This window comes from Anolis carolinensis, chromosome 6 (assembly GCF_035594765.1).
Source record: "Anolis carolinensis isolate JA03-04 chromosome 6, rAnoCar3.1.pri, whole genome shotgun sequence".
In the NCBI taxonomy this organism is placed as follows: Eukaryota; Metazoa; Chordata; class Lepidosauria; order Squamata; family Dactyloidae; genus Anolis; species Anolis carolinensis.
The window spans coordinates 82656341-82800519 of record NC_085846.1 but is presented as its reverse complement, the minus strand read 5'-3'; the positions used below and the strand labels follow the sequence as shown (position 1 = coordinate 82800519).

General features: G+C 39.9%; 4 protein-coding genes, 2 long non-coding RNA genes and 1 other non-coding gene across 13 annotated transcripts; 3 read left to right on the top strand and 4 right to left on the bottom strand.

The window, feature by feature from the left end:
• Positions 1-10672: 10672 nt before the first annotated feature.
• Positions 10673-27735, top strand: LOC103279130 (uncharacterized). Its single transcript, XR_506586.2, has 2 exons — positions 10673-11279; positions 27498-27735. It is a non-coding gene; the product is annotated as an uncharacterized LOC103279130 (long non-coding RNA).
• Positions 27736-29363: 1628 nt separating this feature from the next.
• Positions 29364-33995, bottom strand: LOC134299988 (uncharacterized). 2 transcript variants are annotated; one of them, XR_010007254.1, is made up of 2 exons: positions 32527-33995; positions 29364-29693 (listed from the first exon to the last, which is right to left on the bottom strand). XR_010007254.1 is itself a non-coding variant. In XM_062984456.1 (2 exons), the coding sequence occupies exons 1-2, from the start codon at positions 33440-33442 to the stop codon at positions 29665-29667; spliced, it is 399 nt and encodes a 132-aa protein (XP_062840526.1). In that variant the 5' UTR covers positions 33443-33986; the 3' UTR covers positions 29364-29664. The 2 variants fall into 2 exon arrangements, 1 of the variants encoding a protein (XP_062840526.1); XM_062984456.1 differs by having other exon boundaries at positions 33073-33986.
• Positions 29550-29642, bottom strand: mir148a (microRNA mir-148a). Its single transcript, NR_129868.1, has one exon. It is a non-coding gene; the product is annotated as a microRNA mir-148a (primary transcript).
• Positions 33996-41239: 7244 nt separating the features above from the next.
• Positions 41240-44698, bottom strand: LOC134299989 (uncharacterized). The gene is made up of 2 exons (XR_010007255.1): positions 43593-44698; positions 41240-41547 (listed from the first exon to the last, which is right to left on the bottom strand). It is a non-coding gene; the product is annotated as an uncharacterized LOC134299989 (long non-coding RNA).
• Positions 44699-83735: 39037 nt separating this feature from the next.
• nfe2l3 (NFE2 like bZIP transcription factor 3) lies at positions 83736-100645 on the top strand. 2 transcript variants are annotated; one of them, XM_003222153.4, is made up of 3 exons: positions 83736-85127; positions 92508-92583; positions 94836-100645. In XM_003222153.4, exons 2-3 carry the CDS (start codon positions 92518-92520, stop codon positions 95907-95909), a joined length of 1140 nt encoding a protein of 379 aa, XP_003222201.2. In that variant the 5' UTR covers positions 83736-85127; positions 92508-92517; the 3' UTR covers positions 95910-100645. The 2 variants fall into 2 exon arrangements, with proteins under 2 accessions (XP_003222201.2, XP_008110884.2); XM_008112677.3 differs by lacking the exon at positions 83736-85127 and having other exon boundaries at positions 91190-92583.
• On the bottom strand, positions 98697-111841 carry hnrnpa2b1 (heterogeneous nuclear ribonucleoprotein A2/B1). Of its 4 annotated transcripts, XR_001730425.2 has the most exons (12): positions 111699-111831; positions 107268-107378; positions 105350-105496; positions 104203-104413; positions 103817-103918; positions 103659-103739; positions 103120-103182; positions 102512-102631; positions 101817-101939; positions 100968-101050; positions 99514-99618; positions 98697-98983 (listed from the first exon to the last, which is right to left on the bottom strand). XR_001730425.2 is itself a non-coding variant. In XM_016994379.2 (11 exons), the coding sequence occupies exons 1-10, from the start codon at positions 111735-111737 to the stop codon at positions 100989-100991; spliced, it is 1050 nt and encodes a 349-aa protein (XP_016849868.2). In that variant the 5' UTR covers positions 111738-111841; the 3' UTR covers positions 100323-100806; positions 100968-100988. The 4 variants fall into 4 exon arrangements, 3 of the variants coding, with proteins under 3 accessions (XP_016849868.2, XP_016849867.2, XP_016849869.2); XM_016994379.2 differs by lacking the exons at positions 98697-98983; positions 99514-99618 and adding an exon at positions 100323-100806 and having other exon boundaries at positions 111708-111841; XM_016994378.2 differs by lacking the exons at positions 98697-98983; positions 99514-99618 and adding an exon at positions 100323-100806.
• An 11-nt stretch (positions 111842-111852) lies between these two features.
• On the top strand, positions 111853-124063 carry cbx3 (chromobox 3). 2 transcript variants are annotated; one of them, XM_003222036.4, is made up of 6 exons: positions 111902-112032; positions 114107-114157; positions 119021-119163; positions 121122-121287; positions 121708-121802; positions 123459-124063. In XM_003222036.4, the coding sequence occupies exons 2-6, from the start codon at positions 114134-114136 to the stop codon at positions 123583-123585; spliced, it is 555 nt and encodes a 184-aa protein (XP_003222084.1). In that variant the 5' UTR covers positions 111902-112032; positions 114107-114133; the 3' UTR covers positions 123586-124063. The 2 variants fall into 2 exon arrangements, with proteins under 2 accessions (XP_003222085.2, XP_003222084.1); XM_003222037.4 differs by lacking the exon at positions 114107-114157 and having other exon boundaries at positions 111853-112032.
• The last annotated feature ends 20116 nt before the right edge of the window (positions 124064-144179 follow it).

Sequence of the window (144179 nt, the reverse complement as noted above, 5' to 3'; positions counted from 1 at the left end):
AAGTGTCACAACAGAGAATTAATAGGAACTGTCCCTGCCAAATTGAGAGAGTGGGAAGGTATGAGATTGCAGCAAAAGCAAAATGATAAACCAGCTGACTAACTTCCCTTTTTAAAAACAGGAATAATTTCACTAAAAAATGCAAAATGCAGAAAACATATTTTGGGTTTTTCCACCCTGTCCCAGACATTATTGGAAGCTTTCCACTAGATTTCAGAATGCAGCGAACAAATGTTAGGCTGGTGAAAATTCTTTTGCAGAGCTGCTCCGAAGCAAAAGTCCCACAATGTTTATTTAGAGTTGACCAATTGCAAGTAAGTGAATATAGGACTGAAGCCTTAGCCATCAATCACTTCCTTTCCTTTTTTAAAATTATGATCAAGAAAATGAGTTGGAGGAACTTTTTCAACTAAAGCAGCCCCTTTGTGTCCTATCTATATAGCACAGCTGCGAACACCAATAACCAGACCTGAATACTTGTTGGCATTCCCTACAGGGGAGGCCTGTGTGACAGCCAACCAGAACACTTTAAATACAAACCTTTGGAACTTACTCCTCTTATCAAGTCAAGAGTTTTTCAGGTCTAGCTCACAGAGCATTGATGTTTTTGACTCATTCAGTGGTTGTCAAAAGACTGGTCTGCCGACTCAAAACAGAAGTGAAAAGGAACAAACCTTGCTAGATATGCAGAAAGATACCAAGGCATATAGATAGTGATTGTACCTTCTGAGGGATTCTGGGCATTGCAGCCCCCAAATGTAATTATTTTAAAGTTACAGTTATTTTTTCCCCAATTAAAAAAAGGTTTTTTTAAAAAAAGCTTTTTACAACAGGAAAATGATTTGACATTTTGCTCTTGGCTTTTTCTGAAAGAAACATTTAGGAACAAATGAGAAAAAATGTTACTCTCTGCACTTTCAAAAAACATTACAAACATAGCTGCAGTAATCTGTTTTATTCATTGTTCATTGTTCTTTGGCAGTCAGTCATCCATCTGCAGTAGTCTGAATAGTAAAGGTAAAGTTTTCTCCTGACATTAAGCGTAGTCGTGTCTGACTCTGTGGGTTGGTGCTCATCTCCATTTCTAAGCTGAAGAGCCAGCGTTGTCTGCAGAAATCTTCAAGGCCATGTGGCCGGCATGACTGCATGGAGTGCTGTTACCTTCCTGCCAGAGCAGTACCTATTGATCTACTCACATTTGCATGTTTTCGAACTGCAGGTTGGCAGAAGCTGGGGCTAACAATGGGAGCTCACCCCATCCTGTGGATTTGAGCCGCTGACCTTCCGGTCAGCAAGTCCAGTAATTCAGTGGTTTAAACTGCTGTGCCACAGAGGCAATGGTTTATTGGCACAATTTATTTCCAAAGAAGTGACCATTTTAGTTTCTTGCAACAAGAAGAGGGAGAAGGGAAACAAATATGTGGTACAAGCATTTTGCACTGTTTTAATTTTGTTTATTGTATATTATGATACTATTTAAATGTTTTAACTGTTTTAATGTTATTTTATTGTATATTGGTGTATTGGCATTAATTGCCATTTTTGTAAGCCACCCTGAGTCCCCTCGGGTGAGAAGGGCAGGGTAGAAATGATAGAAATAAGAATAAATACTTTGTTGTTATATGGTATCACTTGTCCATGTTAATTTTTTTATATTTCTAGACATTTTCTAGGTCCTCCAGGCAATTTTATGGCATACTTCCACTGGAAGTTGACCATAGAATTGTACTGGAGATCTAGAAATGTTACAGAAGTGCTCTCTCTAAGCACTTTCTAGATATTCCAACACAAACCTAACAACCAAAAGTCATTCATTTCCATAAGATTCGTATTATACATGGCTTCATATTTCTGCCATAGGTCTAGGAACATATCCCCCATGGATATGGGGGGTCGTACTGTAAAACAGTAACTTTCATTATGCAAAGGGCATAAATATTGCATTTAAAAAACAAATCCAAACGTTTCCAATTTTTGGATTTGTTTTACACATTTTCACAAAAAAATGAAGTTTATCCCATAGTTTCAAAGCAATGGCAGTTTTACATCCCCCTAAATTGTTTTGATTGCAACTTCTAGCATGCTTCATCACTGGCAATGCTGACTAGGCATGATAGGACTTGCAATCCAACTCCCACTCAGTACATTAGAGGGTAAATATATACCGCAAATACAAGAGGAACATTTTATATATATTCTATTTTTACAATATTTTATTTATTCAATTCTAAGATATCATTGATAACACATAAATTTTAGTACCACAACTAACAAAAAATGCATAAGATACACCTGCAATTCTAAGATGCATCCCATTTTAGAGATGTTTATATGGGGGGAGAGTATAAATTAAAGAAATACAGTAGAAAAACTTTGCTTCTTGCCTTCATAGCACCAAGAAAACCTGGGTGAGCCCTGCATTTTTTGGCCCTTCCACACAGCCATATAACCCAAAACATTAAGAGAGATAATCCACAATATCTGCTTTGAACTAGATTATCTGAGTCCACACTGCCATATAATCCAGTTCAATTTGGATTTTATACAGCTGTGTGGAAGGGGTCTCTCTCTTTTTAAAAGAAATACTGGCTTCATTAATATTCCATTGTGGAATGACCACTTGAGCCAAACCTCAATATTTAAAATATTTCTCTTACATTGCAAGCTCAAATCATAGACATTAAGAAACACCAGGTACCTTTCTCTAATATTACTGGGGAAAGTTAAGCAATATCTTTGTCTGCATTATTTTGCCATGACAGGCCCAATAATGGAAGATGTCAAGCTCTGATGGATGAAAAATAAGGGTCTTTTGGAATCCTCCATCTTTTGGAGTATTAGTAGTATTTATCAGATTTGCTATGTCTCAGAAAACATCTAAGATATCTAATTAAATCCATAGAAAGCTTGAATCTTCCAAACCAGATACCATTTGCTTGAAAGTTTTGCCTGGTGATGTCAAAACTATGTCTTCAAATTCTACAACACAGATCGATAGTGTGATTTCTATTAGGATAAGCATCCTCAGGGGAGCACTCTCAAAGGATTGTCTTCTTCAAAGGAGGGCATGAGTAAGCTGAATCGTATCCAAACTGTGATCTAAGTTTCAAATTGAGAAATTCCAGAGTTCAAGTCTGCATTGAGTAAAAGGTAAAGGTTTCCCCTTGACATTAAGTCTAGTCATGTCCGACTCTGGAGGGTGGTGTTCGTCTCCATTTCTAAGCCAAAGAGCCGGCATTGTCTGTAGATACCTCCAAGGTCATGTGGTTAGCATGACTGTTACCTTCCCACTGTAGCGGTAACCTATTGATCTACTCACATTTGCATGTTTTCAAACTACTAGGTTGGCAGAAGCTGGGGCTAACAGCGGGAGCTCATCCTGCTCCTCAGATTTGAACCGCTAACCTTCCTGCACCACGAGGGGCTCCTCTGCATTAGAAGTTGACATCTATCCCATAAACCAGTTTGGTCATAGCTACTATTAGTACTAATATCGATAGGGTACTTTCTGTAAAAATTTGGTTTGGATTAATGGAGTTAATTTATGCCTAGAACAAAATTTTCTGGCAGTTTTATAAAAATTGCCTTTAATTTGTTTGAATCAAAGATATTCCTATTTATTTGGCATAAATTATTATTTATCATTCCTTGTGTGAATTCACACACATTATGGGATCTGATCCTGATGTGCTTTGCCCACAACATCATATTCTGAGTTTTGAGTGCATTCGATGCAGCTCTGGTTATCTTCAAAAACTTGAATTGTCTTCTGTTCATCAGTTCCGAAGTTGAGTAATAGTTGGTCAAGCTGTATCAGTTCCTGGGATGCACATGAAGCTGGTATAATCTTAGCCTCTGTAGTAGATTGAGCTACTATCTCTTGCTTATGGCTGGCCCAGGAAATAGGCCCATCTCCATACAAAAACAGGAAACTGCTGATGGGTTCATAATCAGTTGTGTCATTCCCCCAATCAGCATATGTGTAGCATATCAACTTTGTGTCACTATTTGTTGGCAGCCTTAATTGTAAATTCATAGTTCCTTTTAAGTATCTAGCAACTCTCTTTATTCCAGTCCAGTCTTTTTCTGTGGGAGCACTGACCTTTCTACTTAACATTCCTCAAGCAGATGGTATTTCAGGCCTTGTGTTAGTAGCCATTGTCACAGGATGTCTACGCCCCACACCACTGGAGAAATTATACTGTTTAGCCGGCATTGCACCACTTGACATCCGTTCAGAAGTGGCAGCCAATAATGAAAAGACCAAGGCAGTGACATCTCCGGCCCATCCCCTGTTTGGATATCAGCCAGCACGCCAATACCTTAAATCAAGAAATAGTTTTCTAACGTCTACAGAGATACTTGCAGGAACACCCCAGCAAGTGAGAGTCCAAAAGTGGCAGGCTAAAACCCAGAACCTCAAGCCATGGCTGATACCAAATGAGACTCCCTCCTGGGCACACAGAAGACAGTGTGACTTGGAAGGTGCTGAACAGACTGAGCTCTGGCATCACCAGATACAGAGCCAACCTTAAGAAATGGGGCTACAAAGTGAATGGAGTCCACAACATGCGAGTGTGGAGAACACCTACTACAAAGCAGTCTGAGCCCTGCCACATGCACTATAGAGAGCTTTCTTATAGCAACACCAGAAGCACTCCAAGTGGCCAGCTACTGGTCAAAGGACATTTAGTATAATGCCAATGTTTTTTTAAAACTTTGTGTTTTCAAATACATGGATTTAAATTTATATATGCTTTTAAATTTTGTATAATGTGTTTTTACTTGTATTGCTATTTGATTTGTATGAGCTGTTGTTTTTAGTGTATTGTTCTGGGCATTGAATTTTTGCCAATTTGTGTAAGCTGCCTTGAGTCCCCTCAGCTGAGAAAGGCGGGGTAAAAATGCTGTAAATAAATAAAAATAAATACATTACAACTTGTACCCGCTGTTCGCTTCTGACACTATAAATAAATAAACAGTAGCCAAGTACAGAAGTTTTCTTATTCCTGTTCTGTACTTATCTTTATTTGGTAAAAGGTCACTTCCTTTTGGCGCAGTGGGTTAAACTGATTTACTACAAGAAAATGTTTTATTTTAATACTTTTTTATATACTATATATATTGGTCATGAAAAAAAATTCTCAGGTCAAAACAAGTTACAAGTGGAAAAAGTTTAAGAAGCTCTGTGACAACAATTATAAATGCCCCTCCCTAAAATGACCATTAAAATTGAATGTTTGTGTCTTAATTGTTGAGCTTGGGAAGCATCTTACCTAGATTCCCTGCAAAATTCCATGAAGTTGAGTTACTACGCATCAAAACGTTAGATCAGAGCTTTCCAAAACGTGTGTCTCGGCCCATTCGTGTATCAATTTTTTCTTGTTGTACATGCATGCACATATTTAGATCCTTGACATCATATCCAATTATGTTATTCCATGGCATTTAGAAGACTGGAAACAGTAAGACTGGAAAAATATCTTCAGAACTTCAGTAAAAAGGTAAAAGTTTTCCCCTGACGTTAAGTCCAGTCATGTCTGACTCTGGGGATTCGTGCTCATCTCCATTTCTAAGCCGAAAAGCCTGCTTTGGCCGTAGACACCTCCAAGGTCATGTGGCCAGCATGACTGCATGGAGCGCCGTTACCTTTCCACCAGAGCAGTACCTATTGATCTACTCACATTGGCATGTTTTCGAACTGCTAGGTTGGCAGAAGCTGGAGCTAACAGCGGGCGCTCATTCCGCTCCTGGGATTTGAACCTGGGACCTTTCAGTCTGCAAGTTCAACAGCTCAGTGCTTTAACACACTTTGCCACCGGGGCTCCTCAAAACTTCAAATTCAATACAATTAATGCAGAATATGAGACATTGAATTGTGAGAGAAATTGATCAAATAGAATAAGAGACATTATAAAATGAAAAACAGAAAACATTTGGAACCTAATCAATATGCATACTAATTTAGAATGTAACTGGCATTTTCTAGCATCACATCTTTAAGAAGGCACTTTAAGAAGGCACAATGCGATTAGTTCAGAAACAAATCCCTCTTTTCTATATGTATTACGTAGTGATGGTTCCCCCTCAACACTTCCACTGTCAAATGGTGATTCATGAAGTACTGTTCAATTACCAATCTGCAAGTCTTTTTAATAACAGCTTAATTTAAGAACAGATGGCACTAAACACATTCTTGAGGAGGTGCAAAGTGCTATTCCTTTTGCATACATTTAGAGAGTTATGCCAATTTAACAGTGTTGAAAGTTATTTATGAAGTTCTTCTGCTTTTAAAAATGTGTTTAGGTCTCCAACTTATAGCAACCATATGATAAGAGTTTTCCTATTATAGCAGTATTCCATTGCCTCCCTCTTGAGGCTGAGAGGGTGTGACTTGCCATAGGTTCCCCAGTGGGTTTCTGTGGTTGATCAGGATTTGAACTCTAGCCTCCTGCAGCCCTAAGACCTCATCAGACTAGAGCTTGGATCCATTTTAAATCCACTTTAGAGAGGGGGATTTAAACAGCTCCGCCAGACAGGTCCTGGACCTCACCAAACTACAAACCACAGAATTCTGCAGGAGGCAGGAACCAGATTTAAAGATCTTGTTGCCTTCAATTACATATGTGCATAAAATTAATTGTAGACTGTTTAAGGGAAGTCCAATGCACAGGTTGGATCAGTAAGTCCACCACTGTAGAGAGTGACGAATAGCTGCAGTGATTTCCAAACGCCTGTTGGGGCTGTTGTATAAGGGATGAAATGTCCAGATGAACCACATTTGAAGTGGCTGAAGATGTAACTGAGCAAATGAAGTCATTCCCGTAGTAGAAGCCATATGCCCAAGAAGGCACTGAATGTCCCTGGCCCAAACGGTTGTCCTTGGTATTACTCGAAGAGCTAGAATATGAAGATTATGGAATATGTCATCTGGAAGGTATTCTTTTGCCTGACGGGAGTCCAGGACAGCCACAATACATTAGTAGTTTGGCAGGGTTGAAGATGAGACTTGTCCTTGTTGATAATAAGGCCCAGTTTCTGTAACAACAACAAAGTAAACTGAATATTGCTTTGTAACTGGTCACATGTTCTAGCAACCAGTAAGCAATCATCGATGTAGGGATAGACCACTGCACCATGCTCTCCAAGGTGAGCTGCCACCACTGCCATCACCTTGGTAAACACCCTGGGAGCTGTAGAAATGCCAAGGGGGAGAACGCGGAAACAAAAAGCTTGGCCATTTGTCATAAAAGACAAAAATCTATGATCTTGCCACCTAATTGCCACATGAAAATAAGCATCTTTAAGAATGATGCTCGCAAACCAAGCATTGCTCGGCAAAAGAGGGCATGGTTGATAAAGTCACCATCCAAAAACAACGATAAATAACATATGCATTCAGCCCTCTAAGATTCAAAATAGGATGGAGACCTCCATCTTTTTTAGAAACTAAAAAATATTTAGAGAAAAAGGAAACAGAGGGTGATAGGGGTTCTATAGCCCCTTTCTCAAGTAAAATAAACTTCCTGCCAAACAGCAAAAGAGTGAGGGGTAACTCTAACAGTGCCCAACAATTTGATTAAATGCCCAGCATATGCTGAACTTCGACACAGATATTCTCATCGATAACTATCTAATTTTAGGTCCCCCAACAGAAATGATCTTCTGACAGTCCTCTTGCAAGGACAAGAAAGATCCACCATAATCAGAGCAAGCGCCCCTTGCTCCCAAAGGCGGCCCAAAGGCGCCCCAAAGGCGGCCCTGTGCCCAAAGGCGGCCTTGTGCCCAAAGGTGGCCTTGAGCGCCCATTAAAAATTAAAAACCAATTTCCATTATTGAAGTCCAGTTAATTTATCATGCCTTGTCTTGCCCAACCCAAACATGAACACAAACATTGCTTTTTTATTTTGTGCAGTCTGCATATGGTATGTCTTGTTATATTACAATGTTTTCAAAACATAGTATTAAAAAGCTTTACAATTATTCACAGAAATGAAGTATTAAAATCCACATAAGGTCTAACAACATTTAAACAGACATCAAGTATTTCTGATTGTGCCAAATCATTCTGAAAAATCCTACAATTACATATGTGCATAAAATTAATTGGAGACTGTTTAAGGGAAGTCCAATGCACAGGTTGGATCACTGAGTCCACCACTGTAGAGAGTGACGAATAGCCGCAGGGATTTCCAAACTCCTGTCATATAAGGGATGAAATGTCCAGATGAACCATATTTGAAGTGGCCGAAGATATAACTGGCAAATGGAGTCATTCCCGTAGGGGAAGCCATATGCTGGGCAAAAGGGGGAGGATGGTTGATAAAGTCGACATCCAAAACGACGATAAATAATGTATGCATTCAGCCCTCTAAGATCCAAAATAGGATGGAGGATCAGTTTTAGAAACTAAAAAATATTTAGAGAAAAGGGAAACAGGGCGATAGGGGTTCTATAGCCCCTTTCTCAAGTAAAGTAAGAACTTCCTGCCAAACAGCAGAAGAGTGAGGGGTAACTCTAACAGTACCCACTGAGACTTGCTCAAAAAACTCAATGGCATAGCCATGTTCTATAATGTCCAACACCCAAGTGTCTGACGTAATAGCACGCCAGGCTTCTATAAATGGAGCTAACCGGTCTCCAAAAACAGGGGAGGAGGAAGATTCCCATCATCAACAGAAAAGGGCATAGGGTAGTCAAAAACGACCCTGGCCCTTTTTCTTGCCCTTCTTAAAACCTTCCAAAAGCTAAATAAGGAAGAGCCAATAGTAATAACTGAACGCCTAGGTGACCTACTTTACACGCTAAACAGTCCTTCGAATTTACCAACACCCTCGGTTCCTGCACTACAAGTCCCAACACACACCCAGGGAAATTCAAGAGCAACCAAATCTGCCAATGATCCTAGGGAAAACTGCAATACATTTCAAAAGAAGCAGCAGAGGAAGATAGATACTTTCCTCAATGTAGGAAAGCAGCTTGGCTCCAGCAGTCCAAACACAGTAATTCCAAGCGCAGAAACACCGTCTCAAAGAACGGTGGTAAAAACGACCAATAAACCAAATGAGCCTTGCATGCAATTCCACAATGAAGCAAAAAAAAAATCAACAGGAAGAGAATTAGAAACAAAAAACTGGGCCAGACAAGAATACCTGAACTTCTTATATCTTGAATCTGATGAACTAGGCCAAAATGACACTACCACATGGGTATCTGACATTAAGCCTAACCTCTCTCTCTTAAGCATAATAAGCATAGTATAGGTAGGTCTTCTACCACAAACTTTTTAGCCTCCCACAAAATGAATATTCATTTAGAACATTATTTGACTATTCCAGTTCCGTTACCCTTAAGAATATATACCAGGGCCAGGTTTGAACAACTCGGTATTATGATGCAAACTGGTCACTACTGTAATATCCCAAGAAATGGGAGATTTTGTGTCTGGGGAGAACAAATAGTGGAAGGTATCCACTATTTGATTGACTGCCCAGCATATGCTGAACTTTGACACAGATATTTTCATCCATTACTATCTAATTTTAGGTCCCCCAACAGAAATGATCTTCTGACAGTCCTCTTGCAAGGACAAGAAAGACCCACCATAATCAGAGTAAGCCTTTTTATCCTGAAAGCTAGCAAGAAAAGAGCACTTTTCCTGAAAGAAAAATCAGGAAAATAAGATTTTGAGGGCAAACAGAAGGTCAGCTGCTGTCCTCCCATCCTTTTTGCCTTGTTTTTATTTATGTTGCACTTTGAAATGGTCATATGACTGGTCAAACAAATAAATTATTATTATCCCCCCCCCCCAACACCCCATGCACTTAAGGGCTGAGGTAGCAGCCATACTGACCTTAACAGGAAGGAAAGTCCAAGTTTGCTAAGTCCAAGGGATAAAGAGGAGTCCTTAGCCAAATCCAAAGTCAAGAGGAGATATAATCCAATGTTGCTGCTTTCGCAGACGAAAGAAACTAAGGCCTCAAGCCCTGCAGCCTGGCTTTATTACTGGGGAGGGTGGGGCTGGAGTCCTCAATTAGGCAAAAGCTTTGCAAGAGATCATCCGAATCAGCTGCGTGGATGCTGGAGATACCACAGGTGTGGATTCCAGAGTGACCACACAGAAGAAGGTTGATATACAATAATTATCTTGATGAAACAAGAACACTTTGCTTCTCAGATAGTGATCAAGAGTTCTCATGGAAATCCACATTTTGCACTTGGAATTTCCCATCTCAGGCCCATCCATGCTGCCAGATAACACAGTTTGAACTGCATTATATGGCCATGTAAATGCAGGCTCAGCATTGTAATAATTCTGTAAAAAATAAGGTTGAATGATCACTACAACCAGATATGTTTTTAACAAAATACTAAACCTACACTTTTTCATTGTACTTTCATGTTAAACTCTTAGCAAGTCAGTCAGTGGTAAGAAAAATAAATCTATGTGTATAAGTAAAAATGTGTATTTCAATATAATTTCAAATCTAATTCCTTAAAAATGATTTTTAAATATGGAATGGCATACATTTTAAAAAAGGGACTGCAAGATAATAATTTGGTTGTTAAAATGCCATGTGTTTTTAAGAAGGTAACTTCCACAGAAATGAAGATTAAAAGAATATAACTACCAAAGTTACTATTTATTGGAATGAGCCCTTTATTCCCTGAACCCAAGCTCTTTTCACAATGATAAAACAGGGAAGTCTTGTTGTTCAGTGTTTTAATTCTTCAAAATTTTAGGTCATGAAATGATCTACTGCCTACAAGTAGTGACACATTCAGAGGGTTTGTTGGGGATGGAACTTGGAGGGAGGATGATCTGTCTGCTGTTTGGGAAGATGTAAGTAGAAGCAGGAGAAGGGCTGCTTGGCAGACAAGGCAAAGAGAAGCTCGGGCAGCACAACTGGCAGCTGAGGGTGGGGCGTTGTCTGATTGCAGCTCAGAGGAAGTTTTGTAATATAAGGTAGGTTGGTTGCAATGGGGACTTTTCGACTAGCAAAGAGTATGCTGAGTTGCCTGCTACGCTGGGTCGTGACTTTCGTGAGTCCTGGGATTCCTGAACTTCATGGATCCTTTTGGGACGTTGCTACTGTTCCGGCTGGGACCTTGGATCACTTCTGGACATCGCTTTCGCTCACTGGCCCTGACCTTGGACTGGACGTTTGAGGCTGTTGCTGTAATCTGTTTGCTGTGGATGACTCCTGGACCAGCTTGACTATGACCTTGTTACATCCTGGAACGGGTTTGCTGAAACTTGGACTTTCCTTCCTGTTAAGGTCAGTATGGCTGCTACTGCAGCTCTTAAGTGCATGGGGTGTGGGGGGATAATAATTTATTTGTTTGACCAGTCATATGACCATTTCAAAGTACAACATAAATAAAAACAAGGCAAAAAGGATGGGAGGACAGCAGCTGACCTTCTGTTTGCCGTCAAAATCTTATTTTCCTGCGTTTTTAAAGTACATGACTCCTGCTGAAATAAGTGAATTTAACTAAATCATAGCTAGCAGATATTATTTAAAAAGTAGATAACATTTCTAAATCATAGGATTGGAAGAGATCAGAAAGGCCATCTAGTCCAACCCCCTACCATGCAAGAACACACAATCAAAGTACCCCTGACAGATGGCCATCTAGCCTCTGCTTAAAAATCTCCTGGGAATGTTTTTGTCAGTTCCTTCCTCTGAACTATAACACACAGCACCAGTTATTCATTGGCAGTCTCCCATCCAAGTACTAAACAGAGATGCATTTCTTCCAAGATTAGGTGAAATTTGGAACCTTTCGGGTATTTTACAACCGGAAAAGAACACCTCTTCCAGTCCCACTGCCTATCAAATGGACCTCCCTCTTCGGTAAATTTACACGGGGGCACTTTCGAGGCCTTGACAGCGCCCCCCCCCCCCTTGATGTACGCCCAAGGCGGCTGCTTCAACGGCGTCCACGTTGGACCGGGCCTGATGTCATCCAACTCAATTAATCACAATCTTGCACAAACACAGTGGCTCTTGTAAGGTAGACAAGGATGAGATGAATGAGCCCCTTGTTAGGCCTTGTGCTCCATTGCATTCTCAGGTTTTGTTTAAGCTTATTTGAGCAGCACCTTGGAGCTGAGGAATCCTAGCAGATAAGCACATCTGCAATAAGGTGGGGACTCAAATGCAGACATCCGAAAACATTTTTGCATTACATCTCCCAGGATTGTAGTCATCTTGACTGGGCAATTCTAGGAGTTGTCATCTAAAAATCAAGTTTTCTAAGATTTATCCAAAACTCCAATATTGATGGGACCAGTTAAACAATAATAATAATAAATGGGAATGCCTACATACCTCAGGCAGCCATAAGTCATCCAGTCATGGTGGTAGACACTTCAAAATCTGAATGTTTTTGATTGCTGCTCAAGTTGTAGTAACCAGTTTCAAGCAAAAATTCTACTTGTAGGGCTTCTTACAAGCACCAAAGGATAAATTGGTTGGAATAAATTAGCAAATAAAATTTAAAGGGGTTAGGACCATAAGATCCACCCATATTTTCCCAACAACAACTACATATACAGTGTTAGGGATACCTGGTGGATCTGCTGCTATGTGAATGCCAAATGAACTCAGAATCCCACAAATGCTAGGAGGTGAATGGGAACTTTGCTGGAGCAAAAGAAGTCCAGCTCCAACAGATCTTCCATACCACTTGAAGCAGCTGTGGAAGGAGCAATATTCCAGTGTGGATCTAGCAACCACCCCTGGACACACAGGGAAAAACTTATTGCATGAGGCAGGCAAACTAGCATTGTGGTTACTGTACAACACCATGTGCATCCCTCTGTCAGTCTGCCTCTCCCCAATTCCCCCTTTCCTAGCTATTGACAGGTAGAATCCATCACTAGCATTCAATTCCACAAAATGTTTATGTCACTTACCTTGGTGCAACGGGACCACTCTTTTCATTTCTGCGCCAATATGCCAACATGTCAGCAATAAAGTGATGTGAGGGAATGGAAATCTTATTTTCCCTTCTCCCTTGCTATTGCCAAGCTAGATGTTTTATTTTATATTTATATTATACTAGCTGTGCCCTGCCACGCGTTGCTGTGGCTTAGTCTGGTGGTGTTGGTCAGTCTACATTAGGTTGTATTTATGCTGTGACCTCCACCCTTCTTTATACTCACATTAGTAGTAGTATTTGAAGTCTGTTACCTTCTTCAATTTTTGTGTTGATTGATAATTGCTTGAGATCCCTGTTGTCTTCGGTTTGTTGTTAATCGTGATGTCTGATTCTGCTGAGTGCGGTTTATATCTTATTGTGGTACAATAGTCTTTTTTTTTGTTTTGCCTGTGTAGGTGTTTATTATTATTGTTGTTGTAGTGGTCATGAAGGCTGGATAAGTTAGATGCTACTGTATTGTTTTTTGGAGGCCCAGTGTAGCACTGACTGGCCTCTCAGCCTCAGTGCCTGGCTGCTTCTTATCTGTGATGGTGTTGATTCTTATTGTTGTTGTTGTCATTGTTATTATTGTAATTGTTTTTTTGGAGGCCAAGTGTGAATGTAGGGATTGGGGAGGTGGATGAGCAGTGAATGGCCTTGTAGACTCAGTGCATGGCTGATTCTGCCTGTGTAGGTATTTATTATTAGTGGGTGAGTGGATGGATAGATGAGTGGATGGATAGATAGAGTGTCAAAGACAGAACGCCACAAGATCAAAGATAACAGAGTTTATTGGATAACAGAACTCAAAATGCCCGTAAAATACAAGGGCCAGGCAGTATTAGCCTTTAAAAGCAAAAAGGGGCAAGGAAAAACGTTCAAAAGATAAACCGGGTTTGTAGTTTCACCAAGTCCGAGTAGGGGGAAGTCAAGCCGTGGTCAGTTCAGTCCGAAATCCAAAGCAGGAGATGGCGTCCGTCAAGAAGACGACGGAAGGTCAAAGCTAATGAGATTAAGCACAAGTTTGCACAAACAAAAGCCCACACAATTCCTCCCGCCGTCTGACCCCAAATTCCAAAACAACTTACGTATCAGCACACGAAAACACACCAGTCTTCAGGAAAGCGTCCCACACAGATCCCAAGCGTTCGTCCAGATTACCTTGCCCAACGCAATTTGCAATTGCTCCCAAGCCTCATTTTATGCCAGTTACAAATCCTCATCACTATCAGCTGCCCTCCTTAACCCGGGCGTTTCCTCATCACTTTCCTCATCAGAGCTGGAACACCTCTGACTACGCCCCACAGCATCCCCAGCTGTGGATCCCGTCCCATCCCTCCAGCTTGTCCATGGGTCTAATCCTGAAGGTCCCCATTCATCTTCCATCCCATCATTGCCAGTGGCACCCAATTCCTCCCTCACCCGAGTCCAATCCATCTCATCCTCCTCCGAGCTAACCAGCCCCTCCTCCATTCTCTCCGTAAACCCCTCAAAAGACTCTTTGTCAGATGGTGCTGCAAAGATATCTCGCAGTCTCTTTCTTTCTCGCTCCTCGAGAGTATCTGACTCTCGAGGAGTCTTACGCCCACGTCTGCCAGTAACAGAGCCATGAGGCTCAATCATAACATAGAGTGGGTGCTCTCCTTGTTTCCTTTATTCCTATGCTGTTCCCTTTCTCTGCTCCGATCCTGAGCTCACTGATAAGAACACACTGGTCAGAAAGGAGGGTAAATATAACTGGATCAATGGTCTTTCTCTCCCTTTTGCTCTTGGCCTTCCGGGCAGAGAGGGAGGGCTCTTGTCCTTGGCGTTCCTTCGCTTCCCTTCCCTCCCTCAACGCAACGCTTTTGCGTTGTTTTGCCAAGTTTCGTATTTCTGGGGCATTTAGTTGTGTCGTTATAGTCATAAGGCATTATGTGGGTCTGGATTGTGGTTTTGTGGTGTGATTGTGTTGTTACAACCAGGAGGCAAGGCTTTTGCGTTGTTTTGTCAAATTTTGTATTTCTGGAGCATTTAGTTTTGTTGTTATAGTCACGATGTGCTGTTGTGAGTCTTGTGGGTCCGGATTGTGGTTTTGTGGTGTGGTTGTGTTGTTACAACCGGGAGGAAAGGCTTTTGCATTGTGTTGCCAAGTTTTGTATTTCTGGGGCGTTTAGTTGTGTGGCAAGTTTCGTATTTCTGGGGAGTTTAGTTGTGTTGTTATAGTCACGATGCGTTGTTGTGAGTTTTGTGGGTCCAGTGTGGTTTTGTGGTGTGATTATGTTGTTACAACCGGGAGGCAAGGCTTTTGCGTTGTGTTGCCAAGTTTCGTATTTCTGGGATTTTTAGTTTTGTTGTTATAGTCACTTCCCCCACAACTTTAACCTTTTATATACAGTAGAGTCTCACTTATCCAAGCTAAATGGGCCGTCAGAAGCTTGGATAAGCAAATATCTTGGATAATAAGGAGGGATTAAGGAAAAGCCTATTAAACATCAAATTAGGTTATGATTTTACAAATGAAGCACCAAAACATCCTGTTATACAACAAATTTGACAGAAAAAGTAGTTCAATATGCAGTAATGTTATGTTATAATTATTATATTTACGAATTTAGCACCAAAATATCATGATATATTGAAAACATTGACTACAAAAATGGCTTGGATTATCCAGAGGCTTGGATAAGTGAGACTCTACTGTATATAGATTTTTTTTTTACAATGCTGGAATTGCGCAATTGTGCTAAACATACAAATTAAAAAAAAACTAGGGAAGTGGAGCAATGCGGAAGGTGGAAGTACAATCACCAGACCACAAAAAAGGGAAGCAGTGCAATTTTACAAATGACAAGAAATGCAATATTGAGGTTGCTCAGTGTGGTATGTTTCTGTTAACAATAACAGGAACTGTAAAGAATAGCAGGTTCATGTGATAAAGTCCTGAAACATTTGAGCGAACACATAAGAGCTTTATAAAACATAAGCATTGCTATCTCTGCAAAAAATATACTAGAAAGCTGAGAATTGTAGGAAAACCAAAGGGTAAGAAATTGTAGGTTTTGATGGTTTGATTTAATGCAAAGATGGGCAGAAAGGAGGATTGTCATTGGCAGTAGACTTCTGGGTGATCTGCAGTAGTCCAACAGTGTTTCTGCCTTTCAGGTGTTCAACAACAACACATTTAAAAAGATTCCTCTACAGAGTCTTAGTTTTAGTTTTTTAAAAGCCCATACACTATCTATTCCTGTTTTTGGAAAAACATAACCTTTTAGAGATCTTAACCTTTTGGAAAAACAGAATCTTCATAACCTTTTGGAGAAGATGACATTCACAACCATTTGAAAATCATAACCCTTTGTAAAAGTATGATCTTCCAGAAAAGAACCAAAAACTCATTTGAGTGAAATCTTCTCTTCAGTGGTATATATTCACATGTACTTATGAAAGGCAATTTGGCTTTCAGTTGTTATACTGATAACCTAGTTGTATCTGATCTGTTAGGAACAGAGATTATACCAATGCACAAAATATAGCAGTTCTTCAGAAGTTTTTTTTTTAGTGCCCAAAAACATCTTCTCTCCCATGAAATATCTTGTTTCTATATCATGCTCTCAAGAGACAAAAATAAAGTAGACTTTGTTAAAAGTAACATATTTGGTTTACTCACAACCTTCATATATTTCACAAAAAGGTACATAACTTGTCAATCCAGTTACAGATAGGTTTTGAAGTAGTTTCTTGTGCAGATAACACAGGACATCTTTCTCATAATCAACAGCAACATGAGTTTGTTCTTAACAATCCAAAGTCTCATGGAGACTGTGCTCTAATGGAGTCTGACATCTAAAAGTCTGAGCTCGAAGTAGTCCCAGATCCCATGTGGTCTGCAGCTCCTCCCACAACGTCAAGAAACATAGAGTAAAAAGAAAGCTGCATACCAAAACACATATACAATACAGTAAGCAAACAGGATAATATAGAAACAAATTACTAGTGGATGCTTAGAGAAGGTTGCTATTTCCAACACCTGTGGCACTGAGGGTTTCCTGACGGGATATGAACTGTTCCACACTGCATTGTCACTTTTGCCACTTTGTTTATGTGTGTGTGCGCACATAAACACATCCAAGTACTAACCAGGCCTCCCCAGCTTAGATCAGATAGGATCTGGCATCTTTAAGGTATTTTCACTCTTCCATATCTCAATGAATCTAAATGGAGTTGTTGGAATTATGAAGATTTTTATTAGAATGGCGTTTTCAAAGTGTTTTAAATCAATGTACAATTTAGTATTATAACTTACTGTGTGCTACAGCGATGTCTTCCTGAGATGAAATGTCTTCGGGGAGAAGCAGAATGTAAATAAATAAGTTACACAAGTGTTCTTAGTTTTCAGGTTAAGATTTCCACAGGTTTTTTTAAAGAACCAAACTGATCCTATGAGACGCCACCAGAAAACACATTGAAGAATATCTAATCTTTCATCTCCAATAGTAGATAACTAGATATCAACTTGTTGCCAGCTGCTAAGAAATGATCCTGCCTAAAGGATCGCTTGTATTAGCACCTGTTTAGAATAGAGTTTATTTAATTTATGTTTAGAATAGAATTTTATCTATTGATTGAGAGGTTTTGAAATTCCCTTTGGAACCTGAGTAGAAATAATGTCCTTTAGCAGCTACGAAATCTGTCTCAAACCAGCAAGGCACTTACTTCTAGATCACATTTTGCAATATTTCATTCCCTCTCCATACTGCCTCAACTCCTATGAGATTTGTAGGCTTATTCTTTTCTTGACTTGTATGGATTTCCCATATAGCATTTCAACTTTTTCTTATATTACTTCCACTTATTTCTCTCCCCAAAGCACACTCCAGTATTTCACTGAATCCATTTTACACAACAAGACTAGTGAATCCTAACTAAGTACATTTGAGAATGTTACTGCATCAGATATGACAACATCTCCTAGATTCAACCTACAGGTGGTCCTGTATATTTGCAAGTTTGCCTTTTGTGGATCTGATTACTCATGGATTTCACTGAAATTTTTTATCTGGGAATCTTGAGGTCCTCCAGTGAGAGTCTACGGGCATCCTCTGCCAGATAGCTTTCAACTTCTTTTGGAAGTTGATTACAGAACTGTGCTAAATAACCTAAGAGTTTCCTGGAGAAGTGCTCTCTCAAAGGGGAGAAGAGGTGGTTTTGTTGGGGCTCAGCAAGATGCTGAGGATTTCTCAGAGGACAAGGGGGATTATGGGTTTCCTACTGAAGAGTCTGTGTGTGATCAGGGTCAATTGCAGACTTTAGATCAGAGAGAAGTGCAGTCAGAGAATGTTTTGGATTCCAATGTTCATTCATTAGCAACAGGGGGAAAGTCAATTTCTCTTGGGGATCAGCCTTCAGATGATGGGGAATTTTCCCAGGATATCAGATTAGGTCTCCATACAGAGGGAGTAAAGAATAAATTAAATAGGCATTCAAAAAGACTCCGTGGGAAGTCCTTGAAACCCAGGTGTGTGAGGTATGATCTTGTGGCTTCTTGGTCAGGCTTTGGCTTAAATTATGTTTACTGGTGTCTCTCAGAGCAAACAATGTTCCCAAAAGATTTAGGTTCCTGTTTCAACTTTCAAGTTCATGGTTCAAGTTTCCTGTGTTTACCTATGTTCCTGAAAGAGTTTTGCCTTGGAAAAAGTTCCTGCTTTCATGCTTATGGATTTATGCCAGTGATCTTGACTTCCTCGATTTCATGTCCTTTGCTACTTTTGAACTACCGTTCTTTTGTATATGGACTACTGTTATTTTATATCTCCTTTCCTACTGCTCTTTTGAAAAATGCCATTTTTTCTCTTTGTACCCGCTTTTCTTAATAAACTGTTGCAGTTTGTTGCACCCAGTTGTGCTGGGTGAACAATGTCTCAAGGCTAAAGTGCAACAGGTTTTAAAATTCACATGCCTCCATTTTCATGGGGCTCTTGTGAATATGCCAGTGAATATGGAGAGCCAACTTATTGGCTCTCCATATCCCAGTGAATATGGAGAGCCAACTTATTAGGCAACAGATATAACTTCAAACTTGAATGTGCATAATTTCTAGGATTCAATAAACACAGTATCAAATGTGGAAATTTGATTGAAGAAATTCTAGACAACCTGAGGATCTCAGATTCTCCAGAATAAATGCTTACAGATTGTGTTGTTTTGTTGATGTAGATGCAACCAGCTATACCAGGGCAGCCTTACCATCACTGTGTTTGTTGATTGTTGTTAGTGTTCTTCATTAGAAGCCCACCTCAGAGATTTCTTCTCCTTTTCAAATGCACACCTCAAATTAATGAAAAACTTCATCTCACATTACTATAGTTAAGTACCAAGAGGAACCTAGTTCAAATCTCAATACATTCATCAACTCACTAGTTAGCCTTAGTCAAGTCACCATTTCTTTAGCTTCAAACCTAACCATGCAAACCATAAGAGGAGAGCAATGGTTTCTCTTTCAAAGTTATTGTAAAGATCCTTTCTGAATGATCAAATTTGCACCACCAGCATTTATGCAGCTACACTGATCCAAACAAATCAAAGTCATGATGCCACTTCTAACAGTAAGGTGTGGTGGCACACGTTAAACCCATGTGCTGGCTGAACTGCTGACCTGAAGGTTGCCGTTTTGAATCCATGAGATGGGGTGGGCTCCCATCTGTCAGCTCTACAAATCAAATTCATGACGCCACTTCCAACAGTAAGGTGCCACAGTGGCATGAGTTTAACCCTTGTGCCGGCTGAACTGTTGACCTGAAGGTTGGGTTACTGACCTGAAGGTTGCTGGCTTGAATCCACAAGATCGGGTGAGCTCCTATCTGTCAGCTCTAGCTTGTGGTGACATGAGAGAAGCCTCCGAGCTAACACATCCCATCGTCGCTTGGGCAACATCTCTGTAGATGGGCAATTCTCTCACACCAGAAGCGACTTGCAGTATGTTCTCAAGTTGCTTGTGACACGATAAAAAAAAAAACTTCCAACAGTCAAAAGCCTAAAACTATCATTTACTTCAGGTCCCCACACCTTTTGGGAGAGTATATGATCACCAGCAGCACTTGCTTTACTTGTGGTATCATGAATCTAGAACCCTAATAATTTGAAATGTTCTGCTACCTTCCTCTTCATTTATGCTGCTTCCCCATTCTTATACTGCTCTATACTATTTTCTATATTTTCATGTGTGTGTGCTTTTCAATGTAAGCCATGTGCCAAGAAACTTTTGGAATAAAAATAACAGGTTTTCAATCTCTAATATGAAACTAACAATCATTCCAAGTTCAACAGTGACAGAACTTTTTGTTCAAATGAAAATCTATGTAATAACTATAGAAGCATGATATAATATATAAAAGGTTACTGTTCAATGCAGTGACAGGTACATTCAAGGCCACCTCACACTTTCTAGGGAAGGAGTCACCATGCGAGTCTTAAAGATGCCCCAAGGCTCTTTAGTACTGTTCCAGTTTGTGTTATCAGCAACAATGGGTTTATAAATAGCCAGTACTAGGAGTGTAATAGTCACTCCTAGTACTTTCTGCTTTTAGTTCCACACTTAACTTTGCTGTTTATAATTCCTCCTAAGCTAGTATGATTCAGTATTTGCTGAGTGCTATAGGATGAACATCGCTCATCTGGAATTCCAAAGTCCAAATTACTCCAACATCCAAAATACTCCAAAAGCAAAAAACTGTCCACAGGAGTGGTTGAAATAGTGACACCTTTGCTTTCTGATGGTTCACTAAAAACAGATTTTTATGCACAAAATTATTACAAATATTGTGTATAAAATTATCTTCAGTCTATGTATATAAAAGTAAAGGTTTCCCCTGACGTTAAGTCCAGTCATGTCTGACTCTGGGGGTTGGTGCTCATCTCCATTTCTAAGCCGAAGAGCCGGCATTGTCCGTAGACACCTCCAAGGTTATGTGGCTGGCATGACTGCATGGAATGCCGTTACATTCCCGCCGGAGCGGTACCTATGGATCTACTCACATTGGCATGTTTTCGAACTGCTAGGTTGGCAGAAGCTGGAGCTAACAGCGGGCGCTCATTCTGCTCCCGGGATTTGAACCTGGGACCTTTTGGTCTGCAAGTTCAGCAGCTCAGTGCTTTAACACACTTCACCACCGGGGCTCCTCTATGTATATAAGATGTATATAAAACATAAACTAATTTCATGTTTAGATTTGGTTCTATCTCCAAAACAACCCCGCATTATGTATGTACAGTAGAGTCTCACTTATCCAACATAAACGGGCCGCCAGAACATTGGATAAGCTAATATGTTGGATAATAAGGAGGGATTAAGGAAAGGCCTATTAAACATCAAATTACATTACGATTTTACAAATTAAGCACCAAAACATCATGTTTTACAACAAAATTGACAGAAAAAGTAGTTCAATACACAGCAATGTTATGTAGTAATTACTGTACTTACGAATTCAGCACCAATGTATTGAAAAGACTGACTACAAAACATTGACTACTAAAAGGCCGACTGCGTTGGATAATCCAGAACGTTAGATAAGCGAATGTTGGATAAGTGAGAGACTACTGTATATGCAAAATTCCAAATACTTCTGGTCCTAAACATTTTACTATATATCTATATCTATATCTATATCTATATCTATATCTATATCTATATCTATCTATCTATCTATCTATCTATCTATCTATCTATCTATCTATCTATCTATATATATATATACTATTTTTCTACCCTGCTGTATCTCACCCCAAAGGAGACTCAGAGCAGCTTACACTCTGACAATTTCAATACCACATTGCAAACACAAAAATATAAATACATCATCTTTAGCAATAAAACAAATATAAAACATAAATACAATTAAAACTGTTAAAACATAGCCATACATAGAATCATAGAATCATAGAATAGTAGAGTTGGAAGAGACCTCATGGGCCATCCAGTCCAACCCCCTGCTAAGAAGCAGGAAATCGCATTCAAAGCACCCCCGACAGATGGCCATCCAGCCTCTGCTTAAAAGCCTCCAAGGAAGGAGCCTCCACCACGGCCCGGGGGAGAGAGTTCCACTGTCGAACAGCCCTCACAATGAGGAAGTTCTTCCTGATGTTCAGGTGGAATCTCCTTTCCTGTAGTTTGAAGCCATTGTTCCGTGTCCTAGTCTGCAGGGCAGCAGAAAACAAGCTTGCTCCCTCCTCCCTATGACTTCCCTTAACCCGTAGTCATCATTTGTGCTGCCATATTTATGTCTATTCCATATTGCACTACTCCCCAAATGCTTGGTTCCATAGCCAGATCTTGACCTTTTTCCTGAACTCCAGGAGGGAGGGGGCCGATCTGATATCACTGGGGAGGGAGTTCCACAGCCGAGGAGCCACCACTGAGAAGGCCCTGACTCTCATCCCCACCAGTCATGCTTGCAAAGGGGATGGGACCGAGAACAGGGCCTCCCCAGCAGATCTTAATGCTCTAACTGGCTCATAGGGAGAGATACGTTGGGAAAGGTAAGTTGGGCCAGAACTGTTTAGGGATTTATAGGCTAAAACCATCATTTTGAATTGTGCTTGGTAGCAAACTGGCAGCCAGTGGAGCTGACACAGCAGGAGGGTAGTGTGCTCCCTGTATGCTGCTCCAGTTAGCAGCCTAGATAAGGGATAAACACTTTGAATAAGGGATACTAAACCTGTATACAGCACCACATGTACTGTATGTGTGTGTATCTGAACTTCTGAATAAATCATCAAGCATCCGGTGGTGGTACAATGCTTTTAATAGCAAATGCATTTGGTAAAGTAAATTTGCTAGTTCTTAAGGTCTTACAGGCTTCTGTGCATTTTCTGTTATGTTTACTGCAAATACATTGACACAATAGTTTCCTGGCAACTATTACAATGCTCTTTTTTGTAACAAATTTCATGAAGAAACTATACACTTTTAATAAAGTCACCATGCATCTAATGAAGCAGACAGTAACCCATCGTTTATTCTGCCATATTTAGCTTGTCAGCTTTGCAGAACCTTGAAAGATTCTGTTGTCCCTTTGGCCTTATAAACTCACAAGAGGAAACATGTTCGCAACATTGCCAGCTGTTTAGCCAAGTAGAAGGATTTTGGCAGGCAGATCTTTGGCATCCTGGATATAGATTTAATACCACCAACTTAGCTCAATTGAACTAAGTCAGGGTCATTGTGTTCTACAGATAGCTAACAGGAAGAACAGCGCTCTGTACAGGTGAGCTGCTTTAAGATTAAAGGCACTTTCTGTACTATGTTTCAGAAATGTGCCAAACATAGTGACTGGAAGGCGGGTAGGAAAGCTTGCTCTACCTGATCTTGCTGTTTGTTTTAGAAACGGTTTAAGGTGGCAAATAGCTGAAGCCATTTAATAGACTAGTTGGCGTATGCAAGCACCGTTGTCACTCTATGGCTGACTCAAAATACAGACTTCTAGTCTTTATTGTTACTTTTTTCCTTTGCATCTACTGCTTTCACCAACAATGCAATTGGAATATTGTATTCTGTTATTTATCTCTGTATGTGTGTATGCACACAGTGGTGTAGTGGGTTAAAGCCTTGTGACTTGAAGATTGGGTTGCTGACCTGAAGGCTGCCAGGTTTGAATCCAACTCGGGAAGAGCGCGGATGAGCTCCCTCTATCAGCTCCAGCTCCATGCGGGGACATGAGAGAAGCCTCCCACAAGGATGGTAAAAACATCAAAACATCTGGGCATCCCCTGTGCAACGTTCTTGCAGATGGCCAATTCTCTCACACCAGAAGCGACTTGCAGTTTCTCAAGTCTCTCCTGACACGGAAAAAATTGATATAAATATCTGTAATACCATGATTGTACATGTTGAAATGAGCCCAGTAGAGCCTATGATCACTGTATATGATGAAAATGGAGACAGAAGAGGAGGAGAAAAGATGGAAGAAATTTTTTGATGCAGTGCAACCAAAATTTAAAGTAAAACTCAAGTTAGGATGGCAATAAAATGTTTCAGGTGGTGCCAGGAATTAGAAAACAAACAATAGAAACATAATTTCAATTTATTTTAAAAAGAGAGAATTACAGTAACCACCTTTTCACATTACAGTGGAAGACTGTGAGGAAATCCCAGATATCTAAGGGCCCTTCCACACAGCCATATAACCCAGAAAATCAAGGCAGAAAATCCAACAATATCTGCTTTGCACTGGGTTATCTGAGTCCATATATTCCAGTTCAAAGCAGATAATGTGGGATTTTATTCAGCTGTGTGGAAGGGTCCTCAGAGGAACAGGTAGAAATCCTGCCTGAAATCTTGGAGGACTGCTGCCAGTCAAGAGTTGACAATACTGGATGAGATGGACCACTGATTTTACTCCATGCAATGAAGTCGCTCATGTTTTTGATCTATTTGCCCACTTTTATCTTCTAATATAATGGTTTATGATTTAAGACTAAAATTTAGCAAACTTACTGGTTTTGGGTAACATAGAAGATTCTGGAAGTTGTAGCAAATCATGAAGGACGCAGGGAGTTGTAGTTGTAAGAGAAATGATGGAATTTCTGAATAAGTGTGCGATCGGCCCTTCACATTTGAAGGTTTAACTTTTGTGGATATTGTGATCGTTCGTAGAATATCTTCTTCCTAGGAATCTCTAGATCCTTCCAGGTGACTCTATGGTCAATTTTGACAGAAAATGACCATAGAAACACACTGGAGGACCTAAACTCCTAGAGAACATTTCTATAGGAACTTCTAGGTCTTCCAGCATGATTCTGTGATCAACAGAATCATGGCAACAGAGTTGTTCTGGAGGATGTAGGGCCTTTCCACACAGCCATATAACCCAGAATATCTGCTTTGAATTGGGTTATCGGAGTCCACACTGCCATATATCCCAGCTCAAAGCAGAAAATGTGGGATTTTATTCAGCGTGTGGTAGGAGATCCCTAGAGATGTGTCCTTTCATGTAAAAATGACATATTTTAAGGGGGCTAGGGGTTACAGGCCCTTTGTAAACGTGGGAAAACTTTGATTCAAGTTTTCCCATTTTTGCAAGGGTCCTGCGCCCCTAACCCCCATAAAAATGGAGGACCTATTGCATTTGAGATCAGGACAAGTTACAAAGCAAGGGTGATAGTCCCCAAGGCTTTTGGAGATAACCAGTCTTAAATGGAGGTATTTTAGTAAGATTGATGGTTTTAACATTTTTAATGCTCTTATTCCAGCAAGAGCAGCTATTTTTGATGCTGATGTTCTTACATGTTTTCAGTAATTGAAATGGTTCAATTTTAAGGAAAGGTTTTCCCCTGACATTGTCTAGTTGTGTCTGACTCTGGGGGTTGGTGCTCATCTCCATTTCTAAGCCGAAGAGACAATGGTGTCCACAGACACCTCCAAGGTCATGTGGTCAGTGAGACTGCATGGAGTGCCGTTACCTTCCTGCCAGAGCAGTACCTATTGATCTACTCACATTTGCATATTTTCAAACTGCTAAACTGGCAGAAGCTGAGGTTAACAGCGGGAGCTCACCCCGCTCCCTGGATTCAAACCGCCTACCTTTGGGTCAGCAAACTCAGCAGCTCAGTGGTTCAATCTGGTGCACCACTGGGGGCTCTCGGTTTTGTTTTAAGCTATGTTAATTTGACCTATGTACTATTGGTTTTTTTGTATTGTTTTAACTGTTACTTGCTGTAAGCTGCCTTAAGTCCCTTCCGAGAGCTGGGGCGGGATATAAATAAAACATACTTTTTAATTCTTATTCTTATCAATGACACAAGCAATAATACAAGCTTCAGCAAGTGAAGAACTATTTCAAATGTAGTTGTCAAGCCAAATCAGCTAAATTCATAACAACCAGGTGACCATAGGTTCACCGGCCCATTAGTACCTGATAACAATATCATCTTACATATATTTTTGCTTGATAAATAACCAAGTGATTAAGATCTTTATATTATTTTCAAATATATCCTATAAGCATCACAATGAACTCCCAAATTAGATTTTAATACTGTGAAGGTTGCCTAAAGAGCAAACAGTTTGCTGACATTATCATTTAATAAAAGTGCTCCTTTAAATACATTTCTATATATGGCACAGGCACATGACCCAAGATAAACATATTGTGGGAAAGGAGCAGATGAATGACATGTATTCCACCAACGACTGCACCAGAACAAGGACAAATCATGTTTGCACAGTTGGTCAGTGTCTAGAAAAAACTTTCTGCTTGGTCAATATGAATTGCACCCCATGAACCTCTTCTGCCAGAGAATAAGGTACATAGATTTCTGAAAAATTACCCATGAAATAATGGTTTTATAAGACTCTGTTTAGAACAAGCAAAAATACATCCTTAAGAATTCAATATTGAAAGTAGAACTGGAAGAAGCTTTCAGTGACTTGTATTATTGTTAATGCAGAAAATTCACAAAGGCAGGAACAATTTATTGTAAAGTGAATTTCTGGGTCAAGCTTTAAAATTCTGATTACCAGTACGTTATTTCTTAATTACATTTTTCTATGCAATATTGCTCTATAGAACTGACAGCACAAAACACTTGCGTGAAATTTAGTATTGTTAAGAGCACTGCTGATTCAGCAGACATTAAAGTCAGATACACATTTCAGGATTTGAAAAGCTTGAACCAGATGTAAGAAAAAGAATATAACTTTAATCTTATATTCGTCAGGCCCACATTTCAAGGCAAACAGAAATCAAATATTAAAATAACAGAGCTTGTACAAATATATTTAGCAAAGTATGCATTCCAATATCCTCCCCATCAAGATTTTCATGAGGTTTATCGTATATCTGCCTAAAACATAGGCAAATCTATAGGCATATAAAGGTAAAGGTTTCCCCTGACGTTAAGTCCAGTTGTGTCCGACTCTGGCGGTTGGTGCTCATCTCCATTTCTAAGCCGAAGAGCCGGCGTTGTCCGTAGACACCTCCAAGGTCATATGGCCGGCATGACTGCATGGAACGCCATTACCTTCCCACCGGAGCGGTGCCTATTGATCTACTCACACTGGCATGCTAGGCTGGCAGAAGCTGGAGCTTACAGCGGGCGCTCACTCCGCTCCCTGGATTTGAACCTGGGACCTTTCAGTCTGCAAGTTCCGCAGCTCAGCGCTTTAACACACTGAGCCACTGGAGGATCATACCTTTATAGATATACATCATACTTGGGTATAAGAGATGGGCATTGTTTTTTAGTGCAATTAAAGTTGCTTCTCTCCCTACACATAAAGGTTCAGCTAGTAAGTCTGTGAGCTTTGATATTCTGATATTGATAAACCACTGTCAATTAACAATTGGGGTTTCCATTCTGTGGAAAGATACATTTTAAAGGCATGTTTCCTCCCTGAATGTAATGCCAATTTTTAATGTTACATTGATTCAAATGGGTACTCACAGTAACTCAATTATCACTATATGCAAGATTGAATTGATCCAAACGTAATTCAAGCATACTGCATCTACAATGCGAATGAAATTGAATTTGCTTTTAAAAAAGCCATGTATCCTTGATTGGTATTTAATTCTCCAACTCTCTCTCCCTAGGTCAGCAAACATTTTGGACACTGATCAATTTTGGATAAAACATTCCTTCCAACAGTCAGTGGGACTTTTCTAACAAACCACATGTGATCACGCTTCATCGGCACCATTTTTCAATGCCTTACATTTTGACTATTTAAAATTACTATACAGTATAGTATATTCCACACATGGTCACCTATTTGGACCATGTGTCAAAAAATGGGTTCTCACTATGTATAATATAAAAGAATGGAAAGAATGGCTTTGTGGCTGCAGTTACTATGGTACAGACTGAATTTTTCTTTTGTGTCAGGAGCGACTTTAGAAACTGCAAGTCGCTTTTGGTGTGAGAGAATTGGCAGTCTGCAAGGATGTTGCCCAGGGGACGCCCAGATGTTTTATGTTTTACCATCCTTGTGAGAGGCTTCTCTCATGTCCCCACATGGGGAGCTGGAGCTGACAGAGGGAGCTCACTCGTTCTCCCCAGATTTGAACCACTGACCTATCGGTCAGCAGTCGTACCGGCACAAGGGTCTAATCCACTGTGCCACCGGGGGCTCCTACAGACTGAATAAAAATATGGTAATTTTTTTTGCAACCACATCTTTCTTTTCCCAACTCAACACCATCTTCCCTTTAGTCTGTAGACCGACACTGCAATAAAACTTTCAGCCACTTACTCTCCTTCTCTGATGCCAGGGAAGATGGCTGAGAGAGCTATTTGCCTACATCCAGAAGGAATCGAGAAAGTTTGAAAACAGCTTTAAAGGAACAAGCAGAGTGTCACAGCTTGGTCTACTGAGTGACCTTACTCAAAACGTGCACTGTTTGCAGAGGAAAGCAATACCTTGTTTAGATGCTCGTCTGGAGGGTGGGAAAGAAAGAAAGAAGCCCTCAAGAGTTTAAAATGCAAAGCAGCTGCACTGCTCACCTGTAGTAAAGAGCTTTTGCCAAGAAAGCTTCTTGGCATCCCCGTTTTCCCAGAGGTAGGGAGAGAGGCTGGAGGTGAAGGCTGCTTATGCCTTGCAGGCAAAACTCAGGCTATGCATTCCCTTGCAAATGTGGTATGCCTTTTTGAGCAATGCAGAAGAAAAGCCCACCTAGTCATCTACTGGCAGTTTGGCACCAACACCATCAGATGAATGAAAGATAGAGGAGGTGGCCAAGCAGATACCTGCTTTTGCAATCAACCCTTTCTTCCAGAATCAAGAGAAGCAAACACATTTCCTGTCCTGAACAGTGCTTTCCTTATTTTATTTCTCTTCCTGCATGTTGGGACACTCTACTTGGTCCTTTTAAGATGGTTCCAAACTTTTCCAAAATCTTCTAAGGTGTGGCCAAATAAGGTGCTACTTGCTTATTTGACAATTTCTGTTTTTAAAACTATTTTTACCTTTTGACAGTGCCTTGGTCCCTGTCTGAAATATGAACAGCTTTGCTAAGAATGATAAACTGAAAGAAATGTACAACTTTAAAAAACATTTCATATTAGGAACACTATTACTTGCAAGCGATGAAGCATATAAGAAAAGCAGGAAGCTCAAAGGTTGTGATGTGATCCTATACTTATTTAGTCAGACATTCCACCAACTTAATTATTTTTATTCCCAAGGAAGTGAACCTAGACAGTAGTTTTATAATAGTGCAATGGAAACTGATTGGACAATTTTAGATTGCCTTCCTCAATATTATAAGCAGAGTCAGCAAGGAATTGTTCATATAGATGGGTAAAAGAGAACATTGAACAGACTTCTGCAACAAGGCAGCACTATTTGCATTCAGTAGTTTATAACATTCCATCTACCTTCTAATACAGAACTTCAGTGAAACAGCACATTTAAATAAAACTCAGATGTTGTTTCCTATCAGAAACTAGGAGGCCACAAGTTTCCAAAGAGCAAAGGCTTTATTTAAACACAGGCATACAGTTTGGCACTTTTGCATAACCACTTGAGTAGTGCCACCTCTCCCATCCCATTCTGCTTCAAGCCCTCCCATCTCACCCTGTTGGAGGCTGCTGCAGTGACGTGTCCACCTGAGTTTCCGGAGTGTGGCATTAACTCCTTGGCTGCCACGGCCCCCGGCGACAAAGTTCTGTAGTGCACTGACTTCTATCATAATCAGAGTCCGAGTGTCACAGAACTTTGCTTCCAGAGACCAAATCTGCTTTTTCCTCCAACCTATGTCATCAATCGAATGGCCTTTTCCTCTTGCCAACTAAAAAGCAAAAACAAACAAGAGAGACAGTTAAGACCCCAAGAAAGTCACCCATGGAGATAAAAAAAGGGGTGACACAAAGTTTAACAAGTTCTCACTCACAGGTATGGACATTCCGATTCTGGATCCCAAAGTAAAACAATTATCAGTGAGCAGCATTTCTAACTATGAGCACTGGCCTATTCAGGTACTCCAAGCTTTGTGCAATAGCAGATGGTTTTTTAAAAATTAAAAACCCACAATCCATATTGGCAGCTTGTTTCTTCTCTTTCCCAGCAACTAGAAGTAGGCGACAGACAGAAATATATCTGTAATGTACATTCCCACATATGTTTTAGACATAACTTCAGCTGCACAGTAAGAAATGAAGCAAAGCAGTATCATTGAAGGCCACGTCTACACACCAGGCATGGAAAATACACCCACTATCTATCAGAGCTAACCAATCCCTATAGGAACAAAAGCTCTTCCCGCACCCTGAGCCCCCTGTTCACCAAGGAGGCTGGAAAGACATGAACTGCTGCATGCCATGCTTTGTCACCTTGGCAAGAGGGAAGGAGCCCACCTGTCTGAAATTGCCCATGAGCCCACAGCAGTCAGGAGTGGCCACCTAAGGCAACCCTCCTTATCCCACAATTATTCAAGCAGCATGGGGAATCCTGCCCACCAGAAGGTCTGGAAGCAAGACAGAAGGACTGTGTCCCCTTGCCAAGGGAGAGGGAGCCCACCTATCTCTTCCACATGTGAATCTAGAGTTGCCTATGAAACCACTGCAGTCTGAAGTGGCTGCATAAGGCAAACCTATCTCTAAGGCAACCCTTTTATCCATAAGACTTCTACCTCTATATGGGAAACCCTGCTCACCAAAAACATCTGGAAACAAGACAAGGAACCACTGCAAGTCCAGTGTAGGCAGAGGTGGCTCCCTAAGGCAACCCTGCTATCCCATAGGCACTCAAGCCTGCATGAGGAACCCTGCTCACCAGAGGTTCTAGAAACAAAACCACACAAGAAAGCATGTAAAGCTTTGTTCCTTGCCAAGAGATAAGAGCCCACCTATCTGTACCATGCAATGGTTCAGAATCACCCACAAGTTCACTGCAGGTAGAAGTGGCTCCCTAAGGCAAACCCCTCACCCCTTCAGGATCAAGCCTGCCTGGGGAAAACTTTTCACCAGAAGGTCTGGAATGAAGACACAAGCTGCTTTGTTGCATTGCCAAGGGAAAAAGAGCCTGTCTGTCTGTACAATGCAGGGATCTGGAGTTGTGATGAAACAACTACAGCCTGCGGTAGCAGTGGTTCTCAACCTGTGGGTCCCCAGATGTTCTGGCCTTCAACTCCCAGAAATCCTAACAGCTGGTACACTGGCTGGGATTTCTGCGAGTTGTAGGCCAAAACACCTGGAAACCCACAGGCTGAGAACCACTGCCCTAAGGCAATCCCCTTCTCCCATAAGGACCCAAACAAGGATGGGGAACCCTGCGTGCCAGAAACTCTGGAAACAAGACAGGCAAGAGCCTGTCTGTCTGGACCATGCTGGGACTCCAGACTTGCCACAAACCACTATTATTTATTGATTGATTGACTGACTTTATTTACCATACTCATATCCCACCTTTCTCAACCCCGAAAGGGGACTCAAGGTGGTCTTACAAAGGGAACAATTCAATGCTGCATGCATATATACATCAATGAATAAGCCATTAAAACCAACCAATTAAAACATAACATTAAAACAAGAATTCACACAATCCAAGTCATATCCCAAGGCCTGTCCGGGTCATCATTACATTAGTTTATAGTCTATTATTGCACTGCTCCAATTATTGACCAAAAGCCTGGTCCCAAAGCCATGTACGGACTGGAGTGGCTCCTTAAGGCAACCTCCCATAAGGACCCAAACCAGGATGGGGAACTCTGCTTGCCAGAAGCTCTGGAAACAAGGCAGGCAAGAGCCCGTCTGTCTGAACCATGCTAGGAGTCCATAGTTGCCACGAAACCACTACAGACTGGAGTGGCTCCCTAAGGCAATCCCCTTCTCCCATAAAGATCCAAATCAGGACAGGGGAACCCTGCTGGCCAGAAGCTCTGGAAACATGACAGCAAGAGCCCATCTGTCTGGACCATGCCGGGAATCCAGAAATGCCACGAAACCATTGCAGGCGGGCTCCTTATGGCAAATCCCCTCTCCCCATATCGCTAAGCCTACCTGTTCTGCAAAAGGTGTGGACAGAGGAGCAGAAGTGCTGTAGGCAAAGGGCCAAACGCCCACCTCTCTGGATCCAGAGTTGGCAGGAAACCATTTTTTTTCTGTGTCAGGAGCGACTTGAGAAACTGCAAGTCGCTTCTGGAGTGAGAGAATTGGCGTTGCCCAGGGGACGCCTGGATGTTTTTTGATGTTTTGCCATCCTTGTGGGAGGCTTCTCTCATGTCCCTGCATGGAGCTGGAGCTGATAGAGGGAGCTCATCTGCGCTGTCCCCGGGTGGGATTCGAACCTGGCAGCTTGCAGATCAGCAACCCAACCTTCAAGTCACAAGGCTTTAACCCACTACTCCATAGGCAGGAAACCATGATCTGTAAGGAAGATCCCTTTATTCCAAAGCCCACCTGGGGAAACCTGAAGGTCTCCCTGTAGCAAACTCCCTCTTCCTTCTATCCCTAAGGCTTCTGAGCCTCACAGGGGAACCCGGTTCCTCAAAAGGTCTGGAGGAAGGAGCAGAAGTGCTGCAGGTAAGGGCTAAGAGCCCACCAAAGCCTAGCTTGGGGAAGCCTGCATGGGGGTTCCCTATGGGAAACTCCCTCTCCCCTTATCCTTAGGGCTTCTAAGCCTACCTGTGCTGTGAAGGTCTGGAGGCAGGAGCAGAAGTGCAGCAGGCGAGGGCCAGGAGCCCACCAAAGCCTACCTGGGGAAGCCTGCAAGGGAGAAGCCTGCATGGGGGTTCCCTATGGGAAACTCCCTCTCCCCTTATCCTTAGGGCTTCTAAGCCTACCTGTGCTGTGAAGGTCTGGAGGCAGGAGCAGAAGTGCAGCAGGCGAGGGCCAGGAGCCCACCAAAGCCTACCTGGGGAAGCCTGCAAGGGAGAAGCCTGCATGGGGGTTCCCTATGGGAAACTCCCTCTCCCCTTATCCTTAAAGCTTCTAAGCCTACCTGTGCTGTGAAAGGTCTGGAGGCAGGAGCAGAAGTGCAGCAGGCGAGGGCCAAGAGCCCACCAAAGCCTACCTGGGGAAGCCTGCAAGGGAGAAGCCTGCATGGGGGTTCCCTATGGGAAACTCCCTCTCCCCTTATCCTTAGGGCTTCTAAGCCTACCTGTGCTGTGAAGGTCTGGAGGCAGGAGCAGAAGTGCAGCAGGCGAGGGCCAGGAGCCCACCAAAGCCTACCTGGGGAAGCCTGTTGACCAGCTGTGGAGGCAGGAGCCACTGCATTGTGGCCTTGCCAAGGGAAAAGGCGCCCACCGGGCTGTTCCCTGCAGGGCTCCAGGGGAGCAACCCCATCTCCAATGCAAAAGGCTAAGAGGAGGAAAGAAGCAGCCCGGCAGCAGCTCCGACCTCCCCACCTGGCGCCCCCTTTGCACCTGGAGCCCAAGGCAGCTGCCAACGCAACAGGTCCGTGCGGCGCCTCCTCCTCCTCCAGCTGCAAGGAAGGGAGGGAGGGCGGGAGGGAGGGCCGGGCGTCTCCGCTGCAGAAAAGGGGAAGGACGGGAGGGAGGGAGAGCGGGGAGGCCTCCAGCTGCCTCCTCTGCCGCTCCATCTTGACTTTTGCCGACGTGGAAATTTTGGGTTTGGAGACGAGCTGCGCTCTTATTGGCCAGCCGAGGGCGGGGTCGGGGTTCACGGCGTATGCTGCTGCTCAGCACCAAGGAGCCTCTCTCCTCCCTCTTCCCTCGGCAGCGGCGGGGGGTGCGGCAGAGGCGGCGGCACAGCGGCAGGCGGGGCCACGCCCACCTCAGGAGGAGGGCGGGGGGAGGGGAGCAGGGAGGCGGAACAGCCAGGAGGAGGAGGAGGAAGGTTGCGCGCGCAGGACCCCAACGCGGTTGCCTTGCCCCCCAAGAAGGTTGGAAGGAAGGAGGGCGCTTCTGCAAGGCGGGCCCAGGAGAAAGCGAGAGAGCATTATGTCGCCTTTTATTTTTTTTACTAGTCAAGTGGGGTTTATTTATTTATTTATGCTTATTTCCAGCTTTTGTGTCCCGCCCGTCTCACCCGAAGGGACTCAGGGCGGCTTACAACAATGGCAACAATTTGATGCCCACACAAAAACAATATCAAACAATACATAAAATCCATTAAAACTATTAAATACAATATAAAATTATAATAGGGTTCCCCTGATGTTAAGTCCAGTCATGTCTGACTTTGGGGGTTGGTGTTCATCTCCATGTCTAAGCCGAAGAGCCGGTGTTGCCCGTAGACACCTCCAAGGTCATGTGGCCGGCATGACTCCATGGAGCACCGTTACCTTCCTGCCAGAGAGGTACCTATTGATCTACTCATATTTGCATGTTTTCGAACTGCTAGGTTGGCAGGAGCTGGAGCTGACAGCGGGTGCTCAAGCCGCTCCCTGGATTTGAACCTGAGACCTTTCAGTCTGCAAGTTCAGCAGCTCAGCGCTTTAACACATTTCGCCACTGGGGCTCAAAAATTACAATATATAAATTTAAAACATTTAATCAGATCCGTTCATCCAGAAATCCTCGTGCTGTATCCATAGGTCCATCCATGTCGTCTTTATCATTTATTCGGTGAAAGCCTGGGCACCTAGCCATGTTTTTAGGGCTCTTCTGAAGCCCAAGAGGGTTGGGACTTGGCGGATATCTCTGGGGAGGGTGTTCCACAGCCGGGGAGCCACCACCGAGAAGGCCCTGTCGCTCGTTCCCACCAGCCACGCTTGTGAGGCAGGTGGGACCGAGAGCAGGGCCTCTCCAGATGATCTTAGGGATCTTGCTGGCTCATAGGAGGAGATACGTTCAGTTTAGACATCTGTGGAAGATCCAGGGTGGGAGAAAGAACTCTTGTCTCTTAGAATCAGGTGTGAATGTTGCAGCTGGCCACTTTGATTAGCACTGAATGGCCTTTCAGCTTCAAGGTCTGGCTGCTTACTGCCTGGGGGAAATCCTTTGGGATTCACAGCAACCCAGTGATCCTGGCCATGAAAGCCCTCGACAACACAGTGAACCGAGAGGTTGGTAATAAATAATATTATACAGTAGAGTCTCACTTATCTAACATAAACGGGCCAGCAGAACGTTCGATAAGCGAATATGTTGGATAATAAGGAGATATTAAGAAAAAGCCTATTAAACATCAAAATAGGTTATGATTTTACAAATTAAGCACCCAAACATCATGTTATACAACTAATTTGACAGAAAAAGTAGTTCATTACACATTAATGCTATGTAGTAATGACTGTATTTGCGAATTTAGCACCAAAATATCATGATATATTGAAAACTTTGAGTACAAAAATGTGTTGGATAATCCAGAACATTGGATAAGTGAGTGTTGGATAAGTGAGATTCTACTGTATTATTATTGAGAGGCTGGGTGGCCATCTGTTGGGCATGCTTGGATTGTGTCCTCCATGGCAGAATTGGGTTGGACTGGATTACCACAGTAATTATTTCATATTACAGTAGAATCTCACTTATCCAACATTCGTTTATCCAGTATTCTGGATTATGCAACGCAGTCTGCCTTCTAGTAGTCAATGTTTTTGTTGTCAGTGTTTTTGTAGTCAATGTTTTAAATTCATTGTGATATTTTGGTGCTAAATTTGTAAATACAATTATTACAGCATAGCATTACTGAGCATTGAACTACTTTTTCTGTCAAATTTGTTGTATAACATGATGTTTGGTGCTTTATTTGTATAATCATTACCTAATTTGATGTTTAATAGGCTTTTCCTGAATCCCTTCTTATTATCCAACTTATCCAACGTTCTGCCAGCCTGTTTATGTTGGATAAATGAGACTCTATTGTATATTTATAATCTTATATTATCTGCTTAGAACTGGATTATATGAGGCCCCTTCTACACAGCTGTATAAAATGCACACTGAAGTGAATTATCTGGCAGTGTGGACTCAAGATAATCCAGTTCAAAGCAGATAATATAAGATTCTAAATGGGTAATATAGCTGTGTCGAAGGGCCTTGAGTCTACACTGCCATATAATCCAGTGAAAATCAGATAATCTGTATTTTATAGGCAGTGGGGAAGAGGCCTGAGGCCTAACTGTGCCTGTCCCCTGGGCTGAGTGGGTTGCTAGGAGACCAAGTGGGCAGAGTTCTAACTGGCAGCAACTGGATAAAAAACAATTATTCCTTTCCCTCTAATTAGGACTTTATTTTTTTTTCTTTTTGTTGTATGAACGTAGAGGCATGGATGAGGGGTTGTGTTGCCAAGTTTAGTGTTTCTGGGATGTGTAGTTTTGTTGTTTTGTCCTAGGCCGAATTTTTTTATCCTTTTATATATATATAGATTGTCCTCTCAACCTTGTTATATGCCTGCAAAATGTGGGCTGTCTAAAGATGTCACACTCAACTCCTGGAATGATTCCACCAGTGTTGCCTGCAAAAAATCCTGCAAATCTCTTGGGAAGACAAGCGGACAAATTTCAGCGTGCTAGAAGACGCAAAGACTACCAACATTGAAGCAATGCTCCTACGCCCTCAACTCCGCTGGACTGGCCACGTTTGCTCTCCGTGATTAACACCAGATCAAGAGTGTGTCCAGCTATCACTTGGGCCAGCCCCATAGTTGTCATGGAGGCAATGAATTATTTATTTTATTTATTTACTATAGTTATACCTTGCCCTTATAGAAGGCAACAATTATGCTTAAACAGACGTACAAATAAAATAAACAGATACATTAAAAACCATCTAAACATTAAAACCAATTATAAAGTTCTAAGCTATACCTGGAGCCCCAGTGGCGAAGTCTATTAAAGCACTGAGCTGCTGAACTTGCAGACCGAAAGGTCCCAGGTTCAAATCCCAGGAGCGGAGTGAGCGCCCGCTGTTAGCTCCAGTTTCTGCCAACCTAGCAGTTCGAAAACATGCCAATGTGAGTAGATCAATAGGTATCACTCCGGCGGGAAGGTAACGGCGTTCCACATGACCTTGGAGGTGTCTACGGACAACGCTGGCTCTTCGGCTTAGAAATGGAGATGAGCACCAACCCCCAGAGTCAGACATTACTGGGCTTAACGTTAGGGAAAACCTTTACCTTACTAAGCTACACCTAAAAGGGTTGATTCAGCATTGATACTGGAGTCCACAGCACCAAAACTCCGGGAGAGTCCAAGACCAGGCTGAAAAGTTGAGTAGGGAACGTAATTAAAAGAGGATACTATACTGACTTCTAGTTACATAATTGCATTGTAGATTTTTGTTGGAAAATTGGTTTAAAGGAAACATTGAAATAAAAACCACAAACCATATGTTGTAAAATTGTATCAATACCTGGAAACATTAAACAGAAAATAGATGGCATTCCACAAAAAAAAAACTTTTGGTAGCAGTAAGTCTACACTAGTGGTTCTCAATCTGTGGGTCCCCAGATGTTTTGGCCTTCAGCTCCCAGAAGTCCTAACAGCTGGTAAACTGGCTGGGATTTCTGGGACTTGTAGGCCAAAAACACCTGGGGACTCACAGGTTAAGAACCACTGGTCTACACCCAGTTCTTGCACTGACTAGTGCATATGCCAGTAACAATGTAATTAATACATGGTAAGACATAAACCTCTGGCACAATGTTAAGTTGGCTGGCATAAACACACACTTTTCTGCCAACTTGTGAGGCATGCCTATGCAACTGTTGATAAGAATAGCTTATTACAGAGAAGGAATTATTTGTGAGGATTGTATAGCTCATAAATATGTATTGCCCCACCTTCAAAGCAAAGGGCTTCGATGAAGTAGTAAAACAAAGTCGATTTGTAACCGCACCCTGAAATTTGCCTCTGCACTCTTTCCGAGCTGCTTTAAGTGCTGGTATGGCATTACAGAACCAGGTTTAGAATCGTCAAAGCTACAGCTAAGACTTCAGTTCCTTGCGCATATAATCTTTATTTTTTTTCCTTCTTTGTAGTCCTAGGCTTCCCCTCCCCCCAAAAGACAAATCTGGTAGACATAAATGGGTTGCCACCAATGTAAGAAAGGAATCAATCAGATTGTTTTTCATTAAAGCTTCTTAAAATTACCATTATAGTGGTTTTGATCAGGGATTCTTAAACCTTTTCCACTTATGATCCCTTTTGGCCCAAGACATTTTTCACAACCTCTTTCCACCTGAGAAATTTTTGCATGACCCCAAGTATATAAGTATATAAAATATGTATTAAAATGAAACATTTACTGATAATAAACTAGCATTCACAAGGCTTGCTAAACAGGCTGATTTTTCTTTTTATGAAGTACAGCTGAAGCATCTTCTGCAGAGTCCACTGTAAACAATGAATGTTGTTACGAACATTCGTGTAAATGTCTAGTTGGCATTCAGAAATCTTTTTATTTTTGCTTAATCTTTGTGATCCCAGACCCCATTTGGGATCAGGACCTACAGTTTAAGAAACAGTGTTTTAGACTACTTCTGTGGGTCCCAGCCCCAGATGCGGTCCCCTTAGCTCAATGTTGGGGTCGTGAAAAATTTGTAACAGTAAACCGAATGGCTGTTTTAGACATTTACAGGAATCTGTTAGCAAGAACGTACAGTATCACTATTTTATATAACTGTTTGGGGTCATTTCTTGGACAGAAAGGGGTCTCCCTGGGAAAAGTTTAAGAAGAACCCCTGATTTAGAACAATGCTGCTCAAAATGGTAGCTTACCAACCAAGGCTGGTCCCCAAGCCATATGCTGTGTGTCCCTGGAGAAGACTAAAACACAATTGAAGTTGACTTTCTTGAAAAGTGTGGTTTGCATTTTCAGTGATAGGTTTATTTGCATGTAGATTACTTTTGTATCTTTTTAAATGGTTTAATAATTTAAAAAATATAAATTTGCTTTCATATAGATTTGCTTTCATATTCTAACTCTTGTTGGTCAATTTATACAGACATATTGTACATAGAACTGTATGGATTTCCTAGAGTTTTCTTAGGCAATGAATATTCAAAGGTAGTTTGGCCAGTTTCTTCATTTGAAAGATAACCTACAGCTCCTGATATTCATTTGCAGTTTCCCATCCAAGTATTAACCAGGGCTGACCCTGCTTGGCTTCCAAGATCAGATAATAATAATATAATAATATAATAATAACTTTATTTTTATACCCCGCCCCATCTCCCCGGAGGGACGCGGAGCGGCTTACATGGGGCTGATAGCATATGGTGCCTTTAGGGTATCTAGGTAGCTATTTTGTTAGCAATTTCTTTCTAATTAAATACACGTGCAAATTCTATAACCTATAATCCTATAGGACAATAACCATTTTTAAATTTCTTCTGCCTTTACATTGCCTCAAGAGCCACAACAAGTGCAAGATGAAGCTGAACCAGGCACATCATGCATTTCAATCATTCTAAAAGTCGCTTCTGGTTGTGAGAGAATCAGCCGCCTACAAAGACATTGCTCAGGGGGTGCCCGGATGTGTTACAATCCTGCAGGGAGCCTTCTCTCATAGCACAACGTGAGGAGCACAACCAGACACAGTGAAGACATCTGCCCTTGTGCTTTGCTACTCTGCTGAATACGCATGCCCAGTGTGGAACACATCTCACCATGTTAAAACAATGGATGTGGCTCTTAATTGTCACAGGATGTCTACGACCCACACCACTGGATAAATTATACTGTTTAGCCGGTATTGCACCGCCTAATATCCAGCGGGAAGTAGCAGCCAAAAATGAAAGGACCAAGGCAGTGACATCTCCAGCCCATCCCCTGTTTGGATATCAACCAGCACGCCAAAACCTTAAATCAATAAATTGTTTTCTCTGATCTACAGAGATACTCATGGGAACACCTCAGCAAGCAAGAGTCCAAAAGTGGCAGGTTAACCTCAATCCATGGATGATACCAAATGAGAGACCCTCTCCTGGGTACACAGAAGACTGGGTGACTTGGAAGGTACTGAACAGACTGCGCTCTGGCACCATGAGATGCAGAGCCAATCTTAGAATTTGGGCCACAAGGTGCATCTGCAGATCACCTATTACAATGCAGTCTGAGCCCTGCCATATGTACAATGGAGGATCTTCTTATAGCAAAACCAGAGGCACTCCAAGTGGCCAGCTGCTGGTCAAAGGACATTTAGTATAATGTCAACTTTTAACTTTGTGTTTTTAAATACATTGCAACTGTACTCTTGGTTCGTTTCTGACACGATAATAAACTTCAGTCATGTAATAATCCTTCAACACCTTTAGCAAAGTCATAAATTTAAGTGTGAGGTTATAGTTATGCTGCAAAAGGATATAATTCTTCCTTGTAGTGTCACAATCCTAACATAACTTAGGCTCCATCTAAACTGTAGAATTATGCAGTCTGATGCTGTTTTAACTATCTTGACTCAATGATATGGAATCCTGAGATTTATAGTTGGTAAGGTACCAGCCCTCTGACAGAGAAGGCCAAAGACATTGTAAAACTACAACTCCTGTGACTTCATAGCACTGTGCCATGGCAGTTAAAGTAGGGTCTGTTAAAAAAAAAATGAATCTTTTCACAGAAGTTACATAGCTTTATAAGGTAGTTGCTGCTTTTTTTTGCAATTGTAACAGCATAACTAAGGGCCCTTCCACGGTCATATAACCTAGAATATCAAGGCAGAGAATCCCACATCTGTTTTGAACTGGAATATATGGCAGTGTGGACTCAAATAACCCAATTCAAAGCAGATATTGTGGGATTTTCTGCCTTGATATTCTGGGTTATTGGACTGTGGAAGGGCCTTTAGTTACACTGTTACTATTGCAAAAAAAGCAGCAACCTTTTAAAGCTATGTTACTTCTGTGAAAAGATTCAATTTTTCATATAAAAATTAAACAAGTGTTTGTCTATTGGCAGTACTGAACTGTATTCCCAGAAATAGTTTTGTCCTCCAGGTATAATCTAGGTAGCGGGGCTCTTTAGTAACATCCGTTTTTAACTTTCTGTCTGGTATTAGACATTCAGCAATATTCTGTTTCAGGAATTAAGATAAACCATGGAAAGTTCTGCCCTGTGCAGAAGATTGATTTTCATTCACTCAAGCATTCTGTGTGAGAGGAAGCATGTGATCACACAGACTGCTTGCATCCCAATTTCTTAGAAGTTGCAGCGTGCACTGCAGTTCCAGCTACCACTGCAAACTTGACAAGAAGGCTGACATATTTATCAGCTATCACTCCTGACAAGTTGCTGAATGAAAAAGGTTCTGCTTTGTATAGTACATGCTGGCCCTATTCTGCACTTTCTGCCATATTATTATGGGGTCCTCTGAAAAGCTGTGATAGAAATTTCTAGGAAGTTTCTCCAACTTTACAAAAGAGTTGGCCAACTGATCCGCAATTAGCCAAAGCAGAAGGTGCATGATAAGATAATTACAATCTACATCATCATTAATCATCATCATCATCTTTATTTATAATCTGCTTTTATCCCATGGTGAAACGATCAGCTGAATTCTCATTTTCAATATAGATCAGGAGTATGTATATGCTGATGCATAAAATGATCTTATCATAAGGGGATTCATCTATTTAGCCTTCTCCTTCTTTATCAGTGATGTTACTGGCCATGTTCTCCATCACCAAAATAATTTCAAGTCAGTGATGGAATTTAAATCAAGTTTTTCTCTTGTCACGGTAATTCTCCAAATTCAAATACAGTGGACACTTGGTTATCTGTGCAATTTGGTTCCAAGACCCTGTGCAAATACCAAAAAAAAATCAATACAGATGTCTCTATTGATAAAATAATATAGGGCAAAAGCAATGACAGTGGCAAGCACCACTGCCAGGCATGTATTTTTTTTGGCTCCTGTACTGGGTAGAATGCCAACCACCTACTTCTGCTCCAAGGCAGTGGCTGCAAAGGCAGTAATGGGTTGCTGGCAAGCTCCCCAGGGGCTACTAGTATTGTATATTGTCTTGTGTACTGTAATTCGAAGGGAATCCCCAGACGCAGTGGGTTAAACCGCTGAACTGCTGAACTTCCTAACCAAAAGGTCGGCGGTTTGAATTTGAGGAGTGGTGTGAGTTCCCGCTATTAGCCCCAGCTTCTGCCAACCTAGCAGTTCGAAAACATGCAAATGTGAGTAGATCAATAGGTACTGCTACAGCGAGAAGGTAATGGCGCTCCATGTAGTCATGCTGGCCATATGCCCTTGGAGGCTCTTCAGCTTAAAAATGGAGATGAGCACCAACCCCAGAGTCAGACACGACTAGACTTAATGTCAGGGGAAAACCTTTACCTTTTACTGTAATTCAAATCCACAGTTGATTGAACCCAAGCATCCTAAGGCCGTAAATATAGCAGCAGGACCACTAACTGATTACTTCATTTAAAATATTAATTGGACGAATTTTAGTAGAGCCATAGTTAGCAAAATGAGCAGGGAAGCTCCCCAAATGTAACAAGACTGTCTTACCACATTTTAATGTAAGTAATACATATTAGCATGTAACCAGGGAAGGGGGAAAACCACAAAATGCCCTAACCACACTATTGGTTCATCAGATCTAATGCCCCATCTACACTGCCATGTTAAATCCAGATGATCTGATTTGAACTGGGTTATATGGTAGTATAAGGTAAAGGTTTCCCCTGACGTTAAGTCCAGTCATGTCTGACTCTGGGGGTTGGTGCTCATCTCCATTTCTAAGCCAAAGAGCCGGCGTTGTCCGTAGACACCTCCAAGGTCATGTGGCCGGCATGACTGCATGGAGCGCCGTTACCTTCCTACCTATTGATCTACTTACATTGGCATGTTTTCGAACTGTTAGGTTGGCTGGAGCTAACAGCGGCCGCTAACACCACTCCCGGGGTTTGAACCTGGGACCTTTCGGTCTCCAGCTCAGTGCTTTAACGCACTTCGCCACCGGGGCTCCATGTATATATATACATACACACATATACATACATACACACACATACACACACACACACACACACACACACACACACACATACATAGTATACATACACCTGGAAGGCAATCATACTTGGTCATGAGGGATGATGCTGATCCCTCATCATTCATATATATATATATATATATATATATATATATATATATATATAATTTTTTAAAAAGTTATATAGGTTACTTGCAATCATCATATGCCACTAAATCATTTTTAACACCATCCCTATGTTGTGTTACTTAAAAATTTGTTATATTCAGTTTCTGTGTTTATTACAATTTTATCCCATCCTTCCTCCAAGGAGATGTATTTCCCTCATGATGTATTATAAGTTTACAGGTGCAGAAACTTGGAGTTTAAATAAAGTGATCTTTATCGCAGCAACTGTTAGATCCCCAAAGAAGGGCAATATCAATGCGCATAGATTAAACAGTGAACTTGACCCAAAACTAAACTCACATACTGTATTTACATACATTAAGAAGTAGCTCATTAATAACAAATAAAAGAATATCTCTGTGTAATACATTCATTGCGTGCTCTGTAGAGCGCCGACAGTTTCTGTTTGTAATCAAAAGCATAGGTAGGAATATCTCTCTTATCTGAAAAAAAAAGAAATACTTTCACTTTGCAGAGAAATCTTTGTATGCTGAGTTTTCAAAGTATTTCCTTTACTAATTGCTACCTGCTTCACACAAACACACCACAATAATTTGGGGACTGAAATCATTTACACTGGTTCTAAATTACAGACGTGCATAGTTGTATCTCTGTCATTAAATGTTCATACATATTTGAGAATATCTTTGGACAAAGCATTTCTCACCTCTTTCCCCCCTGTTCTTCCATCCCTTTGTCTTCATATGGACTCCCTTCGGCTTGTTTTTCTTTCTCCATATACTTCTTTTCATCTGTATTTTCTCGCTTTCTCTTTTTTTTTTTTACTGCTTTGCCTTTCAGGTTTGATCTTTCCTTTGCATATTTTTACCTTTTTGATCTTTCCTTGACTAGTACAACATTTGGGCATGGACCCATATGCAATGCTAGTGAGTTGGCCTTTATACTGTAACCACTCTGCTATGTGTACTGGATATTGATTTTACACAGTGTGCGCGCAGTCCAAAAAAAATCAATACTTCAGTAGACTGAGCAGAGTGTGCGGTGGTGTAATGGAGCCCAGCTTGCTAATGTAACATGCAGGGGTCCTCATTCAGAGATTGAGGTCAGTCACTAAATGGAAATGTGTTTTCTTATTTTGTCTATTTCAGAGTTGGAGCCAGTGTACTTAACATCCCAGGCTGCATTAAAGTAACACCCAGCCAAACACGGAGAAGCTTAGCCTATGTATCTTTTAACAACACACAGATTTTAAACAAGAGTTTAATTGTGCTTAATTAACTATTTCTCTGTGTTTAATATGTTTACTTAATGACCACCAAGAGGAATGGCTGAAAGATGTTACAAAATTCCAGTCGACGATGCAATCCGGTAGACAACTGCTTACAATTGAGTTCTATTCTACATAATCTATTAAATTCAATGGAATTTATTCTGAGTTAATAATAATAATAATAATAATAATAATAATAATAACTTTACTTTTGTATCTCTATCTCCCCGCAGGGGTGGCTAACATGGGACCAAGCCCAAATTCACACAGTAAACAAATAAGAATACATTCACATAAGTATGTATAAAACTACAGAGAAAATTAAGCTGCATTAATTCAGTTCCAATGAGATGCACTTACCAGTGCAATATTATCCATGTCTGTTTGGAAGTCATTTCCACCGTCTTAAATGGTACTAAAGGTGAATAAGTATATTATCATAATCATCATATTTATTTATACCCTGCTTTATCTCCCCCAAACGGGATTCAAAGCAGCTTAACATAAAAGTGTAGGATTGCAGGCAGCAACACATGATTAACTGTCACATTCACCTGAAAGTAAGTATAATGCATTCACTGAAGGCCCTTCCACACAGCCCTATATTCCAAAATATCAAGGCAGAAAATCCCACAATATCTGTTTTGAACTGGGTTATCTGAGTCCACGCTGTCATTTATTCTAGTTCAAAGTAGATAATGTGGAATTTTATTCAGCTGTGTGGAAGGGCCCTGAGATTTTCCTCTGAGAAAAAATACGTAACATAGAAGTTCTTATTTTCCATTGACATTTGATATATCTACTTACCATATGTTTGGCTTGTTTTACCTATTGCAAATAATTTTGGCACCACAATTTCATTTTTATCTTTCTATCCATCCATCCCAGTAATATAAGTATCATTCTACATTTTGTATACGGAGCCTCCGGTGGCACAGTGAGTTATACCGCTGAGCTGCTGAACTTGCTGACCAAAATGTTGGCAGTTTGAATCCGCGGAGCAGGGTGAGCTCCCGCTGTTAGCTCCAGCTTCTGCCAACCTAGCAGTTCGAAAACATGCAAATGTGAGTAGATCAATAAGTGGGACGGTAGCAGAGCTCCATGCAATCATGCCAGCCACATGACCTTGGAGGTGTCTATGGACAACACTGGTTCTTTAGCTTAGAAATGGAAATGAGCACCAATCCCCAGAGTTGGACATGACTAGACTTAATGTCAGGGGAAAACCTTTACCTTTATAAGTTTTGTAAAGTCAGTAATTTCCAATACATAACTTATACTACCAATGCATCCATTTTACACTGCCTTTTAGAATCCAGATTATCTGCTTTAAGATGGATTATATAGCAATGAAGGATCATATAATACAGTTCAGAGCAAATAATAATGTAGATTATCCCCTTTGATAGCCTGGATTATATGACAGTATAGGGCCCTTCCACACAGCCCTATATCCCAGAATATCAAGGCAGAAAATCCTACATTATCTGAGTGTGGACTCAGCCCAGTTCAAAGCAGATATTGTGGGATTTTCTGCCTTGATATTCTGGGATATAGGGCTGTGTGGAAGGGCCTGAAGATCCAGTCCCAGTCTTCTGATCTGAGATAGACTCAGAGGCAAAGGCCATCCGTGAAGGTGTATCAGTTGAAAAGGGTGGCAAATGGGAAGAGATTAGACAGACTATGTAAGAAAGCAAAACAAAACAATGTGGCTAGATTATGCAGTGGAAAAGCAGGTTGGATATGTTGGTTTTGTTGGTTAGAAGCCTTTATTCTATATTTATTATTTACTGACTGATTTCACATTCCTGATTGTTAGCACTCACTAAGCAAATACAATTGCAGATTCAAATAAATAATGTATCCCAGGTTAGGTGGATTCCAGTGTAATATATTTCTCATCTGACATTAGTGCCCTTATTCAGTCAAATTTAAATTGTGAATTTTAAATGTACATTCTGTTTGTATTTAATATATGTATTTGTATTGTATTTTAATCCTTGCACTATATATTTTAATATATGTATTTTGTGATTGTGTGTTTTAATGTATATATTTTGTGGTGATGTATTTTAACCGTGTTGTGACCCACCTCAAACCATGAGGAGAGGTGGGTTACAATTATTACTCTATGCAACATGATTTTTGGTCCTGGTTTGTAAATGTCATTTCTTAAAGACATGGAAAAGGTTTATTAAACTGCAAAAACTTTGTTTTTGAGGGACATTCTGGGGCACATTTTTTATAGTTTTTCAATTAATATCTCATCCAGTCTCAATCAATCCAACATCATTTGTGTCAGCCACAAAAATGAAGTTTCTGGAGTATAACAACTACTTTCAAAGTACGTACTGCACAATTAAACAAAAATAACACTTTTAAACCAGGAACAGAAACTTTTTCAAATTTTGTCACATACTGTTGTTATTACTGAGTACTATTTTGTATCTGAGCTCTGCTAGTCTATGTCAGCCCAATTGACCATCATGAGCCACACAACTTTGTGAACTCCAGTTGGCTTCTGTAAATTAATACGGACCTTTGTTCAGTTTTTATGTCATTGTATAATTTTTGTCTATGTTGATTTAATTTATTGATGTTAGGTTTAATTCATTGATCTTAGCTTTAATTTGATATTAAGTTTTAATTGCTGTTTTCATATGTGGGGTTTTTCTGGGATTTTATGTCAATATTTGTTTAATAGAGGCATTGAATGTTTGCTGTTGTATGTTTGAATCCGCCCTGAGTCCCCTTGGGGAGATAGGGCGTAATACAAATAAAGTTTACAATAACAGTAGTTTAGTATATCGTATTGTTTCATAGTCAGACCTTGGGAAAGTTTGCATTATAGCTCTAGAATTTTTTTTTAAAAAATAGCTAAATTATGAAGGCATTGGAACAAAAACAGAAGGAGACTCTTTTAAGGACTGTAATAAACAAGGGACGTATCTAAAGATTGGCTCTACCCACATCTAACATCACAACCTACATCACAAAAAGGATGCCAACAAATGTATCTTGGTACTTATAGTGATAATTATTATTAGTGTTCTCTTGGGTTAAAAAAAAAGAGTAGCAATTTTTTTATTTGCACTTTTTCACTTCTATAGGGATTCTGTGGCCCTAACCCCAGTGAACAGAGACGGTGATGTGCATAATGATTCAGAATATCCTGGGCACATGGTTTCCTCCTGTCATCAATTTCTCTGAATTGGAAATTGGGAGGGACTTTGGTTGCCATGGAAATTCAATCAGGTTTCTGTGTCTTGTGTTTCGGCAGGACGAGGAGGTCACTCAGGAGACATCAGTAAAACCTACCATAATGTCTCCAGGATTAATGTACAATCAAGTAAATAAACTCTGGAACTCGATTTTCCGGAGATTACCTTCTCTCCTTGTTTCCTCCAGTGCCAAAACTGCAGCCCTGAGACTGCTCACACATGTTCTTGTAGCTGATTGGAATCAATGGGACATACACTGGCATAAATGAGCATAATTGTAGCTGTAAGGCCAACTTGATCTAGCTGGTAGCTTCATCGTCCTGGTACAATAAATTGCTTAAAAAGTACAATTCAAAGACACAGTCATGTTAGTCTGAAATGCAAAGACATAGCTGTCCTATGTTTACCCCATACCTCTTCAACACTATGCAAAGGGATATTGTAGCACCTTAGAGACTAACAGAGAGAATGGAGATGGTAGCATAAGTTGAATCTGAGGAAGTAGGTTTAGGCTGCATTTATAGTATTAATGCAGTTTGACACCATTTTAATTGCTATGGCTCAATGCTATGGAATCACATTATAATTTTACACTGTCTTTAGCTTTCTCTGCCAAAGAGTGCTGGAGCCTCACCAGACTCCCATATTTTTATAGCATTGAGCCATGGCAGTTAACTTGGTTTCAAACTGGATTTATTTTTATCCTTTACAATTTTATCTTGTAAATCACCTAGAGGATGGAGGGCGATTAATAAGTAATTAAATGATGATGATGATGATGATGATGATGATGATGATGATGATGATGATGATGATGATGATGATTCTAGTGTAAATGCATCCTCAGTCTATGAAAGCTTATGCTACCAACTTCATACTCTCAATAAGTCTCTAGGATGCTACAAGATCTGTTGAAGTATAGCGTAAACATTAAAATTCCCATACAGTATCACAATGTTTCTCAATATATGCAGAATACTGTATATCATCAAGATCAAAATTGTGTCAGAGGAACCTCTCAAGATGCCAGACACAGATGCAGATGAAATTTATTTATTTATTTATTTACAGTATTTATATTCCGCCCTTCTTTCTCACCCCGAAGGGGACTCAGGGCAGATTACAATGAACACATATATGGCAAACATTCAATGCCAACAGACAAACAACATATATAGACAGACACAGAGGCATTTTTAACATTTTTTTCAGCTTCACGATTCCGGCCATAGGGGGAGCTGTTGCTTCACTGTCCAGTAGTGGCTGTACTTCCTCATTCCATTCCTTGTGTTTTGCTGGCAGTTTTATGATGTTGTAAATTAGTTAAATTAGCCTCCTCCATAAAGCGTACCTAAATTTCCCTAATTGACAGATGCAACTGTCTTTCGGGGCTGCATAGGTCAACAGGAAGCCGGGCTATTTAATGGTCGGGGACTTAACCCGACCCGGGCTTTGAATTCATGACCTCTCGGTCTGTAGTGATTTATTGCACCTGGTTACTAGCCAGCTGCGCCACAGCCCGGCTCTAAACATTAGGAGAGAATGGTACTGGAACATGGCCATACATTCCAAAAAACTCACAGTAACCCTGTGATTCAGGTCATTAAAGCCTTGGAGAATACATAGTTAGAGATGTTCTCTCAACCAGGTATTTGGTGATGGCTAGAGCCAAGTGAAACCCCAAAATCAGTCCTTTGGGATAAAGAACAGCATCCTTCCAACCTCATTTGCTATGGAAACCAGAGATGCCTGAGGCGTGAAGATGACATGTCTCTGGGACAGCAGGAGAGCAACAGATAGCCCTGGAGGGAGCCGGAGGGAGCAAAGGAAAAAAATCTTGAAAAGGAAGAAGACCTTCAGTTGCTGTGAATGTAATTATTGGGAGAGGGAACAGCATGAAATAGGAACACAAATGTTTCTTTCTCTATTATGTTAAGGGTCTAAATACTCCAAAGGCACCTGATCCCACATGAGCTTGGAAACTATGCAGGGTCAGCCCTGATTAGTACTTGAATGGGAGCCTGCCAATAAATATGAGGTGATATAGGTAAGGACTTCTTAAACTTTTCCACTCATGGCTCCTCTCATTTCAACAAATTTTATATATAAGTATATAAAATATATATTTAAAATTCAAGGATTTAGTGATAAATCAGCATTTGCAAGGCTTGCTAAACAGACTGGTTTTCCTTTGTAAGGATACAGCTGAAGCATCCTCTGCAGAGTTCACTGTAAACACTGCACAACAGATTTGTGTAAATGTCTAAATCAGACACTAAGTGACATTAAGAAAACTTTGACTATTGCCAACTTTTTCAAGATCGTAACATTGAGCTAAGGTGACCCACAGTTTAAAAAGCACAGTGGCTTGAAGCGCTTTAACACACTGTGGTGGCACAGTGTGTTAAAGCACTGAGCTGCTGAACTTGCGGACCAAAAGGTCCCAGGTTCAAATCCCGGGAGCAGAATGAACACCCGCTGTTAGCCCCAGTTCCTGCCAACCTAGCAGTTCGAAAACATGCAAATGTGAGTAGATCAATAGGTACCGCTCCAGCGGGAAGGTAACGGCGCTCCATGCAGTCATGCTGGCCACATGACCTTGGAGGTGTCTATGGACAACGCCGTCTCTTCGGCTTAGAAATGGAGATGAGCACCAACCCCCAGAGTCAGACATAACTGGACTTAACGTCAGGGGAAAACCTTTACCTTTTACCTATAGATTATATTTCAGTGGAAGGAAATGGCAAAACTACCCCTGAGTATTCCTTGCCTAAGAAAAAACTGTGAAAAATGAATGAGGTCATCATGTTGACTTGCAGATACATAAACATATGCTAATACAAACATATAGTAATATGAAAAAAATACTCAAAGTGTAAGGGGGACAGCATAATCTGTTGGCAGAGTGGTGAGGACAGAATACTGACATCTGGTTGGGGGGGGGCGGGGGTAGTTTCGGTATTGTAGACCCAAAAAAGTAACTTTTCTATGATCTGGCATAGTAAGAACTGGAAGATACCCAACTTCATTTACCGATAAATATTAACCCCTGTTCTGAAATTATGATTTCATGAAATTATGGTCCATGAGGAAGTCACGAAGAGTTGGAAGCGAGTAAATGAATAAACAACAAACAACTGAAACTAAACAAGATGGGGTAAACTGAGTTGGTTGGGTGTGTGAGAATATATTTAATTTTTTTTTCTAGTACTGATACTCATCATCTGTGGTCTGCTGGAAAATTTTGCTGAAGGGGACATAGGTCAAGAACCTATAGACTTCTAGTGTAATGAAAAAATAAACTATAGTAACAACTGGATGCCATAGTTGTGAAAAGTTCTTCAATAGGTAGGTACCAAGACCTTGAGCTCACCCTTTGTGAAGTTATGAAATAGGTCTGCCATCCACCAAGTCAAAAGTGAAAGGAAAGTCTGTGGGTGTGTTTCTAGAATGTTTGTCCTCACACTTGTGCAATTTCTGGGAAATAATCTTGTACAATATTTACTTACTTTTGTTTATGGCAGAACAGCAGGTAGTGCCCTCTCCCGTTCACCCACATCAATATCCAAAATGCTTACATTTTGCACAATAGGCAGAAAAATCAATCAAACATCTGTTACCATGCCTGAATGTCAATGTGCAATAATAACATGTTTTGTTATATTTCCAATATCTATAGCCTCAGAAAACTGCGTCACCATACCTAATCATATAGTTGGGTTGGCCTAAATTATATACTCATGAATAATTCGAGAATTTTTAATAAATAAATAGCCCCCAAAAGTTATTTTATTTATTTATTTTATTTAGGAGATTTCTATGCCGCCTTTCTCCAGGTGGTCTCAAGGCAACTCACATCATCTTGAAATATACATCATAACATAAAACCAAAGTTAAAAACAAATGATAAAAGTTCCAAGAATGCTCCATAGCATCATCCACATTATCTATACACATAATAAAAGTCAGTCAGTCAGTCAGTAGCCTTTATTTCGGTCAACAAACCATTGGCTAGGATCAAGTTACAGTACAATGATGGAATACAACATTTGAGTAATTTATGACATTGCATTTGGCTTATGGTTAACATAATAAAAGTGAACATGTGTATGTGTGTATGTGGCAGGGGTTTCCGTTTACACAGACAGCCTCCAGCATCCACAAACCACTTTAACCCACAGTGCTGAGGAACCACCAAAGCCCTTCCTTCACTGACATTGCAGGTTACAGCAAGCGTCACATCCCAGTGTTCCTTTCTCTCTCCATTGGAGTGGAATTTGCCTGATCCCGCCCATTGCCTCTCCCTTAACTCTTTCCTATTCTTTTGTACGGAACACAGCAACTGAACATAAAGAGAGGTTAGGGGAGAATTCACCATGATTTATAGGATTCATAGGGAATGGGTTGTATAGTTCACCTGCAATCTAAGAGCACCCTGAACCCCACCAACAATGGACCTGGAACTAACTTGGTACATAAACCCAACACAGTCAACTTTACATACTGGTGGGGTTTGGGGGTGATTGACCTTGACATCCAGGAGTTATAGTTCATCAGTATTCAGAGAACATTAAACCCATCTGATGATGGATCTGGACCAAACTTGGCAACATAGCAAATTCAACATGGCTAACTGGGAATACTGGTGGACTTTGGGGGTGATTGACCTTTAACTCTGGGAATTAGAGTTCAACTGTATTCCGTGAGCACTCTGAACCCTCTGTATTCTGTGAGCCTTGACCTTGGCATCAGAGACTTATACTTCATCCGTATTCAGAGAATACTGAACCCAACAGATGATGAATCTGGACCACATTTGGCACACAGACCCAAGATAGCCAACTGTGAATACTGGCGGAGTTTGGGGGAAATTGACCCAATTTTTTTGGGAATTGTAGTTCACCCACATCCTTGTGCATTTTCTAATGGGAGCATTCATACAAAACAACAGGAAAGATTGAGGTTTTTTTCTAAGACATAACGTAAGATATGACCAAAATGATATTTGTTGTTGTCGTCGTCTCACTCGTTCAGTCGTTTTTGACTCTTCGTGACCTCATGGACCAGTCCACGCCAGAGCTCCCTGTTGGCTCTCACTGTCCCCAGTTCCTTCAAGGTCGAGCCAGTCACTTCAAGGATACCGTCCATCCATCTCACCCTTGGTCGGCCTCTCTTCCTTTTTCCTTCCATTTTCCCCAGCATCATGATCTTCTCCAAGCTTTCCTGTCTTCTCATGATGTGGCCAAAATACTTCAACTTTGATATTAAAAATGATATTACTTAACATCAAAAACAAACAATGCCCTTTTCAAATAACCCAGGCATAGCCGGGTACCCAAGCTAGTAAACAATAAAGTTAAAATCAGTTTAAAATTCCCCATATGGCATTTATCCACATATCAGTATGAGAAATCTACTGTAATGCTTATCAAAAAAAAAAAAAAAGAACAATTCTTATATCTGACTAGAGCAGCAAAAGAGAAGAATTTAACCTATCCCAAGAGAACCTAAAAGAAGAAGCAACCCTTGTAAACTCTCTACCGTGGCACTGTTGAAATTGTGGTGATGGTCAGTGGTGGCTACCCACCCTGAGGTGGCAGAGGTGCTTTCTCCTCTTTGGAATGACCATCAACTTATCCATGGGTCATATCAAAATCCATAATTTTGGCCCCAAAACCTGCCTTTGACTTATACATGAGGTCGACTTATACTCCCACAATTCCTATCAGCTGGTAAGATGACTTGGATTTCTGGGAGTTGAAGTTTGGATTTCTGGGAGTTGAAGGGCCAAAGTTTGCCCATGTCTGGTATATAGCCTGATATAAAAGAGAGAAAAGGGGAGAAAAAATGGGATGACGGTAAAGAAATAGAGATGAAAGCAATCAACATCATGAGATAAGCCCTGGCATTTGCCTGACTATTCTGGGTTTAATGTTGTGCTTGCTGGGGGAATCTGGGAGCGATAGTTAAAACAGTAGCATTCCTGGGATCTGATGAACATGAAATATCTCCTTGTTCTCAGAGTGTTCTGAATGGCCCATTCCCCCACAGATGGTCACCATGTGTTTGCTGAGAGCAAATTGATAGGTGGGTTAAATGTGAAATACCACAAAAATGCTTTAGCCTGTCATTACAAAGCTGCTTTCATTATGTATGAGTATATGTATAAGTATATCATTAAGTGTGCTATACAGTTAAACAACAGAATAGAGTACAAGTTTTTGCCACAGAGAGCTTAAGCTACAATAGTTGCATGATTTGTGCCTTTGCAGTCTTCTATACTTGTTAAATTTGAAAAGAATATACGTAGACATCAAGTCTAGTAGCTAGCTGCATAACTTTTCATCAAGACTAAATAAATGTTGTCTCAGGTTCTAGAAATCATGCATGGTATATACCATCTCAGAAGGGTTTTTGGCGAGGAGGGTATTTTTGGTAGTTGATCATTAGATGCACTCTGCTTATAATCAGAGCTGATGACAGCCATGCTTTCTGTGAAAAAGGCACATTCACCCCTTTCCCGTAAAGTACAAATTATAATGCACTAGCCCACAGTTAGTCATGTTCTTGGCAAGCAGGTTGCTCTTGAAACTGTACTGCCTTCCATGTGATTTTTAGCACAATACAAGGTCATTTCATTGATTTGTGAAATGCTATATTATTTGGACTTTTCTGATGGATGGTTTTGGAATGTATTCCCTAAATATGTATTAACAACAACAGTGTGCTCCTGTGCAGGTGATGTTTGGACAAGTAGGAGTATTACCAGGGCTGGACCTATCCTTACATACAACAGGCAAATGTTAGGGAATAGTATTATCTATCAAGCACTGTCTGCTTGCCTTCTGGACTTTCTGGTTGCTCCCCTTTCTTGGAAGACAGAACTAACATCTCCTGCCTCCCAAATTATCCTGCTGCTTCATGATGACGAATCCAACTTCATTTACTAGAGCTGAAGTAAGATTCTAATAACAGTCCAATCATCCTTCATATGTGGAATTAAAAGAGATGCCTTATCCATTAGACATGCATGGAATTTGTTTCTTCTGTTTCCTCCACTTCCTTCAGTATCTTCGGTACTTCAGGAGCCCGTAACGGTAAGGGCTCTCCCGGTACGAAAACCCGCCCACAACGAAAGCAAGCAGGAGCCGATCTCGGCTCCTTCTCTGCTTTTTGGCATCACAGTTTAATCTTTTTATTAATCCCCCAGAAAACAAAAATAAAACCCTTATTTTTATTTAAAAATAAAACCCTTGTTTAAACCCTTATTTAAACCCTTATGCCTGCCATAGATGTGGGCGAAACGTCAGGAGAGAATACTTCTGGAACATGGCCACACAGCCCGAAAGACATACAACAACCCTCTAAAACCCTTATTCCCATAAAACTACTACCAAAACCTGAACAGGCATGACTTGATGGTAGTTAACAACAACAAATGTCACAATACTTTAAAATAGTGTGAATGTTGTACTGGCCTCCAACTGACAAAGAGTTCTCTCACCCTGGACTTTCCACAGATATATATAAACCTCCCTTGCTTAGTTTCTCCATGCCTCACAACCTCTAAGGATGCCTGCCATAGATGTGGGCGAAACATCAGGAGAGAATGCTTCTAGAACATGGCCATCCAGCTGGGAAAATATACAACAACCCTGTGATCCCAGCCATGAAAGCCTTCGACAACACATTCTATTTCCTTTTAGCATTGTTGTTATCAATATAACTGAAAACTAATTTGGATTACCATCATCTACTGCAATGTGAAAAACCACACACATATTTTCCTGCTACAGTAGAGTCTCACTTATCCAACATAAACGGGCCAGCAGAATGTTGGATAAGCGAATATGTTGGATAGTAAGGAGGCATTAAGGAGAAGCCTATTAAACATCAAATTAGGTTATGATTTTACAAATTAAGCACCAAAACATCATGTTAGACAACAAATTTGGCAGAAAAAGTAGTTCAATATGCAATAATGCTATGTAGTAATTACTGTATTTATGAATTTAGCACCAAAATATCACGATATATTGAAAACATTGACTACAAAAATGCGTTGGATAATCCAGAACGTTGGATAAGCGAGTGTTGGATAAGTGAGACTCTACTGTAATCTGTAGTCTTGTTTTAGCTGCTGCGCAGGTTCTGTTTCCATTAGATGGCAGCATTGCTAACATTATATCAGGCTCATGACATTCATTCAATAAGGTTCAAGGCAAAATTGGTGCCATGTAGAGTTAATGTGCTCAGTACTAGAGGATGCTGTATATGCAGTTTGACTTTCTTTGGCTTTATTTACACATTTGAAACTGGACCAATTAAAAATAATTACCTAAATATGGTTGGGTAAAGGATCACTCTTATTCATATTTGCAGTATTATTATTCATCATTCAGGTTTGCTGTATATAACCCTCCCAGGGTAGTCATGGGTCCTTCTATAATGGAGTCACTGGGGAGCACTAGTTAAGTGTTGGACTGGGACTTGGGAGGTACAAGTAGTACTCTTTCCAGTGAAATTCTCTAGATCAGTGATTCCCAAACATTGGTTTTCCAGGTGCTTTAAACTTCAACTCACAGAATTCCTGACTGTTCGCTAACTCGGCTAGAGCTTCTGGAAGGGCCACCATTTGGGAATCATTGTCCTAGGAGACAGCAGTTTTTCTTTGGTCATCATCATCATCGTCGTCGTCGTCGTCGTCATCTATTTATTACCTGCCTCTTCTTGCAGCTTGAGGTGGAGTACAACATAGTTTTGGGGTTTTTTTTTCCGTGTCAGGAGCGACTTGAGAAACTGCAAGTTGCTTCTGGAGTTAGAACAGTGAAGTAAAGCAAAACATTATTAAAATACATATAACATACACACAGGTGAAATGCAAGTTAAAATGTACTGATACTGATAAAATGCAGGCTAACATTCACAAGTTAAAATTGACTAAAATTGGCATACCTCATAGAGTGTTGTGAAGATGAAATAGATGAGGAAAACATTTGGATATGAATGATAAAATAATGCTTGTGCATGCATGTTACAGAAAAGACAATCCTGCATTTCAAAGCGTCCCCTAATTCAGGGGTGGGCAACAGCTAGAAGTCAGGGAACACATTGGTTCCTTGTGAGGATCTTTGCTCTGTTAGTTCCAAACATATTTACACTATTAGTATGATATTACAGTGATTACTTGTCTCAAGAAAACTCTAGTTGCCTAGGCCACTGCAACGCACTCTGTGTAGGACAGTCCTAGAAAACTGTTTGGAAACTGAAGCTAGTGCAAAATGCAGTGATCAGTGTCCAGTGTGCATTTTAGAGAGCACATAACATTGGTCTTAGAAGAACTAATTTGCTTCTGATCTCAATTTAAGGTGCAGGTGCTGACTTACCAAGCCCTAAACAGCTTGGGGCCACGATATCTGAAAGACTGGCTCCCCCCACATGGACCTGCTTGAAATTTGAGGTCCTCAGGGGACAGCCCTTCTGTGTCTCAGGATAAAATAGAGGGCAGACGGGGGACATCCAACAGAAGGTTTTTTGCTTTTTTTTTTTTAAAAAAAGCACTCAATTATGTGCTGATGCTTATATGCGCACATGCAAATATCACAATACAAATATGGAGAGATTCCTATGTGCACATATATGCATCAGCACATAACGGCAGGACTTTTTGAAAATACCGCCGGATGTCCCCTCTTTCCCCAATTGTTTATTCATGATCCATTTAATATTATAAAGTTTAAAATAAACACCTTCAGAGACTCTCCACTTCTCTTTTGAAACCAGCTGAAAATCAACTGTGTCTTCGTGGGAGCCTGAACAGCTGATCAGGCTTTTTAAAACCGGCATAGGTCGGAAGTATTATTTATTTATTTATTTATTTACAGTATTTATATTCCGCCCTTCTCACCCCGAAGGGGACTCAGGGCGGATCACATTATACACACATAGGGCAAACATTCAATGCCCATAAACACATCAAACAGAGACCGAGACAGACAGACGCAGAGGCAATTTAATCTTCTTTTTGAGGGGATGTTCAATTCTGGTCACAAGGGGGAGCAGCTGCTTCATCATCCACTCTGACGGCACTTCCTCATTCCAGGTAGTAAATTAGTTAACCTTGCCTCCCCACTTTTATAAGTGGTACCTTATTTCCTACTTGATAGATGCAACTATCTTTCGGGTTGCTAGGTCAGCAACGAGCAGGGGCTATTTTTTATTTTTAATTGACAGGTGCTCACCCCACCACGGGCTGGCCTCGAACTCATGACCTCATGGTCAGAGTGATTTATTGCAGCTGCTCAACAGCCTTACGCCACTGGGGGTAAGGGGGGAATTCCTGAACTTTACATGACTGCAGGGCCACACAGTCATGGGAAAATTTGCTTTTTTCACCTGGAATTGGAATAAAAGTGGACCTTTTTGAATTGGGGTTTCCCTCTATTGCTGAGATTGAGTGCGCATTTAGCACAAGCATCATCTGGCCGCCCCCCTTTTAACCCGTGCTCTCTCGAATTATAGGTACTGTCTGGAAGTGCCCTTGGAAGACAACATAGGACTTTATTACATAAAAGTAATAAACTGGTACAATAGCAGGACCATCATCTTTGATGACAGTTTCTATCACACAATGCTTTGCAATACCTGGGTTTTTTTTTTCCGTATCAGGGATGACTTGAGAAACTGCAAGTCACTTCTGGTGTGAGAGAATTGGCCATCTGCAAGGACGTTGCCCAGGGGACGCCCAGATGTTTCATGTTTTACCATCCTGTGGGAGGGTTCTCTCATGTCCCCACATGAGGAGCTGACAGAGGGAGCTCACCCAATCTCCCTGGATTCGAACTGCCAACCTGTCGGAATTTTCTCGCCTCCACTCGCTGAAAATATATTTTTTTTTATTTTTGTTCCCCAGCATTATGCAATTTTAAAGCAATTGCAGCGTGTTAAAAAAGGAACAAAAAGAAAAAACAAAGAGGGAAAGTGTCATAGTGGGAGAGCAAAGTTATAGTGCCCATCTGAAAGTGTGGCTTTAAGTAGCATGATGCCATCAGATGTGTGATGAGAGTCAGCTTAATGCCAGTAAGTAGCTGCTATCCCGCATCACAGTAATGCCACAGAATAGCGGCTTGTATGCAACAATGTCCAAAGAAATATAATATAACATAATATAAATAAAATCTTTGTGTGATTACAATTGTCAGAGAGAACACAGACTGGATGATTCAACAACACTTCATTGAGGGAACCAATTTCCACACGGAGCAGCTGGACTACGTAGAAAGCCTTCCTGCAACTCAAGCGTGCCCGATACACTTAATTTTAGCCTCTTCCTATCTCCATAAATCTGTAGTGCAGAAGCTAAATCAGAGTTTGTCTCAGTGGCATGGTTAAAATCAATAACTTTTATTTCCTGAGCCAAAATAAAACTCGCCACAGTGGCAACGTGCATTGTAACTTTATAGTTGATCATCATCATTCATAGCCAAACTGTAGTTAAATATTCCCAGCCTGCTTTTATGACCAAGGACACTTCAGCATAATATATCTAAAGAGAGGTTTATTGATCAGAGAACATCTGCTGGCATTTAAATGTGTATGCATATAAACAAGAATATAAGCTTTGCAAGTCTGCAATTTTTGATTCTCATAAAATTAGAATTTATAATCAAGTGCACGATGTAATGTTTTCTTTATCACCTCCATAAAGATAAAGTAATGTAAGCTGGGCTGGTAGATTACAAAACCATTATAAGATTGCAGAATCTTCGGTTTGTAAAAATAATTTATAGAAGAAAAGCTTCATTATTTTCCCTTTAAACTTTGCCCTCTTTAATTCTTTTGGCTAGCTGAAGTAGAATTGACTTGGCAAGCCCTGGTTAATAAGAGCAGGAATAGGAATGATATAAAATATTGGGCACACAGTGTCTGAAAATGAATTTCCACTTCAATTTAGATGAGGCCATGTCTATTGCCATTGTACATCACAACTGGGTTTTAAGAAAATGGTAACAAGTGTTGGTCCTTCATATCAAACAGGTTTGTTCAACAATTCATTTTAATGACTAATCACTGGCCATTTGTAACTGGCTTAGTTCATACTAAATTGTGGCAAGTTCTTGGTGGTATGGGGATACCAAGCCACCTTGTCTGTCTCCTGAGGAATCTGTATAATGAGCAAGTAGCAACAGTCAGAACAGACAACGGAACAACAGACTGGTTCAAGATTGGGAAAGGAGTATGGCGGGGCTGTATACTCTCACCCTACCTGTTGCACCCCAAGGCAGCGTGAGCATTCGAAAACCAGATAAGAGCCAATATAACACACTACATCTTTATTAAAACAATTATAAATCAAAAGGAAATTAGGTATAGAGTCTGAGTAAGGAATAGTTCTTTTTAGAAAGTCAATGATGATTCCAAATGGGTGAAGGGAAAGGTCCGATATTATAATCCACAATGAGAGCTCGATAGCTCTCCCAAGAAATCAAAGTCCATGAGTTGAAACAGGGAAACAAGGCTGTCAGGAAACAGAGTTCAATCCACTGGAAATACTTTGTAACGATCAAGGCAGCAAAGTTGTCAAAGCTGAGGCAAACTTGAAACAGGAACAAGAATAACAACTGAAGTAAAGTCAAGGTCTACTCAAGAGTTGCAGCATGGCACGGCCCGACTGGAACTGGAATACTTGGCTTGGAAACAGGAGCTGGAGACGGAGAAACCTCTCTCCAAGAAAGCAACATTGACACTGCAAGGAAATCTACTAAGCAAACACTTTTAACAGATTGTGGACTGTTCAGAATTTAGGGAGTACAAACTTCCAAAACTTTCCCAAGGGAACGCTAACCATTATCCCATCTATTTGCTAGTCTTTGGCTCCGTCGGATTTCTTGTTTTGCACTTCTTTCTCTAGTTACAAAATCTCTACAATTAAAAACCCCGTTCCCAGGCGTCTCATCAACATCTGGCTCTATCTGCGAGGGAGGAATAGAAGAATCTTCTTCAATTAGCAAGTCTCCAGAGCCAATATCTTTGGGCACCTGCAGCTGTAAAGGCCCCTCCGTGTAGGGTGAAATGTCAGTAAAATCCTCAGCATTATCTGTGTCAAAGTGCAAGTCCTGAAACACTGCAGGCCTTGGTGCCCTGGCTGACTGGGATCTAACACTACCTATTCAACTTGCATGCAAAACACATCATGTGACATGCGGGGCTTGATGAATCCAAGGTTGGAGTTAAAATTGCTGGAAGAAACATTAACAACCTTAGATATGCAGATAATACCACTTTGATGGCTAAAACTGAGGAGGAGCTCGGGAGCCTTATAACCAAGGTGAAAGAAGAAAGTGCAAAACCTGGGTTGCAATTAAACATAAAAAAACAAAGATTATGGCAACCAGATTGATTGATAACTGGCAAATAAAGGGAGAAAACATGAAGGCAGTGACAGACTTTGCATTTCTAGGCATGAAAATTACTACAGATGCAGACTGGCAGCCAGGAAATCAGAAGATGTTTACTTCTTGGGAGGAGAGCAATAACCAATCTCGATAGAATAGTGAAGAGTAGAGACATGACACAGGCAACGAAGATCCATATAGTTAAAATTGTATTCCCTGTAGTAACCAATGTATGCCAGAGCTGGACCATAAAGAAGGCTGAGCGAAGGAAGATAGATGCTTTTGAACTGTGGTGTTGGAGGAAAATTCTGAAAGTGCCTTAGACTGCAAGAAGATCAAACCAGTCCATACTCCAGGAAATAAAGCCCGGCTGCTCACTGAAGGGAAGGATAATAGAGGCAAAGATGAAATACAGGGTGTTTGAAAAAGAACTCCCTATTACCATTTAAATTAAATGGTGAATAGGGAGTTCATGTTCAAACACCCTGTCCTCTGGCCACATAACGAGAAGACAGGAAAGCTTGGGGAAAATGGAAGGAAAAGGGAAGAGGGGCCGACCAAGGGCAAGATGGATGGATGGTATCCTTGAAGTGACTGGCTTGACCTTGAAGCAGCTGGGGATGGCGACTGCCAACAGGGAGCTCTAGTGTGGGCTAGTCCATGAGTTCATGAAGTCGGAAGCCACTGAATGAATAAACAACAAATTCTGAAACAGTTTTATGCATACTTTCTAAATATGACCGCCCCCCCCCCCCCAACCCAAATGAACATATGAGGTCTCATGTTTTCCTGCTCTCTATTTTTTAACCACAGGAGTCTTACCAGGAGAGTCTCTTGTCTTCTATAGTCATGTTTTCCTGCTTCAGGAATCTTAGCAAAGGCTGGATCTTTCTTCCTATATCAGTGGTTCTTGATCTGTGGGTCCGCAGGTCTTTTGGCCTACAACTCCCAGAAATCCCAGCCAGTTTACCAGCTGTTTGGATTTCTAGCAGTAGAAGGGCCAAACATCTGGGGACCCACCGGTTTAGAACCACTGTCCTATATGAATTGTCCCAGAGTGATTTGTATCAAATGCCCCATGTAAGGTCCATAGGGCCTTCAGCTTTCCCGGTCTACTTTTTTTTGAAGTATCTACCATGATGGCAAGTAAGACTAGGGGTGAAATAAGAGAGAGGTATGGACTGTTTGAATGACTAAACTGATAAACTTTGAGAGTTAAGAGGAGGGGAACTTTTTGTGAGAATAACCATGAAAAGAGCAGGCCTTACTCTTTGCTTCAAGCATATCCTCACCATCAAGGATGAATTTTCAGATGAAAGCTGGCTACTGCAGCTCGACCAATGATCAAAAATACAATACCGGGCACAATGTCCCCAATGAGTTCTGGCTGTCACAGACTGGAAAACAGAAAAGCAATGTCATTTATTATTATAGATGTCCCTTTGCTTTGATAACCTCTGCTGATACACAATGATGTGTGATGCATAATGGATGCCTCATGTGTCATATCTATGACCAGCATTTTGTTCCAAATGAGTCCAGAGACCATAACAAGCCATTTTCTTTGCTAACAATAATAACTGTAGCCAGATGGTGTTTTATCCTTATTTTATGCTGCAGTACACAATGAGCATGGAACCAATCAGGGAATTAAATAGGTGTATTAAATCCTGAAAAGGCATTGGATCTCATCTGATATTGAAAACTAGTACTTGAATGGAAGACCACCAGTGAATACCAGGTACTATATGTATTTCAGAGAAAAGACCTCTCAAAACCACCTCTGAGTATTTCTTGCCTGAGAAAACCCTATTAAATCCATGTGGTCGTCTTAAATTGACAGATGACTTGAGGTCAAACACATGCTATTCTTCAAGGTAAAGTGATATTTTCTTAATTGATAATTATTCACAGGTTATAATTTTAAAACAACAATAAGAACTTGTTTAATCACACAGGATTATTAAAATCTTACAGTGTGGCATTTGGTAAAGAATGTGACACCTACCAATGTTTGACTCACACAATACATTACTGAACAATTATCTCCAGCTGTGCATTTTGCAATACATCTTTATCTTTTCTCCCGTGGAAGTGTGCATGTGGGAATTTACAGTGAGGGGTTAAAGTGTTGTATCGGTGTTCCCATTCTGCATTTGCACAACTTGATCTGTGAAATTTCAAGGCAATGTCTTAAACAAGTGGCCTTGTGGCCTTGTGGCCAAGTGGCCTTGTGGCCTTGTGGCCAAGTGGCCAAGTGGCCTTGTGGCCTTGTGGCCTTGTGGCCAAGTGCCCTTGTGCCCTTGTGCCCATGTGGCCTTGTGCCCTTGTGCCTTTGTGCCCTTGTGCCCTAGTGACCTAGTGCCCTTGTGGCCTTGTGCCCTAGTGCCCTAGTGCCCATGTGGCCTTGTGGCCTTGGAAGATATCAACAATTTGATTAAATGCCCAGCATATGCTGAACTTCGACACAGATATTTTCATCGATAACTATCTAATTTTAGGTCCCCCAACAGAAATGATCTTCTGACAGTCCTCTTGCAAGGACAAGAAAGATCCACCATAATCAGAGTAAGTGCTCAAGTGCCCAAGTGGCCTTGTGGCCTTGTGCCCAAGTGGCCAAGTGCCCAAGTGCCCAAGTGGCCTTGTGGCCCTCGGTTCCTGCACTACAAGTCCCAACACACACCCAGGGAAATTCAAGAGCAACCAAATCTGCCAATGATCCTAGGGAAAACTGCAATACATTTCAAAAGAAGCAGCAGAGGAAGATAGATACTTTCCTCAATGTAGGAAAGCAGCTTGGCTCCAGCAGTCCAAACACAATAATTCCAAGCGCACAAACACCGTCTCAAAGAATGGTGGTAAAAACGACCAATAAACCAAATGAGCCTTGCATGCAATTCCACAATGAAGGGGAAAAAATCAACAGGAAGGGAATTAAAAACAAAAAACTGGTCCAGGCAAGCATACCTGAACTTCTTATATCTTGAATCTGATGAACTAGGCCAAAATGACACTACCACATGGGTATCTGACATTAAGCCTAGCCTCCCTCTCTTAAGCATAATAAGCATAGTACAGGTAGGTCTTCTGCCACAAAGTTTTTAGCCTCCCACAAAATGAATATTAATTTAGAACACTATTTGACTATTCCAGTTCCGTTACCCTTAAGAAGAATATATACCAGGGCCAGGTTTGAACAACTCGGTATTATGATGCAAACTGGTCGCTACTGTAACATCCCAAGAAATGAGAGATTTTGTGTCTGGGGAGAACAAATAGTGGAAGATATCAACAATTTGATTAAATGCCCAGCATATGCTGAACTTCGACACAGATATTTTCATCGATAACTATCTAATTTTAGGTCCCCCAACAGAAATGATCTTCTGACAGTCCTCTTGCAAGGACAAGAAAGATCCACCATAATCAGAGTAAGTGCCCAAGTGCCCAAGTGCCCAAGTGGCCTTGTGGCCTTGTGCCCAAGTGGCCTTGTGCCCAAGTGCCCAAGTGCCCAAGTGCTCTTCTGCCCAAGTGGCCAAGTGCCCTTGTGCCCAAGTGCCCAAGTGCCCTTGTGGCCTTGTGGCCTTGTGGCCTTAAAGGGCAATTAAAAATTAAAAACCAATTTCCATTATTGAAGTCCAGTTAATTTATCATGCCTTGTCTTTCCCAACCCAAACATGAACACAAACATTGCTTTTTTATTTTGTGCAGTCTGCATATGGTATGTCTTGTTATATTACAATGTTTTCAAAACATAGTATTAAAAAGCTTTACAATTATTCACAGAAATGAAGTATTTAAATCCACATAAGGTCTAACAACATTTAAACATACATCAAATATTTCTGATTGTGCCAAATCATTCTGAAAAATCCTACAATTACATATGTGCATAAAATTAATTGGAGACTGTTTAAGTGCCCAAGTGCCCAAGTGCATTTTTTTCAGGATAAAAAGCCTTTTTATCCTGAAAGCTATCAAGAAAAGAGCACTTTTCCTGAAAGAAGAATCAGGAAAATAAGATTTTGATGGCAAACAGAAGATCAGCTGTTGTCCTCCCATCCTTTTTGTCTTGTTTTTATTTATGTTGCACTTTGAAATGATCATATGACTGGTCAAACAAATAAATTATTATTATTGTTATTAATTATTTATTATTATTATTATTATTATTATTATTATTATTATTATTATTATTATTATTATACAGACACAGCAGAAGTGCACGAGGGAGCCAAATGGTCACCTCAGCAACACAAAACACAGAGGGGATGGGGGTCTCCCTGGGGCAGCTTTCCCCCCACACCCCATGCACCTAAGGGCTGCAGTAGCAGCCATACTGACCTTAACAGGAAGAAAAGTCCAAATTTTCTAAGTCCAAGGGATAAAGAGGAGTCCTTAGCCAAGTTCAAAAAATCCAAAGTCAAGAGGAGATGTTGAAATTGTACTTTCAATTCCTGTGGGATCCTAACATAAAACTGGATCTATACATAGTGCGTTTTTAAAGTACATGATTCCTGCTGAAATAAGTGAATTTAACTAAATCATAGCTAACAGATATTATTTAAAAAGTAGATAACATTTCTAAATCATAGGATTGGAAGAGATCAGAAAGGCCATCTAGTCCAACCCCTTACCATGCAAGAACACATAATCAAAGTATCCCTGACAGATGGCCATCCAGCCTCTGCTTTAAAATCTCCTGGGAATGTTTTTGTCAGTTCCTTCCTCTGAACACACAGCACCAGTTATTCATTGGCAGTCTCCCATCCAAGTACTAATCAGAGATGTATTTCTTCCAAGATTAGGTGAAATTTGGAACCTTTCGAGTATTTTACAACAGGAAAAGAACACCTCTTCCAGTCCCACTGCCTATTAAATGGACCTCCCTCCTCGTGCCCGAAGCGGCTGCTTCAATGGCCTCCACGTTGGACCGGGCCTGGTCACTAATCAGGAGAGGACTGATCTGTCTTAAGGAGTAACACATTTATATTGTTGGAAACTGTTTCTTCACAATGAGAAGAAAATGGATATTGGAAATATGGATGGTTTCCTTGCCAATTCTTGGCTCCAATTAAATTCTAACTATTGACTAACTCTGGATATTCCCAGAACACGACTACCAGAATATAAAACTTGGGGTCAACTGAATATATCAGTGGAGATAACTCAAGTATTCTATGAAATGAACTATCTCATGTCTCCATAGAATGGACTATGACACTTTAAGTCAGTGGTTTTCAACCTGTGGCCCTCCAGGTGTTTGAACTCCAACTCCCAGAAGCCCTAGCTAACTTGTCCAATGATCAGGAATTCTGGGAGCTGAAGTCCAAAATGCCCAGAGGACCAAAGGTTGGATGCCACTGCTTTAATTGCTGTAATTGTGTAGTGTAGTTACGCACCCAGTTGTTGTCCAGAGGGTGACATGGCCCCTCATCTCATATATAAGAAAGAAAGAAGTGTATCTCCCAAAAAGTAGACAGAGAAAGAAAGACTTCCAAAAAAATACAACTGCTGATTTGTGTGCATATGGTGATGTGTATTTATATATATATTGGACTGTGATTCTGGAAATTAAGGCCCCTTCCACACAACTGAATAAAACCCCACATTATCAGCTTTGAACTGGGATATATGGTATTGTGGACTCAGATGTCCCAGTTGAAAGCAGATATCATGGGATTTTCTGCCTTGATATTCTGGGTTATATGGTTGTGTGGAAGGGCCTTAAGGTTTGAATCTCTGTTCAGCAATGAAAATCCAGTGGTGAAGAAATGCAGACAAAATGCTGGAAATGTGAAACTCAAGAAGGCACATTCTATCATGTGTGGTGGTTGTCCAAAAAAGCAAAAAAGTACTGGAAAGGAATACATGAAGCAACTCAAAAAAATTCTAAATTTAAATTATGAAATCTTACCAGAAATTTATCTACTAGGAATAATAAATAAAAACTTAGAGAAAAATCAAGAAATATTACTAAGTTACCTAACAACAGCAGCGAGAATTGTGTACGCAAATTGGAAAATAAAAGAAATACCAACAATACAACAATAGGAAGTTCAGATATTGGAGATAAGAAATATGGATAAGCCAATTCTATTGTTGACAAGACATCAAGGATCGACAAGATGGGAAACAGATTGGACCCCAGTGAGAGATTATCTGATACAGAAGAGGAAAAAATGATGACTTAGAGGAAGCATTTAAGATAAGAAATACCATCTGAAGATTAGAAGAAGAAAAGGAGAAACAAATTTGGAATAGATAGGATAAAGACTGAAAGGAAGGAATATAGACAGGAGGAAGAAGATCAGAAGTCACAATGTGAGACTCAGAGTAGACCCCCTCCCACCCCTTTTTCCTACTACTCCCCCCCTCTCTTTTTTTGTTTGTTTCCAACTTTATTCTACCCCTTTCTTTTCCTTTTTCTACCCACCCATTCTTCCCATACCCTTTAGAGCTATTTCAATTTTATTTTATGTATAAAGGAAAACTCAATAAAGTTTTAAAAACCCAGTGGTGACCTTGGGCAAGTCACACGCGGTCATCCTTAGAAAAACACCAATATGATTGCCATAGGTCAGAAACAATGTGAAAGCACATCACAACAAACATTCAAAGTACCGTATATACTCGAAGATAAGCTGAGTTTTTCAGTCCTTATTTATGAGCTGAAAAAGCCTCCCCCAGCTTATAATCAGGTCAAGGTCAAGGCTGGCAATGGAGCCTGCAGGCTGTTGCTTGCAATATGTGATCTATTTCTCTCTTCTCCTCCCTTATCAGTGTATTTTCTTTTGCAAAGCCTCCCTCGCTCTTAATCAAGGGAATGTTTTGAAAAGAGAAAAATGCCCTTGCAAGTCAGGAAGAGGAAAAATATATATATTTATTAATCTTATAAAAACATTTTCCCTTGAAATATTTGTTAAACTCTCCTACAGATATATAGGCATTAACCCCTTGCAAGCCTTTGCAATCTCTATGTACCTTTATATTTGTATCTATCTATATACATTAATTTTATATATCAATTTTCCCCTTATATGTTTGCAGGTCTTTGCAAATCCTTTATACATATAGATCCATGTACCTCTGTATCTGTAGCCATACATATACATTACTTTTATATATGAATTTACCCTCATATGTTTGCAAGTCTCTGAAAATCCTATATAGATATAATTATCTATATAAAGAGAGATGTCTGGATAGATATGAATATATTCTTATCTACCTATATATAGGGCTTGCAAATATTACAGGGGGAAAATGAACACACAAATATATATAGACATGTCTAGATGGGCTTACCAATATTGCTGGGGAAATGCACACACACGCACACATATAGAGAGGGGATTTGCAAACGTTTCAGGGGGAAATGCATATGTGAAATTAGTATCTATAATTATAGATCTATATCTAGCTCTGCATTACTTATGTAGGCATTGAATGTTTGCCTGTTACTATGTTGGAAGCTGGCCTGAGTCCCCATGGGGAGATAGGGTAGGATCCAAATGAAGTTATTATTATTATTATTATTATTATTATTATTATTATTATTATTAGATTATTGTTGATACCATATTGTTTTTGTGCCCCTACTTTTCCGCTTATAGTTTATTGTTTTTCTTTGAAATACGGTAAATATTCAAAAACATTTAATCTCCTAATGCCTCAATTAATGAAATTTTATTGGTATCTACTTTTATTTTGAAATTTACCCATAGTTGCTGCATTTCCCACCCTTGGCTTATACTCGAGTCAATAAGTTATCCCAGTTTTTTGTGGTAAAATTAGGTACCTCGGCTTATATTCAGGTTGGCTTATACTCAAGTATATACTATATGCAGTAGAGTCTCACTTATCCAACACTCGCTTATCCAACGTTCTGGATTATCCAACACATTTTGTAGTCAATGTTTTCAATATATTGTGATATTTTGGTGCTAAATTCATAAATACAGTAATTGCTACATAGCATTACTGCGTATTGAACTACTTTTTCTGCCAAGTTTGTTGTCTAACATGTTTTGGTGTTTCATTTGTAAAATCATAACCTAATTTGATGTTTAATAGGCTTTTCCTTAATGCCTCCTTATTATCCAACATATTCGCTTATCCAACATTCTGCCGGCCCGTTTATGTTGGATAAGTGAGACTCTACTGTATATATATATATATATATATATATATATATATATATATATATATATGCATTCACATTGGTATTTCCATGTGAATCTCAACATTCACCAAATTTAGACTTTGTGCAATGTACATCTCATTGTATAGATAGCAAGTGGTTTGAATCCCCAATTAAAAGGAGGCATATGCTGGATTTAGTACAGTCACATTGTGTTTAAGCCCTATATTTGCTTGATTCAGCATAACATGCTGGAATAAAGTAATTTGATTCTCCTTCGTTTTTAATGTTATTTGAGACCTTTAATATAATTTGGCAGGCTATTACAGTTGTTACAGCTGCTAGTTTTGCCCTCAATACTGATTTCACTTATGACCTCAGTCAGAGCAAGATTTAAAGTTTGAGATGATGTAAGTGAATAAGGTTTATTAGATTTATTCATGGGGCAATTTAAATAAGAATCTGCCTGGCTTAGTATACGACCCAAAATGAAAAAATTCATGTGATTTATGGACCTGTCTCTTTTAAAGATGTATACGGAGTGTAGGATGATTAAGTAAGAGACAGACCTGATTATATGAAATACGTAATTTCTGTAATGCAATATTGGAAACAACCTACTAAACAGCACCAGCATAACAATAACTGGCCAAACATTTTTATTACAATATTACAGCTGGAATACGAAGTCATATGAGTGCGGAGTGTATGAGCTTCTGATCAATTTTATTCCCCTTTTCTAACAAAGGCAGAATAATATGTTCATATGAAGGGGGGATGTCGGCTTCACACAATGAAATCTGTATTCATTTTGTTCATTTTGTTTGTCTGCTCAATCTCTCTCTTGGAGCCAGAATAATTTATTTTTTAAGTTTGTTTTATTGTTTTATTAGCATAAATACATGCCAGTGCAGCACAAGGCCACATGCTTTAGATCAAATTTTAAAAAATGTAATACAGTGGTTCTCCTCAAGTATATAAACAAAGAAATCACCCAAATTTTTCCTATTGTTGCCTTTTAGATCAGTTTGTTGGCATTTAGTTTTTTTTAGCTTTCCACTCTCCAGATGTTTTAATGGACCCATTTTGTTACATGTCGTAGCTTTTATTTGAGATATGAACCATTTAGTCTACAGAAGAGAAGGTTAAGAGGAGACATGATAGCCATGTATTACTATTTGAAAGAATGTCATAAGGAAGAGGGAGTCAACTTGTTTTCTGCTGCCCTGGAGACTAGGACCCAGATAATTGGGCTCAAATTACAGGAACGTAGAACTCACTGCCTCGGAGTGTGATAGAAGCTACTTCCTTGGAGGTTTTAAACATAGGTTGGATGATGGCCATCTGTCAGGGGTGTTTTGATTGTGCTTTTGCTACATGGCAGGGGGTTGGACTGGATGGCCCATGTGGTATCTTCCAACTCTATGATTTTATTTACAGTAGAGTCTCACTTAACCAACATAAATGGGCCGGGAGAATGTTGGATAAGTGAATGTGTTGGATAATAAGGAGGGATTAAGTAAAAGCCTATTAAACATCAAATTAGTTTATGGTTTTACAAATTAAGCACAAAACATGTTATACAACAAATTTGACAGAAAAAGTAGTTCAATACGCAGTAATGCTATGTAGTAATTACTGTATTTACGAATTTAGCACCAAAATATCATGATGTATTGAAAACATTAACTACAAAAATGCATTGGATAATCCAGAACGTTGGATAAGCGAGTTTTGGATAAGTGGGACTCTACTGTATTTATTTACCCCATTTATACCCTGCCCTTCTCACCCCACAGGGGACTCACAGCGACTAACAATTCAATGTCACATGAACAAACATCCAACAAAATAAACATATACATTAAAAGCACCCATTAAAACATATCAAACAATTAAAACCATTTATTTAAAATCACATAATCCAATATCATAGTCTGAGGCTGTTCCAGTTGTCATTGCACTAATCCATGTTTACTTATTGCACTAGTAAATTTCTAGCCAAAAACTTGGTCCCACAACCACGTTTCTAGGGGCTTGATCTAATTTAAAACAAACTTAAAAAATAAGGGAGGGAGTTCCACAGCCAAGGGGCCAATACTGAGAAGGCCCTGTCTCTCATCCCCTCCAGTCACGCCTGCGAAGGGGGTGGGATCGAGAGCAGGGCCTCCCCAGACAATCTTAACCTCCTAGCTGGCTCATAGAGAGAGATACGTCCGGACAGGTAAGCTGGGCTGGAACTGTTTAGGGCTGTATAGGCTAAAGCCAGCACTTTGAATTGTGCTTGGTAGCAGACTGGCAGCTAGTGGAGCTGATCTAACAAGGGAGTTGTATGCTCTCTGTACCCCGCTCTGGTGAGAAATCTGGCTGCCACCTGTTAGACTACTTGAAACTTCCAAACAGTCTTCAATGGCAACCCCAAGTAGAATGCATTGTGGTAATCTATTTGTGGCCAAGTCTGACTTCTCAAGGTATGGACGCAACTGGATTCTGTCTTGTCTGGATTCAATTTCAATTTGTTTGCTCTCATCCACACGGTCTATGATATTATGGTTCTATGATTCTAGTAGCAACTTCTTGAAAATAAATGTCTTGAAAAAAATGTGTCATGCTGTAATTTTTTTTAATGTGCCTGAACTGACTTTCTATGAACTCAGTAAAAATTCTGGAGGCAGTCTGATGCACACAGCAAAGATCCTTGTGATTGACCCCTGTTTTCTTACAATCAATGCCTCTGAGCATATGTAGAATAATTTCCACTTGGAAGAGAAATGGCTGGGGCAGATGTATTTACTTAATAAATTATATATCTAATCAACTCAAATCACATTTGCACTAAGCCAATGGCCATTGCAATAGGTATAACATATGCCAAAGAATATAGCCAACATAAAAACATGCAAGCACTAACTTTAAAACAACCATGTATCAAACATATATCCTAGTTAGTTCCAACAGATGTAAACAATAATCATTCATATGCTTTACATGCTAACAAGCACATGTTTTGCATGCTAAGATCCCAGCTTCAGTTCCTGGCAACTCCAAGTAAACATTGATGGACATATTTCTGTCTCATACTGTAAAGAGTTGCAGCTAATCTCAGTAAAAGAGTAGGACACCAGCACACTTCGGCAGAGAAGGTTAAAACCTTTGTAAAATTACAACTACCATGATTCCATAGCACTGAGCTATGGCAACTGAAGTGGCGTTAAACTGCATTAATTCCACAGTGTAGATGCACCCTTAGACTCAGTAAGACTGGATCTATACTGCCATATAGAATCATAGAATATAATCCAATTCAAAGCAGATAATCTGGATTTTATTCTGCAGTGTGGTTATATTCTGGCTTGTATCAACTTTATTTTTCTACCTGAATTGTGGAAATAACAGTGATCTGTGTACATGGAACAAATGCAGCCAATGATTATGTAGTTTGTTGTAAAATAATTTGCTGCTTCAGCCTTGAAGTTGAGTCAAAACTGTGTATGTGTACATGCATCATACATGCTCATAATCCAGTACAGAAGTTCATGGCATGGTAAGTGAAACAGACATACTTCTGACGAGGATACTTCCGTAATGTATTCTCAACCAAGGGGGTCTTGGCAGTAACACAATTTGCATGAAACAAAGTTGCCCCAGAAAATTCTAATCTAAATCTCAATCAGATTTGTATAGGTAATTTCATTTCCTCTCTGGTAAACAACATGCATTTTATCAATTACACCAATTAAATTGTCCAACAGATTTATTGGCCGGTCATTTTCGAGACACGTTCTGTGATATACTGTTCCGATGGCATCAACTGACTCTGCCTGTTTAGTTTCAGATTTTGATACCTTTATGCGTATGATAAATCAAAATTGTTGTTTTAAAAAGGCTTCTTAAAATGAAGCTGAATGAATGTCTTTAGTTTTTTAAGTCTCAATTTCGTTTTGTTTTCTATAATGTTAGTGTTTTCCAGCACTATTAGTTTAAATATGCAACTATCTGATATTGTAGCAATCAGGGACAGAAAAATTATCAGATTTCAGTCCCTGGAAGCCTCAGGCTGCATAGACAATAGTAAGGGACAGTGGAAATTCTAGTCCAAAAGGTTGAAAGGTGCCTTATCCACACTATATATCCTTTAATTAATAGCAATTCAGAAGAGGAGTCTTAAATCTGGAGAAAGATTATTTTCTACCACAGCTTCCTCTAGCCACCTGCTCTCTAAACGCATTAGCCCATCTGGAGGGCAGACGGTTATTCTTCCACCCGAATACAAGACATAATATTTGGAGATTACAAATCTGCCAATCACTAGACATTATTATCTAATTATTCTTCTATTGACTCATCCTAAAAATAAGTGAACTTAATGTAATCTCCAGCTTTGCTCATTTAAAGGCTACCATTATTTCACTTTACTTGTGCTATTATTTGCCTGATTAAGGATTTCTACCTCTTCGTAGGGTTTGGCTTCTAAACCTTTGATCATTTGATCGCCGTTCTCTGGACACATTCTAGCTTGTCAATAACCTTGTTCAGTTGTGGTGCCCAGAACTGGACACAGTATCTCAGGTAATCCTTTATTGATGTAGCCATGAATAATTCCGTCTGAATATGAAACAAACTTCTGCATAGACATGTAATTAATAATAATAATAATAATAATAATAATAATAATAATAATAATAATACACTTTATTTATATTCCGCCCTTCTCCTCTAGGGGATTCAGAGCAGATTATAACATTTTACATAGGTAAACATTCAATGCTTTTACAGTCAAATACAATGAGACATACAAACAAAGGCAAGGCTTCCGCTTTCATTTCTGGCTTTCGGTGAGGTGCTATTCTCCATTTTCAAGCCAGGATGTGGCAAGTAGAATTGCTTGGATTGCTTTCTTTTTCCTGCAGAATTGCTTTCTTTTTCCTGCAGAAGCAGTACCTATTTATCTACTCACATTTGCATGTTTTCGAATGGCTAGGTTGACAGGAGCTAGGGCTTGACAGATGGGAGCCCACCCCATCTCGCGGATTTGAACTGACAACTTTCATGTCAGCACTTCAGTGGCACAAGGATTTAACTTATTGTGCCACCACGGCCCCAGACTCACACTATAAATCTATACATAACCTCTGTGCTCCATATTGATGCTGTTAAAAACCACAGTCTTTGGGGTGTTCCTCAACACAACTAGCCTTTTAAAGCACCCCGACCCTTGCCTTGTGAAGAAAAATCCAAAGACTTCAAAAGCTTGCTCACTACTTCATCACACTTTTATGGTCCTCATAAAAGATGCTCCCCTACTGTAGCTTTTGCATTAGCTTTTAATAGCAACATTAAAATGTGATAAGAAAGAACATTCAATTTGCAATGCTTTGAAGTGTTTGGAGCACATTAACATTTTATAGTTATGAAGCTCATAGCGGGCTGCTGCATGCAATGCTTTCATAAAGTCAGAACTTTTGGGGAATTATGATCTTTAGAAAGGCATGACCTTGTTAGGAATAATAACCTTTTGAAAAAATGATGCCATAACCTTTTGGAAAATGGCATTCACCACAATTTTGGGAAAATCGAGAAACTCATTGAGAAGAGTTAAAAACTTGCTTGAGTCAACCCTCTCCTTAGTGGTAAACATCAATTAGTATTCATGCAAGGCAATTAGGTTTCTCAGCTGTTAAACTGATACATTTAGATATCTGTTTGAACTGTTAGGGACAAAGATATGCTACTACACAAATACATACATACATACATACATACATACATACATACATATATACGGGTGTGTGTGTGTTTAGCAGAGTTTCAGAAATGTTCTTTCAGTTGCCCAAAAAACATCTCCCTTTAAAAATCTTGGTTTAAATCATGCTCTCAAGAGACAAAAATAAGCAGACTTCTTTAAAAGTAACATAGTTGGTTTACTCACAAACTTCATGTATTCAGCATACAGGTACATTGCTTATCAGTCCAGTTACAGATAGAATTTGAAGTAGTTTCTCTGTGTAGATAACACAGGGCATCTTTCTTAGAATCAACAGCCCATAGTCATAGAATCATAAAGTTGGGAGAGACCTCCCGGGCCATCCAGTCCAACCCCCTGCTAAGAAACAGGAAATCACGTTCAAAGTACCTCCGACAGATAGAATCATAGAATCATAGAGTTGGAAGAGACCTCCCGAGCAGAGGCGTCCACAGGTATTTTGCCTTAGTAGGCAAAATAATTTTTGGTCCCCCCCCCCCCCCCCCCAACTGAATGTCTAATGCCAATGAACAACATGGTTCCAATCATGTTGTAAATATTATCCCTGTTTGGTAACCCAATAGACTTTACTGTTTATGTAATTTGTTGTTTTATGCTGACAGAGGGGAGAAAATCAATTTATTTGAAATATGCCGCTGGATCATGAACCACCGATGACAAATAATTAAGTCCCATAGCAAATCAAGCCCGTTTAATTCTAGCTTTTGCTAGAATAGGAAAGGAGGATGACCCAACTGCAGGTAGATTGGCTCAATAAAGAAAACAACAAGACCAAAGTAGGGAGTTATTTTTATTTATTTATTTATTTATTTATTTATTTATTTACAGCATTTATATTCCGCCCTTCTCACCCCGAAGGGGACTCAGGGCGCATCACATTGCACACATAAAGGCAAACATTCAATGCCATGACATAGAACAGAGACAGAGACAAGGCGCAGGCACCGGGCTGGCCTCGAACTCATGACCTCTTGGTCAGAGTGATTTGTTGATTTGTTGCAGCTGGCTTGCTTTCCAGCCTGCGCCACAGCCTGGTCCTATGTCTCTTGCCCATCGGGTCACCAAAACACAATTTTCATAATCCAAAAATAACAACATATTTCTGTAGCTCTGAAAATGCTTTTTAAAAAAAAGCCTGGATGAGTGATATCCCAATGCATTGCTTGTTTTCTAAGGATGGTGGAATTTATAGTCCAGCCCATCTTTGGATACTGGGGAAGACAGGCATAATCCTATGCTTGTCCATTCAAAAATAAAGTTCACTGTACTCAGCAAGATTACTCCCATGTGCCTATGCTATGCATCAGATTGCAAACTCAAATAGATGTGATGAGCAGTGTCAGACTGTAGAGGGCTCTGTTTCTTTTATATTGCATATAATTTGTTTTTAATAGTGTATTAGAAAACAACAAGAACAATTTGCTTAATAATATATCCAAAGCGAAGATACAAAATGGTAATGGTTTCTGATGCATATATATCATTCGGAATTGTTCTCAAAAACTCTGGAGATCATGTCGAATTTGAAGCACAATATACAGTGGGCCCTTGACATTTGCTCAGGTTCAGTTCCAAGACTCCCCATTGATAGTAAAATCTGTACTTGATCAAGACCCATTATATACAATGACATAGTAAAATGGTTTTCTTAATTTACAAATACTGATTTAGTTCACTTTTTGAGGTTTTTGTATTGATAACATCATTGTTTTTGTAATTTAATATCCCCATTGGACAACGACACTTTGCATACAAATTCAGGACATAATCACATAAAGCTAAAAATTGTGCTTAATCTACTTATGCTCTGGGGAAAAGAATGGGCAGGAAATAGATAATTGCAATTATGGTAATGCTAAGATCTGATATGATTTTTCTCAACCATAATCCTCCTAGAACACAATGGGATATACTTCTAAATAATAAAAAAAAATATCAGATTATACCATGCTATATTCTCGTCTCTCCCATTCAGAATAAGGAGACACATAAAATGTGCACAGAAGCTAAGGACCTCTTTATTAATTATGTAATGTTGATCTGCAGCAGAGCTTCTTAATGTGACGTATGCTGAAGCAGGTGCGATCTCACCACCTCTCCATCATGATCAGGGCATGGCACCTCTGACCCATGAGAAAAGCTTGTCAATATAGCTTGACCCTGGCCAGTCTATTCCCAAGAAACCTGACTGTTGATCCCCCCACAAGCCCCAAGTTTTAAATGTTCTCAAAAAATCCGATCAAGTACAGTCTCAAAGGTTCCCTTTCTAGTCTCCAAATCTCATGATTCAAGCAAAAAGCCCGGAGAAGATTGTTGTAGGGGGACTAGATAAATCAGTGGTTCCCAACCTTTGGTCCATGGACCAGCAGTGGTCTGCAAGAACTAAAATATAGTCCGTGGCCTCACTGTTACTACACTGTTGCAACGAGAGCAACTGGTCTCGCGAAACCCTCTTATAGTGCCGAGGCAACGGGGATGTCAAGAGGGGAGAGGCTGACTACCCACGAAAGGCATAACAACAAGCCTCCTGACTGCTGCTTCTCCTCCTCCTCCTCCCTCCTCCTGAGCAGAGCAGTTCTATGTGGCACCTGGAAGCAGGGGCGCCTTGGTGTCTTCATTTTTAGGCCTGTTCCTGGGGTTATTTGGAGTGCTGATCCAGAAAATTGCATTGGATTGACCACATCAGCTCTAGATGATTAAATATGGTTTTCTGTGGGCATGCAGAAGGCAACTAGCGACTACTGGATGGCATGAGCTCAGAAACTAGAGCTCATGTGGTCTATCCAATGCAATTTTCTGAATCAGCACCCCAAATAACTAAACCAAATCTAAAGTTGGCCAAAAACTGATTCGTAACCCTTTTGGTACTAATGTTGAAGAGTGGTCCCAGGTCAAAATGGTCCCTGGTCAAAAAAAAATTGGGAACCACTGTACTAGGAGAATGCCATCAGCAGTACTCTCTCAGTTGAAAGGCAGTTGTAGAACATGGAATTGGAGAGACACTTCAAGGCTCTGCCACAATTGATTGTCTCAACGTGCCCCACAACTTGGAGCGCACTGCAGATATCAGTCTGTGCAGCATCTCAGAAACATTTCCGTTGGTGGCAGACTTGCAGAAGTAGACTTTTGGTGCCATGTTAAGTTGTTCATGACTTCAAATGTGAATTCGTTGAATGTATTTGTAAATCCAGTTTACAATTTCATAACTGCTGAACAAAATGCTGGCCCAGATCTATACACTGCAATTTTTTGAATCAGCACCCCAAATAACCAAATCAAATCTAAAATTGACCAAAAAAATATTTGTAACCCTTTTGGTACTAATGTTGGAGAGTGGTCCCTGGTTAAAGTGGTCCCTGGTCAAAAAAAGGTTGGGAACCACTGAGGTAAATAGACAATTCTGGTAACAGCACTGCTTTTTATATAAATGACATTATTGAGTGGCATGAACTGGGAAATGTGGGAGGATTAACTTTCATAGGAGAAAGTCAGTAGATAAAAATAAAGGCTAAGAACATATAATGGGGTTTTACTGTCACATCGTGATAGCAAAGCAATGATGGCAAGAGAGATTGAGGAAGAAACCAGGAAAATAGAATACATGTTGTGGCAACAGACCACACATAGAAAAAGGGACAAAGTAGGCAGCTAAATAATCATTCAACAACCTGGATTTTGGAGGAAAATTCTGAGAGTGCCTTGGAAGATCCAACCATTCCATATTCCAGGAAATAATGCCAGACGGCTCACTGGAGGGAAGGATTTTAGAGGCAAAGATGAAGTACTTTGGCCACCTAATGAGAAGACAAGAAAGCTTTGGGAAGAAAATGATGCTGGGGAAAAAGGAAGGAAAAAAGAAGAGGGGCCGACCAAAGGCAAGATGGGTGGATGATATCCTTGAAGTGACTGGCTTGACCTTGAAGGAGCTGGGGGTGGCGACAGCCAACAAGGAACTCTGACATGGGCTGGTCCATGAGGTCACGAAGAGTCGGAAGCGACTGAACGAATAAACAACAACAACCTGGATGCCTTCAAGTATATTAGACTATACTGCTATCATCCCCATTCAATATAACCATCCTGGCTGAAGATGTAAGAGTTATAATCCAGTTCATCTGGAGGGCACCAAGTTGGGGAAACCTACTTAGATTTAGATCAAATTGTGGTGCCCAGCATGAACCTCTGTTTCATCTATTGACTGTAATAGAAATTTAGAGCACTTCATCACAACCTTTTTGTGACACCATTTAAATATTTTGAAACATAACCCCATTAACAGATTCTATTAACCTTTATCACATGCTCTGTAGTCTGACGATAGCATTTACTCCTCTCCAGTTAATCTTTGCTTACCATAATATGGTGGCTGAAAATGACTATAGGATTTTGACAGAAAGCCAAAGCCATCAAAGCATCAAAACAAACTTGTTTTATGGCGTTATCATTCCTTCTTGGATAGAGTGATTCTGTTAACAACTCCCCAGTGGCATTTCATTTTGTGGACATAAGGGGCTGTTGAAAAGCTAGGAGAAGATTCATCACATGCACCTTTTTAAAGGATGGAAGAGTTTGTAAATAGTAGAGCTGTCAGATGAACAAACATGGTGTAATCATTTGAGTTTGAATCCCTGCTCAACCATGAAACCCACTGGATAACCTTGGGCAAGTTACACTCTCTCAGCCTCAGAGGAAACCAATGGCAAACCTCTTCTGAACAAATCTTGCCAAGAAACCCTCACAATATGGTAAATGTTATAGATTAGACACTATTTGTGATGACAAAAAGAAGGAAGGAAGGGGAAAATGAATATAGCAGCACCTTGAAAACTAACTTGTTTGCGTTTGTTTGGGGTTTTTTGCATGAGCATTCAAATGCAGTACAAAATGATAATAAATGCTCAGGTTTAAAGCATGTTTACACAGTTCTGGGAATGCTGTGGCATATAATAGAATCCAGAAAGATGCAAATCAAGACTAATGCCCAAAAGGGCTGCAAGTGACATAGATCTTTCAGACCTTCACAGTGGTTGGTTAATGTTAATGTGTGAAAGTAATAAATCTGTTTACCAAAGCTGAAGTTCTCAAAAGTCTTTCTGAGAAGATTCTTTTTGTTACAGTAGTGAGGATTTTTTGTTTTATATATGTATTATTACTATATACATTTATTCATATCCCACTTTCTTCTCTTAAACATAAGACTCAAAGCAGCTCATAACAGTAAAGGCAGTGTCATGAAGCCATTGTCTTTGTTCATATCACTGGACTGTGATTCACCTAAAATAGGTGACATTGGATTTTTCTGTGTGTCTTGAAATCATTTCTGATGTTTGGTGACCCAAAAAAACAAACCCATCATGGAATTTTCTTAGCAATATTGTTGGAACTAGCCACCATCTTCAAGCCTCTGTTAGTTATTTGTTATGTATATAATTCAAATTGCTTACTGTATGTATGTGTGTGTACTAGTTTGAAGTTTTTCTTTAACTCTTTGTTGTGGGAGGGGCTGCAGACCATGTGACCAGAACTGGGCTTGTTCAGGGCTCAGACTCCATTTTAGAACAGGATGCCTTAGACTTCAGTAGGAATTTTATACAGTAGAGTCTCACTTATCCAACACTCGCTTATCCAACGTTCTGGATTATCCAACACATTTTTGTAGTCAATGTTTTCAATATATCATGATATTTTGGTGCTAAATTCGTAAATGCAGTAATTACTACATAGTATTACTGCGTATTGAACTACTTTTTCTGTCAAATTTGTTGTATAACATTATGTTTTGGTGCTTAATTTGTAAAATAATAAACTAATTTGATGTTTAATAGGCTTTTCCTTAATGCCTCCTTATTATCCAACATATTCGCTTATCCAACGTTTTGCCGGCCCGTTTATGTTGGATAAGTGAGACTCTACTGTACTTAAAGATTTTAGTAGGCACAGATGTATGCTTTCAGACTCTTAGTCTGTATAGACTCCATTGAACTTTCAGACTAGCTGTAGACTCTCAGAACAGAGAGATGCTTTGACTGTTGATTATGAGAAAGATGTTACCTACACAGAGAAACTATTTCAAATCCTATTTGTAACTGGATTGATAAGCAAAGTACCTGTATGCTGAATACATAAAGGTTGTGAGCAAACCAACTATGTTACTTTTAAAGAAATCTGCTTATTTTGTCTCTTGACAGCATGATTTAAAGGCAAAGATATTTTAAGGGAGAGTAGATGTTTTTGGGCAACGAAAAGAACACTTCTGAAACTCTGCTATATATGTGTGTTTTGTGTATTGGCATATCTTTGCCCCTAACCGTTCAAAGACTTATCTAGATATCTCAGTTTAACAACTGAGAAACCTAGTTGCTTTGCATGAATGTCATTTTCCCAAAAGGTTATGACTCTAACAGGTCATGCTTTTTACCAATAGGCTATGACACAAATTTTCAAAAGGTTATGACTTCTTACCATGTCTTGCCTTTCCAAAGATCATAAAATCTCCAACAGGTTCTGGAGATTTCAATTTTCCAAAAAACATTTGTTTGCAGGGGATTTGCCATGGCCTACTTCTGAGGCAGAGAAAGTATGTAACTTTCCTATAGTCACCTAGTGGGTTTCCAAGGCCAAGCAGAGATTTGAACCCTGGTCTCCCACAGTCCTAGTGGGAGACTGTGACTATCCCATTCTGTCTCTGAAATGAAATATACCACTCTGGCTCTGAAATAAAATACCAGTATAACACTCAGGCTCTCTATATTGTTGGAGACTTCTACATAAATTCCACCCAGCATGATCCATATGTGATTCAGAAGCTGAAATGTTTCAGTTGGCTAAACTACTAAAATATTTAAATCTTTCAGTATTCTGCCAGTCCTCTTCAGAGTTTGAAAAATATACTTTTTGTGAGGCTAGGTTTCCAGTGGCAGAAAATATCTTGCCTGTCTCCCTGCCACATTAAGAATTTTAATTAGCTGCTGTTTCCAGAGCCAGGTTTCTTAAGTGGTGCCGTAGGCAGTCTCCTCCAGGATTTAAAACAAGAAATACTACTAAACCTGTTTTTATGAAATTAGGGAAACACAACAGCAGACAGTTTGTATTTTGGCATTGTCCACTGTCCCCATCACAGTGTAGTAAGTCTGATAAAAAGAAGGAAGACCTGAGAAAACTGCTGCTTCCTTAACAAATGGCATCCTTAATTGGAAGCAACCTAGTTTTCAAAGATCTGGAATGAATTTTCCTCCATTATCTTCTTTTTCTGTGCATGGGACATGATAACACTTGTTACCAAAACTCATTGGTGCCAAAGGAAAAGAACAGTCATTTTGACACGATCACTCCCATTTCTTTTTTTTCCCCTACAAGCTTGCTTCATCATGTAAATAGGTGGAACCTGGCAGAAGAAAGCAGGGACCAGTTTCAAGCTGAATGCTCCTGACTGTCAGCTGCTAAGAATGTAGGAAAGTCAGCTTTCCATATTTCCAGGGGTTTGAAGGATAGGAAGGACCCCCATGAAAGTGAAAAATCGCAAATAAAGAAATTGTTATATTGTTTTTTACCTGAGATAATACCTCTAAAGGATTTTCTAGATCTTCCAGCATGATGATAGTCAATGTCCACTAGAAGCTGACAGAAGAATTGTATTGGAAGAGGGTCCTAGAGAAGTGTTCTCTGTAGAAGTCTTTAGGTCCTCCAGCACAACCAGAGGAAGTTGACCAGATAGTCATACTGGAAAACCTAGAGAATCCTAGAGAGAAAACTTTTAGTCATATTGGTGAATACTCAAATCTGTCAAAATTGCAAATGTGGTGGGACTACTGCGCCTACTTACTTAGGTGATCCCTCGTTGTCCGAGTATGATGGTCCTCCAAGTATAGTGTCTTGGCTACGTAGGTGACTGTGGAGTCCTATGCTTGACCTGCATGTTCTTCCACAGTGAGGGCATCAGATTCTAGATGCAAGGTGGTCCCGGTCAAGGTTGGCTTGACGCGCCTTCCTCTTGGCACGTTTCTCCCTTTCACCCTCCATTCGTGCCTCTTCAAATTCCACTGCCCTGCTAGTCATAGCTGACCTCCAGCTAGAGTGCTCAAAGTCCAGGGCTTCCCAGTTCTCGGTGTCTGGTTAGTTTTAAGACCATCTTTACATCTCTTTATCTGTTCACCAACATTCCATTTTCTGTTATTGAGTTGGGAGTAGAGTAACTGCTTTGAGAGATGGTGATCAGGTATTCGGACAATGTGGCCAGTCGTATGGAGTTGATGGCGTAGGAGCATTGCTTCAATGCTGGTGGTCTTTGCTTCTTCCAGCATGCTGACATTTGTCCGCCTGTCTTCCCAAGAGATTTGCAGGATTTTTCGAAGGTATCTCTATTGGAATCATTCCAGGAGTTGAGTGTGACGTCCACATTTCGCAGGCATATAACAGGATTGGGAGGACAATAGCTTTATAAACAAGCACCTTGGTGTCCCTACAGATGTCCCAATCCTCAAGCACTTTCTGCTTCATTTGGAAGAATGCTGCACTCGCAGAGCTCAGGCAGTGTATTTCAGTGTCAATGTTGACTTTTGTGGAGAGGTGGCTGCCAAGGTAATGGAAATGGTCAACATTTTCTAACGTTTTGTTTTGTTCTAGGAATGACAAAAAGATTCGGTGCTTTTCTTCAATATAGTCCACTCTTTTCCGACTCTGTTATTTTTTGGAAGGCAGCCTTTGTTTGCTTTTGCCACGGGAAACATGGTGAGAATAAAAAGAAATACAAAATTTGGGTGATGTGTTAGAACTGGGCCCGCCGTATATAAACAATCTTGGATAGTAGTGGCTCCCAAAGTGACCCATTTAAGGTGAATTTAAGTGTCAATCAGGGATAATGTGTTATTGCTCCAAAGTGGCATTAGCACTTTACATTGATTTAAACTTTGTATATTGTATTTTATGACTGTTTTAACTGTTTAAATGTTTTAGTTCATTGTATAACAGTGTAATGGCATCAATTGCCACTTGTAAGCCACCCTGAGTCCCTGCGGGTGAGAAGGGTGGGGTATAAAAATAATTGAAATAAATAAATAAATAAATAAATAAATAAATAAACGTTACACCATTAAGCTGTATTTCTGGAATTGCAGAGGGGTTGGCTGGTGCCTGCTGGAAGAGCACTTTGGTTTTTTCGGTGTCCAATGAGAGGCTGAACTTCTCTTAAGGTAAAGGTAAGGATGTTCCCCTTGTGTTATGTCTGACTCTGGGGGTTGGTGCTCACCTCCATTTCTAAGCCAAAGAGCCGGGTTGTCCATAGACACCTCCAAGGTCATGTGGCCAGCATGACTGCAGGGAGCACTGTTACCTTCCCACCAGAGCGGTACCTATTGATCTACTCACATTTGCATGTTTTCGAACTGCTAGGTTGGCAGAAGCTGGGGCTAATAGTGAGAGCTCACTCCGCTCCACTGGATTCGAACCACTGACCTTTTGGTCAGCAAGTTCAGCAGCTCAGCAGAAATGTTTAGAGTGGCTTGTAGATCTTCTGAATGAAGGAAAGAGGAGGAAGAAGAAGAGGGAGGGGGAGGAAAAGGGAGGAGGAAGAGGAGGAAAGAGGAAAAACAGTTAAACTCTAGAGGACAAAAGGGAAGCAGAAAATCCTCTCTAAAAACTGATTGATGTATCAGTTTGTGGCTTAGTTACATCTAATTAGAGCTGTATGTTGGTGAGAAATATTGTGTAGTTGGTTGTGCAAGAATGGGGGAAGGTAGGGAGGAGGAGGAAGGAGAAAAAGAAGGAGTGGGGAGGAGGAGGAGGTGCTGGAAGGCGGGCTTCCAAGGCCAAGCAACGAGGCATTTGAGCCCCAGCCTCCCTGCCTCTCTCTCCGGAGAAGGAAGACAGCCACTGGCTCAGGCGAGAGGGAGGCAAGGCGCCAGAAAACCCCGTGGGCGCTGAACCAAGACACCTGTCTGCCTCGGCTTCTCCCTCGGGGTTCATCATCACGGGTCCCGAGTTCGACTTCGGCGAAAAGGAGTCTCTCGGCGGCTGAGGAGGAGGAAGGATCCCCGCCTCGCCGCCTTTTGCCTGGCCGTGCGGATTGCTAAACTTCCGAATGGGTGGATTCCCATCCCTGCTGGGTTCTGCCGCCAATCTGATCCGAAACCGCCTTCTCGCTTTTCCCCAGAGTTTGGGCAGAGGAGCGAATGGGATCCTTGGTTAATGTTTGCGCATAGACGGAGCAAGGCTTGAAAGTACCCAGGAGCACCTTATGTTTGGTGGAACTATCATTTCCAGCCCTTTCTGACCGATAAGGGCTGAAATCTACGTGGAACAGAGCACATCTCTTGAATCAGGTGTGGAATAGTCATCCAGCACGTTATTGATTCCGTGGGTTTATTGCTATTGAGTCAAAGAGAAGGATTTCCAGAATCGGTTCAGACAACAATACGCAGCAGGAAGGATATAAATCCCTACCGGATCAAAACAGTAAGTTGAAAAAAAAAGTATTGATCTTGACTTTTCTTTGCTTGGATCGAGATTAGTAAAGGTAAAGGTTTTCCCCTGGTATTAAGTCTAATCGTGTCCGACTCTGGGGGTTGGTGCTCATCTCCATTTCTAAGCCGAAGAGCCGGCGTTGTCCATAGACACCTCCAAGGTCATGTGGACTGCATGGAGCGCCCTTACCTTCTCGCCCCAGCGATACCTATTGGTCTACTCACATTTGCATGTTTTCGAACTGCTAGGTTGGCAGAAGCTGGGACTAACAGCGGGAGCTCACCCCGCTCCCTGGATTCGAACCACCGATCTTTTGGTCAGCAAGTTCAGCAGCTCATCGGGGGCTCTTTGGATCGAGATTATTATTATAATATTTGGGTGGTATGGCCATGTTCCAGAAGCACTCTGTCCTGACGTTTCACCCACATCTATGGCAGGCATCCTCAGAGTTGTGAGGTTTGTTGTTAATTAGGCAAGTGGGGTTTATATATCTGTTGAATGTCCAGGGTGGAAGAAAGTACTCTTGTCTGTTGGAGGCAAGTGTGAATGTTGCAATTGGCTAACTTGATTAGCATTCAATAGCCTTATTATAATAATAATAAATTTATTCTTGTATCCCGCCCCATCTCCCAGCAGGGAGACTCAGGGTGGCTGAACTGGGGACCAAGCCCAAAATACACCACAAAATACAGCAGCCTTGCAGCTTCAAAGCCTGGCTGCCTCCTGCCTGGGGGAATCCTTTGTTGGGGTGTGTTATCTAGCCCTGATTGATTCGTGTCTGGAATTCCCCTGTTTTCAGAGTGTTGTTCTTTATTTTCTGTCCTGGTTTTAGAGTGTTTTTAATACTGGTAGCCAGATTTTGTTCATTTTCATGGTTTCCCCCTTTCTGTTGAAATTGTCCACATGACCTTACAGCATGTGTAACTCACAGCAACCCAGTGATTCTGGCCATGAAAGCTTTTGACAACACATTATAATATTTATTTATACTCTGCTTGACATAAAATCATTAGTATACAATTTAAAATATACAAATTAAACCAGAATTAAATACAAAAAGCACTAAAAATGCATAGTTAAAATCCATCAAAACATATTCAAAATTAAAAACCATAGCACCCCCTGACTAGATCTTAAATACCCCCATCTTGAATAGAAAGATGCTGTGGAACTGACCTAGGGCCCCTTCATGGCTATTTAGGAAGGGAGAAGAAAGCTAAGAAAGACTTTCAGCACCCTGGAGAGCCATTGCCTGTCCCATTAAAAGTGTTCTGGACGATGGTCAAAAGCTTGGGAAAGTTTTTTCAAAAATCTGCAGCTGCCAGAATTTCTCCACAGCATAGCCATGCCAAAGAGAGGTCATGGGAATGACAGCAGATTTTTTTATTATTATTTGAGAACATAAAATGCTGCACCACTCTAACAACCACCATGTCAGACTAGACAGAGAAGCCATTAAAATCCACAAGCATGTGGACAATTTCAGCAGAAAGGAGGAAACCATAAAAATGAACAAAATTTGGCTACCAGTATTTTTAAAAAATCTAAAATCAGGACAGTAAATAAAGAACAACACTCAAAAATGGGAATTCTAGACAAGAAACCATCAGGGCCAGCTAATCACCTCCCAACAAAGGATTCCCCCAGGCAGAAAACAGCCAAGCTTTGAAGCTGCCAGACTATTCAATGCTAATCAAGGTAATCAATTGCAACATTCACACTTGCCTCAAACAGACAAGAGTTCTTTCTCCCACCCAGGACATTCCACAGATATCTAAACCCCACTTGCCTAGTTTCCAACAAACCTCAAAACATCTGAGGATGCCTGCCATAGATGTGGGCAAAATGTCAGGAGAGAATGCTTCTGGAACACGGACATACAGGCCAGAAAACTCACAGCAACCCGGTGATTCTGGCTATGGAAGCTTTTGACAACATATTTTAATATAGTTTTTCAGTTAATCCCTCAAAGAGTCTCAACCAATTCAACATAGTTTGTGGCAGCCACAAAAATGAAGTTTCTGGATTATAACAACCACTTTCAAAGTAAGTATCATACTATACAATTAAACAGAAATAACACTTGCAAACCAGGAACATATTTAAAAAAAAATTAACATGGTGTAGTCTAGCAGCTTCTTATGGCCTTGTATAAAAGGCTGACAGAGGGAGGTTTTGGATATATAACATTTGCTTTCTAAAATATGTATAGGAGTTTTTAGCTTGCTTTCAAAATGCCTTCTGAAATGCTGGCATCCCTTTCCCTAGAACATTATGCACTGAGTTTGGCAAAACAGGTAATCTATTAAATTCAAAAACACGACCTTCTTGTTTTACCCGAGGCTGAGGAAAAGGCTGAGTTTGGTTTCTTTTCCATATATCACAGTAGTGCCAGATCTGTTGGCGTGGCCTTGAGTGTTCAGGTTTTGACTCAGAAGAGATCAGGAATAATTTTTCCCACCTTCTTTGCATAGAAGAGAAGAGCCTTTTCTCAACTCCTCCACATTGTCATTATTTTAAAGCAAAAGTAGAGATACACATTGATTTTGCCTATAAATCAACTCCCAGGAAACAGCCTTTTCAGGTTGGTAGTTCACATCAATGCTTATCAGAACAGCTGGGATTAAAAAAAAGATGGTGGTTTCTGTGGTTGCACCTGATTTTCCTCCAGAAGTGGTATTTTCTTAGTACGTTTAGTTCCAGGCTTATTTGGTTTTTCAAGTACCAATATCTCTTTCATCTTTATATTCATTTCCTGACAGCTCTTGATAAACCCAGGGGAGTAGCTGTCTTGGCAATAATATGAAATAGAGTATACTTTTTAATAACCTCTTGATTAAAAAGAAGATAATACTTGCAGATCAGTGTGTTGCGTAATTAGCCAAAATGGAAGGCAATGTCAGTTTTACATCCTGATTCCTAATCCTCCAAACAACTGAGCATATATTGCATGCATTGCCTTTAAGTCTAAAAAGGCATCTCCTTTGTCTTTAGGTTCAATTCACAAAAGAGTTTAGATCTTATTTTAAAAACCCATAAGAATTACAATATACAGTAGAGTCTCACTTATCCAAAATAAACGGGCCAGCAGAACGTTGGATAAGCGAATATGTTGGATAATAAGGAGGGATTAAGGAAAAGCCTATTAAACATCAAATTAGGTTATGATTTTACAAATTAAGCACCAAAACATCATGTTATACAACAAATTTGACAGAAAAAGTAGTTAAATACGCAGTAATGCTATGTAGTAATTACTGTATTTACGAATTTAGCACCAAAATATCATGATATATTGAAAACATTGACTACAAAAATGTGTTGGATAATCCAGAACGTTGAATAAACGAATGTTGGATAAGTGAGACTCTACTGTATATCAAATATGTGAACATGCAACAGTAAGAGGCACATTTCAAATTGTGAAAGATATTACTGGATTGCAACTTTGCCCATGTTTAACCTAGTTTATAGTGGATAAGACTTTAAGCCCAAATTCATCTACAGGACCCATGTCCTCCACTCCTGCTTTGGCACCACGAAACTAATAAGGTCATACTTGCTTGTGGGCTGTGGCCATAATGTGTATGATATCACTTTGCACACACTTAATACATGTTTTGATTCTAGTATCTAGGCTCTGAGTTTAATACATTCTAATCAGTTACATTAACAATATGATTGCAGTGTATAGATCTGGGCCAGCATCTCGTTCAGCAGTTATGAAATTGTAAACTGGATTTACAATCACATTTGGATTCAAAGGATTCACATTTGAAGTCATGAACAACTTAACATGGCACCAAAAGTCCACTTCTGCATGTCTGCCACCAACGAAATGTTTCTGAGATGCTGCACAGATTGATGTCTGTGCTCTCCAAGTTGTGGGGTGCGTTGAGACAATCAATTGTGGCAGAGCTTTGAGGTGTCTCTCCAATTCCATGTTCTACAACTGCCTTTCAACTGAGAGAGTACTGTTGATGGCATTCCCCTAGTACAGTGGTTCCCAATTTTTTTTGACCAGTGACCACTTGTCCAGGGACCACTTTGACCAGGGACCACTCTCCAACATTAGTACCAAAAGGGTTATGAATCAGTTTTTGGTCAACTTTAGATACGGTTTAGTTATTTGGGATGTTGATTTAGAAAATTACATTGGATAGACCACATCAGCTCTATTTTCGAGCTGCTCACCCACAGAAGAGCAGTTGCCTTCTGCTCGCTCTCTGAAAACCATATTTGATAATCTTGAGCTGATGTGGTCTTTCCAATGCAATGATCAGCTTTGTGGAAAGGGGTGGAAATAAAATAAAAATAATAATAAAGAGGAAGGAGGTTCGTGGACCAGATGGCCCACAGGTTGAGAACCACTACCCTAGTATTACAGTTTGCAACACCTTCTAAACACTTTGGTTGGGGTGCTGCTAGTCTGCAAAGATGAGATTTTGGTTGATGGCATCTCAAAGATGAAAATCAGTCATTGTTGTTATGCTGACAGAGCTGAATTTGAGCAATCAATTGGTACTGAAACCATTTTTCGTATACACATATTAATGTGCTGTGTGTGTTCTATCCAAATATATAGTAATATAAATAACATTTTAGCGTGTGGGAAAATTAAAATCTTTGTTACCTTATATGATGTGTACTACAAAAATAAAATGTTCAGCATCATGAAGTAATAGTCCCAGTCTATTCTGCTTTGGTCAGACCTCACCTGGAATAGTGTGTCCAGTTCTGGGCACCACAATTCAGGAAAGATATTGACAAGCTGGAAAGGTTCAGAGAAGGGAGGCCAAAATGATCAAACATTTTGAAAGCTAAGTCCTATGAAGAACAGATTTGGGATCTGGTACATTTAGCTTGGAGAAAAGAAGGTTGAAATGGGACATGATAGCCATGTTTAAATAATTGAAAGGATATCATATTGAGGAGGGGGCAAGCTAGTTTTCTGCTGCTCTAGAGACCAGAACATGTAGCAATGGATTCAAATACTAGGAAAAGAGATTCCACCTAAATATTAAGAACTTCCTGACAATAAGTGTTGTTTGACAGTAAAATATGCCACCTGGGAGTGTGATGGAGCCTCTTTCTCTGGAGGATTTTAAGCAGAGGCTGGATGACCATCTGTCAGGCGTACTTTGATTGTGCTTTTTCTTCATGGCAGGGGGTTGGACTAGATGACCCATGTGGTCTCTACCAACTCTATTATTCTATGATACAATAGCAGGTGGGTTGGAATGGATGTCTTTTGGGGTATCCTTCCAGCTCAATGATTCTTAATTCTATAATGTAAATTTGATTTCCATTCCACATTCTGTCCTGAATTCAGCCTTGAGGCACAAAAATGTTCTTTCTTTTCTTCCCGCAGTATTGGGCAAAGAAAAGGATCCTTTTGTATGGGAAGAAACCCATATATAAATGAAGTATGTTATGTTGTGTTATGGTATTTAACTCCATTTGTTCTTGATGCATATTCTTGAGGATAATACTTTTAATTTTCTTGGCTTTTCAATATATCTTCCCTAAGAGAAATATATGCAGATAGCTATGTGTTTGAAAGCAAATGATCAAACATATGAAAAGTTCTAATCAATTCATTTGTTTTACACATGAAGCTGCTCTTTCTAAATTGGAATGGTTTTTACCCATTGTAATGGAAATTGGAACAAGTATTTACTTGGCTATTATTCCATTTCTGTTAGTTCTTTAGGTAGCAGTATAACAAGTTTCCCCACCCTGACCTGGAGGGATGAGTACAGGGAAGCAAGAGCTGACTAATTTTCACTTCTGATTAATGCTGAGCACTTCCCGAGAACTTGAATAGGACTGCCTAAAAGAAATGCATTGTAAGATATTACAAGATCATGCACTGTAATATGCATGACACTTAACTGAAGAAATACATAAGTGGTTCCTTCAGCATGATTTCTAACATTTTCCAATTATAAGCAATTTTAAAAATTACTGCTAAGTAGTCAATTAATTTATTATAAATACGTTTCTCTTAATGTTTTACACCACTGTATTTTTTAAAAGGTGCCCCAGTGGCAAAGTGCGTTAAAGTGCTGAGCTGCTGAACTTGCAGACCGAAAGGTCCCAGGTTCAAATCCCGGGAGCGGCTTGAGCGCCCGCTGTTAGCTCCAGCTCCTGCCAACCTAGCAGTTGGAAAACATGGAAATGTGAGTACATCAATAGGTAACTCTGGCGGGAAGGTAACAGCGCTCCATGCAGTCATGCACTTAACATCAGGGGAAACCTTTACCTTTATTTTTTTTAAAGCATGACATAATTAAAAACATGTCAGAATAACAAATCCCACATTAAAATCCCAAATTAAATATTAAAACTAGTAGAGCAATAAAATACAGGAATTGTCTCCAATCTGAAAGCCTTCTGAATGAAATTGATGCTCACAACCCTCACAACCTTTGAGGATGCCTGCCATAGATTTGGGCGAAACATCAGGAGAGAATGCTTCTGGAACATGGCCATACAGCCCCGAAAACACACAACAACCCTGAGATTCTGGCCATGAAAGCCTTCGACAACACAAAGTCCTCATTTGTAGCCCCATTTGTCAGAGTTGTATTTCTTGTGTGTCTTCAAATTGTAACCCTAAAACCAATCTGTCATGGGGTTTTCCTAGTAAGATTTGTTCAGATAGGGTTTGCCTTTGCCTTCCTCTGAGGCTGAGAGGGTGTGACTTGCTCAAGGTCACTCAGGGCGGAGCAGGGATTTGAACCATAACCTTCAATGCTCATACTGCTACACCAATAGACAGACATAAAGCAGATCTTAATCTATATATATAAAAGGGTAGTGAAATTTCGGCCTAGGACAAAACAACAAAACTACACATCCCAGAAACACTAAACTTGGCAGCACAACCCCTCATCCATGCCTCTACATTCATACAACAAAAAGAAAAGAAAAATAAAGTCCTAATTAGAGGGAGAGGAATAATTGTTTTTATACAATTGCTGCCAGTTAGAAGGCTAAGCTCCACCCACTTAGTCTCCTAGCAACCCACTCAGCCCACGGGACAGGCAGAGTTAGGCCTCACTTAGGCCTCTTCCACACTGCCTATAAAATACAGATTATCTGATTTTAACTGGATTATATGGCAGTGTAGACTCAAGGCCCTTCCACACAGCTAGATAACCCATTTATAATGGACTTAATGTCAGGGGAAAACCTTTACCCTTTACCTTAACTACCACCAATTCCTCAATACTTTATTTCCCATACCACCATTCTTCTCCACAGCAACACGTGGCCGGGCACAGCTAGTCTCCTATAAAGGAGAAACTAGACACTTTAGACATGACTGTTTCAGTGTGAGATTAATTTATTCATTTATTTCTGCAGTTACAGAAACATGGCTGACTCTTTTCCAGCCCAGGAAGGTTACTTTCCACTGCTACTGACTGCAAATGCATTGGAAGTAAGTATTATAATGTGTTTATAAATTTATCCTGTTCAGTACAAACCTATTGTAATTCCTATAAAGCTCCCTCCCCCACCCCAAAGAAAATACCCTCTTTTTTCAAATGGCAGTGGTGTCAGTATACTTACCCGAAATGCTGTGAACAATGGGCTGCAGTACACAAAAGCTATTACTGTAATACATTTGGTAGTGCTATGCCCTGTTTTCAGACAGCAAAAGGGAAGAGCAGGCAGGAAATGCTAGCTTCTGAGTCTTAGAGTTGCAACTCCCAAGTGGCTGAACCCGGAGAGTAGCCACTCAGCAGCCTCATGAGAAAAGCATAAGGATACCAACCTTCCTGGAACACAGGCAAGAAAAGGAGGACCTAACCTTAACTTCGTGATAGGTTATTCTTTTGGATTCCTCCGATAGACTTCTTGCTTATCATCCTCATGTGGACCTCAGACTGCCGAGCTTCATTAAAGCTCTCTTTGTTTGCTCTTTTGCTAGCCTTTGGCTTATACGTACTAAGAAAAACCTTGTTCTGCCTTACAGAATAGGACTTGTCAGAAATCCAGGCAAAGTCCCTCAGTAAGCTGGTTTCCAGTCTTAAAATCATGGAAGAGTTATAGCAGAAGAATCAGACATGAATGGCTCAAGTTTCACATCTGTCAGCAGCTGTGGCTGATTTGCAAACTCAGTTAAATCAGGTTCAGGCTATTCCTTTCCCTGCTTCTAGAGTCAGCTGCTTTACCAGAAAGTTTTGCTGGAAAGGCAGAGACTAATTTGAAACTTTTTTTAGCTCAGTGCCAACTTTATACAACATTTGACCAGTTGACTTTGTGAATGGCCAAACCAGGGTCATTAGCCTGTTATCTGAGCCAGCAGTCAAATGGTCTACTTCAGGCATGGGCAAACTTTGGCCCTCCAGGTGTTTTAGACTTCAACTCCCACAATTCCTACTAGCCTACTAGTTTGCCCGTGCCTGGTCAAATTTCTTCAAGCTAGCTCCCTCCTGAATAACTCTGGCCCCTTGTATACGGCTGTATAAATCCAGATTATCTGCTTTGAATTAGATTATATGGCAGTGTAGACACAGATAATCTACTTCAAAGCAGAAAATGTGGATTATTTGCTTTGATAATATGGATTATATGGCACTATAGAAGGGGCCCCTGTGAAGGAAATGAGGACTTGGGGGTGATTGTGTTAAGGCAGACTAAACAGAAAAAAGGCAGCTGCAACAGAGAAAAGGATCTGCGGTAAGCCACACCATAGCCTTCAGACTGCTGGTTCAAGATCTGGCATAGAATGATGCAGCCCTGCAGGAGCAATACAAGTCCGACCTAGCAGATGGAACCTTAAGACGAGCTGAAATTTCCATCTCTTCTTCCCCATTGTCGTCTGAGTCCGGAAAGCAGGACTTGACAGGTAGTCTTTAATGTGTCACTGGACTTGTTTTTGCCTGCACAGAGTAGCAAGATGATTCCTTTGGAAACTGGAAATTCTGGTGCTGTCTTGCACAACTAGCAGTTGTGCTGTCATAAAGCAGCCAGTTATAATCAATGTCCCGCTTCCCTCTAGCTCTACCATGTTTTTGATGGTGAACACCAAGCTTTTCTGGATGACATGCTCTCTTGACCTGTTCCAGTCTGGCTTCATGTCTAGCTGCAAAAACCAGTTTTGAAAGACAGTACAGGAAAAATACTATTCGGGTTGTGTTCTCACTTTTAGTTGCGTTGCACAGTTTGATGGGAACAAGGTGTCCTTTTGACATTCTGTGAAAACAGCTAAATCTAAGGTAAAGGTTTCCTCTTGACATTAAGTCTGGTTATGTCCTACTTCAAGGGGTGGTGCTCATCTCCATTTTTAAGCCGAAGAGCCAGTGCTGTCTGTAGATGCCTCTTGGGTTATGTGGCTGGGATGGCTGCATGGAGAGCTGTTACCTTCTCACTGAAGCTGTATCTATTGACCTCCACACATTTGCATGTTTTTGAACTGCTAGGTTGGCAGAAGCTGGGGCTAACAATGAAAGTTCATCCCGTCCCGCGGATTCAAACCGCTGACCTTACGGTGGTGCAGCAGTTCTTTAGCTTAGCGATTTAACCTGCTGCACCATCTAGCTAAATCTAGATATTCTAAAAAAGGGGTTGTTCTTCTAGCAATGTTGGAGATGCATTAATATTTTCAAGGGACAAGGAAAGGTGCAGGCCTTCTTATAAACACAGTATGTGCATAGAAAACATATTTGCATTTTTCTTTAATTTCAGGAAGAAGTAGAAAATAGCAGCAATAACAGGAGTATGAGTTTGTCAGACTTGGATAACACCGAAGATTCAGCCCAGACTATTAATCATGATGTAAACCTTCATGATGCTACAACATTGAGATCATATTGCCCTACTACAGTAAATGCAGAGAAACAGAATTTGGAGACGATGGAGGCTTCATCCTTAAGTTGCAGCTTGAACACAACACAATTTCCTAGTTCGAGTTTATTAGGGATATTTTCATCAGATATTAATGACTGGAACCTAACAAGCCAGGATTTGTTCTTGGGCATGGATGCAAATGGATTGGATGAAATAAACCTGACATCTTTAGCCTGGGAGGAAAAAATTGATTCACTGGAAGCTTGCTGCCTTTTGAAAGACTCGGATTCTGAGTCAAGCCTTTCCTCAGACTTGACTCACAGTTCATCCTTTGATTTTACCTGCGATAGTGATACGGAATCTTTGATATATGATTTAGGAATGGTAGGAGGTTACTCCCTAAAACATAACCAGTATTGTTGCACAGATTATCAAAGCCATTATGGACAGGGTGAAGAATTGCTTGTAAGTGTGTTTCATGATCACACATATAGTCAGAGCACACATCAGAAGGCATCCTCTATGTCCGAGAATGATATATGGCTGGAGAAACTGAGTAAAGGCACAATGAGAAAACTAAGTAACATAAATAGAAACCCAAGCCATGATGAATACTGTGCAAAAGCCTTGAGGATCCCATTTGCCATAAATGATATTGTGACTTTGCCTGTTGATTCCTTTAATAGCATGTTGTCAAAATATTGTCTGACAGATAATCAACTTTCACTCATTCGTGACATAAGACGGCGAGGAAAAAACAAAGTTGCTGCTCAAAACTGCCGCAAGCGTAAACTGGATGTAATTATGAACCTGAAAGATGATGTATGTCACCTTCAAACAGAAAAAGAAAAGCTTAAAAGACAAAAGACAAAGCGCAATAGATCAATTAGCAATATAAAACAAAAAATAAATTTTCTTTGTTGGGACATTTTCAATAGACTAAGAGGTGATAAAGGAATATCTATTAACTAGATCAATATACTCTATACTGCTATAGCAATGACTGTTTGCTTGGGGTCATACTACAAAATGAACATTTTTCAAAATGACTTTAGAGACAGTGATAGAAATCAGAGGTGGATTGTTTTAGGTTGGGGTGTTTTGTTTTTGTTGTTATAGGTCAAACTTCACAGGACAATACCTACCATGCTCTACTATATTACCAAAGAACATTTCTATACTACATCATTTAAAAAGAAGTTTAATCAGCCACTAACAAATGCCTGCTACTTTGATAGCTATTCTAAATTTTAATATAGTGTAGAATATTCTCAAATATTATACACATAGAAATGAATCCTTATGGCGTGAACATTTGGTTCCAAAACAGTTCAATTTCTTCTGCAAAAGGGCAGGTCTTCCTTAGTTGGAATAAATTACTTATATTTCTATTGCATAATATATTATAACATTCTTTTGTATCATGTGTTATCTTGTTAAATTCTGAATATTTAAGCCCTATTTAGAAATAATTCTTTCTTTGTTTCTTAACATGTTTTGCTTCAAAGCTTGGGACAAGACAACTGCCTTTGGGATACTCAAGATGTATTCTGTTGCCAGTTTGGGGCAAATGGGTTTCTGGAATTTTAACCTCAAAAACACGTTATTGTATAGCATAAATACCTACACACCTGGCATTTTATTGCAGCTACCTCATATCTAGTTTAAACATGGAGCATCTTAGTATATTGACAGCACAACTATATAGTCACATTCCTAAGATGAAGATTCCTCTGCTGCTGCTCTATGCCTTCATGTTGTTTCTTAATAGTGTCTTCTTGGCAAGATTTATTCTAAGAGATTTTACCATTGCCTTCCTTTGAGCCTGAATGTGTGACTTCTAATGATCTCCGTGACCCTCACTAGCATATTTCAGCAAGTAAGTGTTATTTCAAAGGCTTCTAATTAGGATCTTATTTGTGCCCAATATTCAGCATAGATATATGAAAGTGAATATTCACTTATGAAATATAATACTAGTTTCACAACCACCCAAAGAACAGAAGAATTTGGCACTTGTTACTTAGTCGGGCTGTTAATAAAGATTTTCTTAAAATAAGCTTACAGAATTTGAATGTATTTTCTGTAAAAAAAACCCAAACAAACACAGAAACAAAACCTTTGGTCTGTTCAGTTGTAGCTACTTATGTTGTTAATTTGCAGTTTATTTCATTGCAACAGCCTAAGCAGCTCATTGTAGCCTTAATACACCAAGGTTACCAGAGCCTGTCTTTTCTTGCACACAAAGTAGTTAGATACAATTATCTTTTGGATTGTTGGCTACAAATACCAGGGGTGTTTGAAAGCACATGTACAAAGCAACCAATTTACAATAAAGGGTGCTTCAAAATGATGGACCCAATTTCAAAGTGGTGTATTTCACAATGGCAACATGTTATAATTACGCAGGTTACAAAAGGTTTCATGAGCTATTAAGTTTTACTAACCATTTTGAGCCAGAAACAAATCTAAAAAATCATTCTAAAAATTGAAAATACCTTTTGACCTTATGTTGCTGGGTAGTCATCTTGCAAATTACTGAGAATAAGTGTGCTGGGAGAGGCACCTAGTGGTAATCCTTTAAAACTCTATGCCTCAACCTTTCAAGTGGTCTCATTCATGGTTGCAAACAGTAATTTCAAATTGGGTTCTTTTTGAAACACACTGTATTTTAGAAAAAATTCTATTTCTGGCCTGAGAATTATTCAGTCACTAGCCATGGTTCTGTGCTGTTCACATCTTCTGATGAGCATTCAGTAATTTAGGACCCAAATTCTTCAAAACTGATAGGCAATCTAGGTGCAATGTATAAATAGGGAAGCACAAGACAAACCCATTTTCTTAAAAGTCTAAACGAGATCTCATTACTTTCCATTTTTTGTTACTCTTCAGGTCAAGTACTGACACATATATCTTCCAGTGCTATAAAAACTTTGGGGCATACTACAGTATTTCCAAAGCTTCTGTATGTAATATCGATCATATACTTTTAGCGGAATCTTTTTCAGGTGTACAAATGAGTGCATGCTCAAGACAGGTTGTATATTTATTTGCTTCTCCAAAATCAGGTTCATACTCTAATTTTGCTCTCAACCTGCTGGATCCTAAATACAGAAAAATGACATAGCCTTATAATAAGGGGGCTAAGTACCCAAGAGTTGGTAGCTTTTATTTGCTGACATAAAGCAATTTCCAGCTCAGATAGACTACAAAGATTGTCCCTTCCCAGCAGTGACCTTAATTTACAGCTAATTTATTTCCAGAAAAATGCAATGTATGTTCAATGCAGAGGCACATTTGAAACGTCTTCTAATTTCATTAATTATTGGCACGACTGATTCTTTAACAAATGCTCTTCCTACAACAGTACCTCCTTTCCTTGTACTACTAGTGAATGTTAACAGATGAGTGTAGATTACTCGAGACCTACCAAATGTTGTTTAGGGTACTTTGCTGAAGCACGCCATCCTCTTATCTTTTTTCAGGATACTCAATCTCTGTTCATCAGTCTCCAATATTCAGTTAATGATATTTTAAGTTCTCTTCCCAAATATCCCCCTGCCCCCCGGCATGTTTTTGCTTTGCAGTTCTATTTTGCTGTACAGCCAGAATGAGAATTCACTATTGGCAGGAATGTTATCACACAATCAAGTATTTGCATTATTGAAGACTTAGTTCAGAAAATACCTACACTTCAAAGTGTTGTGGGAGAATTGTAGTTTAATCACATGACGTGCCAAAAGGTTATCAGACTAGGAGTATTTTTATATAAAAATTTTATTATATCATTTATAAAAATATGACAATATTTACTGTCCACATTAGTCTTGATGTCCTAGCCAAATGCAATTTAAAAACAGTTACAACTGCACTTTTATGTATTTTAAAATGCATTACACAGCAGGCTGCAGTACTAATTTAAATCCCAAACATTATTAAAAACACAGTAAAACCGAGTATTTTGTGATGACAATAGAAATTTCTTATTTCTTGAGGTTTCTGTGGTTGACCACTTCTTCATTAGTTACCTGCAGCCTGGCACCTTCCTGCCAAAGAAAAAGAAAGTATCTGAAGATGTTTATCAAGTATGCCTCTTTGTATTACTGGCTGGAAAATGTTGGCAAATGAGGCAAATCTGGTTTTTTTTTTCTTCAAATATGCAGATTATAATGAGCATGTTTTTTAAAAAGCAGAACAGAAATCTGTGACAGATTCTGCAATTTTAGACTACTTCAACCAAACAGGATGCTAATCAAAGCAAAATGCTTAATGTTATGTTTCAGAGAAATATTTGTAAATATAAGCTATTAAGTAAATATTTCATATTTGTTATTGACAACTACCTGATGCTTTTTACACAGCTTTAAGAACAAAATGTATTCCCACATCAGAAGTTCTGTATTAACTTTATATTTAAACTTAAGTTGTAAAACACAGTAATACCCACAAGCAAAAGACTCTGCTGTTCTGAATATGTACATCTTATTTTACATCCAGAATTTCAGTAGATAGGCTTTTAAGAAAATGGAAGTCAGAAATATGAAAACGTGTATCATGTAAGCGAGCTACAACATACCATTTTAACTGACCATTGCAGGGATGGAACCCTTGCAAAGTATTAATGGACCCTTGGCTGGTTCATTTGCTCAGCAGGTCTATTGCTTGTCCATGATGCATGGAGCTAGATTCCATAAGGGAAAAGATAGGTTAAGCAGCTGAAATTAAAATAAATGAAAATGTAATAGCAAAACAAATGGACAAAAAACAGAACAGCCCCACACCCCCCAAAATAAATATAGAATTCTTAATTTTTCAATATACAATTGTTAACTTGGATCATTGCTATGTTAAACTAGATAACATAACCACTATACTGAAACAGTACACTGTCATATAGTATTAGTTTCTTGTTTTTTTCGAATATTAAGAAAGAAAAAGTAAATAAGATCTTACCTAAAGAAGTTTAACTGAAGCTTAGAACTATTTTGCTCTACACCCTCAGCTCTCGTTGGCATCCTTAAAACTACGGTAGTTAAAGCTTTGCCGAAGTACAGCACAGCTTTTTAAGACTGGCTGAACTTAGTGCCGTTCTCAAGAGTTCTCTTGCACTAGACCTGTGTCCCTGGAAGAGTACCTCGCTGGGGATATTTCCTTCCCTTGCCATTGAAGAAGCAGCATCTAAAAGATCTAAAAAGGTGTTTCTCCTTGCAGAGATATCCCTTAAGTTATCTAGGTATTTTAAACCTGGTGATTTACAGAACACATTATCTGACCAACATTGTACATGTACAACAGTAACTTTGTATATTCGTGGGACCTTCTACTACCCACTCCTTGCCTTAATTTACAATGTAGTTATTAAAATAAATCTCTAATTACACACCATTTCCTTTAGAATTATTTTATTAAATCATAAATGTACAACAGCTTCTTAACTCTACACACGCACTTAAAATTTTAAAAGGAAAACGTTATGTCTTATTACACCATGATCCTGGCTAATAGCTTTTCAAAACTTTGAGAATTTTTTTTAAAAAAGGTTTCACATGTCACCTGAAACTTACAAATTTAACATTATCAAAGGAATGCTTCTACACTCTTACAAAGACCACTAAAAAGAAACAACAATTAAAAAGCTAAGAAACTGTCTCAAAGGCATTTTTACAATCCTTCCTCCACGGTAAGGTATGTTATTAAATAATCCAATCCATTCACAAAATGGCTCTCTGCATCTGCTCTGGTGTCTTCTGCCATATCACTGCATATTTATGCATGACTGAGATAAGTGTTTCCTTAACATTGTTATTTCGAAAACCTGAAGCTGTTCTGTTACCTCTGGGCTCATCCTCTCCTATTTATACAGTGAAGCCTGTTTCAACAGAAGTAAAGAGTAAAAAAATAGGTTATGAAATTGTCCATCTACCCAGTTTTATTTTTAAAGGAAAGATAATATGATCCTAAAAGCTTTTTTAACCCCTGCAACTAAACCAAGAAATACTGTAATTTTAGCATTTAAAGTGGTACACTCACCCATGAAAAGCTTTCAGATGTTCAGTAACGACTCCTCCCTCCATATCCCCCACTTCCTCCACTTCCTCCAGGACCATAGTTTCCTGCATTTGAGACATTGGACAAGGTAAAATCAATATTGACCAACAGCTCATATATCAAGGTAGATTTAAAAACAGAACCCAAGTTTATGCTTTCAGTATCTTTCATGGGCATATAGAATAATAAAAGAGGCAGCGGCCGCCGAATCTAATGAATTAAATTTGAAATTTAGAACAAAATTACCTATTTTTAACATTATAATACAAAATGCAATTGCGTATTCGAAATGCTTACATACATCTATGCAATACAGAGACTCCCAACAATCAGTGCTAATTTGACTGCTTAGCGAACTCCAGAAAGCATAAGAAGAAAAAATGTTTGAGTCTTTATTAACTGGGGTCACCAAAAAATCCTTTTTTTCCAACTTTCTGCTAAGTGTGAAATATTTTCCTGTGTAATAATTAATGCTGTAACAGAAAATCTTCAGGTACCAAGTTGCAATGGGAAGTTATCACTCCCTTTGGTAAACCCTGTCACAACTGTCAAGAATTTTATTGCCGCAGAAAGACAATGTCTGCCTATCCCTTCTAAAGACAGACCCTCCTACAGAAGAGGGAAATCTACTTTTAATCCAAGAAGAAATCTTTGGAAGCAGTAATCACATTTAGAAAGATAGAAAAGTCACAAGCATGGACTGCACTCAAAGTATAGAAGGGAAAAAAATCACACCCTTTTCTTGCAGGGCAGTTTAATAACCTTCTACTATACACTCAAGCTGGATCAAAAGGTTGTAGGGAAATATATAGCTGTCTCGCTGCAACATACCTCCACCATATGGCCCTCCCATGTTCCTACTTCCACCAAAATTTCCACTCTTCATTGGACCATAGTTTGAGGGCTGCTGGTTGTAGTTTCCAAAGTCATTGTAATTTCCTCCTCCATAATTGCCTGAAATTTAAAAAAAAAGTTTTTTACAACAGAATGCCACCAGCAGATAAAGATGCTACAATGTTAAATCAATCTATATCATTATCTATATGCTGATGACAGATACTCAAGTGGGGGCTGCCCATTGAAGGCAGATCAACACACTCCACCCTGCTTCTCTGCCTGTATCACCCATCTCTTCTTCCCCTCCGTTAAATCTACAATGGAGAGATGGATGTGGCATGCAAAAAAATTGTCATTCCTTTCCTGCCTCAAATGAGCCTCAGAAAGTAAGCTGTGCAAGGTTATACATTTCATACTCCAATTTAAACCAAACAGTCCATGCATTTTCAAAGTAATGTATTGTTTTCTGTTATTTATATATTTCTGTGTAGGAAAAACACTTCACATCAAGCAGCTCAAAAGGAAACATTTTATATAGGTGGGATGAATCTTCCAAGAATGCAACATTTTTGTTAGCCTGCCAAAACTTGCAGTTTTAAAAATACAATTTGAGATTATCAATAGCTCTGAAAGTGTTATTTTTCCACAACAAACATGTATAAATCCTCAAGACTATTGTCCTATCTTACCTCCTCCATAGTTGTCATAGCCGCCTCCATAGCCCCCGCCCTGATTGCCATATCCAGGCCCTCCACCACCATAGCCTCCTCTTCCTCCTCCATATCCAGGACTGCCTCCAAAATTGCCACCTATCAGAAGTTAAGGCATGATAAATGTTAGGTTCGATATACTGAGTTAGTCTTAAGACGGTAAATACGATACAAAGTAGTATGTTACAGCAGAGTTCAGTCAAATGACTTCTGCAACTCGCACTGAAGAGCTAGAAAGCTCTTCACAAAAGTAGCATGGGTGGTTAAAGTAGTGAGAAAAATATTCTCCTGCAACTGACAAAAAGTATGGATTTAAATGCTAAACCCTCAATCCCAAAATATTCTGAATGTTTATTGCAGATCTCCTAAACTTTTTGGTAAACTGCAAAGAGTTTGAAGAACAATGCAGTTAGGAAAAACCCAAATTGTATGGTAAACACAAATTTCAAATAAGATACATATACAATTTTGCAGACAGGAACCTTTGCCTTTAACAATTCTGCAACACAAATACCCCTCAATTCATTGTAACTTCACTCTGCAGTTATGCTATAGCTTCTCAAATGAAGGAACCTAACTATACCAACCTCCTGGTCCTCCACCATATCCATTGTATCCATCACCAAAACCGCGGCCACCTCCATAGCCATCTGTCAAAAATAGGAAATTTGTATTAACTATCTAGGGTCAACCCAGTGCTTCCCCGACATGTTGCTTACAGAGTAACCTCAGGTAAGAAAAGCATCACAGATAAGTGAAAGGTGCTCTTACAATAGAGTTTCGCTTATCCAACATTCTGCATAATTCAACGCAGTCTGCCTTTTAGTAGTCAATGTTTTTGTAATGTTATCAATACATGGCAGTGTTTTGGTGCTAAATTCATATATACAGTAATTACTACATAATGTTACTGTGCACTGAACTGCTTTTTCTGTCAATTTGTTGCAAAATATGTTTTGGCAATTGATTTGTAAAATCATAACGTAATTTGACATTTAATAGGCTTTTCCTTAATCCCTCCTTATTATCCAACATTTTCACTTATCCAACATTCTGCCGGCCCATTTATGTTGGATAAGCGAGACTCTATCAAGGTTATTGTAAAGACAGCAGTAATCTGACTCACCAGATCCACCACGGAAGTTACTTCCTGGTCCTGGTCCAAAGTTTCCACCACCTCCACGTGAGTCTCCAAAACCAAAATTCCCTGCAAGTATTTTACATGCTCAATTTTCAATAATTAAAAATGCTTAACATAAAAGTACAACACAACCCACAACATACCTCCTCGTCCACTCCTTGAACTCTGGACTTCCTGCATTTCTTGTCTAGATAAAGCTTTCCTTACTTCTGCGTTGTGACCATTGATTGTGTGGTATTTTTGCACTAAAACAAAAATGAGACCATTCCTTAAAAGCAAATTGAAACTATTTCAATATGAGCTAAGCTGACATGTTCTCAACACAGGCCATGAGAGAAATAAAGTACAGCAACCTAATGACCTCAAGATTTGTATTTATAAATATTAAATTATAAAATAATTATATTTAAGAATAAAAAGCCACACATCTGGTACCTATTACAACACATTAAATATGCCAAACAGTATCAGAAAATTCAAATGAACCAAATTCAGTAACTCTGAAGCTATTTACTGTTTGTTTACTTACACACAATCTTGTCAACAGGATCATGGTCATCAAAAGTTACAAATCCAAAGCCTCTCTTCTTGCCAGATTGCCTGTCTGTAATTATTTCAATTGTGTCTATCTTTCCATATTCCGAGAAGTAGTCTCTGAGGTGATGTTCCTCAGTATCTTCTTTAATTCCACCAACAAATAACTTTTTGACAGTCACATGAGCTCCAGGTTTTCCAGATTCCTTTAAAAAAGATTAAAACTGTGAAATAGCCTAAAGGAAGATTGAGTTTATGTGCTGTTATCTTTATTAAAGCTTTACTGAATGTTAGATATTTTGTCAATACAATGAGGTTAACAAAGGAATGCAGTCCCCAGGGAATCAATTTATTCCCCATTTTGTTTCAAAATGTTCACCAAAGCTCTCTACAGGTTGTGGAAGGCATTTCCATCACGTACGGAGGCCCTTGGAACCTCAAGAATCAAGCAAGAGTTTTCAAAATGCTGTTCTGCTTAAGGCCTTAGGCAATTCGGAGCATTACTGACATGTTTTGTGACACTATGGATCAATTTAGGCACAACTGGGTCTGAAATGGCCCAAGGTTCATAAATATGAGGGAAATGTCCCTTTTGTTCCCTAGAGGGCATTTGGGGGCTCAAAGGTTATGTGTTAAAATGCTCTAAAAAGCCTGCTGGGTGCTATTGTGGCTCCCTTCCCCAACTGCCTACCTCATCTTCAGAAATTTAATTAACTTTTAAGATTTTATTAGTACCTACAGTTATGACAGCAATTGTATAAAAGCATTAAATGGGTCAGTATGTTTTATCCATATCAACACAAAACAGCTATTTATATTAACCATATCTTGTGGATTGGTGATAGTATGACACTGATTTTTCTACTGTATATCACATTTACAACTCCTAAACAAGTGTTTGCTGGCCAAAATTCTTTCTTCACAAATAGCTGTATTCTACACATAGTCTTCAAATGCGACTATAATAATAATAATAATTTTATTCTTATACCCCGTCCCATCTCCCCGAAGGGACTCGGGGCAGCTTACATGGGGCCAAGCCTGAACTATAAGCTCAATTACACCTGAACTATTTTTAAAGGCTCAGTAAGCAATGAAAGGAGAGCATACAATGAAATCTTCAAGTCTCAGAACAAGGTTACCTCTCGGGCTACAGCTCTTTTAGGCTCAACAACTCTTCCATCAATTGAATGAGGCCTGGCAGCCATGGCTGCATCAACTTCAGCCATGGAAGAGAATGTCACAAACCCAAATCCTCGTGAACGTTTGCTTGCAGGGTCTCTCATTACCTACAAAAAGAGGAAATATGAATTTCAATTATGTTTTCTGAATTACAAAGAAACCATCTCTGTACTTATTCTTTTGGTATTTTCTTAATTCCCCATCATAGATAATTCAGTTGTATTTTCAGGGATATAAATTATTTCCTGTTATTTCCTAATTCAACTGAAGATTTTCTTTTCACTCGAGACTTGTCAGCAGGGTGATTAATAATAGAGAGCTCCTCCAAAGTATACAAAGATAAGAATAGGGTCATCCTCAGAGAATAAAGTATTTGTCTCACAGCAGAATTCAAAAACCCAAAAAGGCCCTACAGAAAGTTAACCCTATTCATATGAAAGACATCAAATTTGACCAGAGCCCTTCCTTTTGGAGCTCACCATGTGACACAACCCTACTCCACAGTAGAAAAAGTTATTTCTATATTTATTAAAAAGCAAAATTTCAGAGTAAAATTTCTTTTAGACCTAGCTTTCTTTGTAGTAAATAATCATCATGTTCTATGTTTGTACCATTCAACGCCCCACATTTCCTTTGTGTGTCACTACGCAGGCTTTTATGCCCGTTTATTTTGCTTTCATGTATTGTTTAGGCACACATACCTTCATACTGTATTTGTAGCAAAAATTTAATATAAATTTATCTTAGATTCTTCAATATGCTATACCTTTCTTCATGGGTTTCTGCACACATCTGCTCCCCCCCAAAAAATCAAACACTCCCATTTATTATTTACTAATTGAATTGCCATTGAAATCTAATTTTCAAAACCCTGTAACAATATATATATATGCTGCTGAAAAGTGCACTTTGTAATTTGGCCCCCAGCAATGGAAGTTTGGGGTGCATGTATTTCAATGTTATGAAATAATGTAGTTTTACAAGGTCTTCAATCTTCTCTGCCAAAGGATACTGATGCCTCACCAAACTACAAATCCCAGGATAGCGTAACACTGAGCTGTGGTAATGAAATTTGAGATGACTTCCTTCAAATGGGTGCTCCTTAAGCAGCTTCCCTTTTTGCTTTGGCTCAGTCCTAAGATTACTGTATTACATGACTCTAATGCAAACCCTAATTTAGCAAGGTAATCAAACAAAAATATGAGCAATAGATTTGAGTAAATATGGCAATATTCATATAAAACTAGGAGCATTATTCATTTCCACTAAGCATAATTATGACCAACTTCATGGTATGGGCAACATGCTTAGCTGTGACTAACCTAAAATGTAACGGCCTGCGGGGCCTCTAAGCCGCTGCCACCATGACCTGCAAAGCCTCCCCCTCTGCAGCTTTGACTGTGCTTTTCCTGCATGGCAGAAACAGGCTGGACTGGTTAGCCCCTGGAGTTGCTCTTATTAGTATTATTATTTAAAAGGCTGGTCATCTGTTGAGGGTGCATTTGTGCTTTTTTACTGCATGGCAGAAATAGGTTAAACTGGGTGGCCCCTGGAGGTCTTCCACTAAAATACTGTTAGGTTTATGTTGGTTAAAATTGCTATCAATTTTAAATATGGCATTCTTTTTTTCTTTCATACTACAAACAAGATATCTGCAGTGTGCATAGAAATTTGTTCATTTTTTCCAATTAGTTCACATAACATTCTCTAACTGGCCTGGCCCATCTATCAAATTTTAAAATACAATGTGTCCCAAAGTTTCTTGGGGATCCACGATAAAATTTTCCTTCAAAAAGGGCTCTGTGGCTTTAAAAGTTTGAGAACCTCTGTCTTAAACCAATTCAAAACAGCAACGAAAGATGAATACACACAACTTACCACACAATCTGTTAGCTTGCCCCATTGTTCATAGTAGTTTCTCAGACTTTCTTCTGTTGTCTCAAAGCTTAAGCCACCAATGAACAGTTTACGGAACTGCTCTTTTTCCCTCTAATACAAAGAAAAAAGATAACATAGCACAAACTAAATAATTTCACAATGCCAGGTTTTAACTCTCCCCAGCATAATTAGGGAATATTATATTATCTTTTTGGCCAAACACATTTTTGGGATAATACATTAAAAAATACAGAATCTTAAGTTCTGATGGCCACCAGGAAAAACCTCCTTTAGAACTGGATTCAAGAAATAAGGTATTAATCTAACTGGAAACTAAATATGGACAATCTGTTCTGTTAGTTATACCTACATAAAAAATAGAAATGAAAACCCTACAAGATTCACCAGATAAGGTGTAAAATATATTTCTAATTGTTTGAGCAGTTTTAGTTTAAAGATAAAACATCTAAAAGTAGAAAAATTTAGACTGTCTCGAGTAGCAGTCCTTATTTGAGTCTAACAGTATACAAAATTCATTTGGAGGCGTGCTATCCAAGCACCCAGATAATTATGTTATTCTCTTTCCTTGCCAAAGCCTTTTAAACTTCACCTAACTTTCTAGTTGGCTGTCTCATCTGTCTCTCCTTAGCAGGCAGGCAAAGAAATAACAGGGAAAGGTTAACAGAGGTACTGTAACCTGAAATGTTAAAGTATTAATGCCTCTTGAAGATACTTAAGTGTCACATACTAATACATATTTATCATTTATTGCAACTGATTACAGCAGTATCTTGAGATGTTACAAACATGTCTACAGGCACAAGATATGTCTTATAAACAGATATGTCTCAGAGTTTTACAGAAGAAACTCTTTTGGGTTATAATGACCATGAAACTACGAATCTTTTTATATTCTCAACATGAAACACTGGCTATCTAAAAATTAATAACAGGCACACCAGTGTTTCTATATATCCACATTATGTTTCTATATAAGCCATTGCTACATTGTATGTTTAATTTTCAAGTGGTCAATCTCCACATCAATAAGAAACTCTGCTATATATAAATAAAAAAAATCAGCCTGAGTGTTGCACTGCAAGCTTCCTTCACAGCTCAAACAGCAAGCTTCACGTTCCTAACGCACAGAAGTAATCTCAAAGAGGCTTGCCTTATGCTTAACCTGCAAAGAAAAAAGAAAAGAAAAAAAGATTGGGCCCCTGCATTTCTTATCTGACTGTTTTTAAGCTCCCTTATTTATTAAAATTTCTTTTCTTTCCCTGCACCAAGAATGAAATGAACTGTAGTGACTTCTTGGATGTGTCAATTGAGTCTATTTAAAATAAGGAAGAGAGAAAAACAGTGCCTGAACACAAATTAGTTACAATGATACAATATTCACCTTAAAAAAAACAAGCAATTGAAAAATATTTCAGATTGTGCCACCCAGCGTGGGTTTTTTTTTTTAAAGTTGCAATTCCATGCTATAAATCCAACTGCTACTCCTAAATATGCAGGCTCATTAAATCTATTCTGACTGGGATTAGTAATTGGATTTAGGCTCCTGTGTCTGAAAATGTTAATACAGAGTGTAAGGCATGCTAAATAATTACTGAACTCAGATGCGAGTAGCAAGTAGGAAAAGCTTGTACTTTCGCAATCTGCATGCATGCACATATGCTATGTGATGAGGTATTAAGTAGGCTGAATAGCACCAAACACATGGCCCCACAGCTCAATGCATCTCCAAAAATACAGCGCTATAAAAAATCTGAAAAAAAAAATAGCAATAGTCAAAACTGGTGTCTTACTGCCCTTACTTTGATAGGCAACTACTTTAACAGTGAAGGGGGGGAGGGGGAGGTTATCAATCAGCAGTTATCATCCACTTCGTAACTGAATGTTTCTCAGTTTTGGAATTGACCAAGAATACCTTTGCTTTTTTAAAAAAAAAACCCTCTGTTTCATTTTGCTACATTTTGGACTTGACACTATCTGACAATCATTTAACATCAGGAGCCCATATAGTTTAACTTCATATTCTGCTCTTAACCAAAAAAGCATATTATTTCTTCACAAATGTAACAAGATTCAGAATCCCAAACTATCCCTTCTATATTGCCATATAAAATCCAGATTATCTACTTTGAACTTGATTATATGGCAGTGTAGACTCATATAAATGGAGAAAGGGTTTTTTGTTTGGCTGTCTAATCTGCCAGCAGATACCATCTATGCCCTTGCCGTGGTGGAAGGGGGGTGTTTTGTTCTAAGCCGTTCACATATATCTACACCTCCGGAGTGTGTGTGTGTGGTTTTTTTTTTTGGGGGGGGGGGGGGGGGTGTTTGATTAAACTAGGTTTGAACTGATGGTTAACAGTGTGTATTATAATGTCATACCACTCATCACACTAGCACTTTACCACCGTTAACGCTTATAATTGGAACCAATATTCGATTAGCACTTTCGCAATGTCCCCTTATAAAGATGATGGCTGCCATTCACCTTTGATGGCTGCCATTCACCTTTACCTATGTTTTATTGTTTCTAGCAATTGAATGTTTGCCTTTGCCATTGTGTATGCTGGAATCCACTCTGAGTCCCCTTGGGGCGACAGGGCAGAATACAAATAAAAGTATTATTATTACTATTATATATACCAGTTCAAAGCAGGCATGGATTTTCTGATTTAACAATCTGGATTATATGGCAATGTAAAAGGGGCCCTATGTCAACAAATTTTCATTTATTCTACCAGCGAGACAACTTTCAGATGAACAATTTGCATTTTTATTGATTGTAGTAAATTGGAAGACCTGATGGCAGATTACCCAAATTGCTACAGTAAAATGGTGTGATATAAAAGGGACTTTGAAGCTTTAGTGCAGTGGTTCTCAGCTTGTGGGTCCCCAGATGTTTTGGCCTTCAACTCCCAGAAATCCTAACAGCTGGTAAACTGGCTGGGATTTCCAGGAGTCGTGGGCCAAAACACTCGGGGACCCACAGGTTGAGAACCGCTGCTGTAGTGCAATGCAGAAAGGGCCACTCTTCGTGATCCAATTGTACTACACAACGCATCACGTAATCTGATGGGAGGAAAAATCCATAGCGCATTATCCTCCCCGTTCCTGAACTCCCGCTGAAAAAGATTCCGCCATGCGATGGCCCCGTGAATCCGAAGTCCTCAGCGAGAAGAGAAAATGGCGCCGAGCAAGTCGAGGCGGGGGGGGGGGGGGAGAGGGGGTCGTTCCCCAGAGGCCGTGAAAGGCTGTTCTGCTCATCTGCGCGCGCACTCTTGTAATCACCCACTTCTCCCCGCCTGGAACAAAGAGGGAAGCCCTCTGGCGCCCATTATGGCCCGGCCGCCTCTCCCCCTCCCAATTGCCGCGGGCCCTTCCAGAACCTTCCTCCCCTCCCCATGGCCTCATTAGAAGGATCCCAGTCCCGCCAACTGCGCCACCCAGCGTTTCTGCGTCACTTCTTCAAGACCCACGCTAATGGCGTACTCTGCCGCAGTTCGCGCAGGCGCACCGCAATCTCTAACCCAGACACGGACGCTATGGCTTCCTATGCTACGCACCACGCTTGGAGTAACGCGCTTCGAGAATACGAGTTACGGCGGCCTTTACTGTTACGTCTTTGAAAATTACCTCATCGTTCCCCTTTGCTGCGCAAACGGCGCATTTTTAAACAAATTACTTCCTTCATATAAACAAACCCTATCGAATTGTTCATTCCCCATTTCGGCCCTTTACTTCAGATTCAAGTTTGCTGTCACTTTTGGGTTTTTTGTTGGTATTACAAGCAATTTTTGAAATTACAAGTGATCAGAATTTAAAACGCAAGGAAGGCCTCGCAGAGCGACATGGAACTTCGTCACCGCAGGGCGGGCCCTTCGGCAATTTCCGGACTTCTCCGGAAGACTGCCGAAGGATACCGATTCGCCCTCGCAGCACCTTCGGTGTTTTCCGGAAAAAGCCGAACGAATAAATTCGCAGTCCTGGCGCTTTTCGGAAAAAGCCGAAGAAGCCCGAAGTGTAATCGCGCCAAAAAGGAAAGGGGGGGGGGGCGATGGATAAACGATAAAGCCCCCACCCTTTGTAGTAATGCCGGCTCGATAGTAAAATACGATTTTTTAAAATCCCTTCTTTAATGATGTTTCGTTTTTTTAAAAAAACTATCGATGTTTTCTATCGTTATTCTGTGAGGAGAAAATAGGATGAGGCGGTGAGGTATCGGCCATTAAAGAATTTATGAAGTTGAGGCCTAAACGCAATCCATTCTTGCCCCCCGCGCGCGCTTTTCCCTTCCTGCGCCGCCGCCATTTTATCCACTCGCTCGAACTCGAAAGGAACACAATGGCGGCGGGGCTTCTTTTTTCCCACTTCAAAGTAAAAGTCTGCCATTAGCTGAGCCACTCCGTCCGTTACCTCACTCACCCAGTCGCTCTCCCGGTCTCCGCGAGGCATTTCGGCGGACGAAACGGCGAAGCGAGGCGATAGAGCGAGGGCAGAGTAGTGGGAGGTGCGCTTTCGCGGCGGCTCCTTCGGCGACAGGAGACGAAGTGCGTGAAGCGGTCAACGACCGGCGGTGCAGATAATGGCGGCAGCGCCTGCGCAGTGGCGAGCGGGAAGGAAAATGGGCGGGGCTTCTCCACCGGCCACGCCTCCTTTCCCTCGCGGCGGCGGCGTCTCCTTCTTACCAGAGCGCGCCGGGAGCCAACAGACTTCGGAGGAGGCGAGCAGACGCTGGGCCGCTATTGAAGTCCGTATCTTTCTCTTATTTTATTCCTTCTTATACCCCTTCCGTCTCCACTCGCTTTTATAATAATCCAAACCGTAACCGCCATAACAGCATGAGGCGCTGAGGGAGAGAGAGCCTGCGCGCGGGTGGTTGTGGCCTATTTTCTGAGGCGACGGCTGACATTTTATGTAACTCGAGAACGCTTCAGGCGTTGCCTCCTTCCCTGCCTTTCTCCTCCCCTATTGCTTTTGACCCATGATAAATTGGGATGAGGCCTTTTACAGTAGGCCTCTTTACAACAAAATGTGGCGTTTTGCAGTAGGCCTCTTTTTTTTAATCATATTGATAGCTTAAGGAAAATGTGAGGCCGTCTATCCAATCCTTTGCATTTCCCCCCTCCCCTTTTCAACTTTCAATGTCTAAATGGTGGCTAAGATCAAGTTCTCCCTTCCTTTTATAAAGAAGTGGAGGAGGAAGAGGCCCGATGAAATGGAAACTGGAGGCGGTGAAAAGGAGTGGAATCCCTCGGGGCTTGGGTGGCTTTGTGCTTGGAAATGGGGAGGCGGCATACGAGGGATGGTGTGTGTCCCTTTGGGATACATGGCCTGGCGTTTTCACCCAGTCTTGTTCTCCTGAGTTGTGAGACTCCCCTTTGGCTTTCTTTCCTTCCCGCGCTCCTCCTTTCCCTGCTTAGCATCTCTGTAGCATCCATGCTTTGCTGCAGGCCTTTCCTCTCCCGTTCCATTTTTTTTCTGAATGGAAGGATGCACTCGCTCAAAATCGGCTGGCTGAAAGTGGAAGGGAAGCGGGCAGAGGGTGGTAGCTGAATCTCATGGTTGATGCACCTCATCCGTTTGCAAAGAAACTCCTAGGGGGCATTGGGCCTGTAATATGAATTATTCTCTCTTTCTCTCTCTGTATGCATATATATATAGTAAAGGTAAAGGCTTCCCCTTGACATTAAGTCAAGTCATGTCTGACTCGAGGGTTGATGCTTATCTCCATTTCTAAGCCGAAGAGCCAGCGTTGTCCATAGACACCTCCTAGGTCATGTGGCCAGCATGATTTCATGATTTCACCATCCCCCAGAGTAGGACTCGACTAAACTTAATGTCAAGGGGAAACCTTTACCTTTTATACATATTCTGTAACTGTCGCTTACCCACATATTTATTAACTCAACTGTAATCTTGTATCTTCCTGAATTGTTAGAATTATCTGTACTGTATATATAAAAGCAAAATGTATATGTATGATTGTTTTTCAAAGGCTCCAAGATGGCTTGATGGATCTGGACCAAACTTCATTATCCAAATTAAAATCCTGCCAGGGCTTAATCTAAAAATTGCCCCCCCCCCACACACACACACACTTTTTTGCCTTCTTTTTAAAATGACCTATATTGATTGCCCATGAGTCTTATGCTGCAGCTCTCAGATAGCTATCTCAGGGAGGAAGATGACAAATGGAGGGGGCTGGAGTGTCAACAAGGAGACAGTCTAGGACAGTGGTTTTCAACCTGTGGGTCCCCGTGTGTTTTGGCCTACAACTCCCAGAAATTCCAGCCAGTTTACCAGCTGTTAGGATTTATGGGAATTGAAGACCAAAACATCTGGGGATCCACAGGTTTAGAACCACTGCTCTAGGAGACCTTCCAACAAGCCATGTAGGACCCTTTGAGGTGCATACATAAACGTTTTGAATATAGATGTTATAGCTGATTTTGTGGCCTGTGAAACGTTTCTGGACTTCAGTTCCCAGCATCCCTAGCCCTGGTGTAGCTGATTTTGGGAAAGCCTGGGGGTTGCACTCCAGCACCATGATACCACCCCACTTTGAAGTTTTGCAGTATAAGCTTTCCTTGCAAATGTTTGTTCGGTGTGAGATCAGAATGTATGATGTGATTTAGTGAAAAGGCATGGAATGTCTTGTAGGTAATGTTTAACTCCAAATGCCTAGTGTCATAAGTAATATAACTTCAAATTTTGTAGATGTACTGGAATTTTAAAACCACATTGATAGAGAAGGGACCACAGTTGTATTCAGATGCCTTTCTCTGAGTAATACACATTCCTTTTGTCATGCATTTTTCTAGTAAAAGCTCAGCAAGTCTGCAATAAAAATGGCCACCAATAAATCTACATTGGTAAGTTCACAACCACATAAAATATGTAAGGATTTTATCACAATATTTGTTCAGATTTATTGTTGGCATTTCTGTGTGAAACAGTGGTTCTGAATCTTTGGTCCTCCAGGTGTTTTGGACTTCAGCTCCTACAATTCCTTACAGCTGATAAGATGGCTGGGATTTCTGGGAGCTGGAGGTCTGAAAACTTTGGAGGACCTAAGGTAGGGAACCACTGGTGTATAAAAAGATACATCCACATCTCCCAGCATTATTGTACCAAATACAAGATGGTGAGAGTAAGGCAACTGGAAATTCTGGCAGGTTCAGTGAATTTGCCAGGTTCAGGTAAAAGTTTTAATACTTCATGCCTGCTCTATACATGATTCAATTATTCATTTTTGTGTAGCCGAAGGAATGACCCAAGTTTCAGAGAATAATCTTAAATGTAAAATACATTTATTTAAGATAACATTTTGCAGAAACTGAACTTTTTGTAGCAGTAAAGAAACCACTGCTGATGCCATCTATAATGACCACTTAGTTTCTACAAACGTTATATTGATAAGTATGAGATACATAAATGTTGATTTGCTTGCAGATTATGATGTAACAACTGTCCATGAATCCAGTTAAGTGAAATAAGCTCAAAGTGGATTTTTCTTATTGCATTTTTCCTAACAAAGTTGGTATATTTTCCTTATGGATTAAAAGCAGAAACCCACTTGAAAAAGAATGCACTTTTATTTATCAGCCCCGGAAGCAGTTGATATATTTTACATACCAGAAAAGAAAAGCAGACTTTTATGTTGCATATAGTTATTTTTTTAATGCCAGCATCATGTTACTCTAATGCAAATAGATAGTACTGTTTCCTCTGGGACAGTATGTACAATTTGGGTCCTTGCATCTTATAAAGGATGTTGGGAGGCTAGACAAAATACTGAAAAGGACATCTAGAACAGTGAAGGCACTAAAACATCTCCCCTGTGAGGCAGAACTGCAGCATATTGGAACTGCTTAGTTTAGAAAAAAAGCTTAGTGTAGAAACACAGAATCTTGTATCAGGAAGGAATCACAAGGATCATCTAATTCAATATTGCCCTGCATGAGGATGCAGAGCCCCTCATTCTCTGATTCTATTCTTCTTGTGCAGTAAAGATGTTCTTAATGTTAAGGTGGAATCTCTTATAAACTGAGTAAGAAAGAGATCTATAATATTGTGTGTGGTGAGGACAAAGTGGATAATTTTTCTATATAGTTAATATTAGAAACCACGGTGTATGTAACAGGATAATAAAGACAGGCAGCTAAAAGGAGGTGTTTCTTCCCACACTATATAAATTGGAATTCTTCTCTACAAAATGTAGCAACAGTCTGTGTAGCTTTAAAAGAGAATGGGATACATACATTGAAGTTAGGACCATCCATAGCTACTAGTAAAGTGTTTTGTGTTCAGTACCAAAAACAGGACTCTGTCCAGTGCAACATAGGGGGTGCAGCTGCACTCATGTCTTATTATTGGGCTTCCCACATGCAGTTATTTGACCACTGCAAAACAGAATATTAGACAAGATAGGCCATTCATATGATCCTGCATGGTGGCGTTTGCTGTAAACTGTCCTTGTCACTTACATCAGTTTAGAAGAGATGGAAGTGTTTTTTGGACAGTTATAATGTTTCTAAAACACCTGTACATTTTGGGGCTGTACACTGGTGTCATGAGGGACAGCCATAGTTCTGCTTGCCCCCTATTGTCTAACAATTAAAAGGTCCATCCTGTGCAGTTGGATCGTGAAAGAAAAACATTTTTGGATTATTAAGCTTCAAAAGTTAGACATAGCTATCAGGAAGAAATTTTCCCATCTCCAACTGAAACATCATTTGGTCAAGATGTGCTTATACACAAATAAGCTCCAACCTTTTTTTTCACCTAGAGCTTGAGCAGGAAAAAAAATGGGCTTGTTTGAAGAGTGGGCATTAGAGGTTCTTAGAAGTAGCTCTTCTGCCTGATACCCAAATGAAGTCTTACTCTCCTCCCATTCCTAGGAGAGTTGCACCAGTGTTCAAAATGATAGCTTCAGAGGCCTTGTTTGCTTCATTTCCCATCTTTAAACTTATTAGCTTTAGAAAGAAGCAGGAGGTTGTTCCTGACCTGATGGAGGAATGTAACAAATGTTGAGCAGCTATAGCTAATCTTACAATCAACTGGATATAGAATTCTTGGGATATAAAGACCTAACTGTTCCAAAGGAGGAAAATTAGAAAATACCCCTCTCCCCAGGAGGGTATGAAATGGGAGAACAGGACCCTCGCATCCATTTTGGCTTGGTTATTGCATCCTGTCAAAATGTGTGGGTTTATAGAATCCAGTGCACCCATATTACTTCCTTCAGGATGATGTTACTGTGGAATAGAGAGGCTGTAATAATAATAGAAGCCTTGTACTAAACATAGCAGTTTAGTTTTTTTAGAGAACCTTCAGTCCCTGTTTTGGAACAACAAAGTGCCCTGGCCTGCAATCTGGACGTGAGAAATGTTTTATCAAGTGATTAAGGATGAGGAAATTGTAGATGCAAATTCCCATATGATTGTAGTTTTCACATACAATGCATAGCAAAGTAGCTTTTTTGGTATGCATATGTACCAGTTATTACATCAAATGAGTGAAAATATGAAATACCTTTTTTTACAAAGCTAGTGTAGAAATTGAGAGCTCCTTTTATTGAAGCATAGTTTTTAAGGAAAACACAATGAGCATTGAATCTCATACATTCTTCCATGGCTTGTAAATGCTGTTATCAATCAGGCATAGGAATACACACACACCCAGCACACTTCTGTTATCCATGTAATTGAGAAAGCAGGCCAACAGCATGAGATGCTTTCCTTAGTTCTCCATTACTGGAGAAAAATTGTACAGCAGACTTCTTCCCTTTTAGCTTATAGAACACTCTCTACTTATGAGAAAATTGGGTATTTTCCTTTTGATTGAAACACAAAGGTCGTGGTACATTTAAGGGCAGGAGAACCAGTCTTGGTCTAAATATTGCTGGAACTGCAGTGAAATAGTTCTCTGTCTTTTTTAATGATGGAAAGATTTTTGAGTAAAACAGTCTTCACTAGAGAGCGAAAATACTTATGTAGATGAGAAAAATATAATATCCAAATCTTAAGTTATATCTCCATTCCTAAATCATTGACTTTTCATGAAACAAATCATAGTAGTAAATGCCTTTTGGTATTCTTTGATCTGGTTTAGAGAACCAAGGCTCCTGAATCCATTGTCTTTTTGGCCTAGTCCCTCAGTCATTATCAGCTTGTTTATTTCTCAGCTCAAATACCCATGATATATGTTAATACAATTAAGCATTTATATTTTTCAGGCTGTAATTATGTGTATGCTTACAATATGCATAGTGGCTTCAAAACTTCCAGAAATATAGCATCTCTGATTTGCTACCCTTTTGAGGCCAAGAGACACGATGCATTCAGCATTACATTTCAGTAACATTTATGATCTAAAGAACTGTTTAGGCTTTTGTGATCTTTCCTTCTACCCATTTTAAGAAGTATACAGTCAGTCCCCCGAGTTACAAACATCCAACTTACAAATGACTCATAGTTAGGAACAGGTGTGGGACAACAGAAAGTGAAATAAATATATATATGACTGGAGTTACACTTAAAAATATACCTGTTCTGACTTACATACAAATTCAACTTAAGAACCAATCTACAGAACCTATCTTGTTTGTAACTTGGGGACAGCCTATATATGATTCAATTGAAACAGCTTTGGGAACTACAATAATTTTGGATAGGGTCTCTGTGTAGTACAGGGGTGGGGTTGTGTTTTTTAAAATAAAGTCAAATCCTCTGGATTCACAGAATTTGGAGTTTGGGGATTTGGAGTTTGAGGATCCTAGATTGTTTCTCTCACTGTTTTTATCACAGGATTGTGCTTTTGCAAAGATCACTAAATAACATGATTTACTTATCTTTGCTATTTTGACCACTTAAATATGCATCAAAATTGTGTTTGCAAGTCTGCATTTGTTACTAATAGAATTGCGCACTTACATGACACTAATACACTGGTTACAAAGCAATACATAGCAACATTGTAAAAAAAAATAGAGACCTTATCAGCGTAATTGTGCTGTATTGAAGCTGAAATGCTTTGAGGATGATGTGGATGTAAAAGCTTGTTATCCAAGTAATGTTTGTCCACTTAGTGTTTTCTATGGAATTTCATTTAAATCCATTTTCAGTCTTGTGTTAAAACTGTGGAGCCTGATTATGAAAGCTGCATCCATCCTCACTTCACAGTGTCTATGTAAAAGATTCTACTTAACATGATGAGAGCAACTCTGAAGCTTTTATACAAGTATGTTTTAGTGTCCATAATGAACACTGGAATGATGCATGGATACAATTGTGAGAAATGTTTCAAAGATAGCACCTGAGAAATGCCCATCCTGCTATTCAGTGTTTCCGATTAGTATTTGTGTATCTTGAAAAGCTCCCCTTCTATCTTTTCTTTTTCACAGTTAATTTATCCTTTTTACAGTTAATTTGGCTTGCTTTTTGTCCTGACAGAAAGCAACCCAGAGCTCTGTGGATATTGTTGGACAGTAATTCTCATGATCCAGCTTAGCCACTAGTGAAGAGGCAATCCAGTGACTTCTGGATGTCCACAAGTTGCTCTCACTGATCTGTGTGAATGAAATATTGTAGCAATATTCTGAACGAGGTATTTACTGATTGCCTGGGCTCCAAAAACCTCCTATATGAAACTAATTCTGTGGTATTTCACTGAACAAAATATGAAATAGTGTTACTATTGGAAAGTGTTACTTTTCAAATGGTTTTATTTTGCAGCATAAAATGGGGAAGAAACAGAACGGCAAAGGTAAAAAGGTTGAAGAAGCAGAACCTGAAGAATTTGTTGTGGAAAAAGTCCTGGACCGGCGTGTAGTTAATGGCAAGGTTGAGTACTTCTTGAAGTGGAAAGGATTTACTGAGTAAGAAACTTAAGAACTACTTTTTCTAAGATGGGGCTGTATTGGGGGAAGGCTATGGGGTTTTTGACTACAACTGCACACAGGTAACACATGGGTAAAGTTTCAAAAGAGACAAAATATTTTGAAAGAGTTACTATAACCAGCTCTGAAAATCATTTTGCTTTATAACTGTAGCATACCTGTGATAGCATGTAGTAAACATTTTTTTAAAAAAATGCCAGTGGTAGCATGCACATCTTCTCCAGACCATGTTATACACAGCCATAGATAGCATCTTACGCTTACAAAGCAGTAGTTTTCAACCTGGGATCCCCAGATGTTTTTGGCCTACAACTCCCAGAAATCCCAACCAGTTAACCAGCTGTTAGGATTTCTGGGAGTTGAATGCCAAAAACATCTAGGGACCCCAGGTTGAGAACCACTGAATTAGAGGAAGGTCTTTTACCATTTGTCTGTCTGATCAGAGGCAAGCCTAACTAATACAGAATGAGTTGTAAATTAAAAATGAATTGCTATTGTTATGGTGCATATTGACTAATTTAGTAATAGCACTTACCGGTAGTAATTTTTCAAGAAAATACATCTATATACCTTACTTGGTTGTTATACAGTGTGACAGTACTTAGAAAATGCAATTATTGCGAGGTATTTGAAGACAAAAATGCCCTTTTTGATAACATAAATATTTATTTTTCTGTGTAGTCTATAGTTTCCTCATATGGATTACTCTGTGCAGCATATATTTGGAAACTTCCACAAATCAGTGATCTTTTGTGTAAGAGTCCCACTGCCTCCATAGTGTTTACTCTTAATGCAAAGTGTATCAATTGAAGTTAGGGAAGCAAGACCCAGAAGAAGAGAAGAGGGCAGATTGTACGCATCCCACCCCAGTGAGATCAGATCAGCCCCATCTCTCCTGACTGTCAGAAAAAAATGTATGACATGACTTTGGGACCATGCTTTTGACAAGTAATTGGACAGGGCAATAAATGACTATGAAACAATGTGATTGATAAATGGAACGGCCCTGGATTATGTTTTGGTAGGAGCCTCTGGTGGCCTAGGGGATAAAAGCCTTGTGACTTGAAGGTTGGGTTGCTGACCTGAAGGCTGCCAGGTTTGAATCCCACCTGGGGATAGCGCAGATGAGCTCCCTCTATCAGCTCCAGCTCAATGCGGGGACATGAGAGAAGCTTCCCACAAGGATGGTAAAAACATCAAAAACATCCGGGCGTCCCCTGGGCAACATCCCCTTGCAGACGGCCAATTCTCTCACTCCAAAAGCAACTCCGGTTGCTCGTGACACAAAAAAAAATGTTTTTGGTTGGTGTGATTTTAATGGTTATTTTTAATAATTGATGTTTTAATTGTTTGGTTTTAACTGTAATTGTTTATTGTTTATATGGCATCAAGTTGCTGCCTGTTGTAAGGCCACCTTGAGTACCCTCCCGGGTGAGAAAGGTGTGGGATATAAATATGGTAAATAATAATACTTGAAGAACCACAGTTATAAGTAAACACCCAGTCTCCCATTTGCACATGTGTGCATACATATATAGCCTGGAAACTAAATTTAGAAATGTTCTGTGTCTTTCCTATCATTTGTCAGATTTACGTGCACTAAACATTTCTAGCATAATTTATAGTAGTGCTTATGGAATTGCTATATGTGGACTTGGTAATATGTTACAACATTTAACAAACTGTACTGTATCCAATTCAACTTAGTACATTGTAATAATTAGTACCAAGTAATTGTACAGAAATGTCTGAAGTAGGAAAGCAATGTTACAGCAATTAGTTTGCATAAAATTGGGTGAAGGGAATAGGGTTTTGGTGAAGACAGTAGAATCCTGTTAATGGAGTACAACTGAACTATGTTTGATGGTGAGTTGAGTTCAGGTTTATCCCTTAATGATTTATCTTTTTTTATTTTTTTTTCATACATGTTACTTCAGTGCTGATAATACTTGGGAACCTGAAGAAAATTTAGATTGTCCAGAGCTAATAGAAGCTTTCTTGAACTCTCAGAAAGCTGGTAAAGAGAAAACAGAGGGTGGCAAAAGAAAATCTCTTTCAGATAGTGAAACTGATGACAGCAAAGCAAAGAAAAAAAGGGAATCTGTAAGTTGATTTAAATTTTATTTTGCATGTGATTGATTCTTGAGTGCATTAGTCAGGCATATCATTATCAGACCAGAATTCAAATCCCTGTTCACTCATTTAGTTCTTTTCATGTTACTGGGCCATTCACCCACCCACCTGACCTGCTTTAAGGAGTTATAATGATACAGCAAGGTTTGGTGAAGTATCATGTATATCCTGTGTTGGCTTTAAGAGCGAAGACACATTCTTCTCTTTCACACATATTTCAACATAAATCTTGTATTACGCACTCAAGTGATGGAAGTACCCTGGGGTTGGTGGAGCCCAGGGTCTGAGATTGCATGACACAATAGATAGTCGCCTGAGCTTGTTTTGATGAATACATTAATATAGTTGAAAAATACATTCATATTACGCTCTAAATATTGTATCAAACAGGTTGATAAGCCCAGGGGTTTTGCAAGAGGACTAGATCCCGAGCGAATAATTGGAGCCACAGATAGCAGTGGAGAACTTATGTTTCTCATGAAATGGTAAGTAGTGGAATGATAATGTCAGTAGGAGTTTGAAACTAATCTGAGGCTCATCTTGACAGAATTGTACTGCTATTTTATAACAGTCTTATATTTAATGTTATGGCTATCAGTATTCTCGTATTAACCTGTCTGAGCCTTGAGATCTGCTGGAGAGGCTCTCCTAACTGTCCCATCACTTTCGCAAGCGCGGTTGGTGGGAACAAGTGAAAGAGCCTTTTTGGTAGTTGTCCTCCAGCTTTAGAAAGCCCTCCCCAGGGAGATTAGTGTGAGTGCTTCCGCTCATGATTTTTAGGAAGGAATTGGAAACTTGGCTTTTTAAACAGGCTTTCGACAATGATGAAATTTAAGAATACCCAATAATCCACAATTGGATATTATGGCTTATTTTACCATAGCAATGGCTGGGATTTTTAAATGTTAATTCTGTACAAGATATAGTAGTATTGTGCCGTCTATCTATCTGGACTTGGCGGCTTTCCCATTTTTTGTCTCCTGAAATACCTCAGTCAGTTCTTCTGTTGTTGGTTCATCCAATCTCTTTTTTTGCTCTTTGTCAAGTATCTTTTTTTTTTTTTGCTTTTCTAAGTATTTTTCCAAGTCTTCTTTTGAACCTGATGCTGTTGGTTTTTTGTTTTTGTTTTTTTTGCATATCTATTTTTTCAGACTCTGCAATTATAATCATGTTTTTGTAGCCTTTTGATCTGATAAATTAGTTGGTGGTTCGATGGGTTCTTTTGGAGATCTTTCTTTCTCCTCTTCATTACATCTTGAAATCTGGTTCCCGTTTACTCTTTGTCTCAGCATTTTGTTGTATGATAAGGCCTCATAAAAGCTTTACTGGCATCCTAAACCATCCTTATATCAGTTCCCTTATTCAAATTCTCTGCAAAAATAATTTTAACTCTCTTTGTTTTGAGATTTATTTTATCATTATACAATAGTGATTTGTTCTATCTCAAGTTAAATGTTTTTCTGTTGGCCAGAGTCAGCTCAACAGGGTTGTTGTCTGAAATTGTAATGGTAGAATTGTTATACTTTTCATTTTATAAGATAAAGCTTTGGAAATAAAAATATATTCATCCTATAAAATGAATTATATGTTGCTGAGAAGAAAGTGTATTTCTTTGCTTGGCCATATTTATTTCTCCATAAATCTTGGAAGTAACAGACCAATTTTGTGTGTGTGTATTTGAAGCTGTCCCACAGAAACAGTCATAATGATACTTCTAATGCTAACATAGTGCTACTTCATAACTATAATCTATAACCCCACTTCCCAGCTGCTATGAAGTACTCTAATTTACAAGTGGTATATTGCATCCTATGGGTAGCCACTTAGAAATTACTACCGGTATAAGTGCTATCTAGAATCTCATTCTTGCAATGGGATGCTGAAGAAATGCATCTCCTAATGCTTCTCAAATATTACTGTTTTGAATTACTTGGTGAGGAATTCTTTCAACTCTAATAAATGTAATTATTGAGAGCTATAATAAGGTCACATACAGTAAATATAGTTGGCCTGAATAAAAAATCATAGTAAGTGCACTATGCTTCTAGAGAGTATTAGTAGCAATGCTTTAAAGTTTAAATATGGGGAACTATGATACGTTTTTAAGGAATATATTTAATTAGAATTCTCTTTTTAAACAGGAAAGACTCTGATGAAGCAGACCTCGTGCTGGCCAAAGAGGCAAATGTAAAATGTCCTCAAATCGTCATTGCTTTTTATGAAGAACGGCTAACTTGGCACTCTTGCCCAGAAGATGAAGCACAATAATTATTTGAGTCCCCCATTCCTTTTTATATATAAATATATATGGTTTTGACTTACCAGAAATGTGGGAAGCTATTCTAATCAAACGAGTTTGCTTATTTTTGAAGTAATGTGTTTTGCATAAAGAGAAGCGATAAGCGATCTGTGCTATTTGTTTTCTTTATTACAGGAGAGCATTTGATACTGCTTCCTGCATCTTAGGTAAAGTGTTTTATAAAAAAAACCTTGCTAGTTAATAGTAATTCTTAATGGCAATTTATTCAAATGCAAAAGCTTTTTTGTAACCCAGTATACAGCAAATTTGCATGCATCTTTCTCCCTATTTAGTTCTCTGAAATCTGTAATATTCTTTCTAGTATTTGTGGTTTCTTGGTTCTAAGGGGACCAGGTTAAAACTTTGTAGTAAGTTGAAAGTGCAATGTATATTGTTTACTTTATTGTAAATACTGGTGAGTTATCAATAAAATAGTTTTATATTTTTGTTCCTTTTTTGCCAAGCAATGTGAAGTGCAAAGTCTTCAAGCTGTGGTATTTTTAAAAGAGGAACAGCAAAGAAATGGAGTAGCCTTCATAGTTAATAATAAAGTTGCGAAAGCAGTGATTGGATACAACCCAAAAATGATAGAATGATCTCAATTCGAGTTCAAGGCAAGCCGTTTAACAGCACAGTGATCCAAATATACGCCCCAACCACAGCTGCTGAAGAAGCAGAATTAGATCAGTTCTATGAGGATCTGAAGCACCTACTGGATAACACCAAAAAGAGACATTATTCTCATTACAGGAGATTGGAATGCTAAGGTGGGCAGTCAAATGATAACGGGATCACAGGCAAGCATGGTCTGGGACAACCAAATGAAGCAGGATGTAGGCTGGTAGACAACAACCTAAAAGATGGCTTTACATGTGGACTTCACCAGATGGTCAACACCGAAATCAGATTGACTACATCCTCTGCAGCCAAAGGTGGCGGACATCCATCTAGTCAGTGAAAACAAGACCTGGAGTTGACTGTAGTTCAGACCACGAACTTCTTATTGCAGAATTTAGAATCAGACTAAAGAGAATGGGGAAAATACACAGACCAATTAGATATGACCTCACAAATATTCCTAATTAATATGCAGTGGAAGTGAAGAATAGATTTCAGGGACTAGACTTGATAAATAGAGTCCCAGAACTATGGAAAGAAGTCCACAACATTGTTCAGGAGGCAGCAACAAAGTACGTCCCAAAGAAAAAGAAAACCAAGAAGGCAAAATGGTTGTCTGCTGAGACACTGGAAGTAGCCCAAGAAAGAAGGAAGGCGAAAGGAAACGGCGATAAAGGGAGATATGCCCAGCTAAATGCACAATTCCAGAGGCTAGCAAGGAGAGACAAGGAACTATTTTTAAACAAGCAATGCATGGAAGTGGAAGAAGACAATAGAATAGGAAGGACAAGATACCTCTTTCAGAAAATCAGAAACATCGGAGGCAAATTTCAGGCAAAAATGGGCATGATCAAAAACAAAGATGGCAAAGACCTAACAGAAGCTGAAGAAATCAAGAAAAGGTGGCGAGAATATACAGAAGATCTGTATAGGAGGGATAAAAATATAGAAGATAGCTTTGATGGTGTGGTGAATGAATTAGAACCAGACATCCTGAGGAGTGAGGTTGAATGGGCCTTAAGAAGCACTGCTAACAACAAGGCAGCAGGAGACGATGGGATCCCAGCTGAACTGTTAAAAATCTTGAAAGATGATGCTGTCAAGTTGATGCATGCCATATGCCAGCAAATATGGAAAACACAAGAATGGCCATCAGATTGGAAAAAATCAATTTACATCCCCATACCAAAAAAAGGGAAATGCTAAAGAATGTTCAAATTTCTGTACAGTGGCACTTATTTCCCATGCCAGTAAGGTAATGTTCAAGATCCTGCAAGGCAGACTTCAGCAATACATGGAGCGAGAGCTGCCAGATGTCCAAGCTGGGTTTAGAAAAGGCAGAGGAACAAGAGACCAAATTGCCAATATCCACTGGATAATGGAGGAAGCCAGGGAGTTTCAGAAAAACATCTACTTCTGCTTTATCGACTATTCTAAAGCCTTCGACTGTGTGGACCATAACAAACTGTGGCATGTGCTTGGTGGTATGGGGATACCAAGTCACCTTGTCTGTCTTCTGAGAAATCTACAAAGACCAAGTAGCCACAGTAAGAACAGACCACGGAACAACAGACTGGTTCAAGATTGGGAAAGGAGTGCGGCAGGGCTGTATACTATCGCCCTACCTATTCAACTTGTACGCAGAACACATCATGCGACGTGCGGGTCTTGACGAATCCAAGGCTGGAGTTAAAATTTCTGGAAGAAACATTAACAACCTTAGGTATGCAGATGATACCACTCTGATGGCTGAAAATGAGGAAGAGCTTAGGAGCCTTATCACCAAGGTGAAAGAAGAATGTGCAAAAGCCGGGCTGCAGTTAAACATCAAGAAAACCAAAATCATGGCAACCAGACCGATTGACAACTGGCAAATAGAAGGAGAAAACGTGGAGGCAGTGACAGACTTTATATTTCTAGGTGCAAAGATCACTGCAGATGCAGACTGCAGCCAGGAAATCAGAAGACGTCTACTTCTTGGGAGGAGAGCAATGGCCAATCTCGATAAAATACTGAAAAGCAGAGACATCACACTGGCAACAAAGGTCCGCATAGTGAAAGCAATGGTATTCCCCATAGTAACCTATGGATGCGAGAGCTGGACCATAAGGAAGGCTGAGCGAAAGAAGATAGACGCTTTTGAACTTTGGTGCTGGAGGAAAATCCTGAGAGTGCCTTGGACCGCAAGAAGATCCAACCAGTCCATCCTCCAGGAAATAATGCCCGACTGCTCACTGGAGGGAAGGATATTAGAGGCAAAGTTGAAGTATTTTGGCCACATCATGAGAAGACAGGAAAGCTTGGAGAAGATCATGATGCTGGGGAAAATGAAAGGAAAAAGGAAGAGAGGCCGACCAAGGGCGAGATGGATGGACGGTATCCTTGAAGTGACTGGCTCGACCTTGAAGGAACTGGGTGCAGTGACGGCCGACGGGGAGCTCTGGTGTGGACTGGTCCATGAGGTCACGAAGAGTCGAAAACGACTGAACGAATGAGACTACGATGCTCCATTACAAGGCTAAGGAATGTGCAATTAATCATTTCAATTACTTGAGAGTAGTTTAAAAGCAATGCTTTTGGGTTTGGAAAGATTAGCCATTTACAAGAAATATTGCCCAGGGGATGCTCAACTGTACTTACTCTTTCCGTGTCCCCCATTGAGGAAGGATATGAGAAAGGTTGCATCACGGGAACAATTTTTGTGGGCCTTAGGGAAGCCTATGACATGGTGCAACATAGAAAAATGCTTCATAAAATATACCATATCACCCGGGACTATGATTTTACAAAAACTGTCCAGACCCTTTAGAAAACTGCAGCTTCTATGTGGAGTTTCAAGGCAGGGAAAGTAGATGGAGGAGGCAAAAGAATGGTTTACCCCAAGGCAGCGTTCTTGCACCAACCTTGTTTAACATCTTTACTAACGATCAGCCACAACCACTACTCACAAAGATCTTTATATTTTCTGATGTCTTTGGCCTAACAACACAAGCAAAAGACTTTGAAACAGTCGAAATCCAACTTACTGATGCCTTAAAAGATCTCTCCAGCTACTACAAAGCTAACCACCGGAAACCCTGCCAAGATTCAAGTGTGTGCTTTCCACCTACTGAACCGTAAAGCCAATAGAAAATTGAAAGTTACCTGGGAAGGCCAAGAGCTTGAACATTGTTTCCATCCTAAATATCTTGGTGCCACCTTAGATCGAACACTAACATAGAAAACACTGCATGAACACCAAGCAAAAGTAGCTGCACACAATAACATCCTGCTGAAACTTACCGGCAGCCCATGGGGTGCAGACCCAAAATTATTAAGAACATCAGCCTTGGCCTTGTCTTTCTCAGGTGCTGAGTATGTCTGCCACATTTGGCACAAGTTTGCCCATGTGAAGCAGGTGAACAGCATTGAATGAAACATACAGAATAATCACAGGATATCTTAAACCTATACCTGTTTATAAACTACAAGCTAGCTGGCATTGACCCCCCCCCCCCCCCCCGATGTGCGACAGAGTTGCTGCTAACTGGGAGAGAAATAAGATTGAACACTGAAAGCCATCCACTGCATGGCTATCAGCCTCCTAGTAGACTCAAATCAAGAAAAACTTCATGAGGACCACCACTCCTCTTGATGTTTCTCTGGTGACTATCTTCCCTTTCTCTTATTAGGGGGACCATCCCAAGTTCATTTTCTTTTTTTTAAAGGTCATATCCAGCCTTTGTCCACTGTAAACTCCACGGAGGTCTATGACGCTTAGTTCCATACACGTTAGAATGGGAGCATGTACCATATGCATTCTGAGAGTTGGGACTTCAATTTCAAATTCAAAATCCCTGGAAGTTCAAAATCCCTGGAGGACCGAAACAAAGGCAGAATAGGGTTAAAGGGCCTGCGGTCTGAACGCACATTAGACTGGGAATAATGGCCTTTGTTTTAATCGTTTCCCAGGTGATCTTGAGGCAGCTTTGAGTCGGAGGACTTAGGCCCTTCCAGATAGGCCCTATATCCAAGGATTTGATCCCAGATTTTCTGCTTTAAACTGGACTACATGAGTCTGCACTGGCAGATAATCTGGGTTAAACAGAAAACCTGAGATCAGGTCCTGGGATATAGCACCTGTCTGGATATAGGGCCTCCGCCTGGATAATGGAACAGTACTTACGAATCTTTATCAGAGGAGTTTGTTCAGGGTGCTGCAGTGCATCTACATTGTACAATTAATGCAGTTTGACACCACTTTAATTGTCATGGCTCAATGCTATGGGATCCTGGGAGTCCTTAGGCTTTTTTGCCAAAGAGTGCTGGCACCTTACCAAAACTACAACTCCCATGATACTATAAGATTGAGGTATAGTAGTTAAAGTGGTGTCAAGCTGCATTAATTCTACAGTGTAGCTCAGGCATGGTCAAACTTTGGCCCTCCAGGTGTTTTGGACTTTTAACTTGCACAATTCTTTAAAATCAGGACAGTAAATAAAGAACAACACTCTGAAAACAGGAATTCCAGACATGAATCAATCAGGGCCAGCTAACACCTCTGAACAAAGGATTCCCCAGACAGGAAGAAGCCAGGTCTTGAAGCTGGCAAGGCCATTAATGCTAATCAAGGTGATTAATTACAACATTTACACTAGCCTCCAACGAAGAAGAGTTCTTTTTCCTACCTTGGATCTTCCACAGATACATAAACCTCCTTTGCTTAGATTCCAGAATACCTCACAACCTCTGAGGATGCTTGCCATAGATGTGGGCTAAATGTCGGGAGAGAATGCTTATGGAGCATGGCCATACAACCTGGAAAACTCACAACCCAATGTACTTTTTGTTGCAATAGATTCACACTGAGTTGATATTTTAATTCATTGCCAATAATACATTCGCCATAGCTCAAAATCCATCAATATACATGTAAAGTTCTTTTTCTTCTTTTTTTTGGTCCTAATTTGTTTCATTTTACAGTTGCTTACAATGAATCTCACCATTTTACTTCCTTTTGCTTACATTGAGTCTCACTTGCCATTTTAATGCTCTGTCTTTTGTTTTGGACAAGCCATTAATAGGATGTTTTGCCTGTACCACCCACCCAAAATCTGGAACCAGCCACTACTGAGCATTTTCTGCACATGCTATAAGTGCTTTTTCTCCTTATAAATGCAGGGTCACAGCATTTGCATACTACTTATACCCATGGGTTTTTTTATTGCTCAATAAATTTGCTACATGATTTCTGTATACAGTAGGTGGCACTCTTCATTAGAGTTAAGAAGAATAACTAGGTCATGTTAGCCACTGCAATTTTTTCAAACCTGAAAGGAAACATTCAACCAGTACATTGTGTACCGGAGGCAAATACTCACTAGAGATCTTGTGATCCTTTTTTAAACCTGCTCTAAGCAAATAAAATAAAAATTTTAAATAAAATATTCCCCCAATAATATTGTTTTCCTTGTTCTTTCAAAGGATGAATTGGCTTTATAGTTGTTTAGAAGGATTTTAAAACAAACCCGGTCTTTTAGCTCTCAACCACTTAAGCAATGTCTGATCTCTTTGCTCACACCATTTTCATCCCATAATCTCCTCCAGGTCTCAAGGTTGAGGCCCCATCTACACTGCCATATGATCCAGTTTCTGAATGCAGATTAACTGGGGGCCCTTCCACACAGCCATATAACCCAGAATATCAAGGCAGAAAATCCCACAATATCTTATCTGAACTGGGTTATCCGAGTCCACACTGCCATATATCCCAATTCAAAGCAGAGAATGCAGGATTTTATTCAGCTGTGTGGAAGGGACCTGAGTTAAACTGGATTATATGGCAGTTAATCTGCATTCCGAAACTGGATTATATGGCAATGTAAGACCCCTTCTACAATGCCATATAAAATCCGTATTATCTGCTTTGAACTGGATTATGTGGCAGTATAGACTCATGTAATCCAGTTCAAAGCAGATAATACAGATTATCTGATTTGATAATCTGGATTATGTGGGGGTGTAGAAGGGATCTAGATAAAGCCTTCCCCATCTACTCTGTCATATAATGCAGTTTGAACTGCATTATAATAGATAGTGCAGACTCATATAATGCAGACTTAAGTGCATTGAGCTGAATTATATGACTCTGCCATATAATCCAGTTCAATGCAGTTAATTTTCATTCTGAAACTGCTTTATATAGCAATGTAGATGGGGCCTGAATCATCAGAAGATCCAAGGGGAAAACTACATCACTCTTAATCCCTTAAAGATAAGATCTTTTTCATTTCTGATGTTCTTATTTGCCATGTCTTCATTCTTTTATGGTTTTTCCAGCATTGCAATCTATTCAGTGCAAAGTTTATGCCACTTTTAACTGCATTCAAATGTGGTTTTATTATAATGGCTGAATAAAATGATACAAATACCTACTCACTGTATACAACTGTTATTTCATGATGGGTAGGATATCCTCCATAACAGAGGCAGAAAAACTTACCTGTTTTTTTGTTTTGTTTTGTTTTTTGTTAGAACTCTTGATAACCACCAACTAATGCAAAAGGCATACAGTGCCTGGTACAGTATCCCAGCCTTTAAAACAGTGGTTCTCAACCTTTGGACCTCCAGGTGTTTTGGACTTCAGCTCCCACAGTTACTAACAGCTGGTAAACCAGCTGGGATTTCTGGGGATTGAAGTCCAAAACACCTGGAGCATCAAAGGCTGGGAATCACTGCTAAAAAAAGAAAGAAATCAGCACTGAGGTGTTTTTGGAAAACTTTCATCTCAAAAACATAGTTCTGCTGGATAACCTTCTCCTGACTTGTTTTGATAGCTCACTGGTATTCTTGAATGTTTTTGCCTTAGAGATGCTTTCCAGCGATCTCTAGGGTGTTCCAGATGGCTTCCTTCTAGTTTAAAAATCTTAAAACTTCCTTCATTTCACCGATACTATTGAAGGAACTGACTGAGTAATGTAGTTACAACAAAACCGAAAGGCAAGTCCTTGTTGATGTACTGTAAATCGTGTAGATTTTATCAGCAGATCCAGAGCTACCTTCTGTCCACACCTGCAGGGTGCCTGTTAGGACTTTCTCCCTGGACTTGTTTCAAACTGCAAGACTGATAATTATTTCACCAGACTGGTCATTATTTCAATTAGCCCTTGAACTACAAAAACACTACCTTTACCTGTGTTTTTGCAATGGGAAGAGACACTGTGGTATAGTGGTATATCCAGTTTACATGCATGAGGTCTGTTTTCGGTCCTAGACAACACCAGTTAAATAGAAAGCTCTCCACCAGAGATACTAGAGAATCAACATAAATCAATACAGAAAATACTGAAATAAATGGGCCAATGGTTTGAAATCATATTTGCATACATAGGAAAGTACAAATGAATTTAATAGAGAGGTAGTAATGTGATAACCATGCAATGGTTTAAGGCAGTGGAGAAGATTATTATTATTACTGACAGTATAGTAATCTATAACACTCCATCCCACTTCAAATAACAGCACATAACATTTTAACACGTGGGCTATCAGCGGATCTTAATAATGGGGTTAAATTTTAAAAGTACTTTAAAGAACTTAAATAAACACAAATGATCTGCGAATACAAAATTATAACGCTGTAATACATACAGCTGGAAGGGAACTACCACTGAACTTGTGTAATAAGAATGCATAGTCCTGTTCATTTTATAGGCAGATGTTTCATTAAACCATGGGGATTGCTTCTAGGTAAGTAACATGTTATTATTATTTCTTTGTTTAAGTGTTATACAGAAAGTAAAATTATAAACAAATGTGAACAAGATTTGGAGACATATGTCTCTCATCACAGCCATCATCAACTCCGAAAACAGGGTCTTGGATCCTATTCTTGCATGCCTACTAGTGACAAACTAATATCAAAGTAAATTGAAATACATGCAATATATATGTGTCAGTTACAAACAACTGCTATCTAATTTTCTGAATTATATCTCCACAGAAACTTTCCTTAATTGCACCAAAACATAGAGAAATAGAAACAGAAACAGGTAACCATCATTTGGTCAATAATATTCTGATTTTTAAAATTTATATAGCAGATCAATGTAGTAAGGTGAGATATGAATGAGCAGAGTTGTCAATGGAACCAGAGCACTGTTGTGATGGAGGATTGAGTATTGTACAGGTCATAAAAGGTGAATCTGCCTAACCACAAGCTCTTTGAATTAAAACGTATCTGTACAACCAGTTATCTGCACAACAAATGTGTATTTGCTTCCCATTTTTATGCTTTCTGCATGTCTTCCCTAAAAACACTTTTTCCATATGTCAGTTCTGTTTGCAAGGAGAACCACATTTTCCTGGCTTCAAAACCACAATATATTTCTTTTGAGTGTACACTGTCATTGCTATGTGTAATCGCAAAGTTGTCTGGAATGTGGTTACACAAGTGTCAGGGGCTCTTCCTGGAAATCATTTGTGACATGATTAATAAGTGACTCTGCTACCATGTATGTCCACACCATTTTGTGGATTTACAAAGTAATAGTAATAGATACTGGATTATTTGTTTGTTTGTTTGTTTGATCTATAGGTCAACTTTTTCCAGAATGGGATTCAATTTAGCTCATAATATCCTCCTCTTTTACCTCACCCTCCTTCTCTTTCCATATTACACCATTAAAGTGATATTATTCCACTTGAATTGCCATGATAACATCTTACAAAACCCCAAGATTTGCAGTTTATGGAAGATCATTTAGAAGAACTCAGTCAGAGAACTCTTGGATCTCGCTAAACTACAAACACCCAAATTCCAAAAGATGTTGCAGTGACAGCTAAAGTTTTATAATACTATAGTGTGATAGAATGAAAAATTATTTTTTATTTCTAACTCCCAGATTTTATAAACATACATAATGACATGCAATGTGGACTTGGGAGATTCTGGGAGCTATAATTAAGAAGAAGGTTTTAAAAGGGATGATGATTATAATGACGATGACAATTCAGTGAGTACATACACTCTCAAATTGTTAATCTCCACCTTGGTAATAACCTTTCTAACTTCTGTTTTAAAGTGGCAAGTACAAAAAAGGGCATGTTTATCTTCAGAGACAGAATTTTGCTACCATTTTGTGTCATTTTTCTTTGATAGAGCCATATATGTATGTAGATATACTGAAATACAAATACACACACGTGTGTGTGTGTGTATGTATAGAGTTTACTTGCAAAACTTTCTAAATGATCTTCCAAAACAAAATCCAAAAACAAATGAATAATGAGTAATAGATTATGTACAGATCCAACAATCAAAATGTATCAAATCACTTAGGTTCAAGGCTTCGGGAAACGCCTTTTAGAGCAAATGAATGAGTATCATCAGCATGCCCCCCCCCCCCCCCCCCGATTCCTGTAAAATTTGTTCAGGTGGATTTAGTAACTTTTGGAAACAAGATCCACATATATATCCATCACAGTCAGGGAAAACCACAGCCCTATGCCTGCAAGACCTGAGCAATGCTGTTGATGACTTGGAGCATGGAGTTCCTATAAAAGGTCTGGAAACTGTTTATGGAGAATATATATACATACATACATACATACATAAACATACACACACACACACACACACACACACACACACACACACACACACACACATACATATATATATATATATATATATATATATATATATATATATCTTTCCAAAATTTATTTTAATCCCTATCTATATCTATCTCTGCATCTATATTATTTTATTTTCTTCTTATCAGCTTTCTTCATTTATTTATTTTTGACAGTTTGGAAACTGTTTATAGAGATATATAAACATATACAGAGTAGAGTCTCAGTTAACCAACACCCCACAGGGATTGATAGATGCCAGATAAATGTAGTTCTTGGTTGCTTGAGAATTACTAGTAAAATAGGCCTAATATTATATCCCATTCTATACTATGCCATAAACTCTGTATTGAATTGATATTCATATTGAAATACAGTAATTAAAAGCAAATTAAGAGAAACAAACTAAACGTGACAGTTTTATTGGTTTACTGTTTTACTGTATTATTAAAATGTCTTTTTATTTTTATTTTTTGCTGGCTGTTTGAGTTCTGGTTAACTCCCTCTCTCTCCCTCTCCCTTTCCATATTACATATAACATCTATATATATAAAAGAGTGATGGCATCACGGCAATTCACAAAACAACAAAAGTACAGGCCCCCCAACCTCAAAATTTGACAACACAACCCATCATCCACGCCTCAAGGTTGATACAACAAAAAGAAAAGAAAAATAAAGTCCTAATTAGAGGGAGAGCAATAATTTTTTTTATCCAATTGCTGCCAGTTTAGAGGGCTAATCTCTGCCCACTTGGTTGCCTAGCAACCAAGGGACAGCCAGGTTTCAGTTAGGGGACAGGCAGATTTAGGCCTCACTTAGACTTCTTCCACAGATTATCTAATTTGCACTGGATTATATGGCAGTGTAGACTCAAGGCCCTTCAACACAGCTATATCACCCATTTATAATCTTATATTATCTGCTTTGCACTGGATTATCTTGACTCCACACTGCCATATAATCCACTTCAGTGTGCATTTTATACAGCTGTGAAGAAGGGGCCTCATATAATCCAGTTCTGAGCAGATAATATAAGATTAGAAATATACAGTAGAGTCTCACTTATCCAATGTAAACAGGCCAGCAGGATAAGTGAATATGTTGGATAATAAGAAGGGATTCAGGAAAAGCCAATTAAACATCAAATTAGGTAATCGTTATACAAATTAAGCACCAAAACATCATATTATACAACAAATTTGACAGAAAAAGTAGTTCCATGCGCAGTAATGCTATGTTGTAATTACAGTAGAGTCTCATTTATCCAACACTGGCTTATCCAACGTTCTGGATTATCCAACACATTTTTGTAGTCAATGCTTTCAATATATCGTGATATTTTGGTGCTAAATTCATAAATACAGTAATTACTATATAGCATTACTGTGTACTGAACTACTTTTTCTGACAAATTTGTTGTCTAACATGATGTTTTGGTGCTTAAATTGTAAAATCATAACTTAATTTGATGTTTAATAGGGTTATCCTTAATTCCTCATTATCCAACATATTCGCTTATCCAACGTTCTGCCGGCCCGTTTATGTTGGATAAGTGAGACTCTACTGTACTGTATTTACAAATTTACCACTAAAATATCACAATGAATTTAAAACACTGACTACAAAAACATTGATTATGAAAAGGCAGACTGCATTGGATAATCCAGAACATTGTATAAGCGAATGTTGGATAAGTGAGATTCTTCTTTAATATGAAATAATTACTGGGATAGAATAATGCAGAACAATATAATCTCTAAAACCAGGACAGTAAATAAACAGGGGAATTCCACACAGGAAACAATCAGGGCCAGCTAACACCTCCCAACAAAGTATTCCCATCATCAAAGTCTGGCAAATCCTCTGTTTTCTCAGGGCCACAGACAGTAGAAGCACATAAAATATCGCAAACAACACCACTCTGAAAACAAGGGAATTCCAGACAGGAAATAATCAGGGCCAGCTAACACCTCCCAACAAAAAATTCACTCAGGGAGGAAACAGCCAGGCTTTAAAGCTGCAAGGCCATTACATCCTAATCATTTTTCCTAATTGCAACATTCATACTTGCCTCCAACAAACAAAAAAAACCAATCAGAAATATTGTATATTCACAACCTTTAGGAAATAATATCCCCTGATGGCGCAGCGTGTTAAAGCGCTGAGCTGCTGAACTTCTGGACTGAAAGGCCATAGGTTTGAATTGGGGGAGCGGAGAGAGCCCCCACTGTTAGCTCCAGCTTCTGCCAACCCAGAAGTTCGAAAACATGCAAATGTGAGTGCATCAATAGGTACTGCTCCGGCGGGAAGGTAACGCCGCTCCATGTAGTCATCCCACATGACCTTGGAGGAGTCTACGGACAACGCCGGCTCTTCGGCTTAGAAATGGAGATGAGCACCAACCTCCAGAGTAAGACACGACTGGACTTAATGTCTGGGGAAAACCTTTACCCTTGACCTTAACTACCACCAATTCCTCAATACTTTATTTCCCATACCACCATACTTCGCCACAGCAACGCGTGGCCGGGCACAGCTAGTATAATATATATATATATGAGTTGGTTTTTCTTCTGGAAACTGTTTAAGGATATAGATATATATGTATGTATGTTTTGATTTTCTTCCTATCAGCTTTCGTCACTATCAAGTTAGAAATACTATTGCATGGGCAATCCTAACTTTAGTATTCAATGAGATATTGTTCAATCCCTGGTATGATTGTGTGTGTGTGTGTGTGTGTGTGTGTGTGTGTTTGTATTAGCAATAAGCATATTAACAACGTAATAATACCTTATTGAATTAGGATTGTCTACACCATTATATTTCTACCCATGGTTGTGCAAGCTGGACAGTGAGGAAAACTAATAGGAGGAGATTCAACTCATTTGAAATGTGGTGCTGGAGAAGAGTTCTCCATTTGTAATTGACTAATAAAAAGACAAATGAGTGGGTCCTAAAGCAAATCAAGCCTGAACTCTTCATAGAACAAAAGATGTGGAAAGAAAGACTGGCCATATCATAAGATGATATGACTCACTAGGAAAGACAATAGTGTTTGGTAAAATAGAAGGCAATAGGAAAAAAGAGAAGCACATTGCAGACAGATAGACTCAGCCAAGGAAGTCTGCAAAATATGAGCAGGGCTGTGGATTATGGGGTGACCTAGAGCTTTCTCATTCATGGAGTTGCCATGAGTCAGTGTTGATCTCATGGTGGATAACAACAACAAACCATCTGTAGGTCTGGTTTTTAGAAACCTTAGCACAGTGGGGCCGCTGTTTCCACAGAGGTTTGGTTCCGGGATCCACCACAGATACAAAAAATGAGACGCTCATACTCCGTATTATGAAATGATGGTGACATGAACATCAGTGCTTCAGTGTGTCCACATTCACATCACTGCCATTTACTAATATGGAGTATGATGATTTGCAGACACTGGAAATCATGGAACCAAATCCCAAGGATCCAGTGGGCCATATCAATTGCCTCTCAAAATATGATTGTTGTTCTGTGTACAACTTTCTGAAGGGAAAACTTTATATAAATAAACTCTCCGTGAATTTTTTTTGCAATAAAGACTTTGTAGCAAGGCATTCTGCAAACACAGAGACTTCAGTTTATTCCAGTAGACAGAAGTTTGTCATGAAGTCCAACTGTTAGAGCTTCTAATTATGGGACCTAGAAGCCTTAATGCCAGAAATATCATTAAAAAAGCAATCAACAAACTTGTTCTACTCCTTGAGGGCCGTGCGCTATTAAAAGACTCAGATATGAATAATTTTTCCCCATTGTCCATAGCATAGTTCACAGTGTGGAAAACCATATAGGAATTTCCAGCTATTTCTTCCCACAATGATTCCATGGGTAAAAATGACATTACTGGGCAATTGAATGTGAAAAAAATAAGTAAGCCAGGAGAAAATATGATAGAACAAGCAGCCACTAATATAGGGGAAAATGCTAACTGAATTTTTGCTCCAGGTTAGGATCTAGGTTAAACTTATATGAATAGATCCTAGAGCAGTGGTTCTCAACCTGGGGTCCCCAGATGTTTTTGGCCTACCAGCTTACCAGCTGTTAGGATTTCTGGAAGTTGAAGGCCAAAAATATCTGGGGACCCACAGGTTGAGAACCACTGTCCTAGAGTATGGCAAAAAGGTTTTAGACAAAGTTGTATTATGTACAGATACAGTACTATGATGTGGATTCACAGTATAGCATTTCAATAACGTTCTACATGGAACATTGTGGGAGAGTTTGACTGTAGTTTTGGGGTATCACTGCATCTACTGTTCCTTTCTACCTATCGTAGTTCAAATAAAACTAAACCAGTACCTAGCATCTGTAATGGTCTGGATCAGGGCAAAGAAATTGAACCTTAATACAGACAAGACAGATGTGCTCCTGGTGAGTAGAAACAGAAATAAGATGTGCTAGGTGGAGTTATACTCCCCCTGCCAATAGAGGTTTTCACTTTGGGCTTACTTCTGGATTCATTCCTGAGCATGGAGCCTGAGGATTTGATGGCATTTACATAGCCAAAGCTAATGTGTCAGCTGCAGCCATTCCTGGAGAAGTCTGCTCTGACTATAGTAACACATGGCTTGGTTATATCATCTTAGAGTTACTGTAATGTGTTTTCCATGGAGATAACTTTGAAATAGTACCCAGAAATTTCATTTGGTTCAAAGATCTGTAACTAGATTGATAAGCAGTTTTTGCGTACAATTCAAAGTACTGGTGATGACTTATGAAGCTCTATACAATGTGATTTCAGGCTATTTGAAGGACAGTATTAATAACAACAAAATTGTTAGAAGTCTTTGTGGCCAAATTCTTTAAAATCTAATTTTTAAAGAGAGTGTCATTAACATCTATTCCTTTCATAAAAAATCACTGAAAGGAGATAGACAACACCGAAAAGGATAACCGTGATTTTGTTGTTATTTCATTCTCAATCCCAATCTGTCATTGCTGGCTGGATTGTTACATGAGAACATATACTCAATCTTCAAGGAAAGGATTGCTGCAGAACGGAAACTGACCTCCAGCCAAAGCGTAGAAGAAATCTATGTTGCCTTCACCTGACATCTATTCAAAACAAAAGTGGAATATTATCTTTGGAGGAAAGAAAGACACTGATACGGGGCATATCTTCTTATTTTACAACACCAGTCAATTATAAATAATGTATGGATCATTTCTTTGCTGGCTAACCAGTAGTGTTGTTTCAGTGTGATGTGTGAGCAGGGATCGGGAAGATCTGTCACCTTAGTTTCCTCAGATGCAGGAGAAGGGGCATTTATCATTTGTACTCTGTTGTTGTGATATTTCATTCTTTGTCTCTCCCACTCCTTTCTTGGACTGAATGTATGTTGGATACGATTCCTGATCTGCCAGTGTAGTGGTTGTATATTACTAAGCCTGATGTAATAGGAATACAGATTTACTCTGCCTGCCTATGACCATTCATGCATAAACACAACTTCCACATGTGAACTAATTCTAGATTTTCCTGTTTAACATTGATCAAAATTATATAAAAATCATGTTGGTTATAATTATTTCAGCATGCAACTGAAGTATAAATACAGATGTTTTCCAAAGTGTCACAGGTGGAATTCACTGTTGCAATTGCAAACGTATAAACTAGAGTTACATATTCATAATGGATTAATATTCATGATTCCTATTTATTCAGTAGTATAGGGAATACATAGGGTATTGGATTATTGGATTATGACCTGCTAGGATCACAACCTAATGGGGATTATGACCTGTTAGGATCATAACCTTAGGTAGCAGAATTTCAGAGGTGTTCCTTTAGTTTGTTGGGTAATGGAAGATCACGAGGCACATAAATAACTTGTTTCTATTCAATGCTCTCAGCAGACAAAGATTCTTTAAAATAGCATGTTTGTTTTACTCATAACTATATCAATAATAATAATAATAATAATAATACTTTATTTATACCCCGCCACCATCTCCCCAACGGGGACTCGGGGCGGCTTACATGGGGCCATGCCCAAAACCATACAATATGACAAAATATAAAACAACATATCATAACACAATTTAACAATACAATAAATAATAACATACATTACAATTCAAAATTCAGAAAAAGCAATAAAAACCAGGGCAGGCCACATGAACACTAAATTAAAACTTGGTGAGAAAGACATATGAATAAAACCACGGGGAGCAGGGACATAAAATAGTGGAACAGTCTAGAGGATAGATATCCCAAGGGAATAACCGGAGGAAAATATGACAGTGACTCTCCAAAGGCACACCGGAAGAGCCATGTTTTTAAGTCTTTCTTAAAGGCTAGCAAAGTGGGGGCCTGCCTAATCTCAATGGGCAGTGAATTCCACAGTCGGGGGGCCACAGCAGAAAAGGCCCTCTCCCTTGTTCCCACAAGACGGGCCTGAGATATAGGCAGAGGCGACATGAGAGCCTCCCCTGACGATCGAAGAGATCGGGCGGGTTTATGATAGGAGATACGGTCACTAAGGTAGGTGGGTCCCAAACCGTTTAGGGCTTTATAGGTGATAATCTGCACCTTGAATTGGGACCGGAAAATGAACGGCAGCCAGTGGAGCTCCTTGAACAAGGGAGTAGATCTTTCCCTGTAGTTTGCCCCCGTTATTAATCTGGCCGCCAAGCGCTGGACCGATTGTAATTTCCGGGCCGTCTTCAAGGGAAGCCCCACGTAGAGCGTATTACAGTAGTCCAGCCTAGAGGTAACTAAGGCATGCACCACTGTGGTCGTCAGACTTCACGAGGTATGGTCGCAGTTGGCGCACAAGTCTGAGTTGTGCGAAAGCCCTCCCGGCCACCGCCGACACCTGAGCCTCAAGCGTCAACGCTGAATCCAGGAAGACTCCCAAACTGCGGACCTGTGATTTCAGGGGGAGTGCAACCCCATCCAGCACAGTCTGCCACCCAATACCCCGATCAGACGAGCGACTGACCAGGAGGGCCTCTGTCTTGTCAGGATTGATCCTCAGCTTGTTCCTCCTCATCCAGTCCGCCACAGCGGCCAGGCACTGGTTCAGTATCCGAGGGGCTTCCTTGGAATTAGATGGAAACAAGTAGTGGATTTGCGTGTCATCTGCGTAGAGATGGCAACACCCTCCAAAACTCCAGATGACCTCTCCCAACGGTTTCATGTAGATGTTGAATAGCATGGGGGATAGGATAGACCCTTGCGGGACCCCACAGGTCAAAGGCCAGGGGTCCGAGCAGGTATCCCCCAGCTTCACCATCTGGGAATGGCCCTCCAGGAAGGACTGGAGCCACTGAAGAACTGTGCCACCGAGCCCCATCCCGGAGAGCTTCCCCAGAAGGATACCATGGTCGATGGTATCGAAAGCTGCTGAGATGTCCAAGAGAACCAGCAGGGTCACACTCCCCCTGTCCAGCTGCCTGCGGAGGTCATCCACCAAGGCGACCAAAACCGTCTCGGTACTGTACCCAGGCCTGAAGCCAGACTGCGAGCAGTCCAGAAAATCAGTGTCATCGAGGAACTCCTGGAGCTGCGTGGCGACCACCCGCTCCAGCACCTTGCCCAAAAACGGGAGATTGGAAATTGGTCTGTAGTTGTTACAAACAGATGGATCTAACAGGGTCTTTTTTAGTAGCGGTTTTACTACCGCCTGCTTAAAGCAGGCTGGAACTGACCCCTGAATCAGAGAAGCATTTATTATGGTCACAAACCAATCCAACAACCCATCTTTGGCCGGCTTAACCAGCCAAGAGGGACAAGGATCCAGAGCGCAAGTGGTCGCCCTCACAGACCCAAGAATCCCCTCCACATCATCAGGAAGAACAAGCCAGAAAGAATCCCATAAAGTCGGACAGACAGGAACCTCGGTTACCTCCGCTGACACTACAGTCAAGCTGGAGTCCAACTCACAACATATCTGAGCAACTTTGCCTGCAAAATGGTGAGCGAAATCATTGCACCAAGTCGCCAAGTCATCGGGGAGCCCCCCGGTCTTGGGAGGCCGCAGGAGCTCCCCGACATTTCTTGTCAGGTTAAACTTTAAACATTTCAGTTTGTATCTTTAACTAATAGTCTTTAACAGGTTCTTCAAAACGATATAGCTCTGTACAGCTCTCTTTCATAACAGTCTACTTCCAAGGGACCCAAGCCTCAACTGTCTTCTAACTCCTAACAATGGCTTCTGTACTCAAACAGACTCAAACCTCGATTGTCATTCCTCAACTGTCATCCTTTTAAAACTGCATTCTAAACAGTCACATGGTCTGCAGCCCTTCCTACTGCCTTAAGTACATAGAGCTAAGAAAACTGCACACCAAATAAGACATATACTTCAGGAAATAAACCAACACATTATAAAACAGACAAAACATTAAATAGAGGAGACTTGAGAAGGTTGCTATCTCCAACATAGGGATTGTAAATTTTCCTCAGCCTTGCCTTAACCAGACAGCAGCAGCAACTGCAAGTGATGAAGATCAGTTCTCCTGTTGATCTGGCTGCAGCAAGCTGGCGTTTCCACCACCCATGTAAGTAATTTATGGTAGAAAGCAGAATTGTAACAAGGATCTTGCTTCTGGTTGTTGCAACAGAGGTCCAATTAGAGAGTATTGGTGGAAATGTCAGCCTGCTATACTCCAAACTACAGGAGAATGGGTCCCCTCTGTTACTTTTATTCTCTACTCCCCAGCTCAGGTCTAGGTTTAGCACTGTGTGGGCACCCGTCTTCACATTGCCTGTCAACTTATGGTAACCCATGAATTACATAGCATTTATTAGTCAAGGAATACTCAGAGGTGGTTTTGCCAGTTCCTTCCTCTGAAATATACTCTACAGAACCTGGCACTTGTTGGTGGTTTCCCACCTAGGTAGTCACTAGAGCCAGCCCTGCTTAGCTTACCAAGCTAAGACAGGATTGGTTAACTTAGGTGTATTTAGGCTCTAAGCCTAAATAGAAATAAACCAAACTTTTATCGTCCCTCTCCCTCCTAGCCTTCAGAAGGAAAGTGAAGTCCTGGCTCTGGGATCAAGCTTTTGGATAAGAATGTAGTGCAATAATAGATGTACAATTCATGCAGTGACCATGGAATGGCTTTACACTATGATTTTTGGACAGCATGATTTTAATTGATCGTCAGGTTTTTAATATTATTGTATGAATTTTAAGTTTCTTATATTTTAAATGTATGTCTGATATGTGTTCTGTAGGCATTGAACAAGTGCCTGTGTAAGCTGCCTTGAGTGCCCTTCAGGGTGGAGGAAGGTGGGCTAGAAATGCGGTAAATAAAATTTTTTTAGTTTTGAACCAGAGCACCCTGATAACTGACCCCTTCCACATTATCAGCACTGCTATATAATCCAGTTCAAAACTGACAATCTGGATTTTTTATGTAGAAGAGGCCTCAGTAGCACAGTGTCTGAGCATTACGTTAGCTATCCATGGTGCTGAATGCTGACTTCCAAGTAAGTTCAGCAGCTTGGACAGCTCCCTTGAGTGTTGTCACAGACTTTCATGGCTGAATCACTGAGTTGCTGTAAGTTTTCCGGGCTGTACGACCATGTCCAGAAGCATTCTCTCCTGACACGAATCAAGGAATATGAAAGACACAGCAGACTAATTCAACCAGAGGAGTCAGCCATAGCAGAGCAGTTGATGAACCAACCTGGATACAGCATATTATTTGAGAACACAGAAATGCTGGACCATTCTAACAACCACCATGTCGGATGGCACAGAGAAGCTGTTGAAATCCACAAGCATGTGGACAATTTCAGCAGAAAGAAGGAAACTATGAAAATGAACAAAATCTGACTACCAGTATTTAAAAACTCTAAAATCAGGACAATAAATAAAGAATAACATTCTGAAATTGAGAATTTCAGGCATGAAACAATCAGGGCCAGCTAACACCTCCTAACAAAGGATTCCCCCAGGCAGGAATCAGCCAGGCTTTGAAGCTGCAAGGCTTTTCAGTGCTAATCAAGGTGATTAATTGCAACATTCACACTGGCCTCCACACTGGCAAGAGTTCTTTCTCCCACCCTGGACCTTCCACAGATATATAAACCCCTCTTGCCTAGTTTCCAACAGACCTCACAAACTCTGCGGGTGCCTGCCATAGGTGTGGGCGAAACGTCAGGAGAGAATGCTTCTGGAACACGGCCATGTAGGCCGGAAAACTCACAGCAGCCCAGTGATTCTGGCTATGAAAGCTTTTGACAACATATTTTAATATAGTTTTTCAGTTAATCCCTCACAGAGTCTCAACCAATTCAACATAGTTTGTGGCAGCCACAAAAATGAAGTTTC

What these genes read in the sequence shown, in the direction of transcription:
- nfe2l3 (XM_003222153.4), top strand. Translation starts at nt 92,518, where the DNA reads ATGGCTGACTCTTTTCCAGCCCAGGAAGGTTACTTTCCACTGCTACTG. An exon ending in TGACTGCAAATGCATTGGAA is followed by an intron (nt 92,584 to 94,835) that starts GTAAGTATTATA and finishes CTTTAATTTCAG; the next exon opens with GAAGAAGTAGAAAATAGCAG.
- LOC134299988 (XM_062984456.1), bottom strand. Translation starts at nt 33,442, where the DNA reads ATGGAGCGGCAGAGGAGGCAGCTGGAGGCCTCCCCGCTCTCCCTCCCT. An exon ending in TGGTCAACAGGCTTCCCCAG is followed by an intron (nt 29,694 to 33,072) that starts GTAGGCTTTGGT and finishes TTTGCTTTTTAG; the next exon opens with TTGGCAAGAGGAAAAGGCCA.
- hnrnpa2b1 (XM_016994378.2), bottom strand. Translation starts at nt 111,737, where the DNA reads ATGCCTCGCGGAGACCGGGAGAGCGACTGGGTGAGTGAG. An exon ending in AGAGCGACTGGGTGAGTGAG is followed by an intron (nt 107,379 to 111,698) that starts GTAACGGACGGA and finishes TCTTTGTATTAG; the next exon opens with AGGGAAAAAGAGCAGTTCCG. An exon ending in TAACTTCCGTGGTGGATCTG is followed by an intron (nt 103,183 to 103,658) that starts GTGAGTCAGATT and finishes TATTTTTGACAG; the next exon opens with ATGGCTATGGAGGTGGCCGC.
- cbx3 (XM_003222037.4), top strand. Translation starts at nt 111,868, where the DNA reads ATGGCGGCAGCGCCTGCGCAGTGGCGAGCGGGAAGGAAAATGGGCGGG. An exon ending in AAGTGGAAAGGATTTACTGA is followed by an intron (nt 119,164 to 121,121) that starts GTAAGAAACTTA and finishes ATGTTACTTCAG; the next exon opens with TGCTGATAATACTTGGGAAC. An exon ending in CAAAGAAAAAAAGGGAATCT is followed by an intron (nt 121,288 to 121,707) that starts GTAAGTTGATTT and finishes TGTATCAAACAG; the next exon opens with GTTGATAAGCCCAGGGGTTT.